The sequence below is a fragment of the Musa acuminata genome, chromosome BXJ2-8, assembly GCF_036884655.1.
Source record: "Musa acuminata AAA Group cultivar baxijiao chromosome BXJ2-8, Cavendish_Baxijiao_AAA, whole genome shotgun sequence".
In the NCBI taxonomy this organism is placed as follows: Eukaryota; Viridiplantae; Streptophyta; class Magnoliopsida; order Zingiberales; family Musaceae; genus Musa; species Musa acuminata.
Window position 1 is genome coordinate 42,226,453 of NC_088345.1, and position 143,589 is coordinate 42,370,041.

Sequence of the window (143,589 nt, forward strand, 5' to 3'; positions counted from 1 at the left end):
TGAAAGATGGCAGTGAAAAAGGTTTAACCTGGCAAGTGGCTGTCATGGCCCAAATGGACAGCTTCCATACCAAGTTCCTAGTTTAATTTGTCCAAGATTACCAGTGCTCCAAATCTGAAGACAAAAACTTTGCTTGTGTTCTAAGACTGTTGTTCCTTCTTTTACCCTTTCTTATGTTGAGAGTGTTGATTTCTCCTAGGATTTGAATCCTACATAGTAAACTGCTTACAACTTGTGCAAGTTTGAGATGACTATTTGTCTCCTAAGAAATACGCTGATGATTAAGACATTGTGTGCATGTGTAAAAAAGAGTGATTTCTTGTTTCCTAGAAGATGTCGTGTTCGGAGTTAAAAAAGAGTCAGATATTTCTTTTTAAAAAATATATACGATTAGGGTAAATTTTTTGTACAATTTTGTATCAATATAATTGTAAAAGTTGGACGACTTTTCTACGTGGCGGACTAATTGACCGAATAATGTAATTAAAATCTAGTCATCATCCAAGGTCACATGGCTAGCGTGGAAGGATGGTTAGGATCCTTTTTTATTTTGGATCCAGATCCACACCTTTATTTTACTATATCTTTTAAGATTATATATATATATATATATATATATATATATATATAAATATAATTATATCAATTGATATATATTCAATTGATATAATTTAAAAAAATATAGCATATAAATTCCTTATAGTTTGCTTAGATCGTATAGCGACTCACAATAAATCATTAATATAATAACACATATAATTTAAGGTTAATATTTATTTTAGTCCTTATAGTTTTGGTCATGAACCTCTTAAGTCCTTATGATCTACTCGTGTCTAAAATAACTTCTACATTTTCAAAAACGTAACATATAAGCTCTTCTCATCAAGTCTGAATCAACAAATGTTATAGTATGCTTACGTGGCATGTTGACTCACAATAAACCATTAATATAATGACACATGTAATTTAAGTGGTAAGAGAAAAACTTAGACCTCCATCAACGGTGGGAAGAGACGTCGTCGTAGAAGCGACCACCACTAGCAGCACCAAGCCACTACTACTTAGCAAGGCGTTATACGCACGACGAGCTTTGGAGCTTCCCGTCTTGCCTCAGGTGGATGTGCGTCGATTAATCCAACACTAAGCACGCAGTAGTCTCCTAGTTCCTCTTCCTCCTCTTGGGCGTCTTTGTCCCCATTGCCTCCCACTTTGTCCTCTCCCGCGCCCTCACCCACCACGCTTATGACGTGGTGGTTCAACTCTCCCTTACATTCACCTCCAACCTTTCCTACCTCTGCCTCTCTGCCTTCGTCTAACGTTACGGCCTCCGCTGCTTCCTTTTCCTCGATAAGCTGATTAAGGAGAGCAAGCAAGTATGGGAGTGCTACATGGACATGCTCAACCACTCATTCCATTTGCTTTTCGTCTTTGCGATGTCGTGTTTCACGGGGGAAGTGGCTTACAATGTATGATGGTACTCGTTGGGATCAGAGTGGGTACTGTTCATGGTGGCAGGCAGCGCTGTTGAATCTCGTATTTTGATGATGAAACCAATTGATAAGTATTTATGATTTGATCTACATTTTTAGTGACGCAGGATGCTTCGATCAGGATGAGATAATTAAAGCAGGAAGAATCATGTTGGGCTGACGGAACATGTCAGAAGATTGGACATCGAGCCGGAGGATCGGTCGACGTATCGATAGAAGGCTTCGGGCTATGGATTCGGATATCGGGCCAAGAAGAGCGGATATTGCGCCAAGGATATTGGAGTTGCGGAGTCAACTAGCCGATTGGGCAATAGGCCACAAGAGAGGACGATGCACCGACGAATCGGACGAAGCATCGATGGACCAATGACATGCCGGACAAAATGATTCATGCTTAGTATTAATTGTCTAGATCGAAGTGTGTTTTGTACATGTGCAGGATTAACTACGATAGCAATGCATAAAGCAAAATGGAGTCCCGGAGTCAAGAACGTGATTTCGTTAGGAGTTCGAGAGTTCGTCGGAAGTCCGGATGTTCGTCATAAGTTCTACAGAAACCAGCCGAGAAGTCTCGGAGCTTGCTAGAGAAGCTCGTCGGAACACGCCAAATAGATCGTCGTGAAGTCTAGGAGCTTGTCGGGAGTCCGCTGGAACATTGCCGAGAGATCGTCGTAAGAAAAATTGACTCATAGGACTTGTTTAGCTTAGTAAATGTCTTAGATTTCGTAGTTAGCACATAATTGGGATTGGATTTGGACCAACCCAATTATGGGCCAATTTGGCCCATGTAAGGATTGTGTTGGGCCCAATGAAAGGCCCAAACAGTGACCCAAGAAGTGACACCGTCATAACAGAGGCGGTGGTACCACCCAGCGCAGTGTTAGTGTCAGATTGACACTAGAGGTGGTACCGCCTGTACCTAGGAGACTCGGGATGAGATGTTTTTAGGCTCCAAGTTTGAATCAACTTGAAGCATATAAATACTCCTTTCATCTCTAGTTAAACTACAGAAGTGATGAGAGTTTTAAATTGAGAAAACGTTGCAGAAATCACTTCAGAAATCCCTCCTTTAGCTAAAACTTAGAATTCTATTTAGAGAGGAGTGTGTGTGCTTGTAAAGGTTGTCTCCTAAACATGTGAAAAAAAGAAGAGGGGTGTAAAAGGTGGTTGGTCTTCACCTATTGAAAAAAGACCGATAGTGGATGCCGGTGGCCTCGACGGAAGAGGAATCGACGGAGTGGATGTAGGTCACGATGACCGAACCACTATAAAATTGGCGTGTTCTCTGGTTTGCATTTCTATTGTTGCCATTTACTTTACTATAAACCATTTTACTTGCTTACCGCCTTCAATACATTTACGAACACATGTTTCAAGTTAAGTTTCCAAAATCGATTTTTATCATACGAAAGAATTTTCAGAACCGACGTTTTTACTGCTTCAATAATTCACCCCCCCTCTTAGTGCCGACTCTTTTCCTAACAAGCGTCATAGTATGTGACATGGTGGCATACACCTTGGAGCTGGCGAGTAACATTCAAAAGCTCCTGAGCTCGTCGTCAACGCAAGAGAGGCTGGATGCGTATGACGTCGTACGTGTATGCATATAACAAGTTTTTTAAAAAAACTTAAATTACACATATCATTATATTAATAGTTTATTATTAGTTAACATGTCACATAAATAAATTGTAACGTTTGTTAACTCAGACTCGATGAGAATAACTTATATATTACATTTTTTAAAATAAAAGATCCGAAAACCACTTGTGTAACACATGATTGATATCGTTAAATTTATACCAAATGGCATGATTACAGGTATTTTACACGATAATTAAATGACATGATTAATTAAATCACTAAACAATGACTCGTTTTATTAATAATGTGATGCTTACCTTATGCAAACTCATGCTTAGGGTTAAGAATTTGGCATTTTCCAGCATATTGAGCATAATATAGCAAAAATCATACTTAATTTTATTTTTATTTCTATATATATCCTTACATGAGAAATTAGGATAAACATAATGTGCATTTGATGCTTATGCATAGCACAGTTATTTATTTCCCCAATAGTTCATTTATTTATCTCAGTCAACCTTTACCAAGAGTATGAAACTTGGTTGTGAACAACAACAAAGGCAGAATTCATGTGTGATAATTCTATAGAACCAGACTTCTATTGAGCAACAAACACAAACTTGTCATTCATAGTGGCTCTAACTTTTCAATTATATTGAAGATTTTGCCGGTCCACCAATGGCAGAAGAAAAGAAAATAAATGTGAACAATAGCAGAAAACATAGGTATCCATACAAAAAGGAATAACAAATCGATTAAAAGAATAGGGAAACATGCATCCAAATTTTACACAAAAGAGCTGAGAATTTATATATATATATATATATATAAATTCCTAGTGATATAATACCACAAGATGAGAGACAAAATTTATGTAAATTGGTTGCTAGGGAAGTCTATTTCTTGGATCTTACGCAGACAAGCTGATGTTGGGATTTCACCTGTTCAATTTTCTTCATCTCATCATCCTCTGAATGCTCAAGCTGCTCTTGCTTCATTTGTTCATCATCTTGCCTATAAGAAGACCACAAGAAACAAGCTTGCCCGATACAGACCAAAAAGAGAAGAACTATTCTCTATCTTGTTTATGCTTTGCTGAGAATTATTATAACTAGCTGGTGGCTCATCCGTAGGTCAATAAAAAGGATCACTCCATAGTATACCTGTAGCAGAGATCCATTGCAAAGTAAGGATGCTGCAACTTTGATTGGTTCATAGTTTCATGTAGGTATCAACTTGATGATGGTTGCAAAATATAAATGCAAGTTGCTGTGAGCATAGCAACAGTAATCAGTAACACCTCACAGGGTTGTGAAAAGAGGAATAGAACGTAAATGTGCCGATGACCATGTGGTTACTAGAACACTATCTATCCAGAAGCAGATATATTTTGCTTGTTCCATTCAAGTATTATATAACACGCATACTAAACGCCTATAACAAGTCTCGGCTCCTACCCACCAACATATATCCCCAAAGACTTCCAGAAGTAGCTATTACATGGCTGCACATACTGGTCATGCATAAAACCATGCCTAAATACCAAAAGACCAGATTTCCTGAAAAGATCAATTTAATAAAAAAATTGGATCCTGGAAGAATGAGTAAAAATCTCTAAGAGACTAACAGAAATGTAAGAGATTCGATAGAAAGCATCTCAGTGGTTAGATAAAGCACTAAATTAAAATGTTTGCAAGAGTCAGAGTGAAGCCTTCGACATACCATCAAATGGGCAAAAGCGGTTGTCTCTCATCATGACCAGTGCGGTGGCTGACCTGAAAGAAAGCAACTGTGATGTGTAAGAATATATTAATTCAGTAACTAACAACTTATTGTACAGACAATTGTTTACATCTTCAGCAGCACCAGCAGCCATGTTTACGAAAGAAGTTTCCTTTGACCTGAAAACAGAGGCAACCGTATTATGAAATGAACTTAAAATGAATAAAGCATTTTGTAAACACAAAACAGTAACATCCAAAGATGTACATTCAATGTCCAAAATAACTTTCTGGGTAGAGTGTTTTTTTTTCACATGATAAGTGATGAGGATGGGATTTATTTTTTGAATCTTCAAAGTTTTATCAAGCTAAGTTAGCACCTTAAAAAAAAAATTATCAAATGAAGCTTCAAACCCTCACCTTTAGCAAGTGGGTCAAATTACATCACAAAGATCAATGTTTTAGATATGGAGGAGACCAACTTATTAATGCTATACACCAAGACCATTTCTGAACAGGGCATTCTTAACAGAAACATAACTATATAACAACCAAATTACTAAAAAGAATAAGTGGTGAATAGAATCCCTATTAAGTGGTACTGCTGTTAAGAAGAAAATAGTTCCACAAAAGAATCAAAATAAACAAAAGGGTGCACCTGGTATGTTGAGCTTCCATCACTTCCAATTTCCCAACTGGTGTCTCATCCTTGACTTTGGCCATGGGTGAGAAGAACTGATTGAAAAAGTGTCAGAGTTGTCGAGGAAATGAAAGGCTTAAATAATTTAAGATATGTTCAGCAAATACCTGGTGCATAGATATAAAGACTATGGAAATCCCCAAGATAAAGTTCATGGTCAATGCATGACCAAATAATGCAGCAGATGCTATGCCAGTAAAAATTGTGGCAACGGTAGATGAATACTTCTTCAAGATTGTGTCTACAAGCATCATTCATGTGAATAATTAAGACTAAAACAGCACAGAAGTAAAGGTGTCTAGCAGTGGGTAAGCAACAAAATCAAAGACAGCAAACATTCCAATTTACCAGCATATTTGAAAAAGAAGGACGAAAGTATGCCCTGTGCTGCATTGTTGCATATCAGAAACATCGTAGCCTTTGAGTGGCCTTCAAGGATATTGAAGCTACTAGGTCCTATCAAAGTTTTTAAAATGTGAAACAAAAGAATAATCAAAATATCTAGTAAAACGCATCATAAACAACGTACAGTATTAATATAACTCGAACCATATACATTTTTCCAAACAATTTTACAAATGTGCACCACAAATCCTTTGCAAATCCAGACAAAACAAACCATTAGGTGAAATGACATGAAATCACCAGACAAAACTTTATGATATGATTTATGTGCAATTGTATGCACGACTAACAAAATAAGCACATGCATATAAAAGATGATAACCTCTATGCCCGTCACTGAATTAGGAGAACTAGTTACACAAAAAAAAAATATAGGCATCTAACAGACACAAATCTGCATGTCTGGTATTCTGAACTAGAAGCATAATTAATAATAGCTAACAAAACAAAATACAAAAATCGAAGTCAACATAGTCATCTTCAGAGCATTTATTTGAATTTTCTGGATGTCAACAACTAAGGCCATTTGGACAGAGCAAAGCAAGATTTTTACTACAACTCCAAACAAAAGGTGTCATGCTTATCGAGATAGAGAAGTGTTGGCACTTGTTATGGTAAAGACCCTTCTCTGTGTTGGCATATTTAGAATTAAACTAGTTCGGGTAATACACCATGCACTGCAAATTTTCCCCGCTTTAGGAAACTTTTAGGCATAAGCATCACAAATATGCCAGGAAGAGATGCATTCGCTGTAGGGTATTAGAGGTTCAAGACCAAAGACAACGAAAGTATGGGAGGGTGGATCTCAGTTTATGAGATGGGCCAAATTAAGAACTCTAGTATCAAACATCAAATACCCAAAAATTGAGCCTTAATTTTGTAGATAATAATATTTTATTCATGGTTCAGATAAAAGAAAAACAAAGAATTGCAGCTTTTTACAGAAGAACAGCTGTTTAAAATATTTTATGGCTCAAGTATACAAAACTAAGAATTAATACAACTTTTATATCAGTTTCTTTTGACATCTTGATCATCATATATCGATTCTATGAACGATGCAAGGAACAATTTTTGGTGAAGGTTACCAATGAATTTTCTCACTACTGCTTGATGAATCAAAAGTGCCACTAAAACTGCACTTATCATATAGATGTGGTGGTGTAGTTGATTATCATGCTAATTTTTAATTTAATATAAACTATGAAGATGTGAGTTAGCCTAACTGATAAATATTTTCACCATTGCCCTCACCAGTTATCATTTGCAAAAAGAAAAAAAAATGTGTATCCCTTGAGTACTGTCTAAACGAAAACAAATAAAGAAAAAAATCAACGATTTCTCATCTTTCCCTTTTTTGGTCTCTTTTGATTCTTTTTAATATTTGTCCATATGCATAAACTCCCCTTTTGCTTTAGCATTATCATGTAAAGAAGCTAAAGGAACTCAAGCAAATCTAAAATCCACATTTAATTTCTTCAGTGGTTGATCTACTAAGCAGTAACATTAACAATTTGTTCACCTTCAGATTTTTTTTTTTTCTTTTTTAAATTTCTGCAACCGTGACCCCTTGGTTATTCAGAGTTTTAACATGTTCTATGTAAGCCTAGTAATGACTAAAACCAAATGATCTAAATATATTTGATATTAAAACTAAGAAAACCTTGACACAAAACATGTTGTAGATATTGATTTTATATTCCTAGTAAATCCACCATTAAAGTTGTCAATACTTATGGAAAACAATATTTTTAAAAGCGCTAGATGCCAAGGTCCCAAAACACCTGAGGTGCTAGGCGCCCACCAAAGCGAAGTGAGATGCTCCAGAATATTATAATTTAAAAAATATATATTACGATTGAAACCTATGCTAAACATGGTTCTACTGATGGAGACCTGTATTAAACAGTGTTTCCAATATGGTGCTAAACAGTTCTAACTCCTAACAAAGTAATAGTGCACCACCTTAATATGGTGCAACAAGTTAATCGAGATGAGAAAGAATAGATTAAGAAGAGAGTAACCAACAGCTATGGAGGAAGGCAGGGGAAGGAGAGGGTGGCGAACGAAGCTACGCAAGAGGGCGATGGCAGCGGAGGAAATTGTGGACGAAGGTGGCATTGGCGGAGGAAGTTGCGAACAAAGGCGGCAACAATGGAGGCAGCCGCGAATCAAGGCAACATCGAAAGAGAATGATGCAGACGAAGGCAACAGTGGAGGAAGCTGCGGATGAAGGTGGCGATGACCAAGGAAGTTGTGGATGAAAGCGACAATGATGAAGCTGCGGACGAAGATGACGACGGATGGAACTACGGACAAAGGCAATGGCGACGAACGTAGGGTTTCACTTCGAAGACAAACTGGGTTGGGCAGGGTGGAGGGAGGGGTTGTGTTAGGGCAGGTTAGTTGGTTCAATTGAACCAGGGCACAAACTTGAACCTATCTTCACTCAGGCGCTCCCCCAAGGTGCCTGGTGCTTGGGCACAAGCGAGCGCTTAGGCGATGCTTCATTGAAACACCTCACATGAAGGTTTTGTAAGGCGCTCGAGCAAGGCAAGAACCAAGCATGAATCCAGACCCATCTTCACTTGAGCACTCACCCGAGGTGCCTGACACCTAGGCTCAAGCGAGTGCCTGGTCGGCGCTTCATCGAAACACCTCACCCGACGGTTTTGCGAGGCACTCAAGCCTCATCTCGCCCGAGCACCTTTTGAAAACACTGATTGAAAAGATTCATTCTTGCTTGAAATTGGTAAATGGTATCGGATATGACCTGTAAAGTAATTTTATTTCAATATCAGAAATCATAAGACTATATTAGTGCAGTAACAACCAAAATAGGATCATCACAGGTAGATCAGCTCAAATTATGTAAACTGGTCAGAATTAGCATATCAACTATGTATAGCATAAATGTTCAGCATTACATATTAAACAAGAGTCAAAAATACACACCTTTAAAAATGACAGTTCCTATAATGCCCAAAAAGTTAAATATTGCACCATAACCATACAAAAATAAGTTCTGCAAAAAAAGTTAAATGTTAAACAAATATGGCCTTTATAAAAGCACATAATTATCGAAGATAAATTGGCAGATAGGGAGAAAACAAGTACAGAGACTTATTAAGCTATTCATTATTAATAGTGAGATTGGCAAAACCACATTCAATTATAAAGAGTCACCTGAAGGTAGATACTTGTCTCAAACTGGCTTTTTAATGCATATTCATTGTAGACGGAGGCCATTGATGGAACAGTAACCTGCAATGTTAAAATACCATGTGAGCATTTAAGACAGAACTATATAGTGTAAACTATACAAATAGAAATCTTCATACATCCAAGGCATCACTTAGCTAGCTACTTGTCCGATATACGTATATAAACCAAGTGTTCATTCAACACCTTGTTTCAAGAAAAGAAAGAAAAAATAACTTCTAGGTGGACTCTAGAAAAGAAGGTAGCACAAGAACATTGATAATCTTCGTGCATTTGTCAACCATCTAACACTTGATAGCCTATCCTAAAAGAGAATAGTATGATACACTAAAACTAAAATTCCACACTGGATAAAGTCTGGAATTTATCATGTACTCAAAAGTTTACATCAAAACTTCAATATTCCTGCGGATAAATAAGTTACCAACTTATATACATTTTAAAATTTTAAAGATAAGGATGTTCACCTAACAAAAGCATTTTAGTGATAACAGAAGATTTGGAGTAAGATCCAACATAATAACTCATCAAGTTAATTAGATAATTTTCCCAAAAAAATGGCCATCTAATTAGAGGAAACAATAAAAAAGTATTCAATGCAAAAACTAAAAGCAACAACAACAATTAAGAATATAAGTATAGATGATAAAACTTACAAAAACTAGTGTATACACATAAGCAATCATTGTAACAGGTAGACCCAGCGCTGTGGAACCCTCAGGCAATGACCGGAGCTGATTTACGCTTATCCCAATCAACAAAAGTGCAAGAGCCTCCCACTGCTCATCAACAAAAAAGAATAAGTGAAGAACTTAAAGGTCAATATAAAAATATTATCACCAGAATCAAGAATAATAAGGATCAACAATCTATATGACTTGCAGTTAGGCCCCGCCAGATCATCTCATATCAAGCACTTACTGTATTAGCATATCAAATTTCACATTTAAAACCCATTAAAAATTATAGGCATTTCTAATTCTCATCCATTAAAGTATAATAGTACATAATGCATTCATGCACATGAACGGCAAATCATTCGAGAGCCCAAACTTACTTGAATTATGGAAAATCGCCTTCGCATTATAATCTTTAAAAGGACTGCAATCACCAGAACCTTCAAGTGTGTAAATTGCACCACAATATCAGTGATTTTCTTTCAATATAAATTCATTTCTCAGCATCTTGTGAGAACAAGCCAAGCATAGAATAAAAGAGGACATGGTATATCATCAAAGCATAAAAAATATATATCTTCAAAGAATCTAGAATAGGATGGATATCAAGAGAATAAGCAAGGCTTTTATGGGCTGTCCACAACTGTCTATGCTTGACAAAAACCAGCTAGGAAAGCCAGATATAGCCATATATTCTTCTTTATAATGTAGTCAACAAACACTAAAGAGCCATGCATAATATATTCATGTCTGCTGACTCCATTTGCCAGCCAAAAGAAGGCCATTTTGTCATTGATAAAGCATATTTATGTTGGTTTCACCAACCAAAATCCGTTTATCAATTGGAAAATCATAGTATAATCATCATAACAGGAAAAAAGAACCTCTAAACAAAACTCCATGAGCATTTATCATTCCAGCAAAGAAACAACATCGAAATAAACCCAATCTTTATATAAAAAGCATTACCTTCAGGTTGCTCAACATTTTTACTGTTGCAGGATTGAAGTATAACTGCAATGAGAGAAAAATTGATGAATAGACAATCATAAGCATATTAATGGTCCAACCTCTCAACAGCTAAAGCAAAGAAACACAAACATGGGGTATAACTTTATCAGGATATCTGATGATAGATATATACCTGCATGATAAACTTTAGGTAGTTGTTGATTGCATATAGAAGTGCAGGAACAGCAAGAAGGACATTATTCCGAGCTGCCTGTAAAATGTTGGTATAACATCTAAATCAGATCATAGCATGAACACATAATGCAGAAAGACAAGTATTTGACAATAATCACAAAGGGAAAACAAATTAAAAAAAGAGAACAATAGATCATAAAGCAAGAATGGATAGGAAACTATCTTGAGTTTGCATCTTCCAGGGCAAGACATCAATCTTCTCAGATACTCTCAGCAAAACTGGAAATTTCAATTAAAGATAAACAGAAGAACTGAACCACATTCCTTGATTATAAACAACCAAAACACAAAGTTGAAGCAAGAAAGAAGTCACTTAACCTTCCCCACTTTTCATACTCTTGGTACTAAAACCAAGAGAGAGAACAAAGTATTTACATTGCAGATAAATTTTTTTTACATACAGTTTAATTGTAAGCATATAGGTTTCATTAATATGAAAAAAAAAAGGTTAATGCAGCCTTATCACTAGATTTCCATTCTTCCATAAACATCGTCTCCATTTATAACTTTTGATACCCAAACCAAAAAACATTAAAACAAAGAGCAGCCAATTCACAATTAAGGCAACAGATATGCTGTGTAAAAACTTGTGGAAAGATCAATGCAACTTTGTGATTCTAAGTTTATATTATTAGCCAATTTACAAATACAATTGATATATCAGAAAATGTTAAAAGTATTTAATATTTTCTCAGCTTATACCCATCTCCAATTTTTCACCCCTCCATACACAAATAGGTTAACAAAAAAACATCCTGATTCTTACTCACCCCACCATGTGGACCTATTCCATTCAATGGCATTTCTGTAATAGTATCTGGGGGCTACATGCAATCCAGAATACCTTTGCAGTAGTCGACCTCAAGAATTAAGGGCTCATATTGCATTCACATATAATTAAACGGTTAGACATGAATGTGTTTTGTAATGGTAGAAAGAAAGCATAAGGACAAGAAAAGGAGAGGAAAGATAATGACGAGTGCAAAAGATCGCCAGTGTGCATGCACTCAAATTTAGATTCATTAATGTTGAACATGATGTACACAGAAAGGAAACATCTTTTGTCAAACCTAAAATGTTGTCCTAGATAGGACCAGGTAAAATCTTTTCTTGACCTAATAAATAAACAATTCTCCTGTACAAATTAAGAGTAGGGTCGAATAATAACAGCACTCGAAGATGTGGTTTCTTCTAGGTTATGTGTAATCCACAAGTTCTTTTAATCCCCAAGTAAATGTTTACTAGATTCTAGAGCACTCCTGTCCACCTGACAAATACTATTGATCAAGAAATGCTTTGCTAAATGATATAAATTCAAATACAGTTTTGAATATGTTACAGACCTAAACACCCCAGAATAATTTCAAAATTATTGAGCTGTGTTACACTATAGAATTCTTTAGTTCTGCTGTTCTAGGGCAGTTAATTTTAAAGTTCGATACTACTAGAATGCTACATAAGCAAAGGATTCTTGTCTCTAAAAATCATCAGATAGGAAAGCAATGAAGGGAAAAAAATTTATCCACTATCATAACTAACTGCTAAACAATGAATATCAAGACAATGCCACAAATTTAGGAATGTTCAACTAAAGAAATGACCACAAGAAGAGTTCAAGAGACAGATTTGATGACCATGTCATCAATTTTGGGTATGCAGATATATTTTACCTGTACAAATGTGGAAACTGATAGAAGAGGCTTCTCTCCAACCTTCTGGTGTCTAGCCTGTCAAGTTACAATTGAAAACACATGACAAACCATCCTGACAGATGAGGTGCAACAACAGAGAAGAGCAAAATCCTACTGCATGTTTATATCAAATATCTAAAAACTATGATTATGGTAGAGTATATCTTACTTCATCAAAACAAAACATTATGGCAGAAAGAGAGCATGTTAAAAGCATTTGAAGAAAGGAATTTCATATTCACTATGACTAGCAGCAAGAAACCAAAAAATCAAACATCAGAAGATGAAAGAAAAAAATAGATTTATAACAACCAATGTTTATAATATGCAACTTCTTACATGATATAAGATAAGGAAAAAGGGACCAGCCACTGGAAAAACCTTGCTTTCTTTGTTTTTCCAACTGAGTCGACTACACATTTGACATGCTTCTGTGAAGCTGTGGATACATTTGATGATTTCAAGTCTGTTTAGCCCCCAATACTTAAACCTCTAAGCTCCCCCTTAATAGCAGAGTTGTGAACTCCAAAAGACATAAGGGCTGCTACCTTTGTAAACTGCATTTAATTGTAAATTACCATACCTAGTAGTTAAGATCGGACATTTGATATCTTGAACACAACTCAATATAATGAAAAACCAGCCCCAGTAAAGACCTATGTCACTTGGTTCTACAAGAATCACGTGTGGGTTATGACTTTCTTTTGGCTTCCACCGTAAGAAGAGATTATTAAAGTACCTTTAGGGATATTGGATGCAGAAAAAAATGTAGGCCTTAATTATTATTTTTGGTAAATGACTAGGTACATCTGCTGCTAGTACTTAAGTCAAATTCGGAAGTAACAAGGGATTCATTAAACCAGGTCAAAGGGAACCAGATGGCAAATATTATTACCAAATAAGAGACAACGTAGGAGCCAAAGATGGTCCTTTTAAGTAAATTAACTGATTTGAAGCTGGTCAATTTTTTTTCATATATGTTCTAACTGGACTCTTCAAGGTTTCTAAATGAAGTTTAAGTCTTCCATTTTATATATAACAAGTGAAAATTAAAGTATAAGCCAACAAAACTTGTTAAATGGTTATTAGCACACCAATGAATCTAGATTTAAATCACAGTGCACATCCTTCCTTTTATTCCATTATCATAATCATTCAAGCACTTGGAAATATCCAAAACTAGACTGTGCATGTGATATGCATGTGGAGAGAAAGCCAACTTATTCAAAAAGAGGTTGACTGTAAGGATTAACAAAGAAAAAATAGTCCTATTATGGTCAGTGCACAGTCCTAATCACATTCAAGGATGATGAAGCTACAGATCCATAGTCCTCGTCCTAAGGATCACGATAAAATAGTAGAGATATCCATCATCAAAATCATCCAAGCCCTTGGCATAGCAGTTCTGAAAATCCAATATGCTCAAATTTTAGATTTTGCAGATGTTATGACCAGCTGTTAGACTTGACATTGAACATCCTTCTTAAACTAGGAAACTTAGGTAATATTTAATTATTAAAGGCTAGTTGGCTAATAAAACCCCTGCATGTTAGTTGCGGAATGAGATCATGCAATGAGGGACTAACCCTCCTAAATTCCCCTCGAACTGGTAAGAGTATAAAATGGGGGATTCACAAGATCCATTGATCAAAAGTTCCCTGATAACTAAATTATAATAAGAAATGAGTTTACAATACAAACCTGGAACAATAACATAATGACAGCAAAGAGAACTTTTGCAACCTCTGTCAAAAAGTTCACACTGATGGGACTAAACTTGAACTTCCCATCCACCTTTGACATATAAACTAGTATAGGCTGCAAGGGATAAAAATATCTAGTCAAGCATTTTGTGAAACAGATCTATGTAGTGCCAATCATAATGTGTTCAATGCACCAAACCAGAAGCAATAGTAAAGTGCAATATTAACTGACACAAGCTAGCATATGCAATACAAGCATTAGCAATTTTGTATCATGCTCATGATTCGTTGGCAATTTACATATCTTGCAGAAGGCACAGTGCTGTAATTCATATATAGTTCCAATGGCAAAATGGTGATAGATAAACCACAATCAAAGTATTGTTTGTGTCTTTTAATGCAATACGAGGAATAAAATGAGAGCATACTGCTAGAGTATATCCAAAAGTAAAATGAATCTGAAGATTACAAAGACAAATCCATGTAAATTACCTGGAGACCGACCAAGATGCAATCACCCACAACAAGAAGAAAGTTGAGAGGACGAGTTTTGGATGAAACTCGAGTCCTATGCTTATCGTATGCCCTTGATACAGATCTTGGACTTGGTGAGACCAATTTGGAGTGACAGACGCTGCATTCTATCATCCCGTTCTGAAGCATCTCAAAGATCAATCTTGTCCAAACAATACTTGGCCACTACAAGTAATTCCACAGATTAAAGATGTTGTCGTGACAACAACAGCAGCAAACCTGATGTCATGAGAGCACATGATAACATCATTGAACATTATGGAAACACTAATGAATTCCACAAGTTGTACAAACTCAACAAAACAAAAGAATACCAATTCGAAAAGTGACCTTTATATTCGATCGAAACTGGTTATATTAAAGGGACACAGAGGACCAAACAGAATCGAATGGTGGATCTCATCGGCTATTCGTTTTGACGCCCAAGAAAAATCAAACCAAGAAGCCAGATCTAGACTCACCTATCTCAGCATCAGTCACATTCCTTCCGGAATCAAAGATCCCGATACCAGATCTACTCGATGGAGGCCGACCCGGAGCAAGATCCGACACACACCGCCTTCAGATTGCGGCGGGATCGCAAGGTCGGATGCCTTCTTGACGGGATCCCGATGTCGGTAGGGTTCTGGAGATCCAGATCCAAGGTACGCGGGGAGAGAGGAAGAAGGGCGAAGGGGATGACGAGGAAGGCGAGAGGGGCGAACGGGGGAAGAAGCGGGGAGGAGGTTTCGATTCCATTCCACGACCTATAGTGGCACAAGACAAAACGACACCCCCGTAGACACACCAGTTAGCGGGGCCCGCCCGACAGGGTACTCTTCCCAATCAATGTGCGGGTATCGGATCGGGAAACGGGCCCGCGTAGTAGGAAGGGAGTTGGGTGATCCGTCTCTTTTGCTTGGGACTCACCGCAGTCTTATTTCCTCGCTTTTTTTTGGCCGTACGCTACGAAGCTGAGCGCTTCCGCTCTTTATAGGCGGCCTTTTACATGCGCAGACAAGGAAGCAGAATTTGGATCTCGAGTGGCGATCGGATACGCCAATAGTTACGAGAGACTGTGATGACGGATGAGGGCTTAAAGGTAATATTTATGAGTTTGAGTTAAATAGTCATCTGATATTAATTTAATTCAAAATTTTAAATGGTTGATCAAATCCAGTATATATTATGAGATGATTCTTTCGATCCTTGAGAACATGAAACTATCCTTATTGATTTTTTTCATCTCACATATTTAATATATTTTTATATATTTATATTTAATTTTTTTTATATTATAGAATGGTCACTCAGTTTATTCTTCGAGTTGTCAAATCCTAATTTGATGAGACAAAACCAATGTAACTTTGCTAACCAAGTAGACCTAATCATGCTTTCGGAACTGATTTCAATTTCTAAATTTTAAAAACTGAAACCAAACTAATTATCGTATCTTTTTTTTATATTTTATTTTTTTTAAATAAAAATATTTTTTTAAAAATAAAAAAAAATTAAAAAAAAATTAATTACAAACCATCAATTAAATCAGAATCAAAACCATAATCGAATCAACTATGTTCAGTTTTGATTTAATTTAAAATTGATTAATCACCTAATTATTTAAGCTTAGGATAGTAGCCTACGAGGTTACTATGGAGCCATCTTCACTCAAATTTATTATTCTCCTATCTTTGTCCTTGAATGTTTCCGTCCATCATCATCAACCTTTCGTCACCTTAGTGAAGGGGGCTATGAACGAATGTGAAAGCACATGATCCTCTTGACATAAGAAGATGGAAGGGGAAAGCAAAAGCGATAGTCACTGATACGTGAAGACAATGAGATAAAGACAAAAGCAAATATAAAAAAAGTAAAAAAAAATAAAAAAGTGAAGATCGAGTCTTATAGTCTTCTATGCTAAGATGATAACAATAATGATGGGTGATAGGGTGAGAACAATGGAACGAAGTTGAAAGCAAAGGCAATGGGATAGAGGTGACAATCGACGGGATAAATACAGGAGATAAGTAATATTATATTAAAACAAAAAAAGGTATTTTAGAAGAATTTTGAAAAAAATAATTAGGAATTCTCTCAAAATAAAAAGGTTTTATTCCAAAATTACCCTTTCTTTAATATTTTAGGCAGTTATGTTTATACAAGTCAGACTTAACACTTGGGCAAATTTTGTAGTACTCTGGCAGAATTAAACGAGATCTCTATATTAATTTCGACATGCAATGTGTTATTTTTATCTTATTAAACTGCTGCAGGATACAGTGTGATCTTTTTCAAATGCAAAGTTAATTGTACTAATAGCTGTAAATCGATAGAAGACTCATGTGGAGAGAGTTAGAACACAAAGAAAGAAAAAACACGAGTATTAGAGGCTGCTTTTTATAGTCGGAATCATTAATCATATGCCAATATGGATCATATATTTTTTATTATTTTATAATTTAAAGAATATTAAGTTTCCATTTGTGCTGACATTGTGAATCTGGTTTGCACATTTTTGTCTTATCCATCCATCATTAATGTTTCACTTTGATTATTGAGACTAATTACATATTTATTTATTTATTATAACTAATTAATTTTAATATTTTAATTTTTATATATTCAAAAGTTACATTGAGATCCCTATATTATTCTTATGTTTTCTCCTGTTATCAATTTTATTGACGAAAAGGTCGCACATGATCAATTGTAAACCGAAATGAGACAAAATCATCATATATTTAATGATAAATTATACAATATTTTCAACGATAAAATTGATGACTTAAGAAAAAAAATATTATAATAATCCTAATATAATTTTTGAAAGTATACAGATTCAAATACTAAAGATAACTAAAGAGATAATATATAATTAGCTCTAATTATTATGAATTCTTCTATATCCAATTGCTGTTGATTGATTAGTATAAACATCTACATCAGGGGTAAAAAATGAAAAAGATGACATAAAGAATATTGTCACGTTGAATATAATTAAAATAGTTGAATATTAAATATGATGTTCATGAATTTTTAAATCTTTTTTAAGGTATAATATAATTATATTAAAATATTTTAAAAATTATATTTGTGTATATATATATATATATATATATATGTGTGTGTGTATATATATATATATACATATATATATATATGTGTATATATATATATATATATGTATATATATATATATATGTGTGTATATATATATATGTGTATATATATATATATATGTATATATATATATATACACACATATATATATATATGCATACATATATATATATATATGCATACATACACACACACACACACTCACACACACACACACACACATATATATATATATATATATATATATATATATATTTATATACATATATATATTTATTTATATATATTTATATCCATATATATATATTTATATACATATATATATACATGTATATATATATATATATACATATATATATATATATATGTAGATACATATATGTATATATATACACATACATGCATGTGTATATATATATACATGTATATACATATACATGTATATACATATATATACATATACATATACATATGTATATGTATATATGTATGTATATATATGTATATGTATATATATATATGTATATATATATATATATATGTATATATATATATATGTATATATATATGTATATATATACATATATATATACATATAAGATGCTGAGAGCATTTGGTTGAATATTCCACGTCACAAAATCCGAACCGCGTGTAAAGACACCCTACTTTATTTGGACATCGGCTCCGACGGCCTATGCGACATTTCCTCGAACGCTGTTCGTGCGTAGTCTTCGTCGTCCATGGCGTCCTCGTCGACGGGCTCTGCCCTCCAGTTCCGGAATCTACGACCGCTACTGGCTTTGGAAAGAGGAAGCCCTACGAGCCTTCGAGGGCCTTCAAGGATCCGCTGTGGGCTGCGGGGCGAGAGGAAGCCGCTGTGGAGAGGGAGAGTGATGTCCACGGAGGCGATCCAGGCCGTCCAGGCCCTCAAGCTCGCCAATTCCTCCTCCTCGTCTCGCCGGATCGAAGGCGTCCTCGATGCTCGCGTCGGGAGGCTCCTGAAGGCCGATCAGATTGCGGTGCTCGCGGAGCTCCGGCGGCAGAACGAATGGCAACTTGCCCTACAGGTGTTCGTCCGATGCTTTAATTCTCTCAAAAGCTTTGGTTTATGGGCTACATCTGACCCGTGTTCTGGCATATTCATGCTTAACTGGAAAAGAACTTACCTTTTTTTCACATTTAGAGCATCTAAAGCTGTTCGCTACAATCTAATGACGGCATCTCTGCGCTTTCAACTTCATTTTTCACTCTAAAGAAACCCAAACACCTAAGAGAATCATTGTAATCAAGTTCCTTTTCCCGCTTTTGAGCTCTGATTAGGGCAATATCAGTGGTTATGTTGTTATAAATCTGGAGTAGCTATATAGTCTTTGAATTGCTGCAGCTAATAACATCTATAATTCTTTGACAGGTTGGACTGCTTTTAAGATTGTTGTTGTTTATCTCATTGTTATTGATGCATCCCATCAATTGGTTTATTTGTTTATAAATACCCAGACTTTTCATTTTTCTTTCTTTCATGCATTCTACTCTTTGATATGAGGTCAGGATTACAGGTTTTTGCATTTATTCGAAAGGAGGTGTGGTATAAACCAGAGCTGTCACTATATAGTGATATGATATTCATGTTGGGAAAGAACAAGCTGATTGGACTTGCTGAAGAACTATTCTCTGAGTTACAGAAAGAGGGATTGCAACCTGACACTCGAGCCTACACTGAAATGATAGGAGTCTTTTTGCAAGTTGATATGGTGGAGAAAGCAATGGATGTATACAAATCCATGAAGGAATTGGGCTGCAGTCCTGATAAGTTGACACTGACCATTTTAATTAGGAATCTTGAAAAGGTTGGACTGGAAGATCTGGCCTCTGATGTAAGGAAGGACTGTGCTGAATATATGGATTTTCCTGAGAAGTTCTTAAAAGACGTCGACAAAAAATTTGTGAGTACATGTCCACTTAATTTGAAGTAAAATGAAAATTGTGTTTATGTTTTTTTTTTTTTTTTTCCTTTCTCGTGGTATTAATTCCTCAATCAGTCACTTATTATGGAAAAGAGAAGGAGCATAAAAACAAAAGACCAATGTGAAAAATTCTTCTAGGGATTAGCGGCAACACTTCTTGTGTAATTGTGAGAGGGATTTATGTCCACTGTGTTAAGATGCCATGGTAGTCCAATTTGGCAAGTTTGTTATTTTTTAAAAAGCCCTCCAAAACTGTATAACAACAACAACAATGATGACGACGACAAAGACGTAAAGTCCCAACCCCTTCAAAACTATACAATGGAGCAAAAAGATAAACATCTCCATTGGAAATTAATCTCCGTCTATCTGTTGTGGTTAGCTAAGCTGGTTACAGAGTAAGTTTCAAAATGAGTGTTGCTCTTATTTATTCTGACTCATGTAAGTTTCTCGAAGGAAGCTCCTTCAGTAAATATCTAATGGAAGGTTTCTAATATAAAGCATGTATGAGAAATTTTTAGTAGGCATGTGAGGAATTGTCATTATACCCATTATGATGCATCTGTTTATTTTGGTTTTATAAATTGGTTAGATTAAATGGATCTTAATGGTTTATGATGAAATAATACTTTGTTCTACTGTAGGATTAAATTTTTATTCATAATTTTGTGTAGTTTGTTATCGTTACTGCAAGCTTATTGTGTTTATTTAATATAAACAACACTTCAGAGAGTCTGGAGTTATTTGATACTGTTTTATTTTTTATTTTCTTTTTCTGTATTGTTCAAGAAAGAGGAAAATTTCCAAGCTATAAGGCAATGCAATAAGAGACCATTTGATAAATATCCTAATGATCAACGTCATTGGCTTTGGCCATGGGTAGCCATAGCCTTTAGGTAGTAGGTTGTGGACATTTTGAAAAAAGATGAGTGGATTCTGTGTCTCATTAAGTATTATGTTCTCTGAAAAGAAAGGAGAAAATATTGTAGAACAGAAAGGCACCTAGAACAATTTCAGTGGATTACAAATTCTCCAACCCAGCCTGACGTGGGTTGGTTCCTTAAATATTTTGTGGACCTACCCAAATCACACTAGAATTAAAATCATAGTAAAAGAACAATATGAATCAGTAGTATATTACAATGGATATATTTTAAATCCGGAATGTCCCCATTAAAAACAGGCATATTTATATGTTAGAAAAGAATCCAATATGGAGGACTCTCAAAGGAATGATTACTACCTGTAGTTTTTTGCCAATTCAAACTCTTCTTCAACGTTTGTTGCCACTGAAGAATTTTTAACTGAAACAGAAAAGAGAAAAAGCAGCATATTTATTTCATAAGGATATATTAGTTCATTTCATTCAGCTGTTAGTATAGTATCAAATTTATGTAAGAGTTGCACCTGGATCACTTGTCATGGAAAAGGGTGAAATCGATGATATCTCAGTTCTTTCCATTGAAATGATTCACTGACACTGTGAGGCAAAATTTGCCCTTTAACTACATGTTATAACGGTAGATACCATGACATTCCGCTAACCATCGGGTAAACATGTTAAAAATTTTCTGGTATGTGGTTACTGTATCAGTCCTTATTTAGATCCTCCATGAAACTGGAAGCAATTTACCAAGGTGTCTCTTGCGGGGATATGGTTCTTACCTCCCTGTCTTTAGACAATATGATATATTGGCTGTTTGTTTGTAAGAACTTATATAATTAATTTTACTTCAGTACTGACATGAGCATATTGGAATATTCAGCACCTTGCCTGTACTTGAGAAGCATCAAATTCAGTAAAAAGATGGAAGTTTGCTTTTCATTTTTTGGGTGACAACTCATAATTGATTATTACTGCTAGCAACATGAATGGTAGCCACTGAGTTAAATAAGTATTGGCAGTTTGTTACGTGTAACCAACATCTGCATAAACTAGTATAGTATATTTGATAAGGTAGAGCCAAGCAGCTATTATATTTTTTATGACAGCTATAGTTTTTAGTCTGTTCTTGAACAGACTGTTCATAGTTCTGTCAATAGTTTAGGCCTGCCAATCCTGGAGTACCTTGTTTTAGTTATCTCTAATAATTACTAGTTGTAACCTTTGTTTTGGCATTTAAGTTTGCATCTGCATGTTAAGAAGGTCTGCAAGTAACTACCGGGTGCACAAATTTTTTTTTTTTTTCTAATGTAGATGAATGAGAGTAACGTCACTCTCAGGCAACTATAGTGACAGAACTATGATTTAGTTGGGGAACATCTTTTTATCACAAAGTGTAGTACTGCTATTAAAAATTATTTACTCATTTCTCTCTTTTACTTTTTCAGCCAAAAAGGAGGTCACTCAAACTTGTCTGAAAAGCCTTGTAAATCTGTCACCTGAGATTACTTTTGGAGTATTGACAAAGCCAATATGAGGACAATAACTTTGTTCAATCAGTACAATTTGTTGGCAAGAAAAGGTTGTCCGAAACCATCCTTTTCTATAGTATGCATGTGAAGCATGGACTACATCAGCGGTACCTGGTTTGTCTCTTATGATCTACATTGCTAGTATAAACGACGATCAATTTCGGTCTAAATTTTTTGAATGTCGCTGATCTAGAACAGCATGGTGTTGTCATAATATTGTAATATCAGATACTCTTTTACCGAAGCACACATCTTCTTCAATGAGTTGATGATACTTCTTTCAGGTGTAGGTTACACTGTTTATAATATAATTTTTCAGCAGTCAATCAAAAGTTCTGAAGTTGGTTGTGCTTTTATGTGCTGTGGAAGTACCTGGTTGAGGTGCTATTGCCTATGACCTAATTTAAATTACATGTGACCTCCCCCCCCCCAAGTGAAATTGTTTATATTGTTGACACAGGTCAAAACACAAGTCAAAATCTAAAGTAGTATACAATACCCCACTGTCAAGAAGACTGATCTGTTCATGACTCACCCCTAATGAACTGTTGTTTAGATATGCTCTTCATAAAGTTAATCACACCCTTTTATGTTATCAAAACACTGCCAGATATGACTAGTTTAAGAGAGTGTTTATTTAACATTTCATGACTAGTGTCATAATATCATTCTGAATTTTTAGGACAAGTATTTTGAGTTTCTTAAGCTGTTCAATCAGCCGTTTCTGAGTATAAAAAATCAATCCCTTTTTGCAATCTAATTCTATTATCACTTTTGCTGAAGCTGCTGCACTGGAGATGTCATCAACTGTTGTTGCTACTGTTGTCATCATGTTCAAGAACCATGCTAATTGTGGTTGTTGGAAGACATCAACTCATCTTTTAGTCCCTCATGAATTGTAACCCACTCAATCTCCTTGATCCATTTCCAGTAATAATAGAATGATTCAATGCATAGCACTTATTGTATCAAACCTAACTCACCCATATCAGATTACAATGAAGAGCTGTAGCTATATATCAATCTATCATTGCTTGCTTATGATATTGCAAATTCCTATTAGCTTCTCTCTCTTATTTTCCTATCCAACGAATTGATCAACCAAGGAACAAGAAAATTTATCTGATTCATTATATTCGAATAAATTACACTAGAATAGATGGTTCAACTATCTCATTAACTTTATTGAGCTTAAATTAATTTTTCAAAATATTTTTGAAAAAATTAAGTCATCTCTCTTTTGATGCAAGATTTTGACATGGATCAGCATATCATAAGAATCTAATACAACATGATGCATATACAACTTAGCCCAATGATAATTCTATAGACACATCACATCTATAAATATTTTTTTTCTATGATAATTCTATACCATGATGTGTCATCTAATCCTATCTATAAATAATTTTTTTTTCTACTTGAATCTCTCATCTTGTCAAATATATGATTGTTATTGTTCAAGTTTTACGGGATAATTAATTTATCGAGTCTATATTACAAGTCAATAGGTTAGAAAATGCACAAATTATACACTTGTATCAACAGCATTGCTATGACACAAATTCTACTCGCCACCTAACCAAAATAATGAGGAGGGTGATCGGAAGCAATGGAGGGAGAAAGGGTACATACACTACATGATTAGGCGAGGCAGGCCGAAAGCTGCACGCCAGGTGTTCGACCATCATTCCGTTCATTGAAGCTTCTCCACCCAGCACACCATGTTGGTGACACCTTCGCCGTGCAGCTCCGCCAGGCCTGTGGTGTGTTGGGGAGATGGCGATCTGTCTCGCTATCCGTGGACAGACACGGGATGCATGTTGAAGCACCACTTCACGTGATAGCATTCCTTCTTTGGAGGGCGTATCCCGAGGATGGAGAAGGTGAGAAGAACACTTAGCGGCCAACACACAATCGGAGTTTTCTATCCAAGCAACTGCAAACTAGTGTAATATTTGTTGAGCGATCTGTTATACAATTTAAAGTAAAGTTTGCAATATCAAAGAAAGATACAGTTTAGTACTAATAGTATAGATATACAGATCAAGATAAATCAGATATATATATATATATATATATATATATATATATATATATATATATATATATATATATATAACATAATTATGTGACAAGTAAAATTTTAATTTAATTTTTTTTAACTCGATAACTATCGATATAATGAGTGTCGATACATTGGTGTAGATTGATGTGATATTGATACGGTATATCAAATTGTAAACCCCCAATTAATAAATTATAGGTTTGAGTATATTAAAAAAATATATATAATTTAATATGATGAAAGTAATTTAACTTAGAAAGATAGATATAAATAAAATGTAAAATTACTGAAAAATAAAGATAGGTTGCAACAAAACATTGAGATTCAATTTTTGATGCGCTATCCATATATCATAAATTTTGATTTTTTTTCATATATTAATAAAAATTATGGAGCATTTTTTTTTGCTTTGATATCAAACTAAATTTCAATCAACACCAATTCATTAAAAAAGATATTCAATTTTGATATTTCTTCTCCTCCTCCTATATTGACTATTAGCTTTGAAGGAGTTAGGTATGAATTGATAAAGACTTATTGTCGATATAAATAAAAATGATGAAATCGAATCTTGTCTTTACCATTTACAATTTTTTTTTATTTATATCATCAGACAATGTTAGGATTAGTAGAGAACATGAACTATGATAATAGTATGGAATTCCCAAATCCTTAAAAGAAATACTAGAAACAATCAATCACCTGTGCTGAGCCAGCATCTGCAACACAAAGGTACAAAATGCATCATAATGGTTACAAAAGCACTCAGGAGAGTCCAAACCCAGACATATTCTATGGCTTTGTGGTACACCCACTCTTGATGATTTTTCTGCAACAACATGTTGCTTTCTTCACCTTACTCCAATGGATGCAGTGCTGTGATCGAACACGAACATCATTGATGTCGAGTAAGCCTCAATAATGTGACCAACCCACCTCTGGAAATTTACTCTCTCTCTCTCTCTCTCTCTCTCTCTCTCTCTGAGGTCCACAAAAGACATTGAATGAACACTGTCTTCTCTTTCTCTCTGATACCCACAAAAGACCTTGAATGAATATTGTTTTCTTTATCTTCTGCTGGAGCCATGCCACAAAGCTCTCTCTCTCTCTCTCTCTCTCTCTCTCTCTCATTAAATATAGCTCACTAACAACATTAGGCCAACTTCTTAATGACATTTTGGGTCTATAAATAACATCACCAATTTTGTGAATGCAACTCTTCAAGTTTTGTGTGGTTGCTTCATGCTATCATTAACTACTGAGTAAATATCCTTCCTATTGTATATACAAGTTTTTTTTTGCCCGAGAATCTTAATCAGAAAGCTCATAGCTTAATCGGGAGAATTAAGATTTTTTTAGTTTAATTATATTTTTATTAAAATAAATAATTTTTTTGTTTACTAGATAACTTATTATTCTAGAACTAATATCGTATAACATGATGATTAACTAAGCGATGATTATAACATGAAGACGAAGATAATATATAGAACTATTTATAATATATAAGAAATAGAAAGAGAAGACGAAATCATGAAATAAAAAAAGAAAAAAAAAACAAATGACTTGTTTAATTATTTGCAGCCTTAATGCCAAAAACACAAGCTATCAGAATTTGTATAAAGACTAATATAATTGATCAGAATTTTTCCTGTTGACCCTAATTTACGAAAATTCTTTTGATACATAAGTATTATATTAAAACACATATTGTGATGAGCTGCTTTGGCCGTAAAATTAACATCAGTAAAAATTACTAATATGCTTCAATTATATGATTAACCACTAAATAAATAAAAATAAATCTAGTTAACGATGAGAGGATTAATATATGTAATTAAAAAAAAAAATTCAATCTATCATTCGATTCCTCGGGTTGTAACGGAGCAATCTTATCATTGTATAATACGTGATAAAAAAAGTTGAAACAAATTAGATCGATAATTCTTTTGTGTTAAGGTGCCAACGATTGATACAACTCACATAATAAAAATAACAATGAAATATTAAAATATATTAATTATTTGGAAAATGCATCTTAGATTACAAATTTAGTATCTCACAACCCCTCGTACTTGAGATGTAATGACCTAAAGAAAACATAAAGGATAGCATATGGGCCTTCTTTATTAGTGGGCTCGGCCCAGATAACCCGGAAGGGTATTTTGGGGAATTTGGCTCCGTGGCGACGACTCGAACAGCCAAAATAGACTACCCTTTCGCATCCGCTACTTTATTCGTATTATAAAGGAAAACCCACTTCCGAAGAGAGAGAGAGAGAGGGAGAGAGCGCTTTGGAGAAGAGGGGAGGAGGAAAAGTTTGGGAGAACGCGGAGAAGGAACACGGAATCTGGAAAAAGGGGAAAGTATCCGTGGAAAGGGAGGTGGGGAAAGAGACGGTGGAGTTCGGGGAGAAGCGATTCCGAATCCGCATTCACATTCCGATCCGGGAAAAGGTGTGCTCCGCCGCTCCACTTTGCTGTGCTTGCCCTTGATTCGGGGCGGTTTCTGGTGTTTTGTTGGCCAAGCTGTGCGCTTGATTGTACCGGTGAGTTTGAAATCTGCTCTACTTCGGGATTTCTGGTGTTTTGCTGGTCGAGTTGTGTGGTTTATCGTGCGGGTGAGCTCAGATTGCGAGTGTAGTGTTGAATCACAGTGAAAGGGTGGTGGGACGGCGAGGGCGGGGTTCGGGGGAGCAGGAATCCACATTCACATTCCGATCCGAGAAAAGGTGTGCTCCGCTGCTCCGTTTTGTACGCTCGCCTTGGTTTCGGCATTTATGGTGTTTGTTTGGTCAATCTGTGTGCTTTTTTGTGCCGCCGGCTAGTTCAGATTGTGAGTTTACTGTTGAATCGCGGTGAAAGGGAGGCGCAGAATAAGTGATCCCGAGTCAAACATTCACAGTCCCATCCGAGAAAAGGTATGCTCCGTTCCTCCACTTTGGCGCACTTGCCCTTGATTTGGGGTGGTTTCTGGCGTTTTGTTCGTCAAGCTGCATGCTTTATTGTGCTGGTGAGTTTAATCGTAGTGTGGAATGTTTGTTTTGTTCTTTTCTCCTTTCTCGCTTTGTTCTACTGATTGATGCTTGGTTTTAGTGGTTGTCTTCTTTTTTCTTCTCTTTGGTGTTAGAAATTGCTTTTTATAAACCATCAAAGTATCATTTTTTCTCTACCAAAAATAATCCAACCATATTTAGCATAATATATTGTTGCAGCAGGGGATTATCATGATTTACCATATTTATTAGGGGATCTGATTGAAAATGATGGTTTCTTGGTGGTACTGGAAGATCAATGAGATCGGTCGTTATATTTGCATTTTGTACATGGTGTAATTGTCATTTGGTTGAATCATTTATAGCATGGAAGAGGAACAATCGGGTGAGTTAAGATCAACATGGTGGGGTTTCACTTGCTTATTTTTCTCTCCGGTGGCTTACAAAAAAGTTGACAAGAACTAGATGAGATCTTTGTAACAGTTGACGAAAATGTGGTCTTGTTATAGTTAAATTGGTAGTGCTTTTAGCTTTCTCTGAGCAGCATATGATACTTCAGAGGACTTGCTACTCCACTCGATGGAGTTACTTACCATCTATGTCTTTAGAGTCAATCTGGCTCCAAATTATGTAAAGAAGAATTCTTTTAGTACATTAGAAGGGATTGTGAATTTTGTGATTGTTGCATGGTTTTCTAGAGAAGTTTTTCCACGGATGACATTGACTAGTAATGAAGTTGATTTAGTCTGTTCCTCTAATTTCATAAAAATAATGTGCTTTAGCACATGGAAAATAACTAGTGATAGATGGTGTTATGAACTTGTTCGACTTGTTATTGATAATTAATGATATGTAGCATAAGAACAAATCGTATATATTGCATGGTTGGATTGTCAAAGTACGTGCTTTTTAAACGATAGGGCTTCCGTATTCTTGTTTTATTACTTCTAAACATCTTAGGTGCTTTCTTTGCTAAATCTTTCTTGTGCCTTTGTATTGTCAAGCTGTGGCTGCAGGTCCTTATCTTGATATTTTATCATATGCTCAACTGCAAGGCAACCATGAATTGATGACTGGGCACTTGTGGCACTGGGTGTCTATATTATCAAAGTGTTGACATGGGGCATCATATTGGTAATTCTCCTCTTTAAAGAAAAACTTCACAGCTAGATATTTTTTACAAGACTTACATTCTGTTTATATGTTTATAAAGTTTTGATGTTTCGTAGCAATCAATAGGTTCCCTTGATTTTCAATATTTTTGTTGTTTCTGCTTGTTTGCTATTCCAGCAAATTTGTCCTTTTCATGGAGATGTTATGATTTGAATGCTTTGTTGTCTGTTATGAGGATCAAAATTTTTATCTCAAAAACATGCAATTGGAGGATTACATGAATACAAAACTATTCTAGTTTGAATCTTTAATGAATATCTAGAAAGAAGTTTTACTTAAAATATTGTTTGTATATGAAAGAGTTCTGGAACATTCCGGGCTGATGGGATAATTAATCTATTAACTTTGTAGAGTCTAAACCACCAGAATAATGCATGGTGCATATGTGGCTTAGTCCGATGGGATAATTCATTTATTAATTTTGTTGAGTATGAATTATCAGCATAACCCAAAATTAGGCTATGGCATGGTGCATATATGGCTTAGTCTAATGGTGGCTTATCTTATGGCCTCGGTAGTTTTCCAACTTGAGCTCTCACCATGTTTGATGCTATCTCAGCTTGATATCAATCATCATGTCCCAGTCTAATGGATAATTAACTTTGTTGAATTTGAATCATTGACTGAGGTCCAAGCTAACAATAGCATACCCATTGGATTCTTATAAGTCAATCAAAATGCTATTTTCACATGAATCCTTCGTCACAAAATTTTGTTTTATCCTAACAACATTTATGAATCATAATACCACAGTTAACTTCTGACATGCTGTGCAGTTGCTATATATTTGCAGTTACCCTGTTCTTTAGACTTGGGTTTTTGCTATGTTGGACCTTAGGTCACTCTAAGTTGAAACATCACTTTAGCCCTTTACTATTATAGGTGATGCATCATTATAGAAAGTAAAACATAAGCCACATCTATAAAATTTTTGCTTTAATATAAATTTCTACAAAATCTTACTGTAATAAATTTCTAGAAACACCTGTTGCTTGATACTTTTATTATGAATCTGAATACAACTGTACAACACATACCAGATATAAGAAGATTCTGTAACTGGATCAAGTACTGTGTATGTCTTAGAAAGGACTCCTCGTCCTGTATCTATTTGCACACAGTATATTTATGCATCCATATTTTCAACTGCCATGGATTCAATTATCCTCCTTCCGAAACATACTGTGACACAACAGCACAACTGGCATAAATGATCAACTACTTGGAAACACTAAAATAAATGGTACACACAACGTAACATGTCTAGATCGTTATATGTTTGGGCAACTTCATATTTAGTCAAGAAAACCATATGAAATGTGGCATTGCACAAGGCAGGTTGGTATGAATATTTACATTTAGCTTGAGAGTTGATATCTTGTGCAACATTTGTTTGTAAGAAAATCATATTATATTTTGTGGATATGTAATTTTTTTGATTGTTGATGTTGTGGATGATGATGTTCTTTGGCCATTAATAAATTTAATAAATTATTGACCATACTTCTACATTTCTGACTGGTTCAAAGACTATATTGCAGGTAAAATTATCTGTCGGTTTCTGATATTTGCAATTTGGTTTTGGGGTTCTCAACATGTGGTGTCACAGAAAACAGAATTTGAGCCCAAGCCTAATGTTCCTGACAAGTTTGTGCTGTCTGATCCACCTATTGGACTATTTGATCCCATAGAGATATCTCCGGCTGTTGTTCCACGTAATCCTTATCCTGTTGAGCCACTCTCACCAATGTACCCATCCTTTCCGAGCACTTATGAACCAGTCTTGACAGGGAGATGCCTTGTTAATTTTTCTTCACTGTCAGATATCTTTGACAAGACAGCATCCGACTGCTCTGCCCCTTTAGCTGCACTAGTGGGAAATGTTATTTGTTGTCCCCAGGTTAATAGTTTGATGCACATATTTCAAGGTGTTTATAGTAGTGAATCCGACATGCTTGTTCTCCAGCAAGCAACTGCTAATTATTGCTTCTCAGATCTTATCAACATATTGGCCAGCAGAGGGGCAAACAGCACTATTCCTACTCTTTGCCCGGTGAAGTCATCAAATCTTACTGGTGGTTCATGTCCTGTCAAGGATCTTGTTACTTTTGAGAAAATAGTAAACACAAGCAAATTACTGGACTCATGCAGCACAGTTGATCCACTGAAGGAGTGTTGCAGACCAATTTGTCAACCTGCAATAGTGGAAGCTGCTTTTCAGATCTCACTAAGAGGAGCAAGCATGCTTGACAGTTCTAGAATACCTGGGAGTACTGCTGGGATTACTGTTGTCAATGATTGTAAAGGAGTGGTTTATACTTGGTTATCCAGGAAGCTTTCGTCAGAGGCTGCTAACACTGCATATCGGATTCTATCTAGTTGCAAAGTTAACAAAGGTTTGTTTTTTCACTTATCCTAATGGATTTTGATATTTATTTTCTCATCTTATATACTGGTCTTTCCTCTTTCATAAATATTCAACTGGAACACACAATTTCAGGTTTTGCTGCTGTAATACATATTCAAACAAGTATATATTATTCATGCATATATTACAGGCAAATATTGCCAATGTAAGAAATCTGCATCAATGATAACAAAGAACAGTACTTTTGAAATATGCATATATTACAACAGTACTTTTATGTCATCCATATGGGCCTAGTGCATGAGATTCTCGCCAGGGTCTGTGGAATCTTTAGTGTATATAGCTCATTGCATGAGTCCCTAGTGAATCCTGATATTTATAATTTATATCACTAGAGGAGTGTCTGAGTGAAAATTTCAATGTTGTAGTCCTAGGTGAGGTGTAGCTTGATAGTGAAGGCCTGATATGTTTCTCAATTCTCAGCCTGCAAGTTGACTTGTTTTCATTTGAATTCCTTGTGGTGAACCCATATTATTTGCATAGGACTCAATTTTGTCCAGATTGGTTCGTATTGTTTGGCATTTTCCTGTTCTGAGTGTGAACCAGAATACGGACCACCCTATTTTGTATGGTCTATTCCATTGTCAGGATTTTCATAAAATAACCTGCAGCTTAGGCCTCAGATTTTAAATGTGGGATGTGAGTTGTGGGTGTCACCGCCACATGCTCATGCTGGCTTGCTCGCTGCCTTTCTGCTGATGCCTGCCACCGCATCACCATACCATTACTTTTCCTTCTCTTTCCTCCTCTTCTCCTTTCCCCCCTCTTCTCCTCTTCCTCATGTTCTCCTCCTCTTCCCCCCCCCTCCTCCCGCTCCCTTCTTGGTACCGCATGCATGCCGGCGTACTGTATGTTGATATGCCAACATGGATCGGTACCTGAATGTAGAACTTTGGATATTTTTGTTCTGTTTGATGGAAGAAAAGCAAAATGACTATTGGAGTGGCTTGTCTGTTTGGTTAAGCATCAATCTTTCATGCCCAAGACAATGAGTCTACAAACAATTATGCATTGTTTTTTTTGACAACCTAAAATATAAATGTAGACTTGAGTCTTGTAGTGCTGAAGTTAAACTCATGGACAATCATGCCTAATGAAACATTTATTCATATACATATACATATATATATAATGTAATATAATATAATATAATATAATATTGCAACCATCTTGTCCCTGGCCTGCTGAGTTGTGACTTTGCTATTTGTGTTCCCATAGTTTGTCCATTGGAATTTGAAGAGCCTTCATCAGTAATCAAAGCATGCCATGGTATGGCTCCTTCCAGCCTTTCGTGCTGTAGTGCATTGAACACTTATGTTGCATCAATACAGAAGCAGATGCTTATAACAAACAGACAAGCCATCAATTGTGCGACATTGTTTGGGTCAATGTTAGAGAAAGGTGGAGTTACAGCAAACATTTATGAGCTTTGCAAGGTTGATTTGAAAGACTTTAGTCTTCAGTGTATGTTTCCCAGCCATTGACCTTTTAATTTCCTACTATGAGTTTTCTTGATCTTTGAATGATGTCTAACAGCAGTTTATCTTTCTTTTGTCTGATTGTACTTGATGGGTGCAGCATATGGCCAACAAGGTCTCTTTTCTATTTCCCTGTATTTTTGCAATAAAGTAATTATTTTAATTTTCTGGATGGTCTTCAGTAATGCATTCATTTTATTTCTTGAAATTTCTATATGCAGGATGTTTGCTTCGCAGTTTGCCAGCAGATATCATATTTGACAATGTTACTGGCTTCAGCTTTACTTGTGATTTAAGTGACAATATTGCTGCTCCATGGCCTTCCTCTTCCTCTCTTTCATCCTTATCTCTTTGTGCACCTGGTAAGTATAGTGCATTCTTTGAGTTATTACCTTGTATCAGTGAATTGCTTGCCGCACAATTGGCCTGTGTTGCCACAGGCTCAAATGTACTGTGCCAGAAATATATTGGCACGTGTCATGTCAACCTGTGCCGAAGGTGCCAATACATGGCTTAGCCAATTTTTGGCTTAGTCTGACAAGCAAAGGCACTAGCCGGCCAGAATCATACTGTGCCTGAAAGGTATCAGTATGCATTTGTGCCATGAAATGAAAAAAAAAAATTGCAAACATTATAATGGTGGTTATAATTAGATTTGGAATTTATATCTTTGATTTGTTTCTTCATATCTGCAGAGATGTCTTTGCCTGCATTGCCGATACCTCAGGCTTCTGTAAGCTCAGGTAAGTTATATTTGCTTGTTTCACTGTTAGTTTCCATTCTTATTAACATCAATTTTCCTCTCAAATACATGTCATCTGCCCCATAGCTCTATTCATAAGCTCTTCTTAAGTTTTTGTTTGATATAGATATTGTTGGACACACAGGTTGAAGTTACTTTTGCCTTATTTTGAAGTTATTTATTCAGTCTACTACTCAGTGGTCATGCATGCTTGCGGCTTGCTCCTTGCATATGTCCGTTCTTGGATGTAGTTAATCCTTTTATTTACTTGTAGGCAGGTCTTTTGTCCGTGTTTTTCATGTGTGAGTGCTTTAAGGCCATTGACATTATTTGTGATATATAATTCTATATAATCTTTCAGGCCATTGATTTTTTTTTCTAGGCTCCTGCTAGCATGCATATGGTTGGCTTCCATATAGGGTATTTAAGAGTTTGCCTATGACAAGCTTTGACAACTTTGACCTCTTTTGCTGTGTTAAAGCAGTTAATTTCATTGGATGTGGTCTTTCAGAAATCCTCTCTACCATCTTAGCATATTATAGTTCAACTTTTGGTAGTATTGCTATCCCATGGTGTATTCTCCTCACGAGGGGGCAGTCTTTGTGCTTTTCATGGCTAAACAATTTGCTGGTTAATTGTCATCGTCTTGTCTTTATACACAGGTTAAATTTGGCTTGGTCTTGATGTTTGATTTAACAAGTCACTGTCTCTTACTCATGCAAAACAAAGTACAATCATTGTTTTTACTTAAAGAAGAAAACAATCACTGGTCAATATGCTGGTGATTGGTTAGTATTTGTACCTCTTGCATGTAACTAATTCCTTCTTTTCCATCTGAACATGTTTAAAGAATCTCCATTATTTCAGTTTCTCATGTTAAGACTGTCGTTATATGATCATTGACATTGTTTCATTTCAACTTTTAGGTAGCTACAACATTGCAAGAACCATTATTTCTGCTGTATATGTGATCTCCAGCATATTGCTATGACGCGATGACCTTCTAAGTCTAAGCCAGGGGTGATCCGGATGTCAGCAGATTTCGGGAAGTCACTTCTTGAGCAGGTCTACATGTACATCCAGATGTATAGCAGCTTTTTTTCCCAGAGGAAATGTTTAATTTTTGTAGGCCGGGAGTGATGCTTGGAAGAAGCGTTGTCATCGACACTGCATAGGAGAGCTTTCCCAGAGTCCCGTTCAATGCTTTAGGTTCCCAAGCCATCCTATGGTCGTCTCTTGTGAATAGAGAATGTGTGCCATATTAGTGTTTCTTTTGGGTTCTTCTGTTCCTGTCTTCCTCTGTTTCCATTGATCTTTGTTGCACATGTCGAGCTTGGTAATGGGTTGGGATTTGCTGGTCTGCAGTCTGTGACTCCAATTTTGGTACTTGTGAGCTCAGAGTCACTGATGAGAGCCTTATTGCTGCCAGGACAATACAAATGAAACAGTTCATTATTTGACTTTAAATTCCCCATCCCAATGTTTTGATTTGTGCTTTTCATGTTACCTTAAGATTCTGAGTTCATTAGACCTATTCTAGCATCATTCTTGATGGTAAATATTATTTTGCCATGAAAAAACATGGTTTTGGACTTTTGGTAGCAGAAAAATTCCAACTAGAAAATTCTCATGAATGTGGTTGGAAATGTGATGTTCTGAATGGTTTTTGGTGGCAAATAAATATCTTCTAATGAGAATAGTTAAATGCTTATTGGCATCATGATGGTGAAATGTAGGATAGAGTTATTTGATGGGAAAGACACATATAAAGGTGAATCCAGAGGATATTTAGGTAATTCAATCATATTTGGGTATGACCAAGTTGGGGTTTTGCTATTGGCAATCTCCTTAAAAAATAATAATGTATAATATTTTTCGATTATTATTCTTATCCTTTTATTTATCATAACGATGTCGCTCTTTTGTTACTTGCACATCATTTGATGTCGCTATGTCACTCGGTCTCTCTTGTTGTTTGACATCAGTTGACGTCGCTATGTCATTCATCGCTTCCTTATTGTTTGATGTCATTTGACGTTCTCGATTCAAGGTGAAGGATAATATAAATATATGATATGATTGACCTAATCAAATCTTTTTAACATAGCATAATCAATGATAATATGAGTGAGTTGGAAGAGTTAATGAAAATAATAAAATGTTATTATTTTTATTATAAAATAAATATTATTTATTATATAATAGTAATATGGTAATATTATATACATAAAAAATAATTATATAAATAAAATAAAAAGGCAAGATAATAAATAAATGGGTTGGGTTACCAGCGCCAGGTTGTGATGCTTTGAAATGGGCTTTTTATATGGGCCATGGGCCTTGTCGAGCTGTCTCAATTTGGACCCTACTTGCGTCACAATGACGGGCCGGCCCACATTACACCGTTCACTAATGCAAATGGAAGTCACGTGATCCGCAAAGTTAGGTACCTTTCCTTTTAATTCTTCCGATTTGGGGGGGAAGGGGAGAGCAGAGAGAGACGGCAATGGGTTCATCTCGCGGGCGATCTTTGGTCCTCTTCACCCTCTCGACTCTCCTCTTGGTTTCCATCGCCGGCGGGTTCCAGTCCGACGAGTTGCTGCAGGATGATGAGGAGTTCGGGCTCGAGGGAGGGCGGCCGGCCGCCGATCCCGCTCTCTCGACCCCTACTCGCCCCCCGATCCGCCGAAGACCCGATCCCGATCTGCTCTCCGGGTCGCCCGATTCTAAGTCGGTGCAGTTCTCTTTGGAGCATCAGTTCGGGGGCTCCGGGTTCTTCCCCGCCGGAACTTTCACAGCCCGCCTCAAGTCGTGGAGCCATGGTGGACAGGTTGTCTCCGGTTGATCTCTCTTGCAAAAGGAATAACAATAGAGCTTTTTTTCTGCTCAACTAAGACAGTTGGTGTTTGGTTGTCTAGATCTATTCGACTATGCTTTTTATTCTGGATAGTTTATATGGATCGATTCAACTATGCTTTGATTGGCTGATACTTGATTCGACTGCAGACTCTGACCAAGCTTCGGTTTTCGAGGAATGCACTTACAGAGGAAGAAAAGGGAGCTTTTGAAGTAACTTTTCAGAAACGTATCCTTTTATGTTCTATGAGTAGTTATTTGGATGTTAGAAATGACTAGTGAAGCTCTTTAATTTGATTTATGGCAGAGGCTATTGAAAGAAGATGGTTATTATACGATCAGAGTACCATCTAATGTGTTGACTGCTCCGGGAAGAGATTTTGTCGTTTCATCAGTCAGAGCTGTAAGTTAGCATCATCTGATTTTTTAGCTTCTGCTTGGTAAACTTTGGATGTCTGATCTTGTTTTAATCGAGGTACTTTTCTGATTCATCTTATTTTTCAGAATTTGTCTTTTGTCACATCTTTTCATGAATCATGGAATGCACTATTTGAAAGCAATCTTCACTTGTCATTAAACAACTGCTGCCTAGTTACTTTCAGTACTATACAACAAAATGAAGAGGACCCTTTTGATTTTTCTAGAATGCAGCTCCTGAAATTACAGGAATATAAGATAGACATCACTGGAAATGACACCATGTATTTAACATTATTTGAATTTTGTTTTATCCAAAAATAGTATGACTAGCTTCTACTTATAATTTTCCTCTTTTGCTTCCCTATACCGTGCGCCCACCCCTCCCTCCCTTTTTTTTTTTTTTTTGAGTCTGAGGGTCATATTTGTAGGGGCCTAGCCAGTCACTGTTGAATAGAACTTCCTGCATGGTGTAACAAAATAGTAGCATCAGCTTCAGTACTGGTGTGTAAATGAGACAGTCAGATTATAAATAATTTTTTGTAATTTTCTGAAATATTAATAACCTGCAGGAGGTTGTATATACCACATATGGATCTTGGTAGAAATTTAAACTCTTTCTCAGCTACAAGATCTATGTTGTTTATGGTAGTTCATGGACATCATCAATAATTGTTAAGTTACTGAAAGGCAAAATTTATGTTGATATTATGCAAGTGTAATGTACAGAAAATGAAATGATAATTTTTTATGATGTTATCATAGTTGTTGATTGATTTACTTCTACAAGACATCTTTAATGCAATGACTATTTATTTCTCTAATGCCCAATTTTTTGTTCCAGAGGTGCATTCCCCGGGAGAGTTTGGATGAGCATTTTATCATTCATACTGTAATTCCCTCATCTCTACTTCATGATCTAACATGTATAGTTATCATTTTTAGTTCTCTGTGCAACTAAAAATTTGCCATTGTTCCATTTAGATAAGGTTATCTTACTTGGAAGCTCTTTCATATTTCTTTTAACTTCTTAAAATGGAATTAGTCATGTTAAACTCCTTTGTTGCTCACACTTGGATACAAGTTGCGTGCAGATATGCACCTGAGTACAAGTTGCATGCAGATATGCACCTGATTCAGTTGTATTTTATGGATTTAAGAGGGAGAACCACCGTTTTCAAGAAAGCTTGCTTTTTTTTACCACCCAAAGTTTCGTTTATCTGTTTGCATTTTTCACAGGGATTAAGAATTTTTGGTGGTTCACACATGCTTTAAAAAGCCAAATTTGGGCTAGTTATGACAAAAAAAATCCAAAAAAAGTTGGAACTTTTTGTTCATTCATGCGTGCTTTTAAGAGCCAAACTCAGGCTGTGAATGACACAAGGTTCTAAATAATAATGTGAGGTAGCTATGGTGCTGTACTCATGAGCCTTGGAAGCCATGTTATTGGTGACAATTCACGCCGGTGATCTTTTATGACAGTAATTACGATCAAATCCATTTCCACTTCCACTACTTGGAATACTAACAATGACTTATTTATTAACAGCAAAAGGATCATATTGAGCCAACCATTCTCCATTAATCAAAGTGCTCACCACTGTCCAAGTCATTGTTGCTTGAATTTTGACTTGAATCCCAAGTGACTGCCTTATCATAGACTTCACATATTGCATGTCCTTTTACAGGATGGTGTGAACATCGTGGCAGTAAATTATGGTTCTGCTGGAGCTTGCCAGTATCCACGAATGCTCAAATATGTAAGTTCTTAAAAAATGCTTGGTTGATAGTTATGCTTCTGAGTAGTTTTTAGTACTTCAAATATTCATCATTTAGGGTTGATGGTTATATCCTTTCTTCTTCTTCTAGCTAGTTACTTTCCCCTTCTCTCTTTTGTCACATTGGAGGCTTTCTCCTCAAATTGGATAAATTTCAATAGGGGTTTCATCTTTACTATCTTATTTTCCAATTGAATAACTAAAAATACTACATTAAACATTTGAAAGTATTTGCCAATTCCTTTACCGTAATAAAACTTTGTTTAAGAAATAAAAACATCGACAACCTTTAAACCTACTATTTGGAGTCAACTATGTGGATCCTTTCCCATCATAGTTCTTTGTTGTTGATGATATATACAAACAGCCATCAAATCACTTTTTAAATTATAATGAATTTTTGTTAGGTGTTCCTCTACCTCTCTGCACATCACTAATTTGAATTGATTCAAATGTTAACTCGTTTATAAGCCTTTTTTTATATGATAAGAACTCTCTAAGTAATTTTCCCTCATTTTATTCTTGATTGAAATAGTTCACCAAAATCAAAATCTCTTATTCTTGTTTTCAAGAAATTCATATATATCACAAAAAATAAAAATAAATAAGTTCTTAGTGATCTAAGGTATGCAGGATATGATGGATAATTTTAATATTTTCCTGTGTAAATCTATAAGAACATCGAACTCTAATGACAAACTAAAAGGTTTTCCTCCATTTTTCGTATTTCTACAAATACAAAGATTATTGGAATAACTTTGTCCTTCGGCATTGACAATTTTAACACACCATAAATTTTTATCAGTAAGGTTTATTTAAAAAGCATTTTTCTTGGTTGATATTTTCTATTTTAAATATTCTTCTTGATCTTTGCGATGTAGCACCTTGCCAGACCACATGGCTGCATAGTTTATATCAAACCCTTTGTTTTACATTGGGAATGAGATATTTTCTTTAAACTTTGTCATTGTGTCCAGAATTTCTGAGGATATGGGTTGTTACTTGAACATATGCTTGCAACTACATCATGTAGTGCGTTGATTTTCTATTCCAATGAAATAGGAAAATAACCAGAATAATGGTGAATCTGAATCTCAGGGATATACTAAAATTTTTCTTTCTTACTTTCTCATGAATGATTTTGGTACAAGCATAATTACTATCTTATCTCATATTGGTTTCAGCCTGCAAAGTGGTCTTTCACATCATTTACGGTTTTGAAGAATAGTGAGCAAGCTCCAAGGTAAGTTTAAAATACTCTGAGAATGACAATGACATCAGTTTAAAATACTCTGAGAATGACAATGACATCATTTGCCTATCAGTTGAATGCATTAGTCATTTGTTCTTGATACCGAAGTTACTGAGTAATATCTTGAGTTAAGACCTGCAGAGCTCCAACAATAATATCAAATTGTTATTGCATGATACTTGCAGAACTCCAACATTTGCTGAAGAATTGCTTGCCGGAGAGGATGGACTTGGTGAAGGTGTAAAGCCACCTGAAAAATCTTTTTGGGCTAAATATGTGAGTAACCTTATTGTCTTATTTTGTTGATTGTTTATCAAGTAGCTTGTTATTACCTGAGATGGTTATCAGCTTCAATTGCAACATAACAACTTGGATCCTTTTATTATTGTTTTACCTGCAGTGGATGTATTTAATTCCTCTCGTCTTCATTGTGCTGAATGCAATGACCCAAGCCATGAACATGCCAGAGGAACAGACTGCTGGGCAATCTACTCAAGCACAGCGGGCACCAAGCACCACCGTTCGAAGAAGATGATAGGTCCAAACGTGAACCATAACACCTTATTTCCTTGTTCTAGGTTTTTACACTTGATGATCCATTACACTTTCTAAAGGATAAATTTCCCAAAGCAATCTGTCTATTGTCCTCCCGAAGGTGTAGACGATAGGAAAATATGGGGAACAAAGTTCCAAACACATCGACAGTATATGCATCACCCGAGATGTTCTACTGAACTCTATACTTTTCATTGTTAGTCTTGTCAATTCTTTTGAATGCGCTTCTCGTTAATTCGAAGAAAATTTGCATTTTTCAGGTTCATTAGTGAAAGCAGGTGAATACACCATATACAGCTGAGGTGTCTTATTTGCCGGGCGAATCGAAGCTTGTTCCTGAACTTGATCAACATAAAACATTGCCTTCTTTTGTCCTTTTGTACCTCTGCGACCCACAAGGTAGGATTTCATGCAGTGTGAATTCATGGTCATGGGATGGTTGAAACACATTCGTATTTGCCATGCAAAGTTTTGGCTGTCGCATATCTCTACTACTGTGCTGAAGCAGTACTCGGTGTCATATCGATGGTTGCCAAATTACTGAGGTGTTTGCTGCCTTCCAAACCATGTCTGAGACTTGAAAACTCAACTACTAATCTTTCTCTGTTCTCTTTCCTCCTGCAACCGAACACATTGAACCACTAAGCTGATGCAAATCAGTATGTAAGACGATAGAGATCGAAATGATACGTAATCATCGTTCTCTGTTTTCTTTCCTGCATCCCAACAACACAATGAAAAACTAAACTGATTCAAATTAATATGTAGCATAATACAAAAGATGCAGCGGTCATTCCTTTTGGATGTGTCATCTTTTTCAGTGTGCTGAAATAGTACAACAAAGGGAAGGAAGAAGGAAGCACATTATCAAACAAGAAAGAGGAGGTGGAGATGACAGAAAAAGATCATTGTTGAGAGGAAGAAGGTTCTCGGAGAGAGGCAATGATCAACACTTGAAATTGATAGTGAAGTGATTATAGGAGGAAGAACATTATCGAAAAGGGCAATAATGAAACAGCAACAAAAAGATAAAGAGGGCCCTTGAAATTGCTAAGTAACTCTCGCAAGGAAGAGGAGATGATGATATTAGAGGAAGAACATTATCGGAAAAAGGCAACAATGACACAGCAACAAGAAGACGAAGAGGGCCCTTGAAATTGCAAGTCATAAAAAGAATCGGCTTTCTTGAACTAGACCTCTTTTTTGGACCATCCGGTGCTTAATGGGATGGTTCACTTCATGTACAAACTAGCAAATCCGGGTACTGTCCGAAATTACAAGTCATAAAAAATCAACTTTTAAAACTAAATCTTTTTTTTTTTTTTTTTTTATCGAACTGAACCGTACTGTCCGAAATAGGATGGTTCATGTACTGATAGGGTGGCTCATGCACCAGTTCATGTACAAAATGATAAATCTGAGTAGGTATGGACAGCAGGTACAGACCGATACAGACGAAATTGAATTCCATAATATAGAGCATACTCAAGAAAAATCTCATTCATGGCCTGACCAAGAAGACAACCAATGACAAAGCTCTCCAAGACACTCATCTAACCAACTGACCTAACATTCTGGTGCGTATGAAAGCATTAGAAACTGTAAAGCACATCCACAATGCTGATTTCATGCTAGCTATGATACAGAATGCTGTTAGGTACTGACACAACACATCAGTGTGTATTTGGATACCAATTGTTATATTACAGGTTACGATGCTGACATGACACTTCCCGCAGAGTTTCTCAAAATTTTTAAGTAAATTATCAAACAAAATTCTCTTGTGAGTCAGCTATCATCAGAGGTGGTTGATCTTACATCGCTGTTGGATTTGTGTATCTTGCATTGTAATTCTCCCAAAATGTTCATCTGCAAACATAATAAAGAAGATCAAAGGTTTAACGGTGAAAAACAAAAGATGAAGAGGATGGGAGTCAAAGCAAAAGGATGAACCATCAGCTCCCAAATATGCAAATAGCTTTACTGGAACAGACAAAAATAAATTCATTAAACAATAATGATAACCATCTGCAACGACAGCTTGTTAGTGTAATAAATGACATCTCATAAACGAAAATAATCATGCATGTATACACATCAAATAATTTTCCAACCACAACATTAAAGTCTGATTACAACAACCAAGAGATTCTATAACATCAAAAGTGAAACCAAAGTTTCTTATTACAATTTTGATCATGTAAACAGAAAAAGTCATTGATACGGTTTCGGAAATATTAAAAACAGAAACAACACAAACAGCTAGGATATGGGCTTAAATCGCTTACAAGAACAATTTAGGTTGGTAGGGCAAGCTTTAAATCAGAAGTCTCACGTAAATCCTAGGACCAAACAATCGGTGTCCGGATGGATATTTCCATTATAGATTGCCCTTTTGCTGCTTTGGTCAACCTCATCCACGACATATAGTTGGAGAAACATCTAATACTTATTTTTCTCCACGCTGGCCTTCATAACCTACTACTAAGATGTAACACCGCACTCCTAGTCCCATACATATCCTACATGCCGAACTAAGGTGAGATATCACGTCTTTTTCATTTACATTATTACTACTATCGATATGAATGCAGCGGAAGTTATGAAATCTTAAAAGTAAAACATGCAAATTTCTAAACAAAACGACAGGGTTTCCCCTGTACACAATAATCGACACCTGAACAGAATTATATACCATTTAACTAAACGGAAAAACCCAAACCTAACATGTCCAAAATTAACAAAACATAACATGTCCAAAATTTCTCTACACAAAATTGCCCACGGGTGATTGTCTATATCTGCACTAGCATGGGTTTGCACGTGCTCATTTCCTTACCCAATCACTTAGGTGAGGTACTAGTATCCTTACATGCAAAATAGGGTCTATAATGAGTAATTTACTAGGTAAGTATAAACCATCCTAGCTTTACTTAGGTGAGCATGCATCACGTCGTACATATAGTATTTCATTGATTAGCATAAAACATTTAAATCTTACACAGCATGCACAACATAAGGGCGTAAAATTCTACTTTAAAACAATCTGAAATGCTTATATGCACATATAGAAAATGTAGAAATTCATAAAATTTTTTGCCTTATACTGTAGTACATAAGTGTATTCTTTACATCATAATAAATATGAGTACGTGAAGAGAACTTCATGAGATTATGCGCTTTTACCATGATACATACATGCACTCCCCCCACTGCACGTCATAATAAATTTGCGCAAATGTATAAAATATAATTACTCATAAAATTATGCATCTGCTTACCATATAATTATGTGCACATGGATAAAACATAGGTATTCATGAAATTATGCGTCTGTCTACCACATAAGTATGCGCACATGGATAAAACATAACTATTCATGAAATTATGTGTCTGTTTACCAATATAAATATGCGCACATGGATAAAACATAGCTATTCATGAAACTATGCGCCTGTTTACTATATAAATATGTACACATGGATAAAACATAGCTATTCATAAAATTATACGCCTGTTTAACATATAAATGTGTATATGGAGAAAACATAACTATTCATGAAATTATGCACCTGTATCATATACATACATACACTTCCATACTATACGTCAAAATATATATACATGTATAAAAACATTTTCATCGTAATCCATATATATTTATATAAACACATATACATCTATATTTAGCTCATAACGAGCTTATATCGATCATATCAATTGAAACATGAAATTCTACATTAAATTATTTCAAGACATGCTTTTCAAAATACTTTCAAAATATAAAATTATATATTAAAATAATTCGAAAAATGCTTCCCAAATTCGAAACATGAAATTATATGTTAAAATAGTTCGAAACATACTTTTCATAATACATTGTGCATGCAAAGTTGTATATGACCACTATTTTGTAGTGGTTAAGTTTATACTTCCAAAATATATGCATTTACATTTAGGTCACGATGAGTTCATAATGATCATGTAATTCAAAACATGCTTTTCAAAATAAATAATGCATACTATAATGTATACGACCACTATTTGCAATGATTAGACTTATACTTACAAAATACATGCATTTATACTTGAGTTAAGGTCCATTTTAGCCTCTATGATTTTAGTCAGAGACCACATAAGCCCTTATGGTTTCCTCGTGTCTAAAATAACCCATACATTTTCAAAACCGTAGCATATAAGCCCCTCCCGTCAAGTCTAAGTTTACAAATGTTAGAGTCTACTTACGTGACATGCTGACTTATAATAAACCATTAATATAATGACACATGTAATTTAAGTTTTAAAAAAGGATCCATTTTAGCCTATGTGGTTTTGATCATGGATCACTTAAGCCCTTATGGTTTTGCTCGTGTGTAAAATAACCTATATATTTTCAAAAACATAGCATATAAACTCCTCCTATCAAGTCTGAGTTAACAGACGTTAGAGTATGCTTACGTGACATGATGCCTCATAATAAACCATTAATATAATAACACATGTAATTTAAATTAAAAAAATTGAGATCACCATCAATGATGGGAGAAGGCGTCGTCGTGGAAGCGACCAACAACAGCACCGAGTGTTAGAGCTAGCCCCAGGAAATTTACCACAAAGTAATTTTGGCAACCCAACAAGACAATAAAGCGGAAAGAATAAAAGCGAGACAAGAACACCAGAACACCAGATATACGTGGTTCGGTCAATTGACTTTGACCTACATCCACGGACGAAAGAGAAGCAAATTACTACTGCAAAAGATGGACAATTACAAATGCCTTAGGAAGATGTTCCTAGGCCATAAAACACCCGAAAATACTAAACAAGAAAAACCAAACTATAAGTCCAAACTATTTAACTGAGTATGGACTTAAACCAAAGCAAACACTTAGGTTTTTCTTGTTGTGCCACTTATGGTACCTCTTGTGGTGCATCTGACTTCAAAGCCCAGGCCCTTATTTATAGTTCCAAGACGAGACAACAAGTCTGATTTTCTCGATGTGGGACTATGGGACTTGCCAAACTAACAAATCTCCACCTTGGCATGTTCCAACAAAACTTGCTCCACCTTCTTCATAAAAGCCCCAACGGGCAATCACCAACAATGAACACCAACCAAGTCCAAGCACTGCTTGAACTTGTAAACCGAAAGAGGCTTCGTAAACATATCAGCTGGATTGTCCTTCGTATGAATTTTCTGAACAATGACCTTTCCCTCAGCAATGGTATCCCATTTGCATCCAACAATTTTCTTACCCGAAGGCGACTTAACAAAATCCCAAGTTCTATTCCGATGGGGAGACCCAATTTCTTCATTCATCGCAATCAACCACTTAGCAAAATTATCACAAGAAACTGCATCTGAGTAGGAAGTAGGCTCACCAACTTCACTTGTCTCTTCTGCAACAGACAAAGCATATGCAACCAAATTTGCATATCTTTGTGATGGTCGAATATCTCTCCGTGGTCTATCCTTAGCTATGGAATATTGCTCTTCCTCTGGATCATCTGCGTCAGTAGACTCGGGACCACCTACTAGCATTCTTTGAGTAGAAGAGTTCGACTTAAAAGAATCTGAACTACCAATCTCAAGCTCCACCTGCTTCTGCGCACTATCATTTGTACAACTAGTAGAATCCTCTTTAGAAGATAACATAGATAATTCATCAAAAGTAACATCTCTACTGATTATAAATTTTGGGGATTTGGGATCAGAACACCATAATCTGCATCCTTTCACCCCAGAAGCATACCCAAGGAAAATGCATTTTTGAACCCGAGGCTCTAATTTTCCTTCATTTACATGCATGTATGCTGGACACCCAAAAAATTTTAAATTAGAATAATCAGCAGGAGTACCTGACCAAACTTCCTCTGGAGTTTTAAAGTTAAGTGCTGCAGAAGAAGCGTGGTTGACAACGTAACAGGCCATATTAATCGTCTCTGCCCAAAAGTCTTTTGTCAACCCTGCATTTGAGATCATAGACCTCGCTCTCTCCAAGAGTGTTCTGTTCATACGTTCGGCCACACCATTTTGCTGAGGCGTCATCCTAACAGTGCGATGCCGAACGATTCCTTCATTTTTGCAGAATTCTTCAAAATCACCTTCACAAAATTCCATGCCATTATCTGTTCGAAGCCGCTTAATCTGTTTACCTGTCTGCTTCTCAATCAAAGCCTTCCATTGTTTAAATGTTAGAAAAACATCATTTTTATGCTTCAAAAAATAAACCCAAACTTTCCTGGAATAATCGTTAATGAAAGTCAGCATATACCTAGCACCACCCTTAGACTGAACATGAGCTGGACCCTAAAGGTCTGAATGAATATAGTCAAGAGTACCTTTCGTTTTGTGAACTGCCGGAGAAGTGAAGCTGACTCTTTTCTGCTTTCCAAAAATGCAATGTTCATAAAAATCAAGTGGCCCAGTACTCTGTCCGCAAAGTAGACCTCTTTTGCTCAATATGCTCAAACCTTTCTCGCTCATATGACCCAAACGCATATGCCATAATTTGGTGATGTCAGAATCAGACAATGATGATGACGAGACTGCAACTGAACCTGTGACAGTAGTTCCCTGCAGAATATACAAGCTACCAGACCTACAAGCTTTCATAACAACAAGAGCACTTCTAGAAACTTTCATAACTCCACCTTCAGCTGTGTATTTACACCCAAGGGCCTCTAGGGTGCCTAAAGAGATGAGATTCTTTTTTAAATCAGGAACATGTCTAACATTAGTGAGCGTCCTCACAATACCATCATGCATTTTAATTCGGATTGTGCCTTTACCAACAACATCACATGCGGCATTATTGCCCATCAAAACAATTCCATCACTACAAGATTCATATGTGGAAAACAAATCCCTATTGGGACACATCTGATAAGAACAATCTGAATATAAAATCCATTCATTTTTAGACCTCGTCCTGTCATCAATAGCAGAAAAAATATTTCCAACATTCTCATCAGTTGCTACACTAACTTCAACGGATTCAGTAGTTTTTTCAACAAAGTTTTCCTTTTGCTTTAATTTATTTTTCAATTTAAAGCAATCAGATTTAATGTGCCCCCATTTTATGACAATATCTGCATTCCAAATTTCTATGTCTGGATTTATATCTAAATTTAGATCTACTACTGTCAAATTCTCTTTTATCCATTCTCCCCCTAACAACCAGACCCTCAGCCTGATTCTCTCTACTTTCCCCAGTGATATTCCTGTCTATCTGCTCCTTAGATTTCAGTGCAGATTTAATTTCTTGATACAAAATTGTTTCTTTTCCATAAATCAAAGTATCACGGAAATGCTTAAAAGATTGGGGAAGAGAACACAAGAGTAACAAAGCCTTATCCTCATCATCAATTTTTGCATCTATATTCTCCAAATCCATAACCAAAGAATCAAACTTATCAAGATGCGAGAGTATAGATGTACTTTCAGTCATCCGAAGCATATATAGACTCTGCTTCAAGTAGAGACGATTCTCCACTGTCCTCTTCATGTACAAGGCTTTAAGCTTGTCCCACATGCTCTTAGCCGTAGTCTCCATAGCTACCTCCCGTAAAACCTCATCAGAGAGATTTAGAATGATGCTTGATCGGGCCTTCTTATCCATACCCGCAAGCTCTTCTTTTGACATATCATCTGGAATGCTCTCGGCTCCCTGTAGTACCAAATCAACTCCGTCTTGAACCAGAATGGCCTCCATCTTGAGTTGCCACAAGCCGAAGTTGACATTTCTGTCGAATTTCTCGACAATAATCTTTGTTATTGTCATCGTTGCCAAAAGATCCCGAAACCAGGCTCTGATACCAGTTTGTTAGAGCTAGCCCCAGGAAATTTACCACAAGGTAATTTTGGCAACCCAACAAGACAATAAAGCGGAAAGAATAAAAGCGAGACAAGAACACCAGAACACCAGATATACGTGGTTCGGTCAATTGACTTTGACCTACATCCACGGACGAAAAATGAGCAAATTACTACTGCAAAAGATGGACAATTACAAATGCCTTAGGAAGATGTTCCTAGGCCATAAAACACCCGAAAATACTAAACAAGAAAAACCAAACTATAAGTCCAAACTATTTAACTGAGTATGGACTTAAACCAAAGCAAACACTTAGGTTTTTCTTGTGGTGCCACTTATGGTACCTCTTGTGGTGCATCTGACTTCCAAACCCAGGCCCTTATTTATAGTTCCAAGACGAGACAACAAGTCTGATTTTCTCGATGTGGGACTATGAGACTTGCCAAACTAACACCGAGCCATTGTTGCCTTGCAGGGCGTCGTACGCACGTAGCCTCTCCCGCGTTGACGACAAGCTCGGGAGATTCCGGTCCTACCTGAGGTGGATGTGTGTCGACCAGTCCAACACTAAGCATGCAATGGTCTCCTGGTCCCTCTTTCTCCTCCTAGGCGTCTTCGTCCCCATCGCCTCCTACTTCATCCTCTCTTGTGCCCCCACGCATCGCGCCTACAACGTGGTGGTCCAACTCTCCCTCACCTCGGCCTTCGGCCTCTCCTCCCTTTGCCTCTCCGACTTCGTCCGCCGCTTTCTTTTCCTCGACAAAATAGATCTTTTTTTTTAAACTTAAATTACACATATCATTATATTAATGATTTATTATGAGTCAGCATGTCACGTAAGTGGACTCTAACGTATGTCAACTCAGACTTGACAAGAGGGGCTTATATGCTACGTTTTTAAAAAAATGTAAGGGTTATTTTAGACACAAACAAAACCATAAGGGCTTAAGTGGTCTATGACTAAAACCACAAAGGTTAAAATGGACCCTTTTTTTAAAACTTAAATTACATGTGTCATTACATTAATAGTTTATTATGAGTCAACATGTCACGTAAGTAGACTCTAACGTTTGTTAACTCAGATTTAATAGGAGGAGCTTATATGTTACGTTTGTAAAAATGTAGAGGTTATTTTAGACACGAGTAAACCATAAAAGCTTAAGTGGTCCATGGTGAAATCCACAAGGGCTAAAATGAACCTTAATCCTTTATATTTAGTTCATGACGAGCTCATAATGATCATATCATTCAAAACATTCTTTTTAAAGTAAATTATGCATACAATAATATATACAACACTATTTTGCAGTGATTAAGCTTATACTTACGTGATTTAACTCAAAAATGAAGACATTAGTGAAAGGCCACGTTCTTTTAGGATCGAGTGTGCTAGGGAGCTGCAAATATTTTCTTGTTTTCTTTTCTTTTATTTCTTCCTTCTTCCTCTATTTTCTTTTCCTTTTTCCATCTTATGTTCCCTTTTCTTTCCTCTCTATTCCTTTTTCTCCTTTCTTTCCCTCTCCTTCTTCTCCCTTCCTTCCCTTCTCCCCTTCCTTCCTTCCTCTTCCTCTCCCCCAACCGCAGCCTGCCTCCTTTTCTCTTCTTCTTCTCTTTACAACCGCAACCCCCTTCTTCTTCTTCTTCTTCCTTCCTTCCTCCCCTTTTTTTCTTCCTTCCACTTCTCTCCCGGCCGCAGCCCTAGCCGTAGCCTCTTTCTTCCTCTCCTTCTCTTCTCTCTTTCTTCCCTTCTCTTTTTCTCCTTCTCCTTCTCTTCTTCCTCTCCTTCCCTTCTCCACCGACACACTGCCCCTCTATTTTCCTCGTGCGCGAAGCAAAGGTGCGTGGGATAAAATTACCCCTTTTTTTCTTTTTTTTTTTCACCTTTGTAGTTTAGTGCCTGTAAGATTTATATTTACACATAGGTCCTTAGAAACATAAAAAATCACCTTCTTCTCTTTAAATGCAGATTTTAATCCTTTAAAATTCACATATCTAATCCGAAAAATATCTAAGATTAATATATCTTCATGGCATTAATCATATCATGACATCACATATAATTGAACATTTAAAATATATTATAACCACCGATAATTTCTCCCTTAACATAAATTAATTACTATAAATGATGTATTGTTTCATTATTAACTTCTATATTTGTGTACTATAGTTAAGGAAATAATTAAATTTAGTTTCCTTAATCACATGGATAAGTTAGAAATTCTACTAATCAATTAAATTATTAATTGATTTATTTCCTAATGAGTAATTTGATATTTACGAAGTAAATAGTTTACATTTTATTTTTGTGTGTGAACTATACGAAATGAATATTATATTACTTTCTTTGTGTGTGAAAGCAAAAGAAAAATAAATTAAAAATAAAAATTAAATTATTACTTACCTTTCGGGGAGATCTCATCTTCTCCTATATAGAGGGGCTACTCCTCCCTCATTCCCCACCAAGCCTAATAATGTGAGGATTGAGGAGAGAACTTCCCGGAGAGATGATATCGAGGAAGGGATAATCGAAGAGAAGTAAGATTCTTTCTTTTTAATTGGCTTTTATTTATGTTTTGAAATTGTTATAATTTTATAATACATCATGATGTTTTAATTTCGAAATTTCATGATTATTAAATAATAATAATTGATTTATGATGTTAGAATGATTATTTGATTCATATTTATCTCTTAAGCTTAAGTAAATTTTAATATTAATTTAATTATTATAATTCTTATTTTTGAATTAGCATAATAGTTCTAATTCATTTAATTAGATATATTTATATTTCAAGAATTATGTGTGAATTTCTATAATGTAATTAGTTTTAAATTTAAGATCATGAATTTAAAGTTTTAATTAATGGATTTGAGTCATTCTTTAATAATTTTAAATGTTGAAATCTAATTTGATAAGGGGAGTCTAATTGGGGTCTGACTTGAGTCAAGTTGATCGATCAAATCGAATCGACTCGACCCGTGTGGTCATATACGACCTAGCTCATGTGACCAAGTACAACCTAACACATGTGACTCGGCATGACCCAACCTATGTGGCTAGACATGACCCAACCTATGTGGCTAGGTACGATCTACTCTATGTGACCATGTATGACCCAGCCCATATGGTAAGGTACGACCCAACCATGTGGCTAGGCATGGATCAACTCATGTGGCTAGGTACAATCCAGTCCATGTGACCATGTATGACCCAGCCCATGTGGTAAGGTATGACCCAACCATGTAGCTAGGCATGGGCTAGCTCATGCTACTAGGTACGATCCAGTCCATGTGGTCAGATACGACCCCAACTCATGTGTCTAGGATCAACTCGCGAGCCAAGCATGGCCTAGTTCAATGGTGAGGCTCAGCCCAACTTATAAGTGAGGCTTAGCTTAGTCCATGAAGTTAAGACTGCCTAACTACGCAATTGGCATTAGACATATCGTTGCTCCTTTTATATAGCCCGTCGTACCTCAACTCAACCTAATACTTGGAACATGTATATGCAGTGTATGTGACCCGTCCAAGACTCAGGTTGGTTGATTCGATTTGGGTTAGCACTATACGACATAGTCCAATTTCCTCCTCTCTATTGGTTTGAGCTCATTAATTGACTAAATCAAATATGTTTGATCAGTTAAAGCCGGTTTAGGGTGATTTCAGACTAACTTGATTAGTTCAAACCTATTTGACCTAACCGAGATCAATCAAATTTAGAGTAGATTAGTCTAGGGTGATTCCAGACCAGTTCTATAAGGATTTGATGTTGGTCCCGTTAGATCATAATCAAATTGAGTTTGATTTAAGTCAATTGAGCTATTCCAATTAGGGTTTTGGTTGATTGAGGACAATTGAGAGATTGATGCTTTTATGATTTGATGAATTTAAATGTTTTATCTGAAGATGTCATTTGAAAATGATTATTGGTTTTCTATTTTCTTATGTTCATGATATGATGAGTATCATGTAGTAGATGTGACTATACTAGTAGTTCACATTGGGAGTGCAACCTGTGAAAGGAGCTACGGGCCCATTACAGTGCGGAGCCACCAATGAACATAGTCTAGCAGATTTACATCAAGTATGGTCTCTCATAATATTTAATCATATTGATTTCTTGATGTATGCATGAGTGATTGGATGAGTGTAAATGAATGATCATGGATGTTTATGTATCCCTACCGAGACCAGGTATAGCGATTCCTTTCGGGGATTAGCGGGCCGTCAAACGTGATGGTTAGACGGTTCCTCCATCCATTGTTGGGAGGAACGTGTCCCCACCCACGCATACATACACTTGGGCGGGTGAGGGATACCACTTCATCCGTTGTTGGGAGTACGATATAGATTATCTCCATCCACTGTTAGAAGGAATCCATCCCATGGAATATACCTCTCCATCCGCTGTTGGGAGAGTGTACCATCGGGTGATGTATGCCTTTGTTATTATGTATGTGTTGCATGTGGTTGATGCATAATTTTGTTTATTATGTAAGAAATTATTATCATTTTTCTGATGCATAAGATTTATGATGAATTGATATATTTTCTTATTGAATTATTGATATTTGTTTATATTTCATGAATATTGAAGATTATTTTTATAATTTTTCTGAGGTTCCTACCAGCATTTGTGGTTGTTGATATGTTTTTATTTTACATTTATTTTTAGAGTAATATACTATTGTGTAACAGATTTGAAGCTTGGGTGGAAGAGACTTGTAATCCTACCAAGAAGATGTTATCATTTTTCTAGTTAATAGAATATTTATTACTGTAAAGACAAGGATTTGAATTCAAAAACGAATGAAAAATAAAAAGGAGGGAGTTTATTATGTAAATTATGGATAATAAAATATTGATTTATTATCCTTTTTATAAGTCTGGGATGTGACACATATAAAACTCTATATTTTTTATCTCAAATATTGATCCTCGAACATAACTATTTATACTCTACCTTAAATATTAATATAATTTAACCTCGTATTAAAGTCCGCTAGCACACTTTGACCTGTTGCACTAGACATAAACGTAAATGCTTATAGATGCTCAGTCAATATTTCGTAGAACATTGAAAACGATATATTTTGAAAAGCATGTACTTCAATTTTATGAATCGAAAACATGAGCATATCATTTATTGTATTTATGAAACGTAAACATCATACATCTCATAAAATGAAGGTAACATATATATATATATATATATATATATATATATATATATATTATTTGTGTTTTCATTAGCATGCTAGTTGATATTCAATATATGTGAGACTCGAGTGCTACAATAGATTAACAAATCATGGTAAAGTAGGCAATATAACACTTCAAAATTACCTAGCTATTTCCGTAGTAAGACAGTTCAGGAACAAAGATTTCCAACAAGTATTCAATTGTAGATCCCTGTATTTGACTACAACACACTACTATCTGCCTCTGAGCTCATCCAAGACCTGACTTGCTGCCCATGCATTCAATTCCCTATTGGTAACCAACATTGAAAATAAGGTTTCAATGGCAATTATATCTGATCATGGTCTGATGTGCAAGGATATATTTTCCGGCATCTAACTTGCATGGATGTGCTATGTGACATTGATTCATATCTTCTTAAAAGTAATTTATCCTTGATGAACAAGGATCCTTGCAGCATACTAATAGTGAGGACTCAGGACTGCAGCATCTCTCAGGTAGGCTAGATTTACATGAGAAAGAAGGAAAGTCAAAAACATGCGCCAATAAAGAGAACTTAATTATTGAGTGATACTCCACAGGATTAACATTAAAAAAATTGATGAATATTATGCAGAGTAGCAAACTTCAAACCCTTTGTTTATTTTAGAATTCAGAGTGCAATAGTGACTCCACACAAACTTGTGGATAGCATAGTTTCTGGAAGTAGACAATCCTCATCTTCAATTACTAGGAATTGTTAAAAAGTAAGAAATTAACACTCTACAACAGTTGTATGAAGCTTAACTAGCTCTTTGTAAATATGAGAACACAAAATCTTCTCTATCTCATATATGTAGAATCTACCTTCATAGCTATTGTTAAAATAATATGCCACAGGACAGAAGCAGAAGAATGTGGTGAAGCAAATTCACATGAAAACAGAGAATATTTAAGGCTGCTTACAAGAAGCTCAATTCTGTTCCAAATAGTAATAACATTAAGTGGGTGGATTCTGTAGTGAAGTAATTCTCAGAATGAGCAACTAAACCACTCAACAAGCTAAAGACAACTTATTTTATCTGTATTCAAATAATCATACAACACAAAAGCATATAACTCACCAGATACATCAGCTGATGAATTATCCAATAAATGCACAGCAGCTGCCCAGCCTGCATATAACATGCAAAAAAAGGACATTAACTGCAGCCATTTCATGCACACAGAGAGAGAGAGAGAGAGAGAGAGAGAGGAATATCTTGAAGGAAATCGAACTAGACCAATCTTTCTTACTGGTGTTACATAATATTGCTCGTCTCAAAGAAAACATTTACCGCAAAAATAACAGAATGCAGCATCCAAAAATGATACTTGATAAAAGTACTTGTTATAAAAAAAATACCAATATGATGTAAAATTTGAAGGATATTAAATGAGGTATTTCAGCTATTCAAGAAATTGGAAAAAGGCATTCAACAGTGGCCAAAATGAAATTGATGCACAGACTGATTAATGTTGTAAAGCATAAAAATAGCAAAAATATCATAAGTGACCTTGTTCAAAGACTTATGGGCAGTAACAGAAAATACCAAAATAGTCCAAGAAAAACTTCCAGTAAAATAAAAACAGAAATTCTAGCCTTCATCTAACCCAGTGGAACCTAAACTAAGAGTATAGTTGTGTTTCTTGATATCGGATGGTATAAATTACCTGTTCTTTCTCCTAATAATGTGATATAACAAACACCATTACTTGGTCTCGATCACAGAAGATAGAGGACATATATGATAATACCACAGAGGAACTTTAGTTGTGTGTGTGTCAATCATTAAAGAAAAGAAGAATGTTAGATGAGCATTGTATTACATGTTTCTGAAAAGGTTTCAAACAATTGACTTCAATGTGAAGTTTACATGTTGCTGACAGAGGTTTCGAAAAATAGACTACAAATATGCGGAGATGCTTATGCAAATTTTCTAGAGAAAATGAAACCGGAAGTACTTCATGCATAGGGCAGTGAATGCAAATACAAAGATGGCTGACAGACTAGTATATATAGACAAGTCAAGAAACAATTGATAAATTAATAACAACTTCTTGTTGATGATAAGCATCTGGCTCTAGAGAGACTTTATTCATCTTCAAGAAACTATAGATTGAACTTAATTTATCGGGGCAAAGTATGCATAAAACTATGCCACAATTTCCATTACAACATTGACATTTAAATTAATCAACCAGAAGGACCAATGCACATCAAACAAGCAATTTCCCATGGTTGCAAGCCAATGATACAGCTATGACTAATAAATAAAGTTTACATGTCGATACTTGAAGAGCAAAATATCATGTATGATGGTGGAACTGTTGAGCCTTAAATAGAGGTGTGAGATACAACAAGCACATGCACACTTACGCTCTGTTAAAAATGTTATAGCCTCACTGGCAGAACAACCATCTAAAGGTATCAACTTTGGATGAGTGTTATCATTTGCAACACGGTTTCCGCCTACCTCCCCATGTTCTACCAGTGGAACTTTTCTTGGATAAAATTCTTGACTCTTTTCCTCATCAATACCATGAGCGTAGTTCACTTTATCATATCTATCTGCACAAGTAAAATACTAGCAAATTAAGCATCTGCAGAGAAATTTACTAAAAAAAATTTAAAAAATGTCTCATTTATGGATAGACATAAATAATATGTCTCTCTGCAGCACTAAGTGATCACCGTATGGGTGATACTGTTTTATTTATAAATTAATGATGCTAAACAACCAGTGACTTTTTGCAGACAAAAATTAAATTTGAATCAAGCATCTCATATAAAGGCATCAAGATTTCCCTTGTTGCTCATGCAGTTAAATAAAGACAAATTATCTGCATGACAAATGGTTAAAATTACATGTAATATACATACACATTACATTTCACACTTCAGAAATTCTGCACAACAGCAGTACAAAGGCAATAAATCCTGAATATTGTGCTACATAATTTCAGTTACAGAATTCTAAAATTTAGCACATTAAACACAAACAATCGTTGCATTTTTTTTATACACTAAAATCATCAACGATGCATTTTGCATTAAATTTGTCAGCAATTTTTTCTTAGTGTAAACCATAAAAAATAAAAGAATAAAATAAAACTTAGAACAATAAAAAAAAAAAGAAAAATAGACTCAATTAAACTCCACTCCATTATATGCTTCTTGGGCATAGAAGGAAAAAAAAAAGAAATTACGAGTAAAAAAATTGAACGATGATGGTTTTGCTTCTCTGTAAAGTTTGCCCAATAAAGGAACGTTTCCCAATATTTGTCCCAAGGAACAGTTTGCTAGGGGTGGTCTCAAGAATACAAGATGAAGAAGAAGCTAGAAACTTATGAAATCAGAAAGTTTCAACTTAGCTTTGGACTTTGAGACCATGATCTCGACAACCAATCTATTGTCACAACACTAACACAAGTCATGCAAGGCCGTGAACCCGTTTCCAAATGCATCTGAAATCACAAGACTGCTATGCGTACAAATGCACGCCGACTGGTGACTCCAAGTCCTCATTTCCTAGAACATCTAATAAAATCCTAATTTGAACAATGAAAGAGCCTTAGACCACGATCAACAAACCCTAACATATCCATGAGACCACATATGAGTTAGAAAAGAGGGAAGAAAAATACCTCCGGGTCTGCGCCGATTGATAGAACGATTTCTGCCACATTAGAAGGCAACTGATCAAAAACTTAAGCTTAAAACAAGAAATTCCAGCTGATGAGACGCAATTAAACAAACAGCTGGTGAGCAGCAAGGACTGGGTGATAACGGAGTAATCAACCTGGGAGGAGGCGGTGCGAAGCGCTTCACGTTCTCCGAGACGTGCTCGTGCATATTAGCGGGGCACACGAAGAGATAGATACAGAGACCCCTTTCGCTGCTCCCACGGCGCAAGCGAAGTCCGGTGCCAGCTCGCGAGGAAATGGGGCAAGAGAGAGAGAGAGAAAGAGAGGCGATAGAGTGCCTCATTAATGGCTCCCCGGACCCTGGTTCTTTGTCGGGCTGAATCACCCTGGCGTGACATTAGTGTGCGCGTGGGTTACAGAGAGAACACGTCAACCTGGAGGCCTTTCAGGGGTGGTTCAGCAGCATCTCACGTAAGGCCAAAAAATTCGCGCCAACTGAATCGACCGTGAAATCGATGAGTCGTGTGGGTCAACAGAGCATCTGTCACCCCGGAATCATCTCAGGGGTGATTTAGTGGGATTTTGATGCGTCCCACACGCACTCAAAAGTCTATTTTACTATCTATCACACATAATCTTATCACAAAAATACTATTTTGTTTCTTTTATCATGTGGAAATTTGAAGGCATGTACTAAAATCTAATTGATTTTAAGCACAGAGATGGCAGATTCAATTCTATTGGCATTCACATATGCTTATGTCCAAATATATCTCAAACATCGAAATTAGTGTTAATTTCGATATAAAAATATTACTTTAAAAAATATAAACACATGAAACGATAATGGTATAATAAACATATTATAAGAATAAACTATGATCATGCTTTGCTAATTAGACTTCATACTCCACCTCACTCAAAATTATTTTGCTTTCCTCGTTCTCTTCCTTCTCCTCTTCCAAGATCAATCAATGTATCCATACATCATGTGCCAGTCACATTTCTATCCGAGATTTAGAATTGGCTTTTAGAAAACAGGATGAGGACATCATAAATAAATAAAAAAGATGGTACGAAAATAAAAGAGACATTGAGGAATTACTCATGCACACACCAATAGAATTAATTATTTACTCAGTAGATAATACACCAGACACCAGTTCACATACATCAATGGTATGAAAATACACCAGACACCAGTTCTTATACATGGATTCACATGTTGAATTAATTATTTACTCAGTAGGATATAAGACAAATGTAGTATCAGAAAATACTCATTCATGAACAGTGGCTCTTTATATGGCACTACCAATTCCTTCTATATCATGTATTTTGCATGATTGAGCAGTGATGCAGAAGCCTACACTTCGGTGATCTCAGCTTTCCTCCCTCCCACTGCAGACTCATCCACAACGACAATATTGTGCAACAGGACTCCCTCAGCACCCTCAGTTCTTGATGCATTCTCCCCATTCATTATTCTAGTCTTCTTGTTCTTCTTGGCACCTCTTGCCCAATCCAAAAGACCTGCTTGCACATTCGCATCAAATATGGCCTTGTTGAAGAAACTCCCCATCTGTGCTTCCAACAGAAGATTCAGCACGAAACCAATCAATTATCCATAGATCGACAGATAGATGGATACATAGATAGATAGCTAGAGAGGGAGAGAGAGAGAGATAAGTCCACCTGGGTGACAATGGCATAGAGTGGCAGGGTGCTGTAGCTGCAAAGGAGCTGACTGAGGACACTGGAGACCAGCAAGGCATGAATTAGAGCTAATGAAATGGAAACAGGCAGAGTGGAAGGAAGTAATTGGGTCGTGAAGGGGTTGCTGATCTACCTACCTGATGACAAGCCTGGGGACGATGAAGCCCACTTCCCCCATGATGCAGGAATCAAAGCCATATGTTGTCTGCATCACCAAGTAAATTTGTATGAATCCGGAGTCAATTAACTCTCTACTAGTATTTGTTGCTCTGCAGCTTTTGCAGAAAGAACTGGTTCTTCTTACCGGGTAAACAAGCTTAATGACCAAATGCTAGAAGAATAGAACTCTTATATTTTTCAATCCAACATTACACATGATATACAAACACAATGTGTTTATTTCTCACAAATAGGATATGTGTAAGTTGTATAATCATATGAATTACAAACTAAACATAATTATGATATGTTTTTACCAATAGTATATTCTGAAAACCAAACAAAGATCGGGCTAGACCAAATAATTTTGGTTCAATTTTGTCTGACAGATCATTTCCATTTGGTCTCAAGTTCTAGAAATAGTACTAATTGCTTCAGCTTGAAAACACCCTCAAAACTGAACTGAGATATCAAATATGCCAAGTGGCTTGTGAATCCAAAGTTTCGCTACACCACATTGAGAACATTATAAAAATAATTCTATGCGGAAGAAAAATAAAAGAACATACTTTTTCAGATCAATTATAAGGCAATTACTTTGGACAAGAATATCTATAATAAAAGAAAACATACTAATATATGCAGTTGTAAGTTGAACCTCAAGCCATAATTGTAGAAACACAATTTTTTTGCCGCTTACCAATATCCAGAAGAAATATGCAATCTCAAAGGCATTTTGAAACAGAATGAAGTGAATCAAGAAGATGACAATTTGTGGCCTGTGAAACCAGAAGAGATGGTCCGATGGAGTCACTACCAAGTCACCTTCAATGGCAGAATGTTTCTCAGCAACCTCCTGAGCCAACTGAGTGATAATATGCTCCAATTTTGTGCCAATGGCAAGCAGAAGCTGCAGTACAACCAGATATATTCAATAAATCATCATGAGAATTTATCAAAGTGGAAGTCAGATATATGTGTGCAAATAATATTCATAACAAAAATGTTTAGCAAAAAGCCGCAAAAATGCTTTAAAGCATCAGGTTCGCACTTACAACTAGAGGTATGAATGATATCCAAAAATATGCATGCCAACCTGAAAACAAAATAACAAATGTAAGAAGATGGCACACCAACAGAAAAGCTGTAGATCTAATGGCGGCAGCAACAGTATCATGTCATATTGACATATCTGAATTAGTAATGGCGTGTGAATATCAACGATGAAAAATAAAGTGAGGTACAAAATTAGTAATTTGAAACCGTTTTATGAGAGATGAAACTGCATTAGTACTTAATATTCATACTATGAATTATGCTACCCCAGTACAAATATCCTGTAGTTTGGTGCGATTTTGGCCAGTGAAAGTGTCTGATTTGGTTTCGGAATTTAAACTTACCTTCAACATTTAGCAACAAGAATATCATGACAAAAATCCAGAGTTGCCAACTGCAGAATAAAAAGGAAAAAGAGGAACCACATCAACATGGATAACCTTCAAATATCAATTGAACCTAAAGAGTGCTTTCTTATTTGCAATTACCTTATACCAACAACCTTTCTGAAGTCGGCTTCAAGGACTCGTATCATATACTTGTAAAAGTTGAATTTTTTGTTTCCTTTGCAGTGAGTCTGCAATGAAGAGATTCAGGATTGTAGACGTCAGAATATGGAGATTAATTAGGATTTGTGAATAAGTGCCAACAATGTGCTTACCATGATAAATCCACGTCTCATAGTAGTGTAGTCTGTCTCAGTGACGGATCCATAGAATTGCTTAAAAAATGAATGCTGAAATAAACACAATTTAGATTTAGATTTTAGAAGACTGGACGCATTTCTCATGCAACATACCTAGCACTCAGAACTCAGAAGATTACTTCTTGAAAGAAGAGACTATAATCTATTCAGTATCAAGTAGTATCAGTTATCATTAGAATCAGTAACAGGTCATGCATAGAACAATCATTTTTTGATACAAACAAATGTCATTGTCTTGTTAGATTATATCATACTACAACACTAGAATCCAGAGTCCATACACTTCATAATGGTCCAGAACAACATACCAATCAGAACTCAGAAAATTACTTCTTGAAAGAAGAGACTATAATCTATTCAGTATCAAGTAGTATCAGTTATCATTAGAATCAGTAACAGGCCATGCATAGAACAATCATTTTTTGATACAAACAAATGTCATTGTCTTGTTACGATTATATCACACTACAACACTAGAATTCAGAGTCCACACTTCATAATGGTCCAGAACACCCCGTTACAAACACAAAAATTTTGAATGCTGCATCCTTCAAATTCAAGTCAGAGAATGCACAGCTAAATTTTCCTGATTTTCATTAAAAAGATAGAATACTTAAAATCACGAATTTAGGATCTTGTGAGTTCTTCTTACATGACAGAGAACCTATATGAATATTTGAGATGTTTAGGAGAGTTGAAATTTCATTATGCATAGAAGGTTTGAAACATTGAAAAGCAATATCCTACATACCATCCAACTAAATATGAATGAAAACTTGCCGAAGCCCTTGTAACGTTTTTTGACAAATTCCAATTTATTCACATGGGTGATCTTTGTAGAAGCTGCACATATGTTGTTTGGTAAGCACATCATCAACAATGTATCTGGTGCTTTTCTTTTCGCATAAAGCAAAAAATCATTACAAATAGCTATCAAATGCAGAATTCTGTCATCAATCTATCAGTACTATGTTAATACCATTTGCATCCTCTTCCTGAACTGAGTCCTCCCATAATTTCCAATTCCGCATCTAAAATATGTAGAGAGAGAGATAGTCAAAAGATTTATAGCATACATTCAGATAAACAAAACAAACATGAAAACAGTTTTAAGAGTAGAATAATACCTGCACAATTCCTAGAACCACAGTGATAAGGCTGAGTGCCACATGAGTGACTGCCAAAACAAAGATAAAGATATGCAATTCATGAATTGCCTCCAGTGATAGTAGTGGAACCTTTCCCTGGATAAAGGAAGAAATCAAAATACTAAAGGTTCAGTTGTCTGTTTAAGATTTAGATTGTTGTAAAAATGTTTTTTTCTTTTTTCTTTCTTTCCTGGTTTGCAAGAAATGAAAGCTGATAATTGTAATTCAAAGTTAAAGTCCTTCATGTTCCTCCGACAAGCCAACTGAACACTGGAATCAGTCAATATCATAAGAGCATTGCAACTAGAGATTTAACTGTCTAAAAATCCAATGAAGCAAAGTAGATCATCTACTTTTTATGTACCCTACACCTAGCTTTTCCATTCAATTGGAGAACATGATTCCATTCTCAACCATTACTTGGTTAAAAAAACAGTCTCTTTTTTATTAAGGTTTTCAAAAGCCAAGATTATACTTTTATGGATGATCAATTGGTTCAACAAGGCTCCTGTGGAACCATTTTAGCATCATTCAGAATTACTGATTTATGAAACAAAGAAAAGTATGTTCTTATGCAACAAAGTAAGCTTTTTCTTCTTTTCTTTCCGAGAATGGTAGCCTATTTGAGTCTGGAAAAAGTCAATAATGGAGAAGAAGAATTAACAAATTTTCATGTACTGTAACCAAACTTTTCTTGATTGAAAGCCAAGATTATAATTTTATGAATGATCAATTGGTTCGACAAGGCTCCTGTGGAACCATTTTAGCATATTTCAGAATTAGTGATTTATGAAATGCATATATAAACAAAGAAAAGTATGTTCTTAACTTCTTATGCAATAAACTAAGCTTGTTCTTCTTTTCTTTCCAAGAATGGTAGCCTATTTGAGTCTGGAAAAAGTCAAGAATGGAGAAGAAGAATTAACAATTTTTCATGTATTGTAACCAAGCTTTTCCATTCAGTTTGAAGAACATGATTCCATTCTCAACCATTACTTGGTAAAAAGATCGATGTTATTAAGTCTTTCTTGATTAAAAGCCAAGATTTTACCTTTTTCCTTTCAATCCATCAATTCATCTTCTCCAACAAAAACCTCCATTTTTCAAACACAAAAGACAATTCCAGGAAGCGAGTCCTCCTCACCTTTTTCTGGCAGTGGGTCGAATCGGCTCCTCCTCCGGCTAGCAACCTGCGAGCACCACCGGAGAAGCCGACGCTGAAGTGGGCAGCTGCGGTCGCCGGATCATCTTTTTTGCAGGGACGCAGGTGGTGCATGAGGCTCTCACGGACGCATATACGTTGGATAGTCCCCTGGAACGCCACCAGCAACAGCGAGATGAACCCCAGCAACATCAACTCTGCCACCAAATAGCCAAAAAAAGGGAGGAAAAAATCGTTTCTTTTTCCCTCAGTATCGTTCGAGAATACGGATGTCACTACAAGAAAGAAGAAGCAGATGGAAAGATTCGACCTTCTTTGATTTTTTGGAGTGCGTCGAACAGCGGCTTCTGGTTCTTCCGCTTGAGGGTCTGCAAGTCGAGATCTTTCTCAGCCTCCTCGCTTCTAAAGCAACAGGGAGAGCCACAGAAACAGAGGAAGAGGCTACCTTGCCGAGATAATGAAGGAGGCGCTCGAATACTAGGGAGATGAAGACTATGACGGTGCACACAACCATGACGATCCATGTGGGCGTGTCCTCCAACTTTATCGTCGACTCACCACCACCTCCAGCCATTGCCCCTCTCTCTCACAGCCTGCCCAACTGCCACAAAGTGCAACTCCAATTCCGTTTCAGGGGGAAACTGGATGATATAAGAGAGAGGAGGAAGAGGAGGAGGAGGAGGGGAAGGAAAGGGTCAAGAAAGCGATGAGAATTGACGGACTTGGAGGGTCAACTCTCATGGCCATTGCTGTGCAAATGGAACAGAGTAGGAAATCGGAATGCAGGAAGAGACCACTTGAAGACACCTGACATGGGACCAAGTCCTCCGCAAGAAGACAATCGAAGGTGAGAACGAGGGAGAAAACAAGAAGGCGCTCCTTCAACGTTGCCTGCGCGTGAGACTAGAAGCAGCAGCCAATGCTCTATCTGCAAAAGAGTCGAAGAATAATTCCTTGAAATGTTTTAGATTACATGTTCCGAGCTCTCTCTATCTGCAATTGGATTGGATTATGTTTATCGATAAGGTATATTTCGGGTGTAAGACACGTCGCAATCAATGCCACGCTGCGCTACAGCTGAGTCAGCAAGAGGAGCACCCCCATGCGCTAAGTCAGAACCCGCGTTGTTTGGTATGTCCCATCCCGGAAGCTCGGGACGACATCATCCGATGTCGTTCCACGCGTCCCGAGACAACGATTGCACAAAAGTACTGTCTCATCCTTCGAGGATCGATCACCATGTCAAACCCACGTCAATCAACCCTCGTACAGTAGTATAAAAGCTCACGATTGACATCCAACTAGGGAGAGAGAGAAAAAAAGAGAGAAAAATAACTATTGACTTACTCGTCGGATGGGCCAAAGTCGAGAATCACCCGACGAATGTCATTTTTGCATGAAAACGACCACCATCAATCTGCGAGCATCTCAACTTGGGAATTATCATCCAGTGTATGAAGGCGAGCTGCGGACCAGCCCGGAGACGGAGAAGACGCTGCTTAACACAGACGGTGCCCGGACCGAGGAACGCCGATCAACACCCAGTCGAGAGGGTCCGGCCTAACTCGGCATCCAGCTCAACCAACAAAAGACTCCCGACATCGACCCGTGGATCAAACCGTACCGACTCATCAGCCATATTCAGTAACATTTATGATCCGACATATACAAAAAGAATGAACACTAGCTGAAGAACATGTCCATCGAGAAAAGCTCACGGCATCTATTTGAAGTGATCAGCTTCAGCTATGCAACATAAGAACTGACGTTTTATGCCTCTCTGTTGAACAAAGCACACATTTTGAACAGAGCATATCCTGACAACTATTTGTTGTTTTAATTTACCAATCAACCATCTTCAACTTCTGTGGAAGGAAGGCTAAGCTTAATTGATTTTTTCAAGCTCTTCACAAACTTATGATGAGATTTCTTCGTTCTGATCAACTCTAAGAGACATTTCTGATGGACTCGGATCTCAAGGCGCATCTTTTTTAAAAAATGTAGGGTACTCGACGACCAATGAAGGTAGATCTCCATCGAGCTCCAAAGCGATCGACTCCAAAACCTCTCTACTAGCCTCAGAATCATCACAAGCCTCCTCCAATGACCCTTGGCATTTTGACCCTAAGTTAGCGACGAAGATTACTTAGATGTAAAAGAGCTCTTGACATGTTACAGTGCTTGATCTTGAGGAAGCCCAGAATGCTAGGAACCATTGGAGGCTAAGCCTATATGAAAAGTTCTTTAGCAAAGCTCCCCCTCTAGAAATCATCAAGGCGAAGCTCCCTGCATTATGAAAACTTCAATCATAGGTTGCAAATCATCAATCTTGCTATCAGCTTCCTATGCTTCATGTTTGAATCGAAAACTAACATTACAAACATACTCACTAGAGTTATGTGGTTCCTAAGAGGGAATGCTTTCAATCACCAAAGGATTCTATCATGACTACATTAGTGTGGATTCACTTTCTAGGACTATCTATCGAACAGATGTTCCCAAGAATCCTCCTTTACATTGCAGTTATAATCGAAACACCATTAAAGGTGGACACCATCACCACATCTGGAATCAAGGCAAAATTTGTCAAAGTCTATATTATGCTACAGTTATCTCAATCACTCCCACAACGAATTTGAGTAAGAATAGGTATGTCGATTTCTTTCAATAAATCACTTATGAAAATTTACCAAACCTTTGCCTCTCGTACGACATCGTCAACTACAGAATGGACTAATGGAGCAAGCCATCGGAGTAATCGGTTAGCATCGACTCGACTCAGGTGATTCCTGCTACAATGGCTCCAATGAGTAGGGCTCCAAGACCAAGGATGGTGTGAACCAAGAGAACAGACTACTATACGAGCCCTAGATCAAGGTCTAGTGCAAATCTTGCTATAGTAGCTATTATGTCCTTATTATAAGCTGGCTCAATGCCTTAGTTTGGTGAACTCAAACCTAACCCCTCCTAACCTAGCCAGACCCGTACTCAACTCAACCCCATCTTACCCAAATCACTCAAGCCTCACTTGACTAGATCCAACATGACCTCTCAAATCCTTACTAATATCACCTGACATGTAATTGATGTATTTAATGGTTTTAAGGCCAGCACTAACCATATTGATAGCCCTATCCCTTCCCAAGACATAACCATAGGAGATGGATCCCTCTCTCTGTTTTTGACCAAGGTGATGTCTCTTGCCTCTAAGATCGTCCCCACCCCCTCATCCAATGTGCCTATTACTGGCCTATGTCACCTCAACCATCCCCCCAGGGTGCATCAACTCACTAACAACCCATGCCTCTGGAGAGTCCTCTTCCCAAGTCATCGCCACCCCCCTCCTCGCATCGGTTTCTCCTCGTAAACCCCACCTTCCCCTTCACTAACCCTAATCACCCCCTCTGCTATACCTAAACATTTCTTTTTTTTCTCCTTTCAACCAAACCCACTACCAATGACACCATCACTCCTTATCTCTAACCCTTTCATGTCCTCCAACCATGAAGGTGCACTCTAAGCTCAAATAGATGCTTTAGCCACTTTCTCCTTACGATCTAGGTTTTCCCTTGCTAACTCGATGCCCTCAATCAAGGTTCCACTTGATAAAGACTCCATCCAAAGATCCTTTTGGGTGCTTAGTTAAAAGGGTCACTGAAGCATTCAATAGGGTCGACGATACTATATCGTGAGGACACTAGGTGTAACATCTCCCATTTTTGAAAATTTAGTAAAAGGTTTGTTTGTAAAAATAAGGATTATTTAATGGTTATTTTATATTAAATGATATTATATTAAAAGTTTATGACTAGGGACCTAAGAGTAAATATTAGAAGTTTGATATAATTTATGAAAGATTCAGATTTAAGTTAAAAAAAAAAAAAAAAAAAAAGGAAATATTGGACAAGTGTCACTAGCTATCCTAAGGGTGCCACTTATCTTTGCTCTAAAGATGACACCTAGCCCCTTTCATGCATGCATGACACCTTGCAACTTTTGTATTAGCCAAAACCTAAATAATTAGATGAAAGGTTAAAGAAAACAAACCTGAAGAGTTGCAGCCAACGTGAGTTTGAGAGAAGAAGAAGAAGAAGAAGAAGAAGAAGAAGAGCTTGAGGTTTTTCATCAATTTTCTCACATTTGGGATTCAAATAATTTGAAGGCAAGTGTTCTAACCCAATCCCACAGTAACCTTAATCTCTGTTTTCATTTTTATTCTGTAAAATTTGAAAGATTTCAATTGGGAACCAGACCTTCTTTCGTTTTGATATAAAGTTATGAATCTGTAATTTTTCGGTAATCTGACCTCTATGCAATATTTCGGTCATAACATTTTGTAATAAACTCTGATTTAGACAAAACCTGTTCCATTTGAAAGTAGACAAGAAAATCTTTATTTTGATATAAAGATCGAATGATTTAGAGTTTAAATGCCTACTAAGACTTCTGTTTAAATTAACCCTACAGATACTGCAAAACAGGGACCGAAATTTCTGACCTCTTGTTGCTTAACTACTTATAACTTTCTGTTGTGAACTCAGATTCATACAAAGTATGTTTTATTCGAAGCTAGACTCAAAATTCTTTCTGTATATACCTGATTTGAAATTTTTGGAGTACAATTGCTAACTGAAACATCTGCTTTCATCGACCCTATGGATTCAGTAAAACAGAGCTAATATTTTCAGACCTTTCGCTGCAAAATTATCTGTAACTCCCGATTGTAAATTCCATATCTTGTAAAACTTGATTTGCATAAAACTAGATTGACAAAGCTTTCTAATGACACCTATTTTGTATAAATTGGAGCATAATTGGTTATCCAAATAGTTCATACAATGTTCCTATCAAATTCTGCCAGAATCGAGCTTTGGTCGATTTCGGCTTTCCTTGTTACCTTCCTTTGGAATTCGATTTTGGCAAAAACTCTTACTTCAGTTAAGCTTTGCATTATTATCTTAAATTCCTGTATACTTTAGTCCTTTATTTATTTGTATATCTGCAGCTATCATCTAAAGTTCATGTTTGCATCGTAATTCGGCACATGCATCCCATTGTTCCGCATTTGCTTTTGAAATGTGCCTCTTCCAGTTTCATTTCGTTGGCCATTGTATTCACCTAACTTTCTTATTTCAATTGAGCTATATGTGATTTCTTGAAATCCTTGTATGCTCTTGCTTTTGCTTCCTTTCAAATCTGAATATACTTGTGAAAGATTATTGCTTACTTCGGATTGACTCGTAAAGGCACATGTACGCTTTGTTGTTCCGCGTGTGCTTCCGATATATGCTGCTTATTATTAAAACTGCCCTCTTGTACTCTGGTGTGTGGGATTGTCTGGACCCTTGCCAGAAATGGTAAAGGATATGCGCTTGTTGCCCGCTATGTGGGATATGCGCTTGTTGCCCGCTATGTGGGTATGACTTATGTTTGTTGGTCATTCAGAAATGGATGGACCATATTATGTTATGATCCCACTTCACCTTCTATGTGTTTGATATGATATCCAAAGCTTTGGCTATGTTTCTATGCATGCTTTGGATAAGAATGAAATGAATGCATCGTTATGTGACATTTGAGCTTCTATTCATGTTTTGTTCTTTGATATATTTCCGAAATGTTATAAGACTTTGTTATACCTTGAAAGCTACCATATGTCATCGTATGCTCCTTATGCCAATGATATGCTCCAATTATCTTTCCTCGATTGTATAAACAAAACGTGCTTCGAACGAAATGACATCGTAATTCTGCATTCATGGTATCCAAAATGCTCCTTACGTCTTTGTTATGCCTTGAAATTACCATATGTCAATGATATGCTCTTTATGCCAAAGATATGCTCCAATTACCTTTCCTCGATTGTATGAATAAAACGTGCTTTGAACGATATGATATTGAAATTCTGCATTCAAACAAAACATGCTACTGTTTCATCCTGTATCTCTGCTTTGTATTTTGATACCTCATTTGTTTGAAAACTGTCCTCTTTGCTATGGATATGTTAGTCATTTGCTGAGCTTTATATGCTCACCCCGTTGCTATATAAATTTTTCAGGATAGCTTATCGCTCACTAAAATGTGTAAATTGGGTTGAGGCAGTGGAAGACTAGAAGATTTTGGGGCAAATATTTTGTACTTGATAGGTTGATGTTGTATAAGTTCTTTTTGGGTGTAATGAAATATCAATGACAAATCTAGATTGATGTATCTTGTAAATATTTGATAAGTACCTTGTTAGGATCGAGAGCACTAAGAGGGGGGGGGGTGAATTAGTGCAGCGGAAATCTTACAATAATTTAAGAACCAAAAGCTGCGTTCGTTCAAAAACTATTATGATGCAAAAGCAAATTCTCAGTTTGTATCTAAGTGCAGTTTGCGTCTAAGCGCAGATTGCGTTTAAGCGCAGTTTTGCGTCTAAACGCAGTTTTGCGTCTAAACTCAGATTTACGTCTAAACGCAGATTTACGTCTAAACGCAGATTTACGTCTAAACGCAGTTTTACGTCTAAATGCAGATTTACGTCTAAACGCAGATTTACGTCTAAACGCAGTTTTACGTCTAAACGCAGTTTTACGTCTAAACGCAGATTTACGTCTAAACGCAGTTTTACGTCTAGACGCAGATTTACGTCTAAACTTTGAAACTCGTTTGTATACTCGCAGAAGGCAGTATGCAGTTGAAATCAAGACGTAAACGTGAACTGAAATCTGATGATTGAGCGAGGAAAGCCGATTTACGTCTGAATGCAGTTTTACGTCTAAATGTTGAAACTCGTTCGTAAAATCGTAGAGGAAAGTTTGCAGTTATCAATAGGATCAAAATGTAAGTGTAAACTGCAAAGAAGCTCGTTCGTAAAAGCACGGAAGACAGTTCTACAGAATCAAACGTAAACGTAAATAGTAATGTATGAAAATATGAATTTACGTCTGAATGCAGATTCGGAAGAACAGCACTTAGAACTTGTTCGTGAAAGCGCAGAGAGCAGTAGTAATGGAGGAGGTTTGCAGTAATGATAAAGTGCTCGAAAATAAACGCAAACCAGAGATTTAGAGTGGTTCGGTCAGCCTTGACCTACTCCACTTTTGGCTCCCTCCACCGACGAGGTTGCAGACGTCAACTAGGTGCCTTCCTTCAATGGGCGAAGGCTAACTGCCCTTTTACAGTTTCTCTCCTTTTGACAGGCTCAGGAGACAACCTTTACAGACCTTTCTCTCCTCACTTTACAACTGAAAACTTGAAGAACAGAAGGAGGAGACTTAAAGGATTTACAACACTTTTGAGCTCCTAGAATCACAGAAAAGATCAAGATTTCGGTGTAGGTCTGTATCTTTTCAGTGCTGAATGGGTGGGGTATTTATAGGCCCCAACCCAATTCAAAATTCGAGCTCAAAACGATCAAATCGATCAAATCCCAGAATTCTGGGATCAGGCGGTTGCACCTCTCGACTGGAGAGGTGGCACCGCCTGGCAGAGCTCGAAGACTGAGCTCTGCCGATTGCTTCTCTCTGCCAGAGCTCGAAGACTGAGCTCGTTGGTTGCATCACCTGGCAGAGCTCGAAGACTGAGCTTGGTGATTGCATCACCTGGCAGAGCTCGAAACTGAGCTCGGTGGTTGCATCACCTGGCAGAGCTCCAAGCTGAGCTCAGGCTGATCCACCTCTCTGCCAGAGCTCGAAGACTGAGCTCGGTGATTCCATCACCTGGCAGAGCTCGAGACTGAGCTCAGGCTGATGCACCTCTCTGCCAGAGCTCGAAGACTGAGCTCGGTGGTTGCATCGCCTGGCAGAGCTCGAAACTTGAGCTCTGGCGGTGCTACCTCTTGGCAGAGGAGGTTGCACCTCCCAGCCTCGCAGCCCTGGCGGTTGCACCTCCTGGCTGGGGCGGTTGCACCTCCCAACCCCACAGCCCAGGCGGTTGCACCTCCTGGCTGGGGCGGTTGCACCTCCCAACCCCACAGCCCAGGCGGTTGCACCTCCTGGCTGGGGCAGTTGCACCTCCCAACCCTGGCGGTGGCACCTCTGTTGGGAAATCATAGGGGGCGACATCATATGCGCAGCGGAAGAACAAGAAAACAAAAATCCCCGATTCCCAAAAAGATGTTCATCGTCGTGCGAAGATTGGTGCGCAAAATCCGCAAAAACACAAAACTGCGTATAGAGATTGTGTTACCTAGGGAGATCGTATATCCCTGTTTCCTTGCAGATCCTTAGGAGAGGGTGAAGGAGGTCAAGCGTCCTCCTCTCTAGCGGTGATCCACACAGCAGGGTTGCGACGACGCTCCTCAAAACTCCAGGCCTACTCTGAGGGGGAGAGGGAGAGGAGAATAGGAAGGGCAAGCAAAGACTCTAGCCTATGAGGCTGTGAATCCCTCCTATTTATAGAGATCCCGTGTCAAAACCCTAATGGGTCCTTTCCCTAGTGGGTATTGGATCTGCATCCAATAAGACAAGGGCTCCGTCGGATATCTCATATCCGAACCTCTACTCATCGCAATGCCTACCATATGTGTGTGACCCTCTAGGCCCAATATCGAGCTGGTCGTGAGTCATACCTGTCAGAACTCCTTCTAACTCAGTGAATTATTATCTCTGTAATAATTCACTCGACTCATCGACTACGGAAGTACTAGGCCACTACGCCGTAGTCCCCAGACGATACAGGGGAATCCAATCCATTGGACCTGTCTGTCCTCAGTTACCATGTACCTATAGTCCCTCATCCATCTAATATCCCAGAGACCGTATATCGAGCATGGTGTTGTCAGACCCATACGGTTTCTACTCGAGTCTCGCTCTAATCGGATTCTCCCGGAGAACTCTTTCTCTCTCAACCCGAATGACCCTGGCCAGGGATTTGTCTGAGCAAGAACACATAGGATATTCCTCTCATGACGCCGAGAGTGGATGATCCTCTATCGACACTCAATAGCCCTCGTAAGGTCGACTACCACTCCCAATGACCAGCTGTACTAGATCTGGGGACAGCCAAACCTATAAGTCTGGTATCAAAGAGTGGAGCACTCGTACAGGACATCCTTGGTATCTCAAGTCTAAGGACCAGATACACTACTAGGACTACGGAATCACTGTCTGACAATAAGGCATCATCAACCATCCAGCATTCCGTAAGCGGATCAATCAGTGAACTCATTCTCCAATGAGCACCTGTACTGTATCCCTAGTGTCCCTACACGAGCAGCTATGAGACCAGCTGCATCCATCATATGAACGGGTATACAGCACACCAGTCTATCCGGTTATCACGATGTCCCTCTCGAGTAACCTATGACCGGAATTATTTAGGATATGTGTTTAAAGGTGAATCGATCTCATTATCGTGATCTCATCACGATCCGATTCCCATTGCACAAATCCAAGGACATCACAATATATATGCATTTATGCAATAGTTATAAAGTGATATACGCCAAAATATAATAAGCAAAAAGATTCTGTATCAAGTCACACGTGCCATCACTCACGTGATTGGCTTGCTGGGCACTTATGACTAGCAACCTCCAGGCTGGAGAGGTGGCACCTCTTCACTATTCCAGCTCACTTGGTTTGGCTCCAAACTTGGTCCAAACCAGTCCGAACTTGGGCCTAATTGGCCCCTACTTGGGTTATAGGATTAACACCTAATCCTAACCCTAATTAACGTGCTAACTATGAATTTAAAGACATTTTCTAAGCTATTACAAAGTCCGCAAGTCAAGACTTCTTCTAGCGAGCTTCCGGCAAACTTTCGGCGGTCTTCCGATGAACTCTCGGAAACCATTCTGCGGACTCCCGGCAAGCTCCTAGACTTCACGATTTGTTCTTAGCGAGTTCCAACGAGCTTCTTCGGCAAGCTCCGATCTTTCTCGGCGAGCTCCGCGAACTCCCAACGAATCTTCGGACTTCCGTCGAACTCTCGAACTCGCAACAAATCCTTCGCGCTTGACTCCGACACTTTGTTTCGCTTTATGTCTTCATCGTTATCATAGTTAATCCTGCACAATTAAAACAAAACTTCAATCGAGATAATTAATCCTAAGCAATTAACCAAGTTGTCCGACATGTCATTGGTCCCTCGACGCTTCGTCCGATTCTTCGGCGCATCGTCCTCTCGTGCAGCCTATTGCCCAATCGGCCAGTTGACTCCGCAACTCCGATATCCTTGGCACAATACCCGCTCTTCTTGGCCCGATGCCCGAGTCCACGGCCCGAAGCCTTCTGTCGATACGTCGACCGATCCACTGGCCCGACGTCCAATCTTCTGACATGTTCCTTCGGCACAATATGATTTTCCTGCTTTAATTGTCTCATCTTGATCGAAGCATCCTGCGTCACTCAAAACGCAGATTAAATCATAAACATATATCAAGTAGTTTCATCATCAAAATACGAGATTCAACAATCTCCCCCTTTTTGATGATGACAACCACTTGATGACGGAGTTAAACTTAACTCCCGGAGTTTAAACAAACTCCCCCTATCAATATGCCATATTGATAGAACCTTGAATTCAAACTGAATTCAAGTCATTGCAATATTCATCATGAATACTTGCAACACGTCAACATGAACTTATGCATAAACTTATGCATCACATGTCATGTCATCAACATACTTCTCCCCCTTTGTCATCAATAAAAAGGAGAAGTACTACAATCAAGTGTGTGTGATATTGGTTCAACTCATTGCATGAAAATCATAGTATCAAGTTTTATCATCATGCAATCTTGGAGCTAGAAGATTTAGCAAGTGTTACATTATGCTTAGAACATTCATGCTATCAAGTTTTAGATATGCAAGTTTTATAGCATATAAGATAGCACTTTTGGTAATGTTCAAGATAGCAAGTTCTACATCATGCAAGCTAGCAAATTAGAGATGTTCAAGAAGGCAACTCTTGCTTCTTGAAAATTTTGCTCACTTTGCTAGATGCGCAAGTTAGCATTTTTGCCTCTTGAGATAGGCAAGATAGCACATTTGCTTCTTTTGAGATAGCAACTTTTTGCTTCTCTTTAGACCAACAAGCTAGCAATTTTTACGATATACAAGTTTCACAATATATAAGCTAGCAAAAATTTCGAAAGCAAATGCAAGATAAATTTCTTGTGTAAGCTCATGATTCTTGCTTCCTATTGCAATGTGCAAATTGCAAGTTTTGCTTCTTGAGATATTCAAGATAGTGATGTTCAAGAAGACAATTTTTCTTCTTGAAATAAGCAAGTTAGCAATCTTTGCTTCTTAAAATAGGTAAGCTAGCAAATCAAGTTTTTGCATCTTCTTGACTTGTACAAGCTAGCTATCTCCCCCTTTGTCATTGTAAAAAAAAGAAAGAGAGAATACAGTTTTGTAGTTCTCTTTTCCTTTTACAACGATTTCAAAATCATGACAAATGATGAATAATCAAGTTATGAATGTCAAGATAATTTTTCATCATGAATATTTTATCATAGCATGCATCATTATCATAAATTGAAGTATTACATGCATGATATCATATCACCATTCATAATTACATTAATATTTCAATATAACAATTTCTTCTCAAAATGTGTAACTTGGCACTCATAGCATTTTAAATCATGATTTACATCATATGCAATACATCACATCATAATTAGAAAGCACAAGTATTGTATGCATAATTGTACATTATAAATGTTTCATATCATGATGGTATCAATTTTGTCAAATTATATCCTACCATGCATGATCAAAACTTCTCCCCATTTTATCATTGAAAACAAGAAGAAAGTAGGGGAAGAGCATAAAAGTGTTAAATATTTCAATCATTTTTAAGATTCATAACATGAATAACGTTATTACTATTTCATCAAGATCAGTTTCGAGATTCACATAATATCATGAAATCATTAATCTCGATAAAATGGGAAAAACATTTTCTTTTTAAGTGATTCTTTTAACACATCATAAAAAAGAAAAACTCATTCATAATTCAAGTGATTTACAAGATATCATAAATGAATTTATCACTTGTATTTCACCAAAATCGAGAACTCTAGAGTTAGAAAATGATTGAAGCATTTAATCTGATTGAAGAATGATTCATATTTAAAGTGTAGCATTTGTCAAATCTGAAATCATCAAGTATAACTTTAATATTTTCATTGCAACATTAAGCAAGGTTTCATTGAAGATAATTTTGAATGATTCTTATAAATGCCTAAAACTTTTTTAATTTTAATTTATGATTGACTTTATAATAGCATGCTCAAATCTTTATTCTTATGTCAAAACCATACATTATATTTAATAAACAAAGACAATGAAAAATATCAAGCCTTCCAGACAAAAGCCATGTATCGTCATTGAAAAGCAATATGAAAATCATCAAAATATACATTCTTGTTTCTCAAGCACATAAGATTAATCTCACTAGGTGTAAAATCATTAGATTTCTATCTTGCATTAACATAAGACATGCAATTTTCATTATCATTTTCAAGATTACAAGCATGATCATATTTTTGCATTTTCATGGTTAAATTATTAAAAATATAATTTTCAACAAAATTTAAAGAAAAAGAAAAGTGCATCATGAAAAGCATCATGTAATTTCGAAGTAAATTAGGGGGATTTCGATTACCTCATCATTGTAGGCTGTTAAGGCGTAGTTTGCCGCCTTGCTTTTGTTGACTTTCTCTTCTTCGGAGGAGCTCGATTCATCCCAATTTTTGTTCTTCTTCTTGCGTTTAAAGCAAGTAGTTCCATTCTTTTTGCTTTTTAATTTTCGTTTCATTTTAAGTTCACCATCACTTGAGCTTATGCTCGAGTGGTCTTCAAATGTTCTATGTCCCAAATCCTTCCTGTTCTTTGGAAGGTTGGTTTGTTCATCATTGTCCTCATCACTTGAGTCATCGCTCAAGTGGCATTCATTTGTCCAGAGTTCCAAATCCTTCCTGTTCTTTGGAAGGTGGTTCTCAAGTTCTTCACGTGCATTGCACGTCATTTCATATGTGATCAATGAACCAATTAGTTCTTCAAGTGGAAAATTGTTCAAGTTTTTCGATTCTTGAATAGCAGTTACTTTTGAATCCCAAGTTTTAGAAAGTGAGCGCAAAACTTTGTTAACGAGTTCAAAATCCGAAAAGCTTTTACCAAGTGATTTTAAACCATTGACGACATCCGTAAAACGGGTGTACATGTCAACAACGGTTTCGCTTGGTTTCATATGAAAAAGCTCGAAATCAAGCAGTAGAATATTAACTTTCGAGTCTTTGACTCTACTAGTTCCCTCGTGCGTGATTTCAAGAGTGCGCCAAATATCGAAAGCCGTTTCACACGTAGAAATCCGATTGAACTCATTTTTGTCCAATGCGCAAAATAAGGCATTCATAGCCTTTGCGTTTAAAGAAAAATTCTTCTTCTCCAAAACCGACCATTCGTTCATCGGTTTGGAGGGAAGTTGAAAACCGTTTTCAATGATATTCCATAAATCCAGATTTAGAGAAATTAAGAAAACTCTCATTCGAGTTTTCCAATAAGTGTAGTCCAATCCGTTAAAGAACGGTGGACGAAAGACCGAACAGCCCTCTTGAAAAGTCATTTCTCTCGGGTGTAAATCCGAAATGAGAAATACCCCGCTCTGATACCAATTGTTAGGATCGAGAGCACTAAGAGGGGGGGGGGTGAATTAGTGCAGCGGAAATCTTACAATAATTTAAGAACCAAAAGCTGCGTTCGTTCAAAAACTATTATGATGCAAAAGCAAATTCTCAGTTTGTATCTAAGTGCAGTTTGCGTCTAAGCGCAGATTGCGTTTAAGCGCAGTTTTGCGTCTAAACGCAGTTTTGCGTCTAAACTCAGATTTACGTCTAAACGCAGATTTACGTCTAAACGCAGATTTACGTCTAAACGCAGATTTACGTCTAAACGCAGTTTTACGTCTAAACGCAGTTTTACGTCTAAACGCAGATTTACGTCTAAACGCAGATTTACGTCTAAACGCAGTTTTACGTCTAAACGCAGATTTACGTCTAAACGCAGTTTTACGTCTAGACGCAGATTTACGTCTAAACTTTGAAACTCGTTTGTATACTCGCAGAAGGCAGTATGCAGTTGAAATCAAGACGTAAACGTGAACTGAAATCTGATGATTGAGCGAGGAAAGCCGATTTACGTCTGAATGCAGTTTTACGTCTAAATGTTGAAACTCGTTCGTAAAATCGTAGAGGAAAGTTTGCAGTTATCAATAGGATCAAAATGTAAGTGTAAACTGCAAAGAAGCTCGTTCGTAAAAGCACGGAAGACAGTTCTACAGAATCAAACGTAAACGTAAACAGTAATGTATGAAAATACGAATTTACGTCTGAATGCAGATTCGGAAGAACAGCACTTAGAACTTGTTCGTGAAAGCGCAGAGAGCAGTAGTAATGGAGGAGGTTTGCAGTAATGATAAAGTGCTCGAAAATAAACGCAAACCAGAGATTTAGAGTGGTTCGGTCAGCCTTGACCTACTCCACTTTTGGCTCCCTCCACCGACGAGGTTGTCGACGTCAACTAGGTGCCTTCCTTCAATGGGCGAAGGCTAACTGCCCTTTTATAGTTTCTCTCCTTTTGACAGGCTCAGGAGACAACCTTTACAGACCTTTCTCTCCTCACTTTACAACTGAAAACTTGAAGAACAGAAGGAGGAGACTTAAAGGATTTACAACACTTTTGAGCTCCTAGAATCACAGAAAAGATCAAGATTTCGGTGTAGGTCTGTATCTTTTCAGTGCTGAATGGGTGGGGTATTTATAGGCCCCAACCCAATTCAAAATTCGAGCTCAAAACGATCAAATCGATCAAATCCCAGAATTCTGGGATCAGGCGGTTGCACCTCTCGACTGGAGAGGTGGCACCGCCTGGCAGAGCTCGAAGACTGAGCTCTGCCGATTGCTTCTCTCTGCCAGAGCTCGAAGACTGAGCTCGTTGGTTGCATCACCTGGCAGAGCTCGAAGACTGAGCTTGGTGATTGCATCACCTGGCAGAGCTCGAAACTGAGCTCGGTGGTTGCATCACCTGGCAGAGCTCCAAGCTGAGCTCAGGCTGATCCACCTCTCTGCCAGAGCTCGAAGACTGAGCTCGGTGATTCCATCACCTGGCAGAGCTCGAGACTGAGCTCAGGCTGATGCACCTCTCTACCAGAGCTCGAAGACTGAGCTCGGTGGTTGCATCGCCTGGCAGAGCTCGAAACTTGAGCTCTGGCAGTGCTACCTCTTGGCAGAGGAGGTTGCACCTCCCAGCCTCGCAGCCCTGGCGGTTGCACCTCCTGGCTGGGGCGGTTGCACCTCCCAACCCCACAGCCCAGGCGGTTGCACCTCCCAACCCCACAGCCCAGGCGGTTGCACCTCCTGGCTGGGGCGGTTGCACCTCCCAACCCTGGCGGTGGCACCTCCAGGCTGGAGAGGTGGCACCTCTTCACTATTCCAGCTCACTTGGTTTGGCTCCAAACTTGGTCCAAACCAGTCCGAACTTGGGCCTAATTGGCCCCTACTTGGGTTATAGGATTAACACCTAATCCTAACCCTAATTAACGTGCTAACTATGAATTTAAAGACATTTTCTAAGCTATTACAAAGTCCGCAAGTCAAGACTTCTTCTAGCGAGCTTCCGGCAAACTTTCGGCGGTCTTCCGATGAACTCTCGGAAACCATTCTGCGGACTCCCGGCAAGCTCCTAGACTTCACGATTTGTTCTTAGCGAGTTCCAACGAGCTTCTTCGGCAAGCTCCGATCTTTCTCGGCGAGCTCCGCGAACTCCCAACGAATCTTCGGACTTCCGTCGAACTCTCGAACTCGCAACAAATCCTTCGCGCTTGACTCCGACACTTTGTTTCGCTTTATGTCTTCATCGTTATCATAGTTAATCCTGCACAATTAAAACAAAACTTCAATCGAGACAATTAATCCTAAGCAATTAACCAAGTTGTCCGACATGTCATTGGTCCCTCGACGCTTCGTCCGATTCTTCGGCGCATCGTCCTCTCGTGCAGCCTATTGCCCAATCGGCCAGTTGACTCCGCAACTCCGATATCCTTGGCACAATACCCGCTCTTCTTGGCCCGATGCCCGAGTCCACGGCCCGAAGCCTTCTGTCGATACGTCGACCGATCCACTGGCCCGACGTCCAATCTTCTGACATGTTCCTTCGGCACAATATGATTTTCCTGCTTTAATTGTCTCATCCTGATCGAAGCATCCTGCGTCACTCAAAACGCAGATTAAATCATAAACATATATCAAGTAGTTTCATCATCAAAATACGAGATTCAACATACCTCTTACGTCAGGATTTTGGAAATGTTAAGTCTAAACTGTGTACTGATATAAACATGTAGTATATGTTGGTTTTGTGATTGCATTAATTGCCGCGCTTATGGATTTATGATATAGTTATGGTTTAGTTAAGTTACTTTTGGATTTTAAGAATCATCTAGTGACATGATGTATGATTATAAACTGCACAGGTTTTGTGAATTGTGGATTGTAGAGGTGAATGACTTGAATGTTTTTCTTAGTGACCTCAAATGTGTGATTGGATCCTGGATTGTTTGTTGAATTAAATATTATTAATCTTGAATTAGGTTCACACCTCCTAAATGAGAATTAAATTCGGCGGGGGGGGGCGTGACAGAGTGGTATCAGAGCATGGTTTGAGGTTCACTAAAATATTTGATATGTTGACATGCAAAATATATTGAGGTCTAGTGAACTATAGTGATTGGTGAAAATTTTCTTTGATGCATTTTTGGAAATTAGGATGACGAGGACATTTAGTCCTCCTACTTCATCTGCTTTTGATTAATGAAGTACGATAAAAGGGTTGATCGAGGATATTAAATCAGAGTAGCGCAGTAGAAGCATGGTGAACCTAATACATTGGTAGTAGAAAAATAGATGATGTGATTGGAGAAGATATTTGATGCACGAAATTATTCTGATGATCAAAAGAATTTCTAGAGATCAAGGACAGCAATAGAAAGGACAAGTTTACCAAAAAAAAAAAAAGATTAGAAATGAATCTGAATGTGATAATAAGAGGGTCAAGACATCATCGATTTGAAAAGGGAAGTTACCACAAAAGATTCAATCATGTGTATGATGCAAGTTAAATTATGAAATAAGTTTGTATTTGTAGGTGACTGGAGCCTATTTTGCTTATAAAAATTTGGATCATAAAAGGAAAGACTGCCCTTTGGACAAGAAGAAAGAATCACTGCCGCATAAATCATCAGCCCATGTCAGAGTGTATGTTATCATGGAATATGATTCTAAAGCTTATGAATTAGTGGTCGAAGGTACTATTCATGGTTCTGAAAGAATGCAAATATTTGTTTGACCATGTGTCTCATCTATGATTTGATTTACAATATTTTGCTTATCACATGGGCATTCAACCTAAATCACTGGATTATATGCTATATGTAAATACGGCTATTGGGGATTGTTTGATAACAAACTCGATCTGGTTATCTTGTTTGATTTCTATAGGAGAACACGAACTTCTTGCTGATTTGGTTCTCCTAGATATTTGGAGTTTTGATATTATACTAAGTACGAATTGACTATCTTCCAATCATACCAGTATAGATTGTTATACAAAATGATCACTTTTTGCATACTAGATCATCCCATCTTTTATTTTGAGAGTATTGGGCATGATTTACCTCCTTGCCTGATGTATTTCCAAATGACTTGCTAGGTTTACCTCCAGATAGAGAGGGTGAATTACTATTGATTTGGTCCCCGGGACAACCCCAATATCTAAGCCTCCTTACGGAATGACACCACTTGAGCTAGAGGAATTGAAAAAGGAACTACAAGAACTATTAGATAAGGATTTCATTCGACTCAGTGTTCACCGTTGGGTGCTCCGGTGCTATTAGTTAAGAAGAAGGATGGAACATTAAGGCTTTGTATTGATTATAGACAATTGAATCAGGTGACCATAAAAAAAAAAAACAAGTATCCCCTACCTAGAATTGATGATTTGTTTGATCAATTGTAGGGTACACAAGTATTCTCCAAGATTGATTTAAGGTCAGGTTACTATCAGTTGAAGATCATGAAGGAGGATATTCCAAAAACAGCTTTTAGAACTCGATATGGTCACTATGAATTCTTAGTGATGCCTTTTGGTTTAACTAATGCCCCTGCAGCTTTTATGGAAGCTGTTGTTAAGTGGGAAGTACCAACAAACGTGACAGAAGTTAGAAGCTTCTTGGGCATGACGGGTTATTATAGGAGATTTGTGGAGGGATTTTCTTGAATCACTCAACCTCTCGCCAAACTCACTCAAAAGAATGTGAAATTTGTATGGGGTAATGATTGTGAGCAAAGTTTTCAAGAGTTAAAAAGGAGATTGACTAGTGCCCCTATTCTCACTATTCCAAGTGGTGATGAGGGATTTATGGTTTACACTGATGCCTCAAGAAAGGGCCTTGGATGTGTTTTGATGCAAGAAAGGAAAGTGATTGCTTATGCTTCTAGACAGCTAAAGAGTTGTGAACTGAATTATCCAACTCATGATTTGGAATTGGCAGCAATTGTTTTTGCTCTAAAGATTTGGAGGCATTACTTGTATGGACGAACATTTGAAATCTTTACTGATCATAAGCGTTTAAAGTATATTTTTACTCAAAAAGAGTTAAACATGAGACAGCGGAGATGGATAGAACTTTTAAAGGATTATGATTGTACCATTCTAACGTTATCATACGGGTAAAGCTAATGTTGTAGCAGATGCCCTTAGTAGAAAATCTACAAGTTTTATGACGACTTTGGTTGTGAAGCAATGGAAGTTATTAGAAGATAATTATGATTTGAATGATATGAAAAAAAAGGGCAAGACTCAATGATATTAATGGCCTCCATCCAAGTGCAATCTGATCTCGTTCAACAAATTAAAGAAGGACAACTAAGAGATCGATGCTTGATCTGCTTAAGGAATGAAGTAGAAAAGAGATTGAAACTGAATTTTCGAGTTTCAGAGTATGGCCTATTGAGATTTGAGGATAAAATATATGTTCCAAATGACTCAGATATCAAAAATCAAATCCTGAGATAAGGTCATAATTCAAAGTACACCATGCATCCTAGTAGCACTAAGATATATAGAGATCTCCAAAGTCATTATTGGTGGGAAGGCATGAAGAAGGAGATTGCAATATATGTTTTAAAGTGTTTGACTTGTCAGCAAATCAAAGCAGAACACCAAAGACCTGGAGGTTTGTTGCAACCTTTAGATATTCCTGAATGGAAATGGGAATGTATTACTATGGACTTTATTTCAGGACTACCCCGAACTTCTAGAAAGCATGATGCTATTTGGGTTATCATTGATAGGTTAACGAAATCTGCACATTTCCTATCGATCAATATGACTTATTCTCTTGATAGGCTTGCAGATTTATATATCAATGAAATAGTAAGACTTCATGGTGTTCCAAAGGAGATAATCTCTAACAGAGACTTTAGATTTCTATCTAGATTTTGGAGAAGGCTACAGGAATCTATCTATTGGCACTAAAGTCAAGTTACACTTAGGAAGAAATGATGAAAGCTTATCCTTATCTTTTCATCGAATGAGTTATGATAAATTTAGAGGACTAAATTTTTCTTTAAGGAGGGGAGAGTGTAACATCCCCCATTTTTGAAAATTTAGTAAAAGGTTTGTTTGTAAAAATAAGGATTATTTAATGGTTATTTTATATTAAATGATATTATATTAAAAGTTTATGACTAGGGACCTAAGAGTAAATATTAGAAGTTTGATATAATTTATGAAAGATTCAGATTTAAGTTAAAAAAAAAAAAAAAAAAAAAGGAAATATTGGACAAGTGTCACTAGCTATCCTAAGGGTGCCACTTATCTTTGCTCTAAAGATGACACCTAGCCCCTTTCATGCATGCATGGATGAAAGGTTAAAGAAAACAAACCTGAAAAGTTGCAGCCAACGTGAGTTTGAGAGAAGAAGAAGAAGAAGAAGAAGAAGAAGAGCTTGAGGTTTTTCATCAATTTTCTCACATTTGGGATTCAAATAATTTGAAGGCAAGTGTTCTAACCCAATCCCACAGTAACCTTAATCTCTGTTTTCATTTTTATTCTGTAAAATTTGAAAGATTTCAATTGGGAACCAGACCTTCTTTCGTTTTGATATAAAGTTATGAATCTGTAATTTTTCGGTAATCTGACCTCTATGCAATATTTCGGTCATAACATTTTGTAATAAACTCTGATTTAGACAAAACCTGTTCCATTTGAAAGTAGACAAGAAAATCTTTATTTTGATATAAAGATCGAATGATTTGGAGTTTAAATGCCTACTAAGACTTCTGTTTAAATTAACCCTACAGATACTGCAAAACAGGGACCGAAATTTCTGACCTCTTGTTGCTTAACTACTTATAACTTTCTGTTGTGAACTCAGATTCATACAAAGTATGTTTTATTCGAAGCTAGACTCAAAATTCTTTCTGTATATACCTGATTTGAAATTTTTGGAGTACAATTGCTAACTGAAACATCTGCTTTCATCGACCCTATGGATTCAGTAAAACAGAGCTAATATTTTCAGACCTTTCGCTGCAAAATTATCTGTAACTCCCGATTGTAAATTCCATATCTTGTAAAACTTGATTTGCATAAAACTAGATTGACAAAGCTTTCTAATGACACCTATTTTGTATAAATTGGAGCATAATTGGTTATCCAAATAGTTCATACAATGTTCCTATCAAATTCTGCCAGAATCGAGCTTTGGTCGATTTCGGCTTTCCTTGTTACCTTCCTTTGGAATTCGATTTTGGCAAAAACTCTTACTTCAGTTAAGCTTTGCATTATTATCTTAAATTCCTGTATACTTTAGTCCTTTATTTATTTGTATATCTGCAGCTATCATCTAAAGTTCATGTTTGCATCGTAATTCGGCACATGCATCCCATTGTTCCGCATTTGCTTTTGAAATGTGCCTCTTCCAGTTTCATTTCGTTGGCCATTGTATTCACCTAACTTTCTTATTTCAATTGAGCTATATGTGATTTCTTGAAATCCTTGTATGCTCTTGCTTTTGCTTCCTTTCAAATCTGAATATACTTGTGAAAGATTATTGCTTACTTCGGATTGACTCGTAAAGGCACATGTACGCTTTGTTGTTCCGCGTGTGCTTCCGATATATGCTGCTTATTGTTAAAACTGCCCTCTTGTACTCTGGTGTGTGGGATTGTCTGGACCCTTGCCAGAAATGGTAAAAGATATGCGCTTGTTGCCCGCTATGTGGGATATGCGCTTGTTGCCCGCTATGTGGGTATGACTTATGTTTGTTGGTCATTCAGAAATGGATGGACCATATTATGTTATGATCCCACTTCACCTTCTATGTGTTTGATATGATATCCAAAGCTTTGGCTATGTTTCTATGCATGCTTTGGATAAGAATGAAATGAATGCATCGTTATGTGACATTTGAGCTTCTATTCATGTTTTGTTCTTTGATATATTTCTGAAATGTTATAAGACTTTGTTATACCTTGAAAGCTACCATATGTCATCGTATACTCCTTATGCCAATGATATGCTCCAATTATCTTTCCTCGATTGTATAAACAAAACGTGCTTCGAACGAAATGACATCGTAATTCTGCATTCATGGTATCCAAAATGCTCCTTACGTCTTTGTTATGCCTTGAAATTACCATATGTCAATGATATGCTCTTTATGCCAAAGATATGCTCCAATTACCTTTCCTCGATTGTATGAATAAAACGTGCTTTGAACGATATGATATTGAAATTCTGCATTCAAACAAAACATGCTAATGTTTCATCCTGTATCTCTGCTTTGTATTTTGATACCTCATTTGTTTGAAAACTGTCCTCTTTGCTATGGATATGTTAGTCATTTGCTGAGCTTTATATGCTCACCCCGTTGCTATATAAATTTTTCAGGATAGCTTATCGCTCACTAAAATGTGTAAATTGGGTTGAGGCAGTGGAAGACTAGAAGATTTTGGGGCAAATATTTTGTACTTGATAGGTTGATGTTGTATAAGTTCTTTTTGGGTGTAATGAAATATCAATGACAAATCTAGATTGATGTATCTTGTAAATATTTGATAAGTACCTCTTACGTCAGGATTTTGGAAATGTTAAGTCTAAACTGTGTACTGATATAAACATGTAGTATATGTTGGTTTTGTGATTGCATTAATTGCCGCGCTTATGGATTTATGATATAGTTATGGTTTAGTTAAGTTGCTTTTGGATTTTAAGAATCATCTAGTGACATGATGTATGATTATAAACTGCACAGGTTTTGTGAATTGTGGATTGTAGAGGTGAATGACTTGAATGTTTTTCTTAGTGACCTCAAATGTGTGATTGGATCCTGGATTGTTTGTTGAATTAAATATTATTAATCTTGAATTAGGTTCACACCTCCTAAATGAGAATTAAATTCGGCGGGGGGGGCGTGACACTAGGGATACTGTACAGTTACTCATTGGAGAATAAGTTCACTGATTGATTTACTCACAGAATGTCGAATGATTGATGATACATCATTATTAAACGATGATTCCGTTGTCCCAATAGTGTATTTGATCCTTAGACTTGAGACATCAAGGATGTTCTATATGAGTACTCCACTCTTTGATGTCAAACTTATAGACATGAAAGTTTCAGATTTAACATAGTCGGTCATCGGGAGTGACAGCTAACCTTACGAGGGCTATTAAGTATCAATAGAGAATCATCTACTCTCGGTATCATGAAAGAAATATCTCATATATTCAAGTAAATCTCTGGCTAAAGTCATTTAGATTAAGAAAAAAAGAGTTCTCTAGAAGAATTCAATTAAAGCGAGACTCGAGTAGAAATCGTATGGGCCTGACAGCACCATGCTCAATATATAATCTCTGGGATATTAGATGGATAAAGGATTAAAGATATATGGTAACTGAGGACAAATAGGTCTAATAGATTGGATTCTCCTATATCGTCTGGGGATTGTGGCGTAGTGGCTTAGTACATCCGCAGTCGATGAGTTGAGTGAATTATTATGGAGAAAATAATTTATTGAGCCAAAAGGAGTTATGATAGATATGACTCATAGCTAGCTTGATATTGGACATAAATGATCGCACACATATGGTAGGTATTACGAAAAGTAAAGATTCAAATATGAGATATTCGTCAGAGCTCCTATCTTATTGGATATCTAATAAGCTCATGAATTATTGGATCATATGGATGAGATCCAATAAGAGCCAATGAGATATTATTGGATAGAGATCCACCAATCTAAGAGGCTTAGGTAGTTGGATGGAGATCCAATACCCAATAGGGAAGGATCCATTATGGTCAAGTTGATAGAGAGCCTTTATAAATAAAATAGAACCAAAGGGCCATAGGCTAGACCCATTTTGGTTGCCACCTCCTATTCTCCTCTCCCCCTCTCCTTCTTAGCTAGCAGCCCCTATTTGGGGCATGTTGTCATGGACTTAGCTGGTTTTGCCTAAGTCATGCTGCACCTTTACGTGTCCATCCGCAAAGGTCAGCCTTCCCGAAATCTCTTATGGTCCCTTAGGAACTACAAAAGAGAAAACGGATTAAAGAAAGCATCTCACTCGAGATCTATAAGCAAACATTTCTGAAAATACTTCATAGACAATGTAAATTACAAATAGACTTTACAAGCTATGAACGGTTACACAACAAAGAGTCAAAATGGTCCACTACTGATCAAATAACTCTCGCAAGTGTCTACATGACACAATCTTTATTTACAAGCCTAAGAAGGCCACCAAACCCAATTAAAATGGGGCTGTTAAGCCTTCGACCATTCCTCTACATGTTGTGTAAAGCATGAACAAACAGAAAACACGGATATAAAACTTTGTCCGTGATAGTGTGGATAAAAGCTCCATTCGTCTTTGGTACCATGCAAGATAAGTCTGCTCCATTAGAATGAAGAACCCATGGAACAACATGATCCAACTCTTGCTTCTGCGAGAGTTCATGTCCTTGACCTCTGTCCAAGGAAAGCTCTACAACTCAGCTCCATGTTCTATCTTCTATGCCGTCTCACTTTATGCGGCTTGGGTACTTCGCCAAGTTGCTCCGCTCTTCGTTTTTGCATTGAGTTGATGGTGGCCCTCGCACCCATCATTCCATGGGTTAGCCCTCCCATGAGTCTGATCTCCATATTGACTCTAAGTGTACCTTCATTTGTGTTGCTTTAGGTCGCTCTCCCACTTGATCTCGCAATGCATCCACCAATACATTCTCTCAAGCGAGATCATGCGACGACTCCTTGCCGCTCGCTCAGTCCATTGAGCTTCGTGGAGTTATTATTTTTGATGTACTCCTCCTCAACATGTGTGATATGTTGCACATGATTCTCCATTTGGAGAACCGGGACCTATCTCTCTTGGATATTTATCCCATTAGAGTAATATCTATCTTTGATTCTTTCTCTCTAAAAGTTTCGGAGACCACCATCCCCTTGGACTACTCCGATTTGCAGCACAAACTGTGCATTGTTCTACCTCCTGCAAATGCACTTACTAGATTGTAACTTCACGTCAATACAACCCCTACTACATCACTTAAGGCCTAGCAACATGCTGAACTCGCTACATACTTCAGCCTCCTACGGACATATCCTTCTCATGTCGAAGAGAAAGTTCTAATGCTCCATAGCGTCGAGTTTCGGTCGCCTTGGAATGGCCGCGAACATTCCATCATCCACATACAAGCCTTTGCATGAGTACCGAATTCTTCGGATTAGTCATTCCCCTCACCTCTGTGAGCTTTGCACAACTATTTTGGTCACTAAGGAATTCATTCCACCTTGCATGGTATCATCCTTTACCAAGCGCCTCGCTTACCTTGAGTACCATCAAGTGTAGTTGTTAACGTCGAGCCGTAGCTCGAACTCAGTCATCCCAACCTTTGTGCGCTACACATTCTTCCAAGCTTGCTTGTTCTCATGGTGCCTCTTGCGTGAAGGGTTTGTCATTTCTCTGAATACTAATCTCAGATGCCCGCTCCTTTGAGCGACTCTTTTTCCCTACATCTCCATGCCCGTTTTCCCCCAAACGGTCATGCGTGTGCTGATTGCCCTCAATGCAGCCCCACTAGATCCCCCACATTTACAAGCCAAGTGTTTTTATAAGTGCTTGTCCCGCTCTGATACCATCTGTGACAGACTTAGTTGGTTTTGCCTAAGTCGTGCAGCACCCTTGCGTGTCCGTTCGTAAGGTCAGCCTATCTGAAATCTCCCATGGTCCCTTAGGAACTACAAAAGAGAAAACGGGTTAAAGAAAACGTCTCACTCGAGATCCACAAGTAAATATTTCTGAAAACACTTCATAGACAATGCAAATTACAAACAGACTTTACAAGCTCTGAACGATTGCATAACAAAGGGTCAAAATGATCCACTATAGACCGAATAACTCTCTCAAGTGTCCATATAACATAACTTTTATTTACAAGCCTAAGAAGGCCATCAAACCCAACTAAAATAGGGTTGTTAAGCCTTCGATCGTTCCTCTACATGCTGTGCAAAGCATGAACAAACAGAAAGACACGAACATACATAAGTATTACATCAAACATCCTATTTAAAACTTTGTCCGTGATAGTGTGGATAGTAAGAAGGGCCAGCCTCTTCTTGATTACGTAGTGCACGCGAGAAGGAGATTTGTGTAACGATTTGAGGAGTGTCTTCGCAACCTCTCCTTCATCCTCTCATATAGATTTGTAGGAATTTAGGAATATACGATCTCCCTATGTATCATAATTTTTTTATACGCATAGTTTTTTATTTTTACGGATTTTTACGTACTAATCTTCACATGATAACAAGAGACTTATTCTATATGAAAATTTAAGATATTTTTATTTTTATTCTTTCAGTACCTATACGATGTCACCTTAACATTTTCAACAACTTTAATTATATCAGTAAGCTTGATGGAAAACCTTTTTAGGTTAACAACACAGTTTTAACATTTTGTAATTTTATTTTTGATTGTAATCTCACTAATCTCAATTTTAATAGGATCCTATTTCATGTGGTGTAATAATAGATTTGGTCAGTCAAGCATCTCAATAAGACTACATCAGTTTTTTACAACTGACAAATAACTTTCTCTGCATTCTTATGCTTTTGTGAAACACCTCCTCCGTGCCTTCTTCGACCATGCTCCCCTCCTTATCTTTCTCAACCCTATAGCCAATGACCCCAACCCTCCAAAACTGTTTAGATTTGAACATTAGTGGCCCGAGTACCCAATGATCTTAAATTTCATTAAGAAAACCTAGTCCAACATGGATCTTAACCACGACCCCCTCTTCTCGCCCATCCATAATGGCCTCCTTAACTTTTAACCCATTCTTACCTGCTAACAACATAAGGAGCTGAGCATCATAGAAAGCCAGTTCAATGTCACCTAGAATAAGATCCTGCACATTGAAAATAAGGATAATATCTCTCCTTTAACAAATGAGGATCAAACCTCATTTCTCATCTCTAACAGCAAACTTAATGTACTTGTGAAATAGATCTATCTTAAATGAATCTCTATAGCTAAATTCAATTGGTTTCGTATTATAGATTAAAACACCAGATATTTTCATGGTATTATGGAATAAAAGAAAAAAATAATCATATTTATCAAATTACTTTGGAGGATGGCTCTTTTGTATAGGATATTTTTAATCCATTGCTTACCTTAATTTTCACAAACTAGTTCAATAATCTCATGTGCCTCTCCCGCTCAACCCTATAATACTATTATCATATTTATCAAATCACTTTGGAGGATGGCTTCCGGATATTTTTAATCCATTGCTTACCTCAATTTTCATATACTAGTATAATAAACTCAGGCCCCTCCCACTCAACCCCATGACATCATTAATTGGCTAGGCCTCCTTTGCTAGTCATAGGTGTCCTACAAACCAATCACGTGAGTTATGACACATATGACATGATATATATTCTTTTTTCTTATTATATTTTGATAATTTATCACTTTATATTACTTGTTACATATGTGCATATATATTGTAATGTATATGGATCTATGCAATATGAATCGAATCGTGATGAGATCACGATAATGAGACCGATTCACTTTTAAACACAGACCCTAAATAATCCTGGTCATAAATTACTTGAAAGAGACATCGAGATAACCGGACAAATCGATGTGCTGAATACTTGTCTATATGATGGAAGTAGCTAGTCTCATAGCTACTCATGTGGGGACACTAGACTTATAGGTCTTAAAATTTCAAATCTAGAACAACGGGTCATCGGGAGTAGTAGCCAACCTTACGAGAACTATTGAGTGTCGATAAAATATCATTCACTCTCGGTGTCACGAGAGGAATATCTCATGTGTTCTTGCTCAAACAAATCCCTAGCTAAAGTCATTCGGATTGAGAGAGAAAAAGTTCTCCGAGAGAATCCGATTAGAGCGAGACTCAAGGAAAAATCGTATGAGTTTGACAACACCATACCTGAGATTTCCCATCTAATCTTCATCGATGTTTGTCCCCCCAGCTCCCCCCAACCCCCTCCCTCTCCTTCTTTTTGTTCTTATGTAACAAAGCCTCTTTCAATATCAATAGATTTCATATTTCCCATCTAATCTTCACCAACAATGTTCTACTATCAATCAGGGTTAATGATATTTTTTTTTAATCTTATCAAAGTTTTGGAAACTTTTAAGTTATCAAAAACAAATTTGCAATCCCATATCTCAAAGCTTGTAGTTCAAACATCATACATAATTTATAACACCATTAGAATAAAAGAGACGATCTAGCCGTTGAACTACTTGGGTGCCTACATACACCATTGCTGGCTTTCCAATTGCTTCCAAAGACCAACTCATACAAAAATTTTTTTATCAGATTTAATCGCTAAAATAGAACCATGCTCTCTCAACCGCACAAATTTGTTTTGATGAACTTTATAATCAATGTCATGCATCTCCACACCCGTGAGATACACCTCGATCTAAGATTTTTAAATTATCTAGATACTTTTTTTAATAAGGATCAAAATAAAACAAGCTTTTCCTCGTAAGTTAGGATTATATCACTCACCAAAGGCTTAGGGAGGCCTAGGTGTTAGAGATATTAATCTTGTTAAATCTACTATTTAGATTAAAAAGTTTCTCCCACTCTCCCACTCCTTAATAACATGCTCATATGGAAACATAAATAATTATCATTTTTATAACTGTCAATACCAAATCGGATCTATACGGTGTAGAGCTCATCAATGATAGGATTGAATCCAAGACCCTTCTTGAGAGATCTCATCCCCCACCTCTCATTTCTAACGTAATCAGCTCAACAACTCTTTGTTCAACTCCTATTACAATCCCCCTTACACAACGTGCCACCCCTCCACCCACCTCCTAACACTAATTGCTCACACACTCTTTGACCAAAGGGGCAATAATGTTTTGGCTAATTGCGAAAATTACTTATTGGCAAATTCCTTATAATATGAATGTTACATTATTTTGGATGGACTCAAGGCAGCCTATCCAAATCATCTCGCTCTCCTCTAAAAGCATGGTTGACATGCTTTTGAACACAAAGACTTGTAAGAAATTATGATGTATTTCTTTTATATTTTTCTATTTCTTAATTTATGGATAATTAGTGAATAGGAGAATTTATTCTCTAGTTTTTTATTTTTATATTTTGATAATTTATATCTAGTGAGTTGGTGGTGGGTAATAAGTTTTACATATATAAATTGATTAGTTATAGCAATTTTTTTGTTTTTTTTAATACTTATGAATAGTTCAAAAAAAATTTATTTTCTTCCTCCTGCCTTTTCTTGGTCAAGAGAAGTCACTCATAACTTTCATGTGGATGATTGTGGATGATGTACAAAGAATTCACTTGTCTGGATGCTATCACAAGGGGACAACTTTTGCTTGTTACCATTCATGTGTAATTCCTCCATAAACATCAATCACATCATAAAAGCTACACTGTTGACTGAGTAAATAAGAGAAAATATGGATAATTATTTTGAAATTGATACATGGTCCAAACTTCAATACCAAGTTGTGAAGATCTTTCAATGTTGCTGCTTAGTGGTAAGAGCATCAACCCATAATAATTATGATTCATATGATGGTTCCTAAACACGAATGCTAATTCTGAGGAGGAGCTGATCCCCACCATGTGTTCTTCACTTCCTTCTCTCTCTCCGATCCACATAATTATATATAATTAGCTAAATCAACATGGAAAACATAATTTGTTTTTTTGGATTGGAAACTAATGAATATTATATTTCTATTTTTTATTTTTCTTCTTTTTTGATATATATATATATATATATATATATATATAATTTTCCTTGTATATGGTATATAAAGAACTCACTTGTCTTGATGCCAAGAAAAAAAGAAATCTCTCAATTTGTGTATGGTATATAAAGAACTCACTTGTCTTGTCTTGATGCCATTATAGGGGGGGAACTCTTAGGGTCATAAAAAAAAAAAAAGAGTCCATGAATCAAATCATATACATTTGAACTGTTAAAAAAATGGCATCATAAAGCTACACTATTGACTGAGTAAATAAAAGAAAATACAAATAATTATTCTGAAACTGATGCATGTCCCAAACTTAGTTGTGGAGATATTTAATGTTGCTGACTGGGTTAGTAAGAGCATCTACATATAATAATTATGATGGCACCATACCTCAATGCTAATATGTTCTTCTTCACTTCTCTCTCTCTCTCCTATCCACATAATTATATTGGGTAAATCAATAGGGAAAGCAGAAGTTGTTTGTTTGTTTGCTTTTTTTTTTTTGATGGATTGCCATTGAATAGAACAAGAAGGTTTGTGAAGCCATGTGGTTGAGCTTGACATGAATAATTAATAATATTTTTCAATCTCACATATACAAAAGCTCTCTCAAAATTCTTAAGGAAACTTAGGGTTCACATAGATTGGATTGCCTTTGTTAAAGTTATTATGTAAAAGGATCTCATGTCTTCTGATTGATTATGATGATTTTTATAATCATAAAAATATTAAATATTCTCCTAATTCTTACCATACAAAAGGATTTATGATTTCTTGATTTGTGTAAATTCTATCATTTATGTGATTGACTCATATTGTCTTTCATCCTATAAATTTCTTCTTCGTCTTCGTCTTCGTCTTTTCATAGTCTTCTTTTAATCTTCTTGAAATTATCATTCAGCTTGATTCAACGTCCCAAATTAGAAGATTGACTTGGCTTTTATTTTTCTATGTTCCTTCTCGAAGCAAACTTCTTTACTTGCACATCTACAAGCATGATCTTATTTTCTCATGCTTGCTCAGTAGGTATCTGTTATTACTGACTAATACTTATATTAATGTTTGTATTATTTATTAGGCTTCTCAGATTCTTCATGAAGAGGTGAAATCAAATAAGAAAGTATAAAATCCAAAAAACATATCTCCTCCCTTTTTATAATTTGAAAATCATCCTCATAAGTAAGAAGAGACTTTATGTTTAATTATTTTACCTCATTCTATCTCTAATTTGAATATATTTGAATTTGAATTTTTATAGTTATGTTATTCTGTAGTCATCTTTTTTTTAATGACATTTGGTTGAGTGAATAATATGGCTCGACATGAAGAAAAAAATGCTTCAATTAATACTTATGAGAATATTTCTTAGATAGAGAAAAAAAAAAGAAGCAAATGAGAGAATAATTTATGAAAAATATTTAATAAATTAATGCAGTTCTATAAGCCGATATATGCAAATAAAAAGATCATAAGTACCCTATAATTAACAGCTTAAAATGATAGGATTGTGTTCCACTTAATATGGGATGTGTAACAAATGTGTTGTTTCAGTGCATATCTGAGGCCTTCTCCATCTTCATCTTCTTATTATTATCTTAATAATAATAATAACAATGACGATGACAACAACAATAATTATTATCTTGGAGAAAGGTCAACCATAGGTTATGTATTGTGATTGGCATGGAAAGTAGGCTGAGTCTGATGTTAGACATAACCACAACATTAACATACATATATTTATATAAAAGAATAAGATAATTAGATGATGTGGGAAGAACATGGAGAACTTGTCACCCCGTTTCGTATGACATGGTTGACCAGGTGAAAGAATTGCATTAATAAGCAATAAATGAGTTCACTTGACAAAGTCTGAGAAATATATATACATAGAGAAAATGTGATGGGTCATTGTTGTCTTTTATATCCTTTTGGGACCAAAGTAATGTGCCAATAAGTTAGTGGTGAATAATAAAGAAAAATATTTGTTTGAATAGTATCATCCTGTGTCAATTCAATCTATACTCAAGGTTTCACATTTATGAACATTTCTATAGCTCCACAAGGTATATTTTTAGGTCTCATTGAAATGCCCAATTCACCACCCTCTCTCAGTCTCATACATAGTCTTACTCTTACAAACAAGTAATATTAATTTAAATTGTTACTATATAAATATTTTAATCATTTGTAAAATAGAGGTTTAATTTGTGTATGATAATTAAGATAGTCCTTTTATTATGAAATTTTTTTTCTCTATTTTAATATGGATGGCTATGCTACAATACAAGCAATAATTCTTATCGTTATGATTTCGAGAAAGAAAAGATGGTCTCAAATATAAGATTATGGATGATGAGAAATTTGAAGAAAAATTAATGTATATAATTTTATTTTATAGGATGTGGATTTGGAAGATAAAGATAAGATTATATACATTAACCCGATAACCGTCAAACCCGTTTGGGCCGGGCCACCCTTAGTGAGTACATGAACCCACAGAAAAGATATAATAAATTTCGGATCCAAACTTAATAAGTGTCATCAATTTAAATTCGAAATATATGAACAAAATAAATGATAAAGGATCTAAATATTTATATCATATCATATTAGCATTCATTTGCCATGTTCATTAAATTTAGAAAGAAAGAAGCTTCCATTAGTGATTGTGGAGAACATGCCAACCATGCCTTGTATTTGATTTCAATTCAATATATGGATCGATGAGATGCAACCAAATAGACGTGCATAATTGACATATCCCCACTGGCCTTTTCGTTTTCTGAATCCATCGTTTATTAAGAATAAATTAGGAATTATATGAGGCTTTAAGCTTTGTAATTGGGCTGATCGTATCATATCGATCTTTCCGTAAAAGAATTGCCATATCAATCACCGTTGCATTAATTCGAGCCACAAAATGAGGCATTGGTTGGGACAAAGGTTCAGTCTATATTATAAAGGAATCATATCGAATCAATTTCAATATCTCGAATCGATTACCAAATCCGACATATTAAGAAGATTGTTTTGAGTATTTTGTCATGTAATTTGAAGTCAAAGTTGACCGACACGGAGTGGACATTCTCTGGTTTATGATCGATCGGCTGAATCAACTCGGCCTAATGCGGTCTGCTCCACACCGATTTCCGGGTTGGAAGAGAACAGCGTCGACTTCCGCTCGCCCCCGCCGTTGACGGAGGCAACAGAGAGACGACGCTTTGACCCGCAGAAGACAGACAAAAAGAGTTGAGTCGAGTCGCCACATAAAGATTTTTCGATCTCTGTAACGAGGGGCATCGCTTCCTTCGCTCACGTATAGAGATCGGGATGAGGAGCGTTGAGGAGAGGAAGCCTTCGCGTTCGCTGAGACCGGCGCAATCGAAGCTGAGCATCCTCCTCCTCCTGGTCTCGACGAACCTGCTCTCCGTCTACCTCTTCTCCGGCGGCATGTGCCCTATCATCGGCGACACCGACGTCCTCCTGCGAGAACTCAAATCCACGAAGTCGGAGCTCGCGCAGCTGCAACGCTTCATGGAGACTCTCCTCCACGGGCATGGCGACAAGGCGGCCTCCGACGACATGGACGGATGGCCGGACGAGTTGTCCCGGGAGATGAAGTTGGTCGTCGGCCCCCACAAGCTCCCCTTGGGCTACAACCGCAACCTCGGCACCGACAAGCTGTTCCAGCCGCTAGGATCCGCCTGCCGGCGTTTCCGGGAGGAGCTGGCCGGGTACATGACCTACGAAGTCGGCGGGGAGTGCCCCAGCGACGAGGTCTTCGCGCAACGGCTGATGCTGAAGGGCTGCGAGCCGCTCCCCCGCCGTCGGTGCCACCCCAAGTCCCCCAAGGGGTACGTGGAGCCGGCGCCGCTGCCGGAGAGCCTCTGGGCCACCCCGCCGGACACCAGCGTCGTGTGGGACGCGTACACCTGCAAGAACTACAGCTGCTTGGTGAAGCGGGGGAGGTCCGACAAGTCCTACGACTGCAACGACTGCTTCGATCTGAAGGGCCGGGAGAAGTCCCGGTGGCTGGTGGATAGCAGCGGCGGCGTTCTGGACTTCAGCATCGACAGCGTGCTGGCGACGAGGCCGGCGGGGACGGTGCGGATCGGGCTGGACATCGGCGGCGGGTCCGGCACGTTCGCCGCGAGGATGAGGGAGCGCGACGTGACGGTGGTGTCGAGCACCATGAACTTCGACGGGCCCTTCAACAGCTTCATCGCGTCGCGGGGTTTGGTCCCGCTGCACATCAGCGTAGCCCACCGGCTGCCCTTCTTCGACAACACGCTCGACGTGGTGCACTCCATGCACGTCCTCAGCAACTGGATGCCGGAGGCGACGCTGGAGTTGGCGCTGTTCGACATCTACCGGGTGCTACGGCCGGGGGGCCTCTTCTGGGTCGACCACTTCTTCTGTGCCGGGGAGCAGCTCAACACGACGTACGTGCCCATGCTGGCGCGCGTCGGCTTTCACAAGCTGCGGTGGGTGACCGGCCGCAAGCTCGACCGAGGGATCGGGAAGAACGAGTGGTACCTCTCCGCTCTGCTGGAGAAGCCGATGACCTGATGCTGTCGGTGACGATGAGACGGCTGCCGCCTCCAAAATTGCAGTGTCATTAGTAGTACGTAAACGTTACTTCCATCGTGCGGCTGAGGATTGTGAACCTTTGATACGAATAATCAAAGATTAAACTTCTCCGCTTGCAATCGAAATATAGAGATTTCCGCACTCTTCGAGTCCATCTATCGATAGAGATATTCTATGAGACATTTAGTAGGGATCAATTGCATGCATCTTTTACAGACTCATATACTTCGTTATGTTAATCGTATTTTAATTTTTTATTAAAGTTTTTTAATCTCTTTTTTTTATATATATTTCATATTAATTTTGCAGATCATTTTAATGTTATCATCTTAGTTAAAACCCTTTAAATGTTTGCTCTGAGACAATGGTGGTGTTATCAATGTGCATAAGATATAAGATAATATTCAACCCCAAATAATAAAACTATAGTATATTGTTATGATATCATAAGAGTAAATAATATCCATGAAAATAAAAAAGAAGAAAACCACCTGACTTACCGACTTAGAGTTCACTGGGACCCGCCACCTGTAGACACACGCAAAAGGCAACGGGTGGACCCTCCTCCCCTTTGGGTCAAGTTTGATGGGATCTGACGGTCAGGATCATCGGTGCTTTCTTCCATCACCTCTTCTCCCCGTGAAGAAAGCACTGCGAAGTGGACGGTGGGTCCCGCTTCCATCGTCAGACGAGTACACGACGGGTAACGTCGGGACGAGTGGAAACAAAAGTATTGCCACAAATGTGGCCTCTCGGCCGCATCAGTAGCTCTTCTTAGGATGCAGAGGATAACTGAGCGTTTGATCCACGTTTTCCGAATCACGAGGCTGATCAGGTTCCCACTAACGTTTCAGTTATCGAGGACGCGATACTCTGGGGATCCCACCGTTCGTTCTTCCATCGGCAGTCAGGAACCCCTGTTTCGTCGGATTAACCGCCACGGACGGCGACCCGATCCCGCCTCTCCCTTTTTCCTCACTCATCAGCTCCGTCAGCTTTTATACCAATCAAGCCCCGCTCGCTTCGACGTTAACAAGAGAGAGAGAGAGAGAGAGAGAGAGAGAGGAAGTTGCAATGGAGAAGGAGATGGATGATTTCCTGAGGGAGTGCGAGAAGTCGGGCGATGCCGCATACGCGGCCATCAAATCCCTTCTGGAGAGGCTGGAGAAGCCCGACACACGATCCGGCGCCCGCGTCTTCCTCGCCCGCCTCCAGCAGCGCTTCCAGTCCAAGGACGACGCCGATCGATGCTTCGACACGTACCATTTCCGCATCCACGACGTCCTCCTCCACGACTTCCAAGGTCCGATTTCTTTTTCTTATTGTGCTTCTCTTTTGATCAAGCTATTGTATAGGAGTGGTAACTGCAATACTCTGGGCCTTTTAGGCTCGTGTTGTTCTTGTAAGGATCGTTCTGTCGCCAACCTTTGTTTATCTGATCGACACACACAATGGATATTCACTATAAATATTTGACATGTCATTTCTGTTTCCATTAGATATTGAATTTTTAGGATTTTGTCGATGTCAAATTAGGATGGATTTCTCTTTGATTTTGTCGCTGGTCCAACAAAATGAGTGTTTATGATCCCAGTTTGAATTGTCCATCAATGTCGACTTTGTTCTCATTCAAAGGTTGAACTTGCCAACTGGTTTAGTATGATAAAACGAAGGTGAAGAAATGGATCGAGATCTCAATTATGTGTGTCATTGCCTCATGATAAGGAGTTGTTGGTGTTCCTCGATAGCATCAATCAATTTATTTTTTTATTACAAAAATCTTTTTCCAGTGGATGCAAATTGCAGCTATTATCTAAGCACTAGTTTACTTTCAGTGGCCTTATTTGGTTGATGACCTTTACATGACAACAAATTCAGAACGGAAGGACCAACTGTTTTTGGTATTCCAGTAAGCCAAACTACCCCATTACCAAAAGATGACAGTATTCTTCTGCCAGTATAACCTGTTTGAGCAGTTCTGCAAAAGCTAATGTTGAAGTCCAGGCTTCCAATAGACATGATGTCACAAGAAAATGGGGAAAAAGATGACATTTTCAACAAATGATCACTTGATTGTGACTGGGTGGATGAGTCCTTATAAAAAGGTAAGAGCTCTATTGTTTTTGTGGAGCTCCTGTTGGTTGGAGTTTTCTGATAATGACTAAGTTTTGGATGCACCAAAAATTAAGGGAAGAATAGAAACAACAAAGAGCTTGAAACAACAGGATCATAATCTTGACTTTCAACACGGTAGAAGATAATCGTTTATTTATACTGCAACCACGCAATTTAGCTTGTCATTTCTAAATAATTCATTGCTACCACATGGATGCATATATTTTGTTCAGTATATCCTAATGTGGTCTAGTAAGACTTGTTTCTTTACTTGTTAAAAGTTTTTCGCTTTCCTCCTGGACAGTATCTGGTTTACTAGCATGTTTTTTTCCTTTTTCTTACCAAATAGATAACGGGGTTAGAGTTATTTTCCTTCTCATGTCCCAGTTTACTCAATTGCTGATCCAACAATTTCTTACCTAACAGGCTACCAAAAGAGAAAGAAAATAACTATTTTGGAGATCCCAAGCATTTTCATTCCAGAAGATTGGTCTTTTACTTTCTACGAAGGCATAAATCGTCATCCTGATACCATTTTTAAGGACAGGATGGTTGCTGAGCTGGGCTGTGGAAATGGATGGATTTCCATTGCACTTGCTGAAAAATGGTCCCCTTTAAAGGTTTGATTTTGTTCCCAAATACTCATCTCCATACTTTATATATAACTCTAAAATTTGGTTCATTGGATCAAAAATGGTGAGCTTTAAGTCATTAAATATGAGCATGGGTTGCTTACATGCTTCATGCAAAGTTTAAAACCAAATAATGCATCTAACTTCATATTGGCACTCTTTAATGTCGTTAGACTTATAGCTTATGTGTTATAAATATGATATCCTAAACTTATTTCTTTCTAGTGCAACAATGGTACATTCTTTCTTGAATTTATCTGACCTTTGAAGCGTTCGGACAAAGAAGAAAAAAATGTGAAGTTTGATAGGAGAAGTCATTCTCTGCAATATGCATATACATAGATAAACGTTGAAGGTCTTTGCCAATGTGAGGACTGGAAGATCAGTGCATAGATGAAATTTAGATAAACTGTACCAAAAACTTTATGGCAAATCAGAAATGTTGAAGTCACAAATTGTTCAATCATAAATGGTGTTTTCTCCTTGACCTGCAACTAACTTCTTGTGCTGGATATCATGTTATAACATGTTCATAAGCTTTGATTCTTACTTTGCCTTATTTTTGTTTTAATGCTTATACTGCATGAATAATCTTATAGGCCTTTTTTGTTTTCAAAGTAATTGTTACTTGAACAACAATTTTGGCAATTTAAATTATGCTTCCTAGGAATGCAAGTGCCAATTTCTTCATATTCTCATTTCTTTTATTAATTATCATGAATTTGATCCCTAGAAACCACCAATAGACTAACATTGTGTTCTCCAGGTGTACGGGCTTGATATTAATCCAAGGGCTATCAAAGTGTCATGGATCAATTTGTTCTTGAATGCACTGGATGAGAATGGAACTCCTGTTTATGATGGAGAAGGAAAAACTCTGCTTGATAGGGTGGAATTCCATGAATCAGATCTTCTAGCTTATTGCAGGAAAAATAATATACAGCTAGAGCGTATTGTTGGATGCATTCCGCAGGTACTGAACAAAGCTTTTGTATTGTGAAAAATAATATTATGGCATTTTTTTCTTCAAGATATCACGTGGAAACCCAAAACATATCTACATAAAAATTTTGGTCGTATGTGTGCACTCTTTTCTTTCATGTGGTTGGATACTTGGTTCTCACATGACTAATCTGAACTATAAATCAATTCGTCAATTAAACTTCTATTCTATTCATTCTCATTCAAAAATTTGTTCAGTTACTATGGAAATTTGTTTTGCAATGAAACCTCAAATTAATCAATTACATTTCACTTTCCAAATCTTAAATATAAATGTGATTAGCAAGTACACTCTTATCTGCTGATTTATGTGTACTTGTACTTATTTGTTTTGTCAATAGATCATATTAATTATTATTTACTTAATAATTTGGTTGATTTTATTGCTTGTCAGATTCTCAACCCAAACCCAGAGGCCATGTCGAAGTTGATTACCGAAAATGCAAGCGAGGAATTCTTATACTCATTAAGTAACTATTGTGCTCTTCAGGTTGTCATGCATGCTACATGTGTTTCTTGTTCCTTCTTTTTGTTGAGGCTTACTAACTGTGTGGCATTTGCTACACACATATATATATATACACATATATATATATGCATATGTATTGGCAGGATTACACTCATGGAACTTGGACTGTATTCTACTATATTCAAAACTAATTTTTTCCCTGTTTGTATTATATTCGCAAAGAAAAAAAATGTTATTGTGGATGTTAAGTAGCTTGATCATTTGGTAATGTTACATTATCTGACAGGAAATCATATATCCATATGTTTTCACTTCAGATGCATGTAGGTCTGGCATCATCAATCATAGATTTGTGCTTAATACATAAATTTCTCATTGAGTTGCTTACAGTGAAATTATTTTACCTTCTTTTATGCACCATCTGGAAAGCAGAGATGTATTTTGGTTTTGCTGTTACTCCACATATAGCCACATTTGAAGAAACTAACAAGGTGGAAGAAGGCATGATACAAACTACTTAACAGGGAGGCAAATGACTAACAAAAGTGATTTTTAACAAAAGAAAATGTATAAAGAAATGTTAATTTTTTTTACTTTATACAATGTAAAAACAATCTCTGGTCATCATGTTGAATTGACCTGAAACATAACAACCATTCATATGTGAGGCAAACACATGCAAATGTTGACGAATAAATCAGTAGAACAATCTGTGCACATATTGTCAAATGTCAATATTTGACTATGTCGAGCCTTACATAGATGATATAAACATCTGGCATATATGCAATATATTGATGTAAATAAGTGTTAACAGTTCAGGAATCCAAAATATTTTCTCAACCACCCAATGGATATCAGGTAAGTGTCAGACATGCATTAGTCCTTGCTAGGTATGACAATCATTTTGAACTGACCATGTTTCATGGTTCATAGCAGTCCTTTTGTCCAGTAATTAGCATTTGAAGTACTTTGTATCTTTTGGCCAATATTGTTTTGATATAAATACTAGAATTAACAAACAGTTCTAAATCCATTCATTTATATCTTCCTAGTTCTAAATGACATTGACTTTGCAACATATAGGCTTGTATAGTCTTTTGTCTGTATGATTCAATTCAGTTGATCATTTACTTGTCACTTGCTTAAGTGAAAGCCTAACAGCAATCAAAATTGTAGAGTTATATATTTTTTCTTTTTGTTATTTAATTTTTAATTCAGAATCATATGTTTCCTATAGATCATATCCTTTTATAATTTCTGAATATTGAATATAATTTCTGAATCTTGAATAGTACAATTAAACTAGGGTTTTGTTGAGGATCAATTTGGCCTGGGTTTAATTGCACGTGCTGTTGAGGAAGGGATTGAGGTCATAAAACCCACGGGTTTTATGATATTTAATATAGGAGGACGTCCAGGGCAAGGTGTTTGCAAACGTTTGTTTGAGCGTCGTGGTTTCAACATCACCAAGCTTTGGCAGACAAAGATTATGCAGGTATTTGGAGTCAAAAAATTCTTGAATAAATCCGACCATCCTTTTCCTTCAATAAGTGCATGAATACCTGAGTCATCCCTTGAAATCCTTGTTTTTGGGGGTTCCATGCATTCAATCTCAACTTGATTTATATTATATCATTTTCATGTGTGATATATTTTTCTTGGTCAAAATCATTCTGAAATTTTAATTTAAGCCTATTTAAATGTATTGTTGCAGGCTTCTGATACAGATATTTCAGCTTTAGTCGAAATTGAGAAGAACAGCCACCATCGCTTTGAATTTTTTATGGGTCTTGTTGGTGATCAGCCTATTTGTGCACGAACAGCTTGGGCATATGTGAAGTCCGGTGGTCGTATCTCACATGCCCTATCTGTCTATAGTTGTCAAATTCGCCAACCAAATCAGGTAAATTATATGTTTCTTTATTTCAAGGGTAAATTTGTGTAGTGTACGTAACTGACAATTTGTAGTATGTTGGAAGGTGAAAATCATATTCGACTTTTTAAGAAATGGATTTCAAGAGGTCAGCAGCTCCTTGGACCTATCATTTGAAGATGATTCTGTTGCCGATGAAAAGATACCATTTCTAGCTTATCTTGCTAGTGTATTGAAAGAAAATTCATTTCTTCCATATGAACCGCCAGCTGGAAGTATGCATTTCAGAAATCTTATAGCTGGATTTATGAAAGTATACCATCACATTCCACTAAGTGCAGATGTAAGTAGTTATAGTATGTACTCCACATTTCTAGTGCAAGAAGTTTATTTTCTATTCATGCTTATTATGTAAATGCTCACTCACTGTTTTTACAAATGAAATTTGGAAATCCTATCACATTTTACATTTGAAGTCATGGAATCATATTGTGTTATTAGAGTGACATATATGATGTCGTGTATCGAGTCCCCTTTTTATATTTCGTGTTGTTCCAAAAAGGACAAAGGGTATCATATTGAGTTTATATTTTCTTTCTGGTCTACAAGAATGTTACAGTGTTCCCATCAAGATCTGTGGCAATTGAGAATGTTCTTCGACTTTTTTCTCCACGACTTGCTATTGTTGATGAACATTTGACCAGAAACTTGCCCAAGCAATGGTTGACATCTTTGACAATTGAGGTATGGTTCATCAGCTACTCTCTCTCACTCTTGACTCACATGGTTGTGCATGCAAATGTGCTGTTTGTAACCTAAAATATGCTATGATTGTACTAGGAGTTCTCTGTGCTTATACTAGCATGAGTGATTCTGTATCAATTTAACCATTTGTCATACTTTCCTATATCTTGTAAAGTAATGATGAATAAGCTGACACTGTTCATGTCAGCCATATGACAGGAGATTTTTTTTTTAAATTGTCAGGGAACTAATGATAAACTTGAAGATATCATTACTGTAATTGAGGCGCCGCACCAATCAGACCTGATGATTGAGTTGATACGGAAACTGAAACCACAAGTTGTTATAACTGGCATGCCTCATTTTGAGGCCATCACAAGTTCTGCATTTGAGAACTTATTGACCACTACAAGAGAGCTTGGCACCCGCCTTTTCTTGGATATATCAAACCACTTTGAGCTTTCTAGCCTTCCTGGATCCAATGGGGTACTGAAGTATCTTGCTGGAAAGAGTCTGCCATCACATGCAGCTGTCCTGTGTGGACTAGTGAAAAATCAGGTAGATAGCCTCTTATCCAAGTATCCTTGATATCTAATGTTTCATATAGATGGGGATGGAAAACAATTATAAATGTGGATCTTGTTGTTCTTACATATGCTCCTTGGTTCAGTGGGAAGCCTAAGAGCAAAATAATTGCTTTAGAAAAGTTTTTTAGTTAAGAGAAAGTTTATCCGAATATCTGACACTCAGAATAGGGCCTGATTGATGAAATTTTTCTTATATAGTTTGTCATGTCATATATCTTTCTTTATGACAGATCTCCAAAGTAGCAGTTGAAATTAAAGCACTAAAACAAGTGTGGATGGCTTTTTGAATGGTGAAATTAAACTTTCTTCTCAGGTTTATTCTGATTTGGAAGTGGCCTTTGTCATCTCTGAAGATGAGGCTGTCTACACAATATTGTCAAAGACAGTGGAGTTACTGGAAGGGAATACAGCATTATTTAGTCAATATTACTATGGTTGTCTGTTCCATGAGTTGCTTGCATTTCAGCTAGCTGATCGTCATCTACCTGCAGAGGTTCCTTCCCCCTACACCGCCCATCCCTCTCTCTCTCTCTCTCTCTCTCTCCAGAACACACACAAGCATGCCTGTTATACCATTCATGATTATTCTTGCAAGAACTTGAAAGTATATATTTGTAATCTTCTGCTTATCCCTCTCTCTCTCTCTCTCTCTCTCTCTCTCCAGCACACACACAAGCATGCCTGTTATAACATTCATGATGATTCTTGCAAGAACTTGAAAGTATATATTTGTAATCTTCTGCTTATCTGCTTAATTTTTACGGTCACCATGCAGAGAGAAGGTGCTGATAGAAACTCAGCTAAGTTGATAGGATTTACAAGTTCAGCTGTTTCTGCACTAAACAATGCCGAGCTTTTCATTATGGATCAGGACAATTCACTGATTCACATGGATGTAACTCGAAGCTTCTTGCCAATACCTTCAACTGTAAAAGCATCCATATTTGAGAGCTTTGCAAGGCAAAAGATGGTTGAGTCTGAAACTGATGTTCGTTTTGGAATTCAGCAGCTAGCTATGAATAGTTATGGGTTCCCTTGTGGTGGCTCTTCAGAGTTCATTTTTGCAAATTCTCATTTAGCCCTTTTAAACAAGCTAATTCTTTGCTGCATTCAGGAAAAGGGCACCTTCATTTTCCCCTCAGGCACAAATGGTCATTATGTCTCTGCGTCCAAGTTCATGAATGCAAACATTGTGACAGTACCAACAAAATCAGAAACAGGTTTTAAGCTTGTTCCAGATTCACTTGCAAGTTTGCTGGGGACTCTAAGAAAGCCATGGTTGTACATATCTGGTCCCACTGTTAATCCAACAGGCTTGTTATATAGCAACAAAGAGATCAGTGAAATACTTGCTGTCTGTGGTAAGTTTGGAGCCAGGGTGGTAATTGATACTTCTTTCTCAGGTCTAGAGTTCCACACAGATGGTTGGGGTGGATGGGATTTGAAAAGTTGTCTTTCTTCAATTGCATGCACCAACTCATCTTTCTGTGTGTCTCTGCTTGGTGGGTTGTCATTTGAGTTGCTCACCGGAGGTCTTGAGTTTGGATTCTTGATCCTGAATGACCCAACTTTAATTGATGCATTTTCTACCCTACCAAGTTTGGACAGACCACACAACACAGTCAAATATGCTATCAAAAAGTTATTGAGTCTTCGAAACCAGAAGTGTCGACAGTTCTCTCAAGTCATGGATGAACAGAAAGATGTTCTAAGGAGTCATGCTGATCGCCTAATGAAGGTACTTTGGCATGCATTTATAATTTCCATTTGTTCAGTTTTTTAGGACCATAGTGTATAAGTTTAGACAAGATCATCCAAGCTAAAGTTCACCGCTTACAAGCTCCAATGACAACCTTTAAGTGTTTGATGAAAATTATACATAAATTATTTAACTTTTTTTTTCAGTTATACAAGGTTAGAAGGTCTATTAATCATTTGTTCGTTGATAATCTACTTAATGTTTGTAAATGAAGACAACTATCTAGTTTCATTTGAACTTTAAAGTTTTGACAATACTTTGGATATATATTTTCCTACATGTAGAGCACTAACTTTTTATGTTCCTCTTTAACTTGATATATCATACTAGTTTATACCAGTGAGGTTACCTGTTCGGGAACAAATTTCTAATCAGTAAAAATGAACATTGTTGCTTTGAACTAGATCAATGATGTGTTCTTCCTGATCTGGGCTTCAAAGGTTGGCCAAAAATTTTTCAGTACATCAGAGCTGACTGTATCTCCTATTGGTGATTCCACATTTTGTGTAGGTTTTTAAACTTATCCTGGCTTCACTGCTTGATGTATCTAACTGTTTATTCATTTTGACAGACACTTGGAAGCTGCGGATGGGATGTTGTTCGCTGCTGTGGTGGTGTTTCTATGGTAGCTAAACCGACGGCTTATCTGGGGAAGATGCTTAAATTAGATGGCTTTGAGGCCAAGCTTGATGAGACCAATTTCAGACAAGCTGTTCTAAGAGCTACTGGTCTGTGCATTAACAGTGGATCATGGACTGGAATTCCAAACTACTGCCGTCTCACTTTCGCTCTTGAAGATGCCAAGTTCGAACAGGCATTACAACAAATTACTCAATTCAAGAAGTTGGTTCTTGAGAATTGAGTATGAATGACTACCTTTCCCATGGGATGCGACTTAAAGTGTTGCAGAAATTACTGCCGTCTCACTTTCGCTCTTGAAAATGCCAAGTTTGAACAGGCATTACAACAAATTACTCAATTCAAGAAGTTGGTTCTTGAGAATTGAGAGTGAATGACTACCTTTCCCATGGGATGCGACATGAGTGTTGCAGAAATAATATAACACAAAAAGTTTATCAGATCTTCCTGTGCGATCTGTGGAGCTGACCGATATGAATAGTTTCCTTTGGATATTTTTAACATGGTTATACTTAGCTTATCTGCCTCGGAATACCTCGTCGGCTCATTGCATAGTCTCTGGGTCCTACCAAGGTGATTTGATTTGAAAAAAAAAAAAAGAAATAGCTTTCTTTTTTCCTTTATTTTCCATTTTTATGCTGGTTTTCAGTTTTGACATGTTACCGGGATGAGAGAAATGTTTCTGAGCTGTATCTTCTAAAACTGATGGCATTAAATCATTCTTGAGTAATTCCATGATGACACCAGTTAATCTGACTTCCCTATCACACTTTAGCTCTCATGTTTTGTTTCTAACCAGTGATTATGTTTGATAAGCTTGAACAGGTTTATCATATTCTCGTTCTTTCTTCATGTATGAGGAATTGAATAAACAAGTTACATCAGTGTCTATGGTGTTTTGTTTATGGTCAGCAAACTGATATGGCTGTGGACAGTCATTTTAACATGTGGAATGCAGGTAAAACCCAACAAGTCATCGACAATCACTCCCCAGAGGATGGATGGATCGAAGCATGAAGGAAATGGCATCAAGTTTAAATTACAGGTAGGTTCATCATCTTGCCATTTGGAATTTGGTCATGAACTATATCTTGTGTGATTTAATAATAAGCACCACACTTGTTTACTGAACTAACTACTTCCAAGTTCATCAGAACTTTGTTAGTGACCTGTGGAAAATTATCACTGTTGTGGTGTTTCCATCTTTACCTCGAGCAAAACATATAAATTTCTTACTCTTCAATCCACTTTTCCTCCATGTCTATCATCACAAAATTTGACCTCCACCTTTTACCAGCATCTCATGAGATGTCTTGCTATCAGTGCTTAGCATGAAATAATAACCAAATGATCTTCTTGAATGGTTAAAGTCAGGAGACATTTTCACCAGAGAAATAGTAGTATAGTAGTAGTAGATGTTTAGGTAAGTTTCACAAGGTTAAGAGAGAAGAGAACAAAAATGATACATCAGGATCAGAAAAATGCAAGAAGAATGAATGGACACTTACTTCTAACTGCATGATTTTGGTTTACTAATTTGCCATGTGGTCTACAAACAGTGCCATGAAGAAAAAATATCAATGAACAGAGCTACCAGTTCAGATACAAAGCTAGAGACCCCATCTTTGGGGATTTACCAAGAAAAATAAGTCAAAAGAAGAATCAAAATAGTGAAATAAGTTCATGTACTACATTTTCTTTTCTGGTTTTATAACCAAGGAATAAAATTTTTTAGCAACCTGCTTTAGCTCGAGGAACCTGGTTCCGACAGCCCGCAATGCTGATCAAACTCGAAACCATCAACAAGTTCATGCCAAAGCCATTATGGATCCTTGAAGCATACCCTGATGTGGTTGCTTGAAGCTTCTTATTGACAATTGAATCGGCCATCACGAGATTCAAGAGGGTGGTTGTTGTTGTTACCATCCTTGGTAAGATAGTTGTGTTGGAGTGGAACTCTCATGCCGGTGATCAGGAAGCGCCTATGGGAAGATAGGTACGGAGTGGCGGTGTGGACGGCTACGTCGCACTGCCGACAGAGCAGAGCACGGTCCTCTAAGCAGAAGAAATACCCAACTTTTTCCTGCAATCCATGGTATCAAACATATTAAGGTTAGTCCATGAACAGAGTATTAATATTGTGCAGAAGAGATTACTAAGTTCTGCAATCTAAAACAACGAATACCTAGGACAATATAAATTGTATGAAATTGTCACTACCAAGATCAAATTTTTGTGCCATGTGATCTAACTAGATCCAAGAAACTGCAATGATGTGCTCGATAAGATGAGCAAAGATGGTAGATTGTTTCTAATTTCTATGAATAAATAGAAAGGTAATTATGAGGGGAAAAAGTTGATGGATGGCTATCAAGGAACAAATCAGCGCGTAAAAGCAACGAACTTCTGTTTGCAAAACCAAGAAATAGGAATGGAAGATCGATGCACCGAATGGATGACTTCACAATAGATCAAAATTATGAGGGCTTTTAGCCACCAAAAAAATATTTGCATTTATAAATACACCTGTCAAAATTACAAGTTAAATGTCTCGCTTAGTTCACTGGCATCAGATTACATGCAAGAAGATACTTGCCTTCTTTTCCCCAAGAAAAAATTTGATCCATGTTTATTTACCAACAAAACTCGGCTCGCAACCGGTTCTTCAAATGATCAATGATCATTTGTAGTTTGAAAGAGCAGTTATATAGTCTTCAAGGAAAAAAAAGGGTGTAGCTATGATACTTGTAAATATCTTGGTCCTATGAACCCTAAAATGAAGCTTCAACAAACTGTTTGTTCATAGAGCAGCTGATTTATTTTTATAGCCACACCTATATGACTTCTTAAATCTTCTTCATGAACATTTGGCCAAAAATTACTAGTCTTTATTTGGTGCATGGACTTCCAGTTAGCAACCAACAGATCTACATTTGGATCGAAATTATCCTAAACAGTAAATGATTCATATCCTCAAAATTGCTCATTCTTTAAAAAGAAAAAAAAAGGTATCAAGACTTCTAATGAACAATTTTTTTTCTCCAATGTTATATATATTAATCAATGCATGTTAATAGTCAAAAGTGAACTTGAACACCCTAATAAATCTGACTATTTAGTAAGATCAGAGCCATATTTTCGGACTTGATAGTGAGACAGCCTATCATTTTTTTGTGTAGGAATTAACCAACAATCACCTCTTACAAAGTTCAAAAGGGATCTTCCAATCAGACAGAGCTGCCAACTGCTACACTATTGTCAAACAGACTAACTAAGACGAAACTTCGATCCAGTTAGAAGTCGCATGTCAGTTATCAATTATGAAGAACTGCATTATGAGCCTTAATTTTTGATAGATGTCAATCCAACACATGGAACTTCAATTTACTTTTGAACATAGGTTCTTTAGCTCTGATAGCATCTTAAATATCAAAACCTTAAGCCGGTAGATGCGATATGATTAATCTATACTCTCTGTAGTACATGCCCAATCATTCTAATGTGTGACAAAGGCAAGCTAGCATCTACTCATACCATTGAAAATATTGTGACTATGCTCAGAAACATATGAAGGTTAACAAATATTTCTTGGTTAAGGTTTCAACTCATGGAAAATTACTAGTACATCATATTTAGCAAAGTTGCCTCAAATTTGATCAACTGAATCAGTCAAGTGAAAGAGTTGCTTTTCTCATTTGTTTCATTCCTAGGCAAGAAATCCAAGAGACATTAAGAAGGCAATAGAAATCCATTTTTATTCTTGGGTACAAATCTAAGAAAATCAAAAAAATAATAGCATTAGATTAGCAAATGTAAAGACCGCGAGATGCCTACCTGACATATATCACAGGTGGGGGTTTGTGAAGAAGAAGAAGAAGAAGAACAAGAGTTGGAATTGGTGGGGAGGAGAGGGACCCGCTGGTGCTTCCCGGCGAGCTTGTTGGCGGCGTGCACCTTCTCGTCGCAGCCCCAGCAGAGCGCGGCCTCGTCGGCGCAGCACAGCACCGCCGCCACCGCCCCCTCGCACACGTCGCACAGTATCTTCATCCCTCTCCTCCTCGGGCCGACCGAGCATCCGCTCACCCGCGCTTCACCTGACAACGGCGAGAACAGATCAGATCACAGAAACCATTCCCGACCCCAAGTCCGGAGACCAAACCACCGTCTCAAGAATCAAAATCAGGTTTTTATGGAGATCTTTCGGTGTTTAGGTAAAGATGCGTTGCAGTTTGCACTAGAGAGGAGAATTAGTACCTCCCTCCCGATAATGTCTACCGAGAAGAAGAAGAAGAAGAAGAGGAAGGAGTTCAAGAATCAAGATCGGTTTTTGATCGAAAAATCACGAAATTTAGGGGAAATAATTTGCAATCAATACCTCTCTCCCAAAATACCTTAACAGGAAGAAGAGGGAGGAAACAGGACCCCGAGTTCTTAGCGAGTGCTGCTACGGTCGGACACTTGGACTCGACAAAACCGGCCGGACAACCACTTCCAGGTGATCTTGGAGCAGGAGCTACCGCCAATCTGCGTCGTCTGTTGTGGCCGGCGGAAACGGACTTGCGGCAGCTTCGGGAGCCCGTCTTCTGGAGGAGGAGGAGATGAAGGAGTCGGGGCTTGAAATGGTGAGGTTGTGGTCGGCGCGGGGACGGGAGAAGGCGAAGACGAAGCAAAAGGGAAAGAGATATTTTTGGCCAGCAATTTAAACTCCGACCCGCGCTGCCGAGGAGAAGACGACAACAACAAACATATGGCGTCAAGGATGACTACTACTAAAGATGATAATAATAATAATAATAATCGACTCATTAATTAAATTATTTATTATAAATTTATTTTAATTGATCTCTCACATTTGATGTGAAATTAAACTCGACATAAATCCTGTTTTTGTTATTTATTTTCAAAAATAAAACAACTAAATGAGATCTTTAAGGTCCTTAAAAAACACCTATCAAAATCATTTCACAAAATCACAATTAAGGAAAAAGAGATATTTTCCTACCAAGAAAAGTTCATATTCATTGCTCCATCACATTATTTAAAACAATACAAACTCAACCTAATTTCCCTTTTTTTTTTGTTAATTGATATTTTGTGTTTGGTAAGATTTGCAGTGAGACTTGGTATATATTTTTATTTATGAAAATAAAGTTGCATACATATAGTTTGGTGGTGCATAATATCTTAGTTTGATGCCGGAGAAATTTAAATTGACTTATAAAAATAAAATAGACCACTATTTATTACAATATCTTGAATCAGTGGGTAATGTTGACAAATGATATCAAAGTGAAATTAGAGGACAGAATAGAGCCTAAATAGAAACTGGATTCTCTTAGGATAATGCACCATTACAACTATTGCAATTATCTTCATTTATTGCATAGGCAGGAAAAGCTCCTGATATTGGTTGGCAAGCAGAGAAGATCTAATCTAATGAAGTATTTATTGCAGACAACACCATGAGAGGATGTGAATGATTCTGTGCTCTCTGTGAGGACCAGTCTACTCTCAAGTTGGAGTATGCAGACAAATGGTTAGGGGTCGATCTGATTGCAACCCTTTTTTTATTTGATTTGATTAAAGTAAAATAATTTGAATCAAAATCGACTCAAGATCGATTAATCTGATTTGATCATTCAGTTTATAATTTAAATTATATATATATATATATATATATATATATATATATATATATATATATATATATATTTAAATGAACTGATTCAATTAAATTAAATCGAATCTTAGTTCAATTGGACGATACAACATGATTTATGAAATTAAGATCTTAGAATAGTAAATTCAACTGAATTAATATTTTTTATATTAAAATCGATTCGAACCAGTTAACCTAATGAAAGAAGGGTATCATGAACTAGAACTATCTATAGCACTTAAAACCGAATTATTAGTGAGCTCGAATTGATTTTGAATCAATTCGATCTGAACACCCTAGATTACAGTTAACAATTGAAAAGCATACATAAATACTGATTTTAATATGCACATTCAAATAAATTACATATAATATCTCAACTATTTGAGGTTGTTTATTGGATCAATTGCCATCACTGATCTCTAAAAAAAAGCAATATTGCAATGTGCAATGTTTGACTCCATATTATGCACAGTGATGAACAGATAAGACTATGCATTCAAGTACAAGTCATGGATGATTTTGGAACTCGAGAAGCTTCATCTCTGAGGGGTTTATTCTAAGCCTCTTATGATCTTTTTCTATAAACCGAAGCTTACTTGTTGGGATCTATTAACTTCTTATTTACAGGGTTTATATCTTATGGATGATTTATTTAGCCTCTTATGAATATTTAGGGTTTACCTTAATATATTTTTTATGCTGATTTCCTTGCTCTTGTCAAGCTACATATGTCCTTAAATTGTTTTTTTTTTCTGTTGATATGGTAACTAGCTAGTCCAATTAAAACAATCAGTGGAGATCTATGATCTCCTGAAATAATCCAAACAACATATTTCTAGCAAGGGGGTCACTGTCACATCCTCTGCAATCTTATCATGTTTGGTCCTTTGTGCCATTAATTGGGAAACCCCACATCCTTTGTGTTACTATCACATTCAACTTTGCTACTTCTGAAGCATTCCCAAACAAATATATGTATATATATGTATATATGTACATGTATGTATGTATACATGTACATATGTATATATATATATATGTATGTACATGCATATGTATATAAATACATATACATATATATACATATGCATATATATGTATATGTATACATATGTATATATATATAAATATATATATATATATATATCGCTTGGATCATAACCCCCCCACAGATGCTCTATGTCAAAAAAAGCCTAGACTTGAACCTATTGTCACTGGGACCATGTAATTCTATGTGTCTGACACAGATGCTCAATGCCAAAAAAGCATAGACTTGCACCGATTGTCACTGATCAAAGCATTCTTGTTCGCTTAATTCTCCTGATCTACATCAGATCCCACTTGGGACCATGTAATTATTATGGCCATTTGAAAGCACAGCATATTGACAAGTCTAGTGCTGATAAAGAAATGGCTTTCATGGAGATAGGCAGGAGGGATTGTTCAGGTCCCACCATATTATCTGGTGGAGTGTCATGAGAAAGGCTCCATAACATTCCTGGACTGTTGTTTCTTTTATTGTTTGGTTGCTAGGTTTTGCACTAGGAATTTGGAGGATCTTTGATGGATCAGGCTCTTCCATTCACTTTCTTACTTCTTGTTCTTATCTTCCTTTCTTTTGGTGCTTGTATTGACTGGGTGTTGTACTTTGGAAGAGTACGGGTGATGGATCGGATAGAAAGATTCAGAACCACAAGATGGGCACTGATAGATTGAGAGAGGAAGACAGAAAAAAGATAACAAGTTCATAAGCAGGTGAGAAACAGGAATAATTAGTAAAATATCACAACAAATTAGCAAGTCAGTCAGTGAAACATTCTATTTGATGATAAGCAGATAAAGATTAGAGAGGGAGACAGACAAGAGTTACAAGTTAATAAGCAACTGAGGAACACGAAGAATTCGTATAAATAAAATAAATTAGTGAGTCATGTTATATGATGAAGTGTCAGAATGAATTTATGCTGATATTTAAACAAAATTTTGAATGCTTATACAAGGACAATAAAATTGCATCATAGATTTGTCAGCAGATATCAGAAACAAATTACTTGCAATTAAAATATTTGTGAGTAAGAAATATTCAGATCAAGAATTTATTATAATTAAATAAATCAAATAAGGATGTTAAAACTGAAAGAGAAAAAAAGAAAAGAAAAGGACTGATCAAGCTATTTGCTTTTCTGATGACCAATTCTCACAAATTAGAATTTGCAGGACATTTTAGAACATGACCAAAAGATGAACCACATTTGATGCCTATATTGAAAGCTAAGAGAAGTCAGTAATGAATAATGTGAGGGAAGAATACTAATAACATCCTAGTAATGGTAATGGAAACACCCAGTATCTTTTGAACTTGAGATTGTAAAATGCAAACTGATAAAAAGGTCTAATGACAACTTTATGTTATACGTAATTATCAATGATGCAGATGAATTCACTCCCTCAAGTACCTGGACGATTGGAGCATCTATAGACAAAGTCGGATGTTCGATAAGTTTGTCTTCAACCAGGCCATTAGCCATCCAACATGCAAGAGGCCTTGTGATGGTGTTGGTGGACAACAGAGGATGAAGATGGATGCCGAGATAACAGGGAGGTCGAAAACGATTTTTTCTGGGTGCCGTTAAGATCTTTGATCAGCTGGATAAACAAGATCTGGATAATCAAAGATCTTTGATCTTTGATTACTTGCAGGCATATACTGTCTTCGATGACTTGACTATAGCACCTACTAGGAATACCATGAAAGGAAAGATTCATACAACAAAATAAGTTGTCATTTTTGCATCAACTCAATAATGATGAAAAAAAACAAAATATAATAAATATAATAATATCAAATAGTAACCTTGAGTAGTTTAATCCCATCACATCTTGTTTCGTTGAGGTAGTAAAATTAACTGCAAGCATATAGGCAGCAATAAAGGTAATCCATCCACAGAATCACAGAATAAAACAAAAGGAGAAACACAAACGTAAACAATACTTGCAAAAAAAAAGAATCAAGCTAGTGAACTACAGGGATTAAAAATTTAAAACTGATGCGAACCAAATCTCCTCAACGAAAAAGTTAATATTAACTCAAGCAATCAATCTTGAAAAAACATAAACAAAGCAGAGTGATTGATAACAGTTTTATGGTCACAGTTGATAGAGTGATCAATAACAGTTTTAAGATCATATTTGTCAACGTTAGAGGATAAGTGAAAGAAGCATAGACCTTTTGAATCGTTGAACATACATCAACTAGACTCAAAATCAAATAAAAAATGTAATGAATGCTAATAATAAGGAAATCAATGAAGAAATACAAACGTACTAACCGGCATAACAATCTCATAGTGGAGACTAACTCGTAGACCACTTAAAACCATGTCACACAATCTCCATGGAGTAGTTCATTTATGTAACAGGCACTGACCTTTTAAAAGTGCAAAAATCTTTAGAAGTCTGTTAACATCAGTAGTCAAATATAAAAATGTAAATTAACATCATAAACACATTTACAACTAAGAAGAATATCCCAGAACGAACACGGTAGAAAAGGTTTCAGGAAATGAATGCTGGAAATGGCTAGAACATGCTAATATGACAAATGGAGACTACAGATAGTTTCATGTCCTGGAGAAAAGGCTGGGACAGAGAATTATGTGTCCTAGAAATGAAACAACTGGCCATAGGTAACAAACCTCATCTAATCATATTTGCTGTCTGCAATGCTGCGATGACACGTAGTTTTGGACAGGCTAGAATTGCACTTTCACTGTTGCGGTTGAGGGTGGCTCTGCCATGATGGATGAATACTGGAGCTAGTCTTCTGCACAAAAAAAGAGCCTCCACTCTGTCTGGATTGATACTCATTAAGGACTCTGCTTCCAGTCCCTGAGCCAAAAAATATAGTCATCTTGGATAAAATAGGATACTTAGAGGTTGTTGAGCTTCCAACAGTTTGGATCAAACCCTAAGATCCACAGGACAAGAGACTCAGACTCTGTTGGCTGATTCATCAATTCTATCCTGGAGAGATAGATATTGAAGACAAGAAGCCCATTGCCTGTGGGATATGGTGTTGAGGATTGGTTGTTGTCATTGCCATTCAACTGCTTGGGCTCCTTTAGTTCTACATAAGCTGGTGTAACTTGGAAGTGGCTTGGTAACATACTTAAGATATACTTCATAAATATCATTAACCACCTTAACATATCTGGCAGAATCTTCACCCATGCAACAAGCTTCATTGTGACTCAAGGTCCATAACCACTGAAAATGCTAAAACAAGGCTTTTAATGTTTCTGATATTTGTCATACTTTTCATGCATCTCCTTAGGTATGGTGCTCACCATGGTGTTCCTGATTCAATGTTGTGTTAATTAGCTCTAGCTGGATTTCTCGTGCTTCTTGAAAACTATATATTTGCAGTTTCCTCTATTGTTGTGAGGATACTATTCACAGAGTCATACAAAAGTTTTAGGTGTGGAGAAACGATCTCCAGTATCTTCCAGTGACCCAGTCATGAGCTGATAGAGCTTCATTATAGTCATCAGATCTCAATTTGTAAGGCTATCTCAGCAAATTTTCCTTCCTGCACTCAAGAAGCTTTACAAATTTCACACTCTCCTTATTGTTGAAAACAAAATCATAAACTAAAGCAACCACATCTATGCAATTACATTCAAGATATTAGCATAACAATGTACAACAAACAACTGACCTTTCATCATAAGAATGTTCTTGTTGGAAAGATCTCTAAGATTAGCACTATAGACGTCATGTGTTGAGCAGTTGTTGTCTAAGGTGATAATGAACAACTTAGTCTTCATATTCCAATTTGAAAAGCTAACACCAATTGCTTCACTAAGTGTATTTTCTGGATGAGGTGAAGATACCATCATGAAATTAAACATTCTTCTATGCAAACTCCAGTTACTGTCAATGTATTGCCAACTAACAACTGTTCAATCTGGGTCTCAGCAAGATTTCCTCTACAATTTATCCTACTTTGTATCATACTAGTTATCTCTTTGACCTGCCAAAGAATGATGGATATTCACCTTGTAATCATTACAAAAGCTGTCTGTGCCGAAGTGACTGACCTGGAACAAATTTCTCTTAACTTCACAGCAGTAATACCACCAGCACCACTACAACACCGACAAGCAGTAAAGTCCCAACCATTTGGGATCAGAATCTTCTTCTGTCATTGAGCAAGGATACCAAATTATGGAAAATGGTAAAAGCAATGTGTCATGATCAACAAATTTTCAACAAAAATATCTATCTATTCACTCTGGTATTTTGTGTATATCGTTATTCTCTTCAGGAAGGATGTATCTCTTAATTTTGCCAACTGCAGTTGCTTCACATCAAGAATCACATTCCATCTTACAGCATCAACCACCTACTGAATGTTCATGAAATGTTGGCTCATTTTCTACTATTTGAGAACTCAGTTAAACGTATCTGCTGTTTATGACGAATGGCTTGTGGTCAGACCCTCATACAGCAAGAATGGAGCCTGACAATAATAAGAACAAAGTTCGAGATTACCGTCAGTTTGTAAAGCGAAGCCATTCATGGGATGACGGCGAGCTACCAGTGCTGTTTGATGCTGCAAATACCCCCCCCTTATGCATTTCAACAAACACGTCGTGACTGCAATCACACCTCCGGAACTGTGCATGGGTCACACATAGGACCTACGTATGAGAACTCCAGCGGTTGGTGGCTCCCTTAAGGCTCCATCCCTTCGCCATATCCCGTCTGCTGTGGTCGTCTCTGCATCACCATGACAGGAGCACCGCGTGGCCTCCGAGCCGAAAGTGCCATCCAGCAAAGGAATAAGAGGAAGCTGGGTGCTGATATCATGATCCCAGTACCTGCAGGCTCCAGCTCTGCCCATGCCGAGCTCAATTTCCTCGGTCTCGTATTCGTCAAAACTGCCCCTTTTCTTCCACGACCAGCTCCACCAACCACTGAGAAAGCTCCATCTATTAGTTGTAAAAGGAGGGAGTCTAACTCGGTCTACAAAACGACATGAAACGTCACAGATGCAGCTGTGTCCACCGATGCAGGAAAACTCTCCCTGAGGTGTCTCCTTCCTCTTCATACAGGAGCAAGGAAGCTTCTTCCTCCCTGCAACAGCACGGTCACGTCGTCATGCCATGGCCCCGTTCAATTCTTTTCCCCCCCTAAATAGTTTATCGCTGCTCCTTCATGCCTCATGTCACCTCAGATTCTGATCGGCATTCATATGCTATACACCATCTGCAAGTCAACAAAACAAATGTTCGTCAACATTGGAGGTTCTCACAGCTGTTAAAAGCCACACAGATGTTGACAATGGACGTCCGTCGTCAGGACGACAATGAAACGATCAGGCATTAAGTCGAACAACTGTTGGACAACGGAATTCGATGAGACAGAACTGGGACGATACGCTGCTCTCTGCAGGAGCCGATCATGGTAGATCACCAACGACGGTCGCACAAAATCTTGGGATTCAATCTTCATATAAAAGAAGATGTATTATACGGAAAAATAAATCTATGAAATAATATTTGGATTATATAATATCTAAACTATTATATATATATAATTTATTATAATATATAAAATAATTTTTTTCAGAAGAAAAAAAATCAAATTATTTTTAGAAAAATCGTTCATCATCAAATGGGTTCTAATTTACCGGCTCGTGCGGACGTATAAAATCTTGACAACTCAGCTCAGCTATTATGCGACCATCAGATCGGCTGTGAGTTCACTCTCGGATTTGACGTGGACATGTACATGTACGTGCTGCTGTGCGATCACGTAGATGTTCCATCCAAGTGGCAGCCTGTGGAAGATCAAACCCGGTCTACGAGTAGGACACTGATGCATCATCATCATCATTATGTCGATGTCAGATCAACTCGATCCATTCAATGAATCGATACACGTCCTCATCATGTTTCTGAGTCCAAACACCAAGCATTGATCCTAAATTCTTACATTTAAATCAAGTATGCAGATCAAAAGTAGTTCGAGTCGGACCGGACAAATCATAAATCGAGCCGGTTAAATCGAACAAGAACCGATATTACTAAGACCGGTTCGGGTCTGGTGATTGAGGCCGAAGTGAAGTGTTGCGGGACGCATAAGGTTAAAGCGCACGGACGCGCCCACCGCCACGTACGGACGCACAGGCGGCGGCTCCGTGCTACGGTCAACCGGCTCGTGCGGTGTGAGCCACAGAGTTCAAAGGCACGAGGGGATAGGAGGAGGAGAACTCGCCCGGGCATTTCGACAAGCAATTGATGCTCCACCGATGGGAGCCAGTTCGATCCAGCTGTGGCACGGCAGAAGCAATTCAACGATGACAACGACCGCATCCTTCGCATGTCTTCTCCTCCGCTCGATTGCACTGCGTGCAACAAATCCAATATATGAGTAGAACATCCACCCATTGAATACGATCTTCTCTCTTACGTACAACCACGGACATGCAGCCCGCTGCATCAACATCTGCTTCATATTATATTCGCTTAATGCTACAGAATAAGGATATGAACTGCATGTTGTGAAGCCCACCGAATTCTTATCCATCTTACGTAGTTACTAGGAAGCTTGCTTTCTCCTAAACAAGCTCCATGTGTCGAAATAACACGCATCATCCCGTCGCCTATATATATGCTTCCACAAACTCTTCGTCATCTCGACTCTGACGAGCTGAAGATTGTGGTGCGGAGACAGCCATGGAGCATGCGGAGGAGATGAGAGCAGATGCGGCGGTGCATTATCGAGGGGTGAGGAAGAGGAAATGGGGCAAATGGGTGTCGGAGATCCGGGAGCCGGGGAAGAAGAGCAGGATATGGCTGGGGAGCTTCGAGTCGGCGGAGATGGCGGCGGTGGCGCACGACGTGGCGGCGCTGCGGCTCAAGGGCCACGACGCGCAGCTCAACTTCCCGGAGTCGGCGGAGCAGCTGCCGCGGCCCAGGAGCTCGGACCCCAAGGACATCCGCTCCGCGGCGCTGGAGGCGGCCGCGAGGCTCCGGTGCAAGACCACCACCTCTCGGGCCGGGATGTCGTCGGCGCTGGAGCGGCTCGGGAACGACGAGCTCGGCCTCGACTCCCCCAAGATGTGGCTGGACCTGGCCGAAGCGCTGCTGCTAACCCCACCGGCTTGGAACAGCGAGGTGAGCGAGCTCGAGGACTGGGAACACCATGGATCCTTATGGGATCCCTTCCCGTAACCTATATATATCGCATTAACTCACATCCTTGTATTTAATGAGGATGATTGGGTGCTTTAACTCCATAAATATTGACTCGAAATGTACTCTATCTATTCTTGATGCATAAAAGCCAAAAGAAATGCATGTAAGTGCAGTTCTTGGTTGCAGAAAGATGACAGCCAAGACTGCAGAGCATAAGAGAGCATTTACTGTCTGTTAAGCCTCTCAGTTTGATCTAATCGAATGATGTTTGCTTGGGAGAGAAACATAATAGATTGGGACAATGGAAGCATCACCACGCACACACTGTGGAAATCAAGGTTCATGAACCTTCATTCTTATGCCGTTGGCTGTCACCGATGCAGCTCAATAGATAGACATACTGCACAAACAACACATAGACATTCACTAATCCATGCAAAAAGGGTATCCTAAACCTGGTTTAAGTTTCTTTCTCTGTTGTATAAAGAGCATTTTAAATGCAGATTTGAAATCTGAAGTCTTCAGACAAAGAGAGATGAACAGTGGAAGGGTTATCCGATAAGAGTACAGCAGACAATAGTTCCTAAGACTCGTCAGTGTACTTTCTGTGAATAGTCTAAGGTATTGAGTGCAGCTGGGAACCTTCCTAACCAAAGTCCAAAAACAAAGAGATGCTTGAACAGTCTCCCATCAGGAGACAATGAGGTTAGCACAAGCTATTGATTATTTAGATTTGTTCCAATGACAGACAGATCATTGTCTGCAGATGACATAATGCTGTGCACCTTAAATATTCTTCAGTACACGGATTCAATCTCAGAAGCAAATACAATATTAATCACCTGTGTTGCAGAATCATCGACCCATATCTTCTCAGGCAAAGACAAAAGCAGCACTCGTTTTAGAACTCACGCAAAAACGTGATGATTGAGAACAGATTTCACTTTTATGACAGCTATAATTGCAAGAAAACAATTCAAAGCCAGTCAAAAGGAACATGAGGAGGAGAAACAATGCCACAAACTATGATGGTGATGGAAGATATGAAGGATCCCCCGTGTCGGAAAGGGAGTAGCTGCTCTTCGTAGAGCAAGGAACAAGATAATCTGCATTAGGTGGGAAGAAAATCTGAGCATCTTTAGTGTTGGATATTGTTTTAGGTGTGAAGTTGCAGGATGTTTCCAATGGTCAATGGGTCCAACTTGGTCAAGGCACCATGCATTTGCTACCAGTAAAGAAGATAATAAAGCAACAGCATTGCTGTAGGAGTGACCTCATGAGATTAATGAATGGTGGACAACTGGAGAGATGGAGACTAAAATTCTCCTATTATATGGAGTATGTTTCAGTGGCTTTGCTGCCATCTCCTGCCACTTGTGTCATTCTTTTAATGCTCTTTTGTCAAGGATAGAGAGAGAGAGAGAGAGAGAGAGAGAGAGAGAGAGAGAGAGTACTAAGCATTGTGATACGATCCACACGTTTAATATGCTTTCTTTATTGATCAAATATGGTAGTGTGAAAACAAGCCTCGCTCAGAGTCAAAATCTGAGCTAGCTTGATAGCTACATGGCAATCTAAGTCACAGGAATGAGTGAGATTGGTTGTGTGAAATGAAGATTTGACCTCTACAGTCATTGAATCTTGCGAAGTTTCATGTGGAGGTGATAATGACAATTTCTCTAAGTTAACCTATCTGATGAGATTATTAAAGTATATAAAAAAGAAAACATGTACAACAACAGTAATTTGAGATCTGTTAAGGTCATTATTCAATTCTGATGTTGATTCAAATCCAATCAAGATCTTACTTGGCATCTAATCCCATAAAATTAGATTGAAAATATTTATGATAAAATTCATCTAATATTTAAATTTATTTCAGGTAAGTGTCGAATCTACTTAAGAATAAATGCTTTGAAGTTGTTGTTATGGAGGATGGCTTTTTTATAGTATGATATGTCATAGTTAAATGATGAAAATAATTATCCATATTTTTATATAATATACTAACATTGATCACAATTGAAAATATTAACCTGAAATTTTTGGATGAGATTTTCTGATAATAACTTATGTGAATAACCTTGGAGTCATAAAATTAAAAGCCTATATATATACTATGTTAATAATCTTTGTTGTTAAATGTAATTTAGTTATTGGTTGCAATTTTTAAAATATTAAGAGGTATTTTAGATTTTTTTTGTTTTATATAAATATTAATTAGAGTTAGAAAATATTAACGTACTTGATATTTGAAGTAATATATAAATATATATTAATTTTTATAATGATAAATATATCATTTCCAGAATTTTGAAGGATGCAAGAAAACAAATGTGATAGGGGATTCTGTTTGGATATCCGCATCCGCTACTAAAAACGGGTACGGGTATGTATTATTTAGATCCGACCCGAACATATGCCCTTATTCCGTTCCCAATCGATCGTTCTGCCGCCTCTGATCCTTCTCGCTCAAATCCTAAACCCCTTCTTCCCCTTGAGCACAGCGGAGGAAGAAATAAGCGATTGGGGGATTTCGATCTCGCCCCAATTGATGGATAATCTCGTCCTCCTCTCCAAATTCTCCGTCCCCGTAGCGGCTCCAAATCTTTGCGAGATCCCAAACAGGCGGCGAGCGGCTGGTTCTTCTCTTTCCCCGCTCCGTGCGGGACGCGGCAGACGAGTCGGAAACGGTGGGAGACGTCCCGGGTTCGTTTTCTTAGCCCTGAAGAATGGAAGCAGCGATCGAGCCCTATCTGATGCTGGTAATTTAACTACCTAGCATTTTGGTGAACCATATTAATTTCTTGGGTTACAGAAGAAGAGATAATTGATTAGGGATCTTGGTTTATCACATAGTTTATAGACAAGTTTTTTTGCTGTTACACAAGCAAAGTATGTTGTGGCTTTAGCCACTTGTGTTAGATGGAAGGTTAAACATACAAATTTTGACACATAAAACATTAGTTAGGCAGTGATGTATCCGACTCAATTTTATTAGGTTGATGGTTCAAATCGTATCTCATAATTTTTACATTTAAAATATTTTAAGTTGAGGACTCAGAAACCTCATCCTACAAAAATTCTAAAGTACTAACTAGTTTAGTTGATAAAAGATTTGTCAGATCATTACAAGGTATTGGGATCATATCCCACATTCATCACCTGCCGATTGCGGAAAAAAAAGGACATGTTGTGGCCCTTTGGAGTGTTAAGTAGTATATTGATCAGTGAGTTAAAAATGCAATTTTTTTCTGTATAAGACATGAACTGTGAAGTCATCTTGATTATATGCACCGAGTATTCTTGAAGCGTATTATATTTATGTTTTGCAAGTTTGTATTAACATTCCTTTGTGCTATTCCTCGTTTTGCTGTCAATTGATTAACCATGTATTCTGTCTCCTGCATCCGCTTATATTTTATGTTATATTTCTGGTGATTTTTAAAAAATTTTGGTGGGTTTGGTTTTTCTTTATATTTTATTTCTCTTTCTGGTATAGGCCATCAAAAACTCAAGACACATGTTTTTGGAAGTGTCTCATCTTCAAGCAACAAAGAGCTGACAACTAGTAGTGGAGTAGCACCACCTCTGGTCCCTTCATCACCGTCATCCATGTACGTTTGTACTTTTGTACTGTCTGTCCTCGTGCTTGAAGTTGAGTGCATGTGGCTTTATTTTGGCATACATTTTTTATTGTGTAATTTAAATGCTACCACATAATTGTGAATTAATAAATTGTTGGATGTTTATAAACTTAATGATGGAAGTCCTTTTTTTTCCTTTCTGGGTATATGTCATTGAGGCTAATGTAATATCCTTTATCCCTCCTGTTTTCTTGAGAATCTGCAGCGGTTCACCCCTGTTTTGGGTTGGAGTTGGAGTTGGTCTATCAGTAATATTCCAAGTGGTGAGTGTCTCAAAGTTCTTTTTTGTAAAAAAGTTCTTTCTTTTTGTACTAATTTTCTCTTTTTTCAAAACAATCTTGTTGGTATGACAGGTGGCGGAAAAATTAAAGGTGAGCTCATTTCTTTTTAATACTCCTTTTGAAGAAGGTATGCTGTCCTTAGGGAGGTTGTTGCTGATGGAAGAAGGGTTTGAGAAACATTTGTTAGTGACCTAGGTGTTTGGTACTTTGCACTGATTACAGTGATATTGTCTATATTCTATCTTTTACTAATTTTCCTTGAATTCTCGAGAAAATACTTTACTGGTTTTAGTTATTACAAGGAGAAATGGCTCCTTGACATTTTGCTTCTTCATACTTTCCATGGCGATGTTGTATGCCTTTGCATCAAGGATGTCGCTGGTCCTTTCATTGAAAGAATGGTGTAGTTAGTTCTCACCCTCTTCTTTTTTGTGTAAGAAGAATATATTGTTAGAATCTTCCCAGTGTTAGTTAACCAACATGTTGCCTGAACATATAACTGTAGGATGTATTGATTGAATCCTATTGTTGCTTCCTTTCATAATTAATTTTAAAATAATTTATTTATGGACTGTGGTGTTATTGGAAAACTTGTAGAAGCAACAACTTGCACTTGATATCTTCTTCCTTGTGCTTCTCTTATTACCATCTGAGTCTACTGCAGCAACAAAATTATCTTATTATCTCTTTCCACTTACTGCTCTCTGTGCCATTTTTCTGATCTATGATCTAATCTTATGGAAGCTTTACTACAAGATAGGATCCATGCCTTTTCTTGTCACATTTGTTTGCATGTTACAACTTTTAGGCTCATTGGATCTTTATTTTATGCCTGTTGCCTGTTCCATTCTGTGTCATGCTGCATGGTTATGTGCTGCTGAGTGCTGACCATGCCAGAGTGTAAATTCTGGACATGCACCTGTAGTAATTTGACAGCAGGTTCAGTAAATAAAATGGTACATACTGTTTTATTGGTGAGCCAGAGTACCATGTGGCACCTCCTTTGTTGATTTCATAAAGCTGCTGCAACTGTTGTCATATCATCGATGCATATCAGCTTTTTTTTTTTTGACAATCTTATTGTGTCACAAGCTTGTTGACAGAACAAACTTATGAGTCACTTGTTATAGAGACATGCACTTCAACAAGCTTTCAAGACAATGATGGATCAAGCAGCACCTCAAGGTGGACAATTCAATAATCCTTCCTTTGGACCAGGCTTGCCTTTCCCGTTTCCTTCTACAGTATCATCACCTCCTACTGCATCAACTCTGTCAACGGCACATGTTTCTTCCCAGCAGCCTGTTACAGTAGACATTCCAGCCACAAAAGTGGAATCAACTTCAACGTCTGAAATTGGAGATGAAACTCAATTAGAAGAGGCAAAACCAAAAAAAGCTGGTATGTCTTTTGATTTAATGCTACTATTATTAATTCATTTTTTCATGATAGATAAGCTTTATCATGATTTATGTTATCTGCTTTTGTGTTTTGGATAACAAAAGCCATTGGACATCACCTCATGGCTTCTAGTAAATCATTCCTGCATAGTGCATATGTGAGGGGAATACATGCTGTTGCTTGGATGTTTCTTATAATGTCTTAGCTTCTGAGGTTACATCATTAGGCCCTTTGGATCATCTCTTTCAACCTTATTCCTAAAGCTGTTATCTCAATATAAATCTTATTTTCGAAGTTTTATTTATTAACCTTGAGCAATGGCCAATGCTGTAAAATCCCTTAGCCCCCAAAAGACATTGTATCAACGAGAATATTGTTGTTATTCAAAATTTCAAGTAGGCCCATATTTTGATTGTTTATATAGAAGAAATCTTCTAGAGACAAAGGTAGTCATGGTGGCATGCCCACACAATATCGTTCACCTTAGAATTATTGTCTTGCTATAGTGTCTCATGGCAGATTTTGGATATCAGAGGATTATCAGGTTCTCAGGATGTAGTTCGGATGTTACTAGATTTACAACAATCAAAAGATATGATCATAGAACTCTGATATTATTGAACTGAAGTTTTGTGACTTATTATATTTGCTCTTTGTTCACATAATAATCTTGTGTCAAGGATCAGTATCTGTATTCTGATGCCTTGTTTTATTTTTACATTAGCCTGCATATAGTTACCAGGACCATAAACAGAGTCGGGTGGGCGCCGGTCAGTCTTTCGGGCTCCTTCCCCTGAAAACTATATGTGCGGGTCTCCCTGCATGTGGCTCACGCCATTTGAGGTTATGTATGTCAAAAAAATCTTCTTTCTGGACACATGGCTATCGCATGTCCACAGCGTTACAACTCAAGTTTTCTCCACATCAAACAGCAAACTACAGAATCTTTGAAAAACAGCCAGCTAACAATGCCTTGTAGTTTTTCATTTCAGCTGGGCCGGGCCATCTATTTTTCAGGATGTTGAAGATGAGCAACCAGCTTGTAATAAGGAAAGAAATTCGTTGTGAATAAGAGACTGGTCAGAAATGGTCGAGGCCCCCACTCTAATATTCTGGATAAAGTTTTTTCTTCGGAGATTGGATATTGGATATTAACGCATGAAAATAGGAAATCAGTATAGATCAGCTGAAGTGAAAGAAGTTGAGTGGAGTATCATTCATGTGTGGTCCTATTATTGAGTATTGTTACTTTGTTAAATTAACTTATATCACATGTGCACACTTCTATAGCTTAGAAAATGAGTGTGTGTGCCTACATTATGAACTAGATTTGGGTATGTAGAGATGAGCTGAACCGGGAAAGCTAAGTGCTGCCCCTCAAATTCAAATGCAAAATCTTCCCTTGTTGAAAGAATCAGATTATGAATGAATCGACTGAGAGATTGCGGAACATAGAGCCTAAAGAAAGCATGCGTTCAATCATAGGGCTTGCTATAAACTGTCAAATACGCAAAATACCCTCACTACTATGAAATTAAGTATTAGCTACCGCTGGCAGTTTTTCAAAGATTCTGTAGTGATCAAGCCCATCAAACTATTGGATAGGCTTTAGCACTTCCAGATCTACACCTATGAGCCAATTGGAAGCTGGAATAAAGACCTCGACATATGGCATTCCTGGTGGTCTCATTGAAGCCTTCAGCTGGCTCTTTTTCTTTGATGCGATGCCCTTTTTGAAAAGTGACACTTTGCGTCTTCACATCCGAGGGTGAAGGTCATAGACGGTAACTAAATAGTTGGTAATTAGTAGTTATGGTGCCCATTGCGGGTGAAGGGAACTAAATGATTCTATTACGGTCCCGAGTGCTGGACAATGTTGACCGGTAGTGAATTGGATTTTTTGCCTCATATCCGATTAGGAAGAAGAAGTGGATTGGCTGTTCAGTTGTTAATCTGTTTTCGAAGGAGATTGAGAGCACTCGACTAGAGGAGATAGAGGAGGGGCTCAAACTTAGATTTTTGAAGGTGGGAGGGAAAAGGAAGAAAGTGGTTGAGGGACGGTTCACGCTGTAGCACGACATGCACATTCCAGGAAAGAAAATGAAATATCGAGGGGAGGAACGAGAGGCTAAAGAAAGTGAAGAGAAAGACTATGGAAGTATATGATCAGGAGGAAGTGAGAGAGGGATGGAGACATTGTCTTTATGGTCAAAATGGGACCTCATTTTGAAACCCTCTTGACGCTCTCCATTTCAAATATGGTCTACACATATTTCTAGATCTTGGTTTGGTTGGCTCTCTATTCTTTAATAGAATAGCCTGTCCTCAATAAGAATTGTGTTAGCTATCCTTCCAGCAATCAGCATATCTGCTTCCCTGGCTTGGCTCACCATGAACCAGATCAGAATGATTCTGAATGAATCCATAAGAAGTGATCCCATTTTATCCATCAGGTTTGGGTGAAGACCAAATATCTTTAGCAACTGATCCAGCAGAACAACTCAAAAGAGAAATAAGTCTCGAAAGTGCCATGTGCCAGGATTCAGCTTTCTTGGTAGCTTTTTTCTTATTTTCCCATAGGACTGCAATTTTAACAGGTTGGATTGGGTGAAAAGTAAACCCTAAACCCAGAAGGGTTCTGTTATCTCCAACCTATCACAATCCAACTTGACCTCAGTTTGAGATTCTTTTTCTTCCCTAATCTGGTCCAACTTTGTGGTGGGCAGGGCTAAGCCCAAGTGAGATTGGGCTGATGATAAGTTGGACTAGGTTGGTTCTGGTTGGGATCGGTTGCTCAGGTTTCACACATATAGAATAAATCCAGATAGAAATTTTAGGTACATGTGGTGGTGCTAAATAAATTATGATATTATATCTAGTATGTAATGATATTCCCAGATAATATTTGGTCAGGTTAAGCTTAGGTTGGTTATGGGTCAACCTAACCTGGGTTCAGGTTTTTTCATTCTTAATCTAAATCATGTCAAATTAAACCATGCTAGCCCAATCCAGCTGAATGATTGAGTTGGATCTGGCAATTTAGGTTGAGTTGAAGCTGAGTGATGTTTCTGCTCTTGTCACAGTTACACAGACAGATCCTATGAACTGTAACTATCTATATACATTGTACAAGCTATGAGATGAAAGAAAAAAATGTGATGCAAATATTGTTAGCCTACTACATTTGGGGTACAGGAATCAGTTGTCTATGTTTGACAATTTCCTTGTGTGTGGCAAATTTCTGCAGCTTTTGTGGATGTTTCTCCAGAAGAACTATTGCAAAGTGATCCTTCTTATCTAAAAGAGTCCATAAAGGCAGGTCCAGTGGAGACTCAGTCCGTGAAGGAAGTAAGTACTTGGCATGTTAGAAAGCAGCTGCTTTATATTCAATGATGTTGTTGCTGAAATATCACCTTGTGTTACTTGAAGGTTCCATCAAATGGAACTGTTAAGCAGGACGGAAGTGCTCCAAATGGACAATCCCAATCTCGTAAGTTGTGGGAATTGATTTTCTATTAATACATGTTATGTGAAACAAAGGAGGCTTCTCTTTCTTATCACAAGGAAAACCATATTGCTTGTCATCATTCCTGGTTCATGAGTTTATGCATTATATAATGGAAATTTTGATGCAGTCTACTGTTCTAGTGCTCATGGTTTGTGAAACACTGACGTTCTAAGATTGCATCATTTTGACACGTATGGATAGATTTAAAGTTCACTAAGTGATGTTGCATTTCATTCATTATTGTCTACAAGGACTGAACTGACACAAAGCATTTATGTGTATGTGTTTGTATGTGTTTCCATATGTATGTATTTTATGTATTCATGCATGCATGTAAAGGTGCAGAACCAGCACTACAGTGGCATGCTACTGTGCTGATTACTGAATGGTATTCTCGTCCATAATTTGTTTACTCTTATATTTTGGTTTTATGTTTTTTTACATGCATTTGTTCTTAAGGCTGCATGATTCTAGCATCTCAGTACTTATGAAGCTTTTCAAGTTTGGTAACCTGATAATATTTGTGAACAGGATTTTTCTCACAGATTGTGCTTGTTCATGTTAATTTATCATAGGGAAGTCACCATCTCCCTTGTCAGTTGAAGCATTAGAGAAAATGATGGAAGATCCAACTGTGCAGAAAATGGTTTACCCGTAAGCTTCATTTTGATTAATCAATTGAAACATTATCGTTCATTCTCTACAGCTTTTGTGACAGTTGGCTGATTGTTTCATTTTTAACACATAATTATCATTTGCTTTTATATTTGACATGAAGCTACAAGATCTTGTTAGTTGAAGGTTTAGTAATCTTCAGAATTGTTGACATGAATGGAAGTCAGAAGCATGTCATCTTAGATAACTTAAGAAATTTCTATGGATCAAGTAAAGATCATATGGGCCTTCACTTGTTTTATACTGTAACATGAATTTGTCGGCCAATTCTTTTGTTTATTGTTTTTAATTCTTCAAGTACATGACAGCAGTTGGATCTTGTTGCACTGTATGAGTAGCATTTTCTTTGATATACATTCTGAAACCATGGAAGGTTTTCTTTTATCTTCAAGTTTTATTTTTGTCTTCGTTTTTCTGCTTAACTGTCTTTCTTTTTCTATCATATTGATTACTATAGATCCTATCCCTTCATCACCAAGGAAATAGGTACTGACCTTGTTTTGGTACATTTATGTGGCAGCTATTTACCTGAAGAAATGAGGAACCCAGAGACTTTCAAGTGTATGTTTTCAAGGGATCTTGAGAAATTTACTCACTTCTTATTATGGTTTTGTAATAAACTACTGGCAGACATTAAAATATTGTATGTATATTTTCAGGGATGATGCAAAATCCACAATTTCGCCAGCAAATGCAAGATATGCTGTATGACCTAATTCCTTCTTTTGATTTGCAGCTTTTTAACCTTTTGGTTTACACATTTTATCTTTTGAATCATATTTATCAAATATGCAAACACATACATAAAATATGAGTTGTTATGAAGAAATGAAATTGAGAATAAATTTTTACTTTTGATTTGTGATTGACAAGGTGGTCTCTTACCAGATGTAGCTAGTATCAGAAACTTTGTCTATATATATTATGATATTTCTTTTAAATCAACTGAGAGTCTATTAATGTTTGATATGTTTGCAAGTCCTTAATGTTGCTACTCTATCATTGTTAATGTGCTATAGTTTAGTTTTAGTTTTTGTTAGATTAGGTTTTCACTCTTATGTTAAGTTTAGCAAACTTATCCATTTTTTGGTCATTGTTTCGTTCCTCAATTGCCGCATGCTTTTTCAAAGAGAACTTTGTGGTGAAATTATTCATGAGCCACAAATACGGGACTTGCTTATCAATTACTTATGGATGATAAGTGGATCTCTACAAATCAAAAGATAAGAAAGTTCTTTACAGCCCTAGTTTTCATCATTTTCTGATTTATAAGCTAGTCTTTTTCTAATGGGATTACATGTGTGTTCATTAACATTGTCATTAGACTCATTACAATTTGGATCTTTTGACATCTCTCCTATTACTTTCAAATTTATGTTTAATTGCCTTTATTCAGAAGCAACATGGGTGGCAATAATGAATGGGACAACCGACTGACTGAGTCCTTGAAAAATTTTAATCTTAGCAGTCCTGAGATCAAACAGCAATTTGGTAAGTCAAAAGTTATCTTTGTTGATGTTAATCTGTGTTTGGTTAAAAAACCGACTCTGAGCATGCTTTTTTTTTCAAATGTTTCTTCACTAGTTGTAATACAAGCACCTCTTTAATTAATTTTTCTTCTGTATTTCAAATTTTTTCCTGGAAGTGTTTTGCAGAAATGATATGGAGGAATCTGCAGATGAAGCATAATCACGCAATGAAAACTCGTGTATTTTTTTCTCCTGGCAATTGTGTTGCAGAAATGATATGAAAGAATCTGCAGATGACGTATAATCATGCAACAGAAAACTATTTAATGCCTCATACAACTTCTTATGATGCGACTGCTTATTTGAAATTCCTGTTATATGGTGTGGTAGGTTGTAATCAAGCTTGACCCTGGGACTTCGGACTTATTGACAGAGTACATCACAAAAATAACAGTTGAGAAAGTGAAACTCAAATTTGCATCTGTCTAGTCTCTCTTTCTCTTGCCTTTTGCCTTTGCTTTTTTTCTTCTCACTTTCATCTAAGCTGCCTGCCTGCAGTTCCCACTGCATATCATCTTTCCTTTGCCCTCTATGCTTTTCCTTTTTATTCATTGGTTTCTTGTAACCTTATATTTACTACTTCTGATGATGTAGCTGTCTAACTTTGAACATCTATTTCGTCTTATCTTTTCTCAATGCTTCCTTCCAATGCTCCAGCTAACTTTCTTCATAGCTTGACATCCATTTTGGCTGTTGGACAGGCATCACCTTTCCTGTCTCCTAGTGCACTGCTAAGGGACCTGTGTCTATGCCGTCACCCATCACAATCATCATCTTCAGGCCTGATGGTTGTCTGGTTTCTATTGCCCCTTTTGCGTCTTAACTTTTCTGTCATATTCTTAGTTTCTACCCTTCAGCTCAAGCGACCCACTTAAATGGGTCTAGGAAGTTAATTCAATCCCTCCATGCTTAAGTTTGATTTTTTTTTTCTTTCTACAAGTTAGATCAGGTAAAACATATGTTAACTGAGGTTGATGCAATTTGTCATGATTCATCATCAGCCCTTTTATGCTTCTGGATTGTTGCTATGAGAATACAATACAAGATTACCTGCTCTTTGTGGTGTGGGTTGAATTGGCACACTCAAGAATCAAGCAGTGAAGTTTGCTAAAAGTTTTATGAAGTTTTGAAAACCTTTGAGTACCATCTTTGTTAAGGTCAGAATTGCCCTTATGTTTCTTTAAGTTCACAGGCCACTCATAGTGCCCACTTTATACCAAGTCGAATGAGGATCGAGTTGTAGCATAAGTCATGTGCCAAATATCCTCTTAATTCTTAAGGAATAGGTAACATGTTGCTCAACATGACCAGTGTGAGAGCATTAATGGAAGGAGAATTCATATCTTGAATAATGTCACCTGTTTATTGTTGTCTATTATTTCAATTATCCATCACAAATTTTAGAGTGACAATTTTTCTTTTCATTTTGTCGATGCTACTTTCGGTAACTATTTCTGAACATTATACGTTCTATGTTTAATGCAGAACAGGTAGGCCTCACTCCAGAAGAAGTTATATCTAAAATAATGGAAAATCCTGATGTTGCTATGGCATTTCAAAATCCTAAAGTGCAAGCTGCCATCTTAGATGTACGCTCAGATGCATTTCATTTTTTTAAAATGTCTATGTATACTCCATTTCTTAACATATTTTTTTTATTCAACAGTGCTCACAAAATCCACTTAGCATTGCAAAATATCAGAATGACAAGGAGGTGAGCTATAGATGCTGTTCATTTGGCAATATGTTGTCAGAATTTTCTATCGTAGTTAAACGTTTCTTCTGTTCAGTACCTATGGTTAACTTATTTTGTAGATGGAAGCATTACTTCTACTTAGTGAGTTAAGTGTACTGTAGACAGTTTGAAAGTTATTTGTAATCATAGTTAGGAAATATTTGTTGGAGTACTATGATATGAAGTTTAAATGCCTATTGCATGTAACAGTATAACCTTGTATAACTGTTCAGAATTTGAATGGACACTGTTGACAAAATGTTTGAATAGAGAGTAGCTCTAGCCTCATTTTACGTGAATGGTAATGCAAATAAATCTTTTTGTAATCATGTAAATGTTAGTGACTTGTTAGGAATGAAGGCAGTGTTGTAGCTTAGGTTGTAACTAGTAATTTTGCAAGATTGAGGTATTGAAGCAGGCAAAATAGAAGGCTTGCAGCATGTTTTGGTTGGTGCTGCTTTGGGCTTGCTAGTTTGGTGCTGGCACAGTAGATATCCTGTTAGAGCACCTTATTTCATGATTTCTTAACTGGTTATTAATATAGTGATTGCAGAGTGCTGGAGTTGTTGTAAGATCTTGTATTGACCAATTTATTTTCTTGGGATACTTCTTGTTTGGTGTTCTTATGCAGATGACACCTTTAATTGCACACATAAAGAGCGAAACAACTGAGGATATTCTTCTTATAGATGCATATAAATTTGTTAAATGAATATTTTTAATGCCCCTATAGGGGAATGTGCTAAACTCTGTTTCGTAATGTTTTGTTGTTACATCATAGATGATTTTCTATTTAGTTTATTATGTGTTAAAATATAATTTGACTTGATGAGTGACAAAAGAAAAATTATTTATGAGCCTTGTCATAAGTTGTAACCCAAATATTACTTCAAATGAATGCTCCTTAAACACCAAATTCCAAGTCCGAGAATTGCATGGAGACATGTTTCCAGTAGTTAGATTCATATAGAACACTTTGAATGTCTCAAGCTGTCAAGGTTAATTATACAGACCCAATTTTAGACATTTTATGGATTTGAAGTTGCCTTAGACAAAGCATGTTAATGGTTCTAGTGCATCCTTTTTTTACATCTTAAACCTTTGTTATGGTGATATAGTAAAATCTTAGGCTACTTGTGGAGCTCTGATGAGGAAAAGGTTAATTTCACACATACACACACACACACATATAGGTTATACATGTACTGAAGAATTTTTATCTTGTGGATATAAGCATATCCATTTCTATTTGCAGTAGTAGTATCAAACTACTAAAGGCAAATTTTTTATATTAGAAACAGACACTTAATCAAGAAATTGAAATCAACTGATATTCTCGTATCATTGTAACACCCCGATTAGTCCCATATTGGAAGTGGTCTAAGATTAAAATTAACTTATAAAAATCTGATGAGTGTATTTCTATTAACTTCAGCTTCAACATTTTGAGCTAGTGATTTAGGCTTAATACAGTTAATAGATTGGCTATCCTATCAAACTGGGTTGTGATAGTCATAGTTGATGACTCACACCATTGTGACTTCTAGTATCCATTTGCTTTATGCTAATAACATCTTTTGTTCCTCATACCTCACTTTGCATGTTTTTATTCTATGTACTATCATAACCTTGCAATGTACTTGTAATTCTCATGACCTTGCATTTTCACAGGTTATGGATGTGTTCACCAAGATATCGGAACTCTTTCCTGGTGTATCGGGTTACCCATGACCGACCTTGTGCACAGTGCTCCATGGTTGTGACAAGTCAATTTTTGTCTGCTCTTCAGCGAATCTAGAAGCTGTAAATTACGCAGCACAATTTCAAAATGCAGTTCATGCTTGAGCCAAATCTTTTGTAACTCTGCGCCAGCAGGTTATCATACATCATGTAAGTTGGTCTCGAGTTGAGAATTGAGGTAGGATTTCGGATCTTTTTCTATCTTCTGATGTATGGCTGACCACATTTTGTTCTTTACTTTCTTATATAAAAGAACCTTATATGGATGGTGTGCCCGTCTTCATTTGTAACACTGGTCTTATTCTTGAAGTTGAGGTAGAAGCTAAGAACAAGAGTTCCAGATGCTCTTTGGACATTGAGACCAGAAAATTTAGTCATTGGTTTGAACGTTCAGCAACTAATTCTCCCAAAGCTGCTCAACCGGTTGGTTTAATTGAGGATCACAATGATAGTTATGTTGCATAAAATTGTGTATCAAATAATCTATTGCTGCTCATGAGATTCAAATTGGTTATATGACTGACTGGGTTCAGAATTTTTATCTACTGTTCCTTGGGAAGATTTGTCGAGACATTCTTTCGAGAAAATTCCTCTTTTTTTTTTCTTCCATTTTTCTGATCATGTTCAATGTCATCTTTTTCTTGGTTAACTAAAAATTGATCACAATTAAGGGTGATGAAAAGGCTTCAAGTGTCATATTCCTTTGCATAATCCTCTTCGATCATGTTTATTAATATCATGTTGATCTCTACATGTTAGACTTGTCCTTAATAAGCTATGCTATATACTCTGTTGGATGTATTAGTTTCTTGGGCTGTCACCACTTATGCTATTCAGAATTAGACAGAGGATGAGTTGGTTGTGGCAATCACTACTCATCCCATTTTTCCAAACCCGACCTGACCAATTACCTGTTAAATTTATTTTCCTGCTATTCTACTTCAATTTGTCTGACTGTTTCGTGGTTTTAAACAAAGCTTATGCTGTTTAATGCAAGGAATGTCGGATCCGTAGTCTCAGATATATGTTGGATCGATATATGTCGGGTGATATCGATGTTTTATCCATGACTCAGATTATGCTTTCTGTGAATTGATTATATGTAGATCACTCTATATGTATGAAGGCATTATACCTTAAATCCATGCATCACATATTCATAAATCATGTGTGTAATTGGTTTGTTACACTTTTTCGATTTCACTAAGATAGAAACGTTTAGATCAACGATCACCACACCCTCAATCTGCCACCGAATACATGACAACATGATAAAGAACAATTCGATTGCTGTTCAAGTTGGTTGGATGGCTCAGCTGCTGCTCGACTCTCCTCCGTAGTACATAAAACATCCACCGAACATAACTTGAGATGAAGAGATGAGTAGTTCCTCCTCCACCACCACCTTGCCGGTTACTGCAGCTTCTGGATTCTTGACGATGTAAAGCCTTCTCGCTGTGTTGATGAACACCCTGCGATCGCATGCATGCATTGCATTGCATTGCATTGCATTGCATGCGTTTAATATGATTAAACCTTGATAATTGACTCGAAGCATTTAAGTCCCAAGTTAATTCTTACGAGTTTCTTCGAATCCTATTTCACTCGCGACTGTGAGATCAAATTGAGATATCATAGAGAATCATGTGAAAGAAAGAAAGAAAGAAAGAAAGAATACTCACTCCCAGGCAGCATCAGTAATGAGCATTCGGTTGCCTTGGTGGTTCTCGTAAAGAATTACCAAGTCACCAGTATCGACCTCCTCGTTCTGCGCTTCCTCTGATTGGATATATGGATGATAAGGATCTGAAAGCCAAATGCATGTTTTCGTTTTAAGTACTTCCATTAGGTCACTCGAGTCCTTCCTTACATGACGATGGAAACAATGTGAAAGAAACCAAGTGAGGGTCGGTCATTTTTAAGTTATATATTAGTGCTTATATTGTAAGCTTCACCTCTTTTTATTTGTTAGCAGTACAACATTAATTCTTATACATATATATACATGTATATATAACGACATAAGACACTAATATATACTGATCCATTGATTGAGTTCGATAAATTAATAAGTTAATCAATCCATGATGACTGAGATATAACAAAAGTTATTGATTCGTGTAAGAAGAAACTCTCGTGGATGGATCAAAAGACACATTATGACCATCCATGATATGTTAATTTTGAATTATGTCGGTCTTGACGAGGACGTTAGCTCGTTAACCGAAGGAGAGACTATAATATCTTGATTTAGTACAAAAGTGAATAATGATTTGAATAGATTTATAAAAGGTCAGACAGGTTTATTATCGTAATTCAAACTCAATAAGTAAAGGAGAGTGAATGAACCTATAAATGGTTAGATAAGTATGATCGATCAATAATTTAGGGTTGATAAATCATTAGATTAATTATCGTATCAAATTAAACCGTGACAAATAGCTAACAGCAGTCAAAAGTCAAAACTCACTGACTCGAGAGGAAGTTGCGAGACATCTCCTCGAGAGCACGACGGAGCGATTCATAGTTGTCATGAGCTTTCAAGTTGATCTTCCTCGCAATGGCGCATCCTTGCTTGTGCACTTTCACGAACATCGTCGGCGTGAAATGGCCATTCTCGTCCTCCATCTCGGGCTTTAGTTTGACGTCGTAGCAACGAAGGTGAAGGATGAACAACTCTGATCACAAACAGACTGATGGTTGATGGAAGAAACAAGTAGCAGCAAGTCAGCAACAACAACAAAGAGAAAGAGAGAGAGATGAAGTGCATGTCGTATCATTTACATGAGAGAGAATTGTTGTGGGTGCTGAAAGAGTGGCGAGAAACAGTGTAGCCTTTCGTGTTTTCAGAGAAAGAGCGCATAAACCAGACTGAGATGAAAAGATAGTTAGGAGAGTATCGCCAAGATAAATAGAATGCATACATCAGACTAGTGGGAAAGCAATTGAGGGAACAACTTTGAGAGAGAGAGAGAGAGAGAGAGAGAGAGAGAGAGAGAGAGAGAGAGAGAGAGAGGGAATGTATCACACAAAGGTGTGATGACAGTATAAGGACTAGTTGCAAGCGAGTGTGTGTATATTGTTGGGAAAGATTAGATAAAGGAATCATGAATCTGATTTTTCTTTTCTTTTTTTTTCCTTCTTTATATGAATTAAACATCAAGATGTAATTTAACATCATATATATTATAGATAATATAAAGAAAGTGCATGAACCGAACTAAGATGAAAAGGTAATTGAGAGAGTATATTTCCAAGATAAATAGAGTGCATGCATCAGACTAGGGGGGAAAGTACTTGAGGGAGCAACTATGAGAGAGAAGGAGAGTTCATGTATCAGACCAAAGTGGGAAGACCACTGCTCCAAGAGAGAGAGAGAAAGAGAGAGAGAGAGAGAGAGAGAGAGAGAGAGAGAGAGTATTTTAAGATATAATTTAATACTAAACATATTATAAATAATTTAGTAGTGTATATCAATCAAATTAGTGATCGAATACTAAACAAATCACGAGACAATATTTATATTAAAAAAATCATGAAGAAAAATAGTCATGGGTTATCGGATGAATCTTTCATTATAAAATAATAATAGGATTATAAGGTTTTTACTATTGGACTAACCAAAGGATATATCAAATATCATAGCATGGCATTTAAACTAATTTTAATGATTAATCATCGAATCTTTCTTATCACTTTTTTTATTGTTCTGAAATTGCTCCATAAAAAAAATGATTAAAGTTTTTTAAATTAACTCTCATGGAATTCAGCACTTAAATCAGATTAAGGTATAATAGGAAAGCAATCAAAACAGTAACTCTGAAAGAGAAATATGGTGGGAAAACAATCTATGGAGCAACTAAGAGAGTGTGTGATTATGAATCAAAGGTGAGAGAGAGAGAGAGACTGTGTGTGTGCATGAATACATTATGTATTGGATCAGAAGTGCAATAAGTTTGTCATCTCATTATGGCTGCTGCTCATGAGATTCAAATTGGTTCAGAATTCTTACCAACTGTTCCTTAAGTTTCTCCAGACATTATTTCTCGAAAATTCCTCTCTTGTGGTTTTCATCCTTGTCATCTTTTACTTTGGTCAACACCAAAAAGAAAAAAAAGATCACAACAAAGGATGATGGAAAGGTTTCAAGGCATCACCATAAATCCATCCATGTATCCATCTATCACATATGTAATCGCCTTATTTAATCGTTTGTGACGCTTTTGACTCCATTAAGATAAGAATATTTAGATCAACATAGAACAATTTGATTGTTGTTGTCAATTTGAAGATGAAAAAGCAAATGCATGCTTGAAATGCTTTTAACGGACTGTTGACTTAAAATACTTAGGTAGGATAAGATTTTTTCTAACTATACGAGGAAATCTCTTTATTCTATTGAGGAAAATTCTTTATTCTGTTGAGGAAAATTATTTCTTCTAATTTGTATAAATAGGAGAGGGAACATGTATTGAAGCATTTTTATTTCTTCAATAAAGCTAAAGCTTCTTATCTTCAATAAAGCTTCTTTAATAATTATTCTTATCTTCTATTATTTTTATCAATATTCACTCTCAGAAAGCATCAATAACAAGCTTTCGCTTGTCGAAGAAAGAGATCACATTTTGTAATTGATCTCATACGATGATGAATTTGATGAAGAGTGTGTAAAGGCAAAACCAAAAGAAATATAATGCTCGTTTTTACAACATTGTATTTCATATAGTGCCATAAATGGATGACATGGAATGCCCCTTTGGTGACTTCATAAGTCTGTCGATAGAGTCGAATGAATTGTGAGATGCAATTTCTTTCTATACAAACAAAATCACAAAATTTGAGATAATGGTTGATGACAAGATATCAGTCTTAGCATAAGATCTATAATATGCTATATTAAATATAGAAACAATCTTTTATATCAGGATTGAAATCAAATAAAATTAGATCTGGTTTTACGATGCGTACCTTTTGATGTCATCTGAAAAAGGATCTCTATATGATCTGTAAGGGCACCGTCTTTAGATCCAAGATCATTGTCAATTTGTAAGAGAACTAGATCATTCTCCTCTCTTTCTATCATTTCACAGGATCACTTAGATTAATGGTTCGGGAGAATAGTTAAGAGAGAGACTGTAATCCCTCAACTGAATCCTTTATGAGATGTGTAACCTCTGTTATACAGTCCCTAAAAGTCCATGTCTACTTATAGGCGAGAGCAGAGGGTCTAGGATAAGTAATTAGGAGAGTTCGTCTCGTCAATGGCAGAATCCTATTTTAAGTAGACTTCTTATATGTCATCAGAATCCAATTAGTTATATTATATATATATGTGGGCTACAAAATCTAACATTCTCCCAATTGGCTCATTAATTTGATAAGATATAAAAAGATATTCAAAATCAAAATAAATAAAATAAAATTTGTTTAAAAATAATTTTACCTAATTGGATTCTAAAAATTTTTGAAAAACATTTTATACACGGCCATGAACTTTAAAACAAGCTAATAAATCCAATAAACACAATAATACTATATTAAGTCCAACTATTAGTGCGAGTCATAATGACATACTCTCTTGTCCAACTATAATATGCATAAACATAAATATAAACAGAATAGCAAAAATAAATAACTTTAATTAAGCAATAAAAAGTCAATAATAGCCTTCACCTAAATATGCATCACCATATCTTTTATTACTTGCTCCTTATTCTAAGAATATATTCTTTAAATATTTTATACTGTAAATATTTTGTTAATGGATCAGTAATCATTATAGTGATGCTCAGGTTGTCAATTGACGCTTGTTGTTTCTGGACTCTTTCTTTAATCACCAAGTACTTTATCTCGATGTTCTTAGAACTACTAGAGTACTTGTCATTCTTAGAGAAGAAAACTGCTGCGATGTTATCACAAAATATCTTCAGCGGCCTGGAAATTAAGTCGACCACACTAAGTTCTAAGATGAAATTTCGTAACCTTAAAGCTTGATTTGTGGCCTTCAAGTATGTCACAAATTCAGCTTCCATTGTTTTTGATACAATAAGCGATTGCTTTGTACTTTTCCAAGAAATTACCCCACCAGCTAACATGAATACAAATCTTGAAGTGAACTTCCTATTGTCAAAGCAGTTTGCAAAATCAACATTTGAATATCCTGTCACTTCAAGCTGATCTGATCTCCTATATGTGAGCATATAATTTTTCGTCCCCTGCAAATATCCCAGCATTACAATTGCAAAACTGATATCTGATCTTGTACAGGTTTGAGCATATAATAGATTTCCAATTGCATACTCATAAGGAATATTCTTTATTTGATTCTTTTCTAAGTCATTTTTCGAGCCGTCATTTTGGATGAATTTTTTACCCTCTAGTAATATGTATATTATTAACTGAGCAAAGCTATATTAAATCTCTCCAAGATACAATTAATATATCTTTTCTGAGATAATCCTAATAATCCTTGAGATATATCCCTGAATATCTCAATGTCAATAACATAGACTGTCTTATTCATATCAACCATCTTAAAGTTATTATTGAGAAATATCTTGGTTTCGTGTAATAAACCAAGATCACTACTAGCAAGTAAAATATTATCTACATATAAGATCAATGTAATAAACTTGCTCTCACTTACCTTCAGATATATGCACTGATCAATAGTATTTTACTTAAATCCGAAGGAAGTAATGGTATTATGAAACTTTATATACCTTTGTCTACAAGATTGTTTAAGGCCATAAATAAATTTCTTAAGTTTATAAGCCCAACTTTCTTTTTCCTTTTCTATGAATCCTTCGTGTTGTTTTATATAGATTTTCTCATCCAGATCCCTATCGAGAAATATTATTTTCACATCCATCTGATGTAACTCAAGATCATAATGAGTTACTAATGACATGACGATTCTCAATGAGTCCTTTCTAGAAATTGGAGAAAAAGTCTTGTTATAATCGATGTCTTCTTTCTAAGAAAAACATTTGGTCATAAGTCTAGCTTTATATTATTCGATATTACCCGTTGAGTCACGTTTTGTCTTAAAGACCCATTTACAACCGACTCTTTTACAATTATTGGACAATTCAATGAGTTTCCAGACATCATTCTAGACCATTGATTTTAACTCTTCTTTCATTGCATCATACCATTTTTCAAAATCGTTACTTTCTATGACTTGTGAAAACGATAAGGGGTCTCTTTTTATTTCTATATCATAATCTGATTCTTGTAGATATACTATATAATCATCAGAAATAGCATGTTTCCTTTTCCTTTGAGATCTTCTTAAAGTTGTCAATTATGATTGTTCTACAAGATCATCAACGACGATATCAACATTATGTGAGAGTTTTTCGATGTTATTTTGTTGTTCACCCTCGTCAATACTCTCATTGATTTGAGGAATAATAATTTCTCGAATAAGAGATGATATATGAGAATTAATATGAATCTCCTCAATATCAAAATTGATCATTCGATATTTTTCACTCCCACTTATTTCGTTATTTTCTAGGAATCTTGCATTATCAGATTCTACTATGCAATGATTAAGGTAATAAAATTTATATCCCTTGGATTTTTTTGGATAACCAATAAAATATATAGAAATAGTTCTTGGATCCAATTTCTTTTCATGTCGATTGACTACTCTTATCTCTTTATGACACTCCCAAATATGTAAATGTCTCAAACTATGCTTACTACTAGTCCACAACTCATATTGAGTTAATGGAACTGACTTACTAGGAACCCTGTTCAAGATATACATTATTGTCCTAAGAGTTTCACCCCACATTGACTCAAGTACATAGGAAAAACTCATCATGCTCCTAACCATATCCCATAAGAGTATGATTTCGCCTTTCAGTAACACTATTATATTGTGACACACTTGTTAATGCATATTGAGCACAAATACCTCATTATTCTAGGAATCTAGCAAAAGGGCTAAAATTCTAACCAGATTCATCATATCTGTCATAAAATTCATCACCCCTATTAGATTTGATAATTTTAATTTTTTTATCTAATTATCTCTTGACCTCATTTATGTACACTTTAAGTGTGTCAACGACCTTGAGACTTTTCATGTCTTAGATAAACATAGTCATAACTGGATAGGTCATCTATAAATGTGATGAAATACTTTTCTCCACTAAAACAAGGAATATGGAGTAGTCGACAGATATTAGTATGAATAATCCCAAGGAGTTCTTTACTTCTTGTGGTATTTTTCTTTATATGTTTAGTTTGCTTTCCTTTAATACAATCTATACAAACATCAAAATAAGTGAAGCCTAAATGCTCCAAAATATTATCCTTCATTAATCTTTCAATTCTTTCCTTGGAGATATGTCTCAATCGTCTATGCCACAATATAGAAGATATTTCATTATTGAAACTACATTTCAATCCAACACTTGATTGTAGGGTAAATAATATCTTTGCAAACTCAAGATTCAATTTAATTATGTACAAATCATCACACAAAATTCCAGAACCAACTTTTATTAAATCATAAAATATATTGAGTTTATCATTATCAAATGAAAAATAATATCCTAACTCATCAATTCTAGATAAAGAAACTAAATTTATAGAAATAATATGAATATAACATGTGTCAATA

At 36.9% G+C, this 143,589-nt stretch overlaps 12 protein-coding genes across 30 annotated transcripts; 7 read left to right on the forward strand and 5 right to left on the reverse strand.

Annotated features, from left to right (window-relative positions):
• Positions 1-3,809: 3,809 nt before the first annotated feature.
• LOC103994733 (CMP-sialic acid transporter 4) lies at positions 3,810-15,865 on the reverse strand. 3 transcript variants are annotated; one of them, XM_009415160.3, is made up of 16 exons: positions 15,398-15,865; positions 14,895-15,101; positions 14,401-14,517; positions 12,679-12,735; positions 10,947-11,024; positions 10,772-10,816; positions 10,183-10,242; positions 9,782-9,904; positions 9,090-9,167; positions 8,859-8,928; positions 5,847-5,954; positions 5,606-5,739; positions 5,457-5,533; positions 4,930-4,978; positions 4,800-4,852; positions 3,810-4,240 (listed from the first exon to the last, which is right to left on the reverse strand). In XM_009415160.3, exons 2-15 carry the CDS (start codon positions 15,063-15,065, stop codon positions 4,802-4,804), a joined length of 1,218 nt encoding a protein of 405 aa, XP_009413435.2. In that variant the 5' UTR covers positions 15,066-15,101; positions 15,398-15,865; the 3' UTR covers positions 3,810-4,240; positions 4,800-4,801. The 3 variants fall into 3 exon arrangements, with proteins under 3 accessions (XP_009413435.2, XP_009413434.2, XP_064977632.1); XM_009415159.3 differs by having other exon boundaries at positions 14,895-15,155; positions 15,398-15,864; XM_065121560.1 differs by lacking the exon at positions 14,401-14,517 and having other exon boundaries at positions 14,895-15,155.
• Positions 15,866-18,671: 2,806 nt separating this feature from the next.
• Positions 18,672-22,697, forward strand: LOC135619490 (pentatricopeptide repeat-containing protein At1g62350-like). The gene is made up of 3 exons (XM_065121561.1): positions 18,672-19,102; positions 19,592-19,978; positions 22,331-22,697. Exons 1-3 carry the CDS (start codon positions 18,776-18,778, stop codon positions 22,358-22,360), a joined length of 744 nt encoding a protein of 247 aa, XP_064977633.1. The 5' UTR covers positions 18,672-18,775; the 3' UTR covers positions 22,361-22,697.
• Positions 22,698-26,754: 4,057 nt separating this feature from the next.
• LOC103994731 (uncharacterized GPI-anchored protein At1g61900) lies at positions 26,755-34,765 on the forward strand. 8 transcript variants are annotated; one of them, XM_009415156.3, is made up of 10 exons: positions 26,756-27,030; positions 27,126-27,213; positions 27,315-27,402; positions 28,482-28,611; positions 30,192-31,046; positions 32,297-32,542; positions 32,657-32,671; positions 32,778-32,918; positions 33,252-33,299; positions 34,225-34,765. In XM_009415156.3, exons 4-10 carry the CDS (start codon positions 28,596-28,598, stop codon positions 34,287-34,289), a joined length of 1,386 nt encoding a protein of 461 aa, XP_009413431.2. In that variant the 5' UTR covers positions 26,756-27,030; positions 27,126-27,213; positions 27,315-27,402; positions 28,482-28,595; the 3' UTR covers positions 34,290-34,765. The 8 variants fall into 8 exon arrangements, with proteins under 8 accessions (XP_064977636.1, XP_009413431.2, XP_009413428.2 ...); XM_009415153.3 differs by having other exon boundaries at positions 26,756-27,213; XM_018830967.2 differs by having other exon boundaries at positions 26,756-27,213; positions 28,494-28,611.
• Positions 34,766-35,757: 992 nt separating this feature from the next.
• On the forward strand, positions 35,758-40,647 carry LOC135619491 (uncharacterized). The gene is made up of 9 exons (XM_065121565.1): positions 35,758-36,128; positions 36,305-36,367; positions 36,462-36,557; positions 37,416-37,463; positions 38,260-38,331; positions 39,534-39,592; positions 39,787-39,877; positions 40,002-40,139; positions 40,417-40,647. The coding sequence occupies exons 1-8, from the start codon at positions 35,805-35,807 to the stop codon at positions 40,134-40,136; spliced, it is 888 nt and encodes a 295-aa protein (XP_064977637.1). The 5' UTR covers positions 35,758-35,804; the 3' UTR covers positions 40,137-40,139; positions 40,417-40,647.
• A 984-nt stretch (positions 40,648-41,631) lies between these two features.
• LOC135619493 (uncharacterized) lies at positions 41,632-57,171 on the reverse strand. Of its 6 annotated transcripts, none has more exons than XR_010489399.1 (6): positions 57,000-57,171; positions 56,845-56,876; positions 55,674-55,768; positions 54,282-54,332; positions 53,323-53,466; positions 41,632-42,025 (listed from the first exon to the last, which is right to left on the reverse strand). XR_010489399.1 is itself a non-coding variant. In XM_065121568.1 (5 exons), the coding sequence occupies exons 1-5, from the start codon at positions 57,050-57,052 to the stop codon at positions 41,945-41,947; spliced, it is 312 nt and encodes a 103-aa protein (XP_064977640.1). In that variant the 5' UTR covers positions 57,053-57,170; the 3' UTR covers positions 41,632-41,944. The 6 variants fall into 6 exon arrangements, 4 of the variants coding, with proteins under 4 accessions (XP_064977640.1, XP_064977638.1, XP_064977642.1 ...); XR_010489398.1 differs by having other exon boundaries at positions 55,577-55,768; positions 57,000-57,169; XM_065121568.1 differs by lacking the exon at positions 53,323-53,466 and having other exon boundaries at positions 57,000-57,170.
• Positions 57,172-57,945: 774 nt separating this feature from the next.
• LOC135619494 (MLO-like protein 1) lies at positions 57,946-63,667 on the reverse strand. Its single transcript, XM_065121571.1, has 14 exons — positions 63,237-63,667; positions 63,102-63,159; positions 62,774-62,988; positions 61,609-61,725; positions 61,461-61,512; positions 61,233-61,324; positions 60,437-60,511; positions 60,264-60,352; positions 60,120-60,169; positions 59,775-59,815; positions 59,420-59,629; positions 58,698-58,765; positions 58,540-58,600; positions 57,946-58,426 (listed from the first exon to the last, which is right to left on the reverse strand). Exons 1-14 carry the CDS (start codon positions 63,363-63,365, stop codon positions 58,211-58,213), a joined length of 1,473 nt encoding a protein of 490 aa, XP_064977643.1. The 5' UTR covers positions 63,366-63,667; the 3' UTR covers positions 57,946-58,210.
• Positions 63,668-95,304: 31,637 nt separating this feature from the next.
• On the forward strand, positions 95,305-96,930 carry LOC135618401 (probable methyltransferase At1g29790). Its single transcript, XM_065119287.1, has one exon. It carries the CDS (start codon positions 95,487-95,489, stop codon positions 96,723-96,725), a length of 1,239 nt encoding a protein of 412 aa, XP_064975359.1. The 5' UTR covers positions 95,305-95,486; the 3' UTR covers positions 96,726-96,930.
• A 721-nt stretch (positions 96,931-97,651) lies between these two features.
• LOC135618342 (methionine S-methyltransferase-like) lies at positions 97,652-107,325 on the forward strand. Its single transcript, XM_065119227.1, has 12 exons — positions 97,652-98,049; positions 99,288-99,481; positions 100,260-100,466; positions 100,890-100,985; positions 102,274-102,462; positions 102,682-102,870; positions 102,947-103,183; positions 103,450-103,584; positions 103,828-104,142; positions 104,485-104,664; positions 104,947-105,909; positions 106,502-107,325. Exons 1-12 carry the CDS (start codon positions 97,821-97,823, stop codon positions 106,790-106,792), a joined length of 3,225 nt encoding a protein of 1,074 aa, XP_064975299.1. The 5' UTR covers positions 97,652-97,820; the 3' UTR covers positions 106,793-107,325.
• Positions 107,326-108,051: 726 nt separating this feature from the next.
• Positions 108,052-118,209, reverse strand: LOC135586931 (uncharacterized). Of its 3 annotated transcripts, XM_065121575.1 has the most exons (10): positions 117,785-118,209; positions 117,331-117,431; positions 116,949-117,263; positions 115,927-116,819; positions 115,561-115,658; positions 115,086-115,137; positions 114,688-114,965; positions 110,945-111,285; positions 110,404-110,663; positions 108,052-108,652 (listed from the first exon to the last, which is right to left on the reverse strand). In XM_065121575.1, exons 7-10 carry the CDS (start codon positions 114,702-114,704, stop codon positions 108,437-108,439), a joined length of 834 nt encoding a protein of 277 aa, XP_064977647.1. In that variant the 5' UTR covers positions 114,705-114,965; positions 115,086-115,137; positions 115,561-115,658; positions 115,927-116,819; positions 116,949-117,263; positions 117,331-117,431; positions 117,785-118,209; the 3' UTR covers positions 108,052-108,436. The 3 variants fall into 3 exon arrangements, with proteins under 3 accessions (XP_064977647.1, XP_064977645.1, XP_064977646.1); XM_065121573.1 differs by having other exon boundaries at positions 116,949-117,431; XM_065121574.1 differs by having other exon boundaries at positions 117,331-118,209.
• Positions 118,210-119,924: 1,715 nt separating this feature from the next.
• Positions 119,925-121,805, forward strand: LOC135618218 (ethylene-responsive transcription factor ERF038-like). The gene is made up of 2 exons (XM_065119084.1): positions 119,925-121,140; positions 121,289-121,805. The coding sequence occupies exon 1, from the start codon at positions 119,974-119,976 to the stop codon at positions 120,469-120,471; it is 498 nt and encodes a 165-aa protein (XP_064975156.1). The 5' UTR covers positions 119,925-119,973; the 3' UTR covers positions 120,472-121,140; positions 121,289-121,805.
• Positions 121,806-122,887: 1,082 nt separating this feature from the next.
• On the forward strand, positions 122,888-135,524 carry LOC135619496 (protein TIC 40, chloroplastic-like). 3 transcript variants are annotated; one of them, XR_010489400.1, is made up of 15 exons: positions 122,888-123,200; positions 123,938-124,052; positions 124,288-124,345; positions 124,436-124,453; positions 125,494-125,764; positions 129,012-129,112; positions 129,194-129,254; positions 129,848-129,926; positions 130,468-130,508; positions 130,607-130,652; positions 131,344-131,438; positions 132,962-133,065; positions 133,143-133,190; positions 134,883-135,101; positions 135,205-135,524. XR_010489400.1 is itself a non-coding variant. In XM_065121576.1 (14 exons), exons 1-14 carry the CDS (start codon positions 122,990-122,992, stop codon positions 134,940-134,942), a joined length of 1,308 nt encoding a protein of 435 aa, XP_064977648.1. In that variant the 5' UTR covers positions 122,888-122,989; the 3' UTR covers positions 134,943-135,226. The 3 variants fall into 3 exon arrangements, 1 of the variants encoding a protein (XP_064977648.1); XR_010489401.1 differs by having other exon boundaries at positions 135,262-135,524; XM_065121576.1 differs by having other exon boundaries at positions 134,883-135,226.
• A 739-nt stretch (positions 135,525-136,263) lies between these two features.
• Positions 136,264-137,579, reverse strand: LOC103994757 (auxin-responsive protein IAA27-like). The gene is made up of 3 exons (XM_009415186.2): positions 137,426-137,579; positions 136,634-136,757; positions 136,264-136,423 (listed from the first exon to the last, which is right to left on the reverse strand). The coding sequence occupies exons 1-3, from the start codon at positions 137,577-137,579 to the stop codon at positions 136,264-136,266; spliced, it is 438 nt and encodes a 145-aa protein (XP_009413461.2).
• Positions 137,580-143,589: the final 6,010 nt, after the last annotated feature.

Excerpts from the sequence above, each read along its gene's own strand:
- LOC103994733 (XM_009415160.3), bottom strand. The coding sequence starts at position 15,065 with ATGCTTCAGAACGGGATGATAGAATGCAGCGTCTGTCACTCCAAATTG. Across the intron at positions 10,243-10,771 it reads AAATGTTGAGCAACCTGAAG|GTTCTGGTGATTGCAGTCCT; the intron begins GTAATGCTTTTT and ends ACACACTTGAAG. Across the intron at positions 4,853-4,929 it reads CTGCTGGTGCTGCTGAAGAT|GTCAGCCACCGCACTGGTCA; the intron begins GTAAACAATTGT and ends GCTTTCTTTCAG.
- LOC135619490 (XM_065121561.1), top strand. The coding sequence starts at position 18,776 with ATGGCGTCCTCGTCGACGGGCTCTGCCCTCCAGTTCCGGAATCTACGA. Across the intron at positions 19,103-19,591 it reads AATGGCAACTTGCCCTACAG|GTTTTTGCATTTATTCGAAA; the intron begins GTGTTCGTCCGA and ends TCAGGATTACAG. Across the intron at positions 19,979-22,330 it reads AAGACGTCGACAAAAAATTT|CCAAAAAGGAGGTCACTCAA; the intron begins GTGAGTACATGT and ends TTACTTTTTCAG.
- LOC103994731 (XM_009415154.3), top strand. Across the intron at positions 32,919-33,251 it reads CTTATCTCTTTGTGCACCTG|AGATGTCTTTGCCTGCATTG; the intron begins GTAAGTATAGTG and ends TCATATCTGCAG. Across the intron at positions 33,300-34,224 it reads TCAGGCTTCTGTAAGCTCAG|GTAGCTACAACATTGCAAGA; the intron begins GTAAGTTATATT and ends TTCAACTTTTAG.
- LOC135619491 (XM_065121565.1), top strand. The coding sequence starts at position 35,805 with ATGGGTTCATCTCGCGGGCGATCTTTGGTCCTCTTCACCCTCTCGACT. Across the intron at positions 37,464-38,259 it reads AGCATTTTATCATTCATACT|GATGGTGTGAACATCGTGGC; the intron begins GTAATTCCCTCA and ends GTCCTTTTACAG. Across the intron at positions 39,593-39,786 it reads AATAGTGAGCAAGCTCCAAG|AACTCCAACATTTGCTGAAG; the intron begins GTAAGTTTAAAA and ends TGATACTTGCAG.
- LOC135619493 (XM_065121566.1), bottom strand. The coding sequence starts at position 57,052 with ATGCACGAGCACGTCTCGGAGAACGTGAAGCGCTTCGCACCGCCTCCT. Across the intron at positions 56,877-56,999 it reads TTCGCACCGCCTCCTCCCAG|AAATCGTTCTATCAATCGGC; the intron begins GTTGATTACTCC and ends CTAATGTGGCAG. Across the intron at positions 42,026-54,281 it reads TTCATCAGCTGATGTATCTG|ATGAACATTTTGGGAGAATT; the intron begins GTGAGTTATATG and ends TTATGTTTGCAG.
- LOC135619494 (XM_065121571.1), bottom strand. The coding sequence starts at position 63,365 with ATGGCTGGAGGTGGTGGTGAGTCGACGATAAAGTTGGAGGACACGCCC. Across the intron at positions 60,353-60,436 it reads TGAGACGTGGATTTATCATG|ACTCACTGCAAAGGAAACAA; the intron begins GTAAGCACATTG and ends TCTTCATTGCAG. Across the intron at positions 58,766-59,419 it reads CATATTTCTTCTGGATATTG|ACAACATATGGCTTTGATTC; the intron begins GTAAGCGGCAAA and ends TTGGTGATGCAG.
- LOC135618401 (XM_065119287.1), top strand. The coding sequence starts at position 95,487 with ATGAGGAGCGTTGAGGAGAGGAAGCCTTCGCGTTCGCTGAGACCGGCG.
- LOC135618342 (XM_065119227.1), top strand. The coding sequence starts at position 97,821 with ATGGAGAAGGAGATGGATGATTTCCTGAGGGAGTGCGAGAAGTCGGGC. Across the intron at positions 100,467-100,889 it reads TTGTTGGATGCATTCCGCAG|ATTCTCAACCCAAACCCAGA; the intron begins GTACTGAACAAA and ends ATTGCTTGTCAG. Across the intron at positions 105,910-106,501 it reads ATGCTGATCGCCTAATGAAG|ACACTTGGAAGCTGCGGATG; the intron begins GTACTTTGGCAT and ends TCATTTTGACAG.
- LOC135586931 (XM_065121575.1), bottom strand. Across the intron at positions 110,664-110,944 it reads TAAGGTATTTTGGGAGAGAG|GTGAAGCGCGGGTGAGCGGA; the intron begins GTATTGATTGCA and ends CGCCGTTGTCAG. Across the intron at positions 108,653-110,403 it reads CCACCTGTGATATATGTCAG|GAAAAAGTTGGGTATTTCTT; the intron begins GTAGGCATCTCG and ends CATGGATTGCAG.
- LOC135618218 (XM_065119084.1), top strand. The coding sequence starts at position 119,974 with ATGGAGCATGCGGAGGAGATGAGAGCAGATGCGGCGGTGCATTATCGA.
- LOC135619496 (XM_065121576.1), top strand. The coding sequence starts at position 122,990 with ATGGATAATCTCGTCCTCCTCTCCAAATTCTCCGTCCCCGTAGCGGCT. Across the intron at positions 129,113-129,193 it reads AGACTCAGTCCGTGAAGGAA|GTTCCATCAAATGGAACTGT; the intron begins GTAAGTACTTGG and ends TGTTACTTGAAG. Across the intron at positions 131,439-132,961 it reads TGAGATCAAACAGCAATTTG|AACAGGTAGGCCTCACTCCA; the intron begins GTAAGTCAAAAG and ends TGTTTAATGCAG.
- LOC103994757 (XM_009415186.2), bottom strand. The coding sequence starts at position 137,579 with ATGGAGGACGAGAATGGCCATTTCACGCCGACGATGTTCGTGAAAGTG. Across the intron at positions 136,758-137,425 it reads GTCTCGCAACTTCCTCTCGA|ATCCTTATCATCCATATATC; the intron begins GTCAGTGAGTTT and ends TTTGGCTTTCAG. Across the intron at positions 136,424-136,633 it reads ATTACTGATGCTGCCTGGGA|GGTGTTCATCAACACAGCGA; the intron begins GTGAGTATTCTT and ends ATGCGATCGCAG.